Source organism: Colletes gigas, unplaced genomic scaffold, assembly GCF_013123115.1.
Source record: "Colletes gigas isolate AHSC1104 unplaced genomic scaffold, ASM1312311v1 Colletes_gigas_Sc00002, whole genome shotgun sequence".
NCBI lineage: Eukaryota > Metazoa > Arthropoda > Insecta > Hymenoptera > Colletidae > Colletes > Colletes gigas.
In genome coordinates, this window is record NW_025106631.1 from 8,016,827 (window position 1) to 8,138,722 (window position 121,896).

The 121,896-nt window shown below is 38.9% G+C and overlaps 16 protein-coding genes and 1 long non-coding RNA gene across 31 annotated transcripts; 7 read left to right on the plus strand and 10 right to left on the minus strand.

Moving 5' to 3' along the window:
* Window positions 1-27,931: 27,931 nt before the first annotated feature.
* Window positions 27,932-30,687, minus strand: LOC122401787 (ribokinase-like). Its single transcript, XM_043404146.1, has 7 exons — window positions 30,549-30,687; window positions 30,018-30,150; window positions 29,782-29,908; window positions 29,452-29,613; window positions 29,284-29,375; window positions 28,826-29,014; window positions 27,932-28,235 (listed from the first exon to the last, which is right to left on the minus strand). The coding sequence occupies exons 1-7, from the start codon at window positions 30,596-30,598 to the stop codon at window positions 28,050-28,052; spliced, it is 939 nt and encodes a 312-aa protein (XP_043260081.1). The 5' UTR covers window positions 30,599-30,687; the 3' UTR covers window positions 27,932-28,049.
* A 1,373-nt stretch (window positions 30,688-32,060) lies between these two features.
* On the minus strand, window positions 32,061-33,685 carry LOC122401805. The gene is made up of 3 exons (XR_006259458.1): window positions 32,819-33,685; window positions 32,594-32,759; window positions 32,061-32,499 (listed from the first exon to the last, which is right to left on the minus strand). It is a non-coding gene; the product is annotated as an uncharacterized LOC122401805 (long non-coding RNA).
* A 596-nt stretch (window positions 33,686-34,281) lies between these two features.
* On the plus strand, window positions 34,282-42,892 carry LOC122401729 (putative leucine-rich repeat-containing protein DDB_G0290503). Its single transcript, XM_043404063.1, has 8 exons — window positions 34,282-34,491; window positions 35,000-39,143; window positions 39,306-39,475; window positions 39,573-39,748; window positions 39,831-40,041; window positions 40,171-40,314; window positions 41,463-41,626; window positions 42,139-42,892. The coding sequence occupies exons 2-7, from the start codon at window positions 35,048-35,050 to the stop codon at window positions 41,613-41,615; spliced, it is 4,950 nt and encodes a 1,649-aa protein (XP_043259998.1). The 5' UTR covers window positions 34,282-34,491; window positions 35,000-35,047; the 3' UTR covers window positions 41,616-41,626; window positions 42,139-42,892.
* LOC122401797 (kappa-scoloptoxin(11)-Ssd1b-like) lies at window positions 40,305-41,299 on the minus strand. Its single transcript, XM_043404159.1, has 4 exons — window positions 41,147-41,299; window positions 40,858-41,046; window positions 40,594-40,800; window positions 40,305-40,517 (listed from the first exon to the last, which is right to left on the minus strand). Exons 1-4 carry the CDS (start codon window positions 41,252-41,254, stop codon window positions 40,329-40,331), a joined length of 693 nt encoding a protein of 230 aa, XP_043260094.1. The 5' UTR covers window positions 41,255-41,299; the 3' UTR covers window positions 40,305-40,328.
* Window positions 42,893-43,037: 145 nt separating the features above from the next.
* LOC122401720 (supervillin) lies at window positions 43,038-54,160 on the minus strand. Its single transcript, XM_043404050.1, has 27 exons — window positions 54,038-54,160; window positions 53,379-53,564; window positions 53,062-53,220; window positions 52,898-52,986; window positions 52,697-52,826; window positions 52,377-52,626; window positions 50,831-52,222; window positions 49,355-50,070; window positions 49,033-49,277; window positions 48,614-48,954; window positions 48,108-48,366; window positions 47,738-48,014; window positions 47,560-47,658; window positions 47,303-47,471; window positions 47,063-47,220; window positions 46,757-46,998; window positions 46,485-46,686; window positions 46,257-46,408; window positions 45,722-46,183; window positions 45,496-45,646; window positions 45,274-45,425; window positions 44,926-45,198; window positions 44,531-44,654; window positions 44,263-44,457; window positions 43,930-44,204; window positions 43,701-43,856; window positions 43,038-43,606 (listed from the first exon to the last, which is right to left on the minus strand). The coding sequence occupies exons 2-27, from the start codon at window positions 53,560-53,562 to the stop codon at window positions 43,520-43,522; spliced, it is 6,939 nt and encodes a 2,312-aa protein (XP_043259985.1). The 5' UTR covers window positions 53,563-53,564; window positions 54,038-54,160; the 3' UTR covers window positions 43,038-43,519.
* On the plus strand, window positions 48,244-60,591 carry LOC122401738 (protein virilizer). Of its 5 annotated transcripts, XM_043404108.1 has the most exons (8): window positions 51,011-51,095; window positions 54,068-54,157; window positions 54,281-54,294; window positions 55,050-55,149; window positions 55,230-55,342; window positions 55,430-55,793; window positions 55,867-59,512; window positions 59,655-60,591. In XM_043404108.1, exons 4-8 carry the CDS (start codon window positions 55,096-55,098, stop codon window positions 59,945-59,947), a joined length of 4,470 nt encoding a protein of 1,489 aa, XP_043260043.1. In that variant the 5' UTR covers window positions 51,011-51,095; window positions 54,068-54,157; window positions 54,281-54,294; window positions 55,050-55,095; the 3' UTR covers window positions 59,948-60,591. The 5 variants fall into 5 exon arrangements, with proteins under 5 accessions (XP_043260035.1, XP_043260043.1, XP_043260018.1 ...); XM_043404100.1 differs by lacking the exons at window positions 51,011-51,095; window positions 54,281-54,294 and adding an exon at window positions 48,244-48,368 and having other exon boundaries at window positions 54,068-54,128; XM_043404083.1 differs by lacking the exons at window positions 51,011-51,095; window positions 54,281-54,294 and having other exon boundaries at window positions 53,874-54,157.
* LOC122401767 (pentatricopeptide repeat-containing protein 1, mitochondrial) lies at window positions 59,519-63,075 on the minus strand. Of its 5 annotated transcripts, none has more exons than XR_006259457.1 (5): window positions 61,215-63,075; window positions 60,824-61,129; window positions 60,607-60,748; window positions 59,981-60,011; window positions 59,519-59,834 (listed from the first exon to the last, which is right to left on the minus strand). XR_006259457.1 is itself a non-coding variant. In XM_043404134.1 (4 exons), exons 1-3 carry the CDS (start codon window positions 62,691-62,693, stop codon window positions 60,650-60,652), a joined length of 1,884 nt encoding a protein of 627 aa, XP_043260069.1. In that variant the 5' UTR covers window positions 62,694-63,075; the 3' UTR covers window positions 59,519-59,834; window positions 60,607-60,649. The 5 variants fall into 5 exon arrangements, 1 of the variants encoding a protein (XP_043260069.1); XR_006259456.1 differs by having other exon boundaries at window positions 60,598-60,748; XR_006259453.1 differs by lacking the exon at window positions 59,981-60,011 and having other exon boundaries at window positions 60,598-60,748.
* Window positions 63,076-63,115: 40 nt separating this feature from the next.
* LOC122401809 (nucleoprotein TPR) lies at window positions 63,116-72,385 on the plus strand. Its single transcript, XM_043404179.1, has 12 exons — window positions 63,116-63,550; window positions 63,918-64,080; window positions 64,143-64,364; window positions 64,432-64,991; window positions 65,055-65,446; window positions 65,548-67,785; window positions 67,872-69,869; window positions 69,951-70,361; window positions 70,439-70,804; window positions 70,882-71,071; window positions 71,232-71,561; window positions 71,673-72,385. Exons 1-12 carry the CDS (start codon window positions 63,379-63,381, stop codon window positions 71,783-71,785), a joined length of 7,155 nt encoding a protein of 2,384 aa, XP_043260114.1. The 5' UTR covers window positions 63,116-63,378; the 3' UTR covers window positions 71,786-72,385.
* Window positions 72,386-72,982: 597 nt separating this feature from the next.
* On the minus strand, window positions 72,983-74,014 carry LOC122401816. Its single transcript, XM_043404191.1, has one exon. It carries the CDS (start codon window positions 73,957-73,959, stop codon window positions 73,456-73,458), a length of 504 nt encoding a protein of 167 aa, XP_043260126.1. The 5' UTR covers window positions 73,960-74,014; the 3' UTR covers window positions 72,983-73,455.
* A 2,667-nt stretch (window positions 74,015-76,681) lies between these two features.
* LOC122401368 lies at window positions 76,682-78,076 on the plus strand. Its single transcript, XM_043403452.1, has 2 exons — window positions 76,682-77,408; window positions 77,500-78,076. The coding sequence occupies exons 1-2, from the start codon at window positions 77,323-77,325 to the stop codon at window positions 77,834-77,836; spliced, it is 423 nt and encodes a 140-aa protein (XP_043259387.1). The 5' UTR covers window positions 76,682-77,322; the 3' UTR covers window positions 77,837-78,076.
* On the minus strand, window positions 77,617-80,436 carry LOC122401357 (dynein axonemal assembly factor 4-like). Its single transcript, XM_043403440.1, has 9 exons — window positions 80,314-80,436; window positions 79,994-80,231; window positions 79,725-79,923; window positions 79,482-79,642; window positions 79,102-79,421; window positions 78,919-79,019; window positions 78,687-78,840; window positions 78,278-78,487; window positions 77,617-77,702 (listed from the first exon to the last, which is right to left on the minus strand). The coding sequence occupies exons 1-8, from the start codon at window positions 80,434-80,436 to the stop codon at window positions 78,281-78,283; spliced, it is 1,503 nt and encodes a 500-aa protein (XP_043259375.1). The 3' UTR covers window positions 77,617-77,702; window positions 78,278-78,280.
* Window positions 80,437-81,319: 883 nt separating this feature from the next.
* On the minus strand, window positions 81,320-93,491 carry LOC122400979. 5 transcript variants are annotated; one of them, XM_043402826.1, is made up of 19 exons: window positions 93,353-93,491; window positions 93,053-93,152; window positions 92,593-92,866; window positions 90,930-92,509; window positions 89,180-89,851; window positions 88,570-89,101; window positions 88,241-88,261; window positions 87,927-88,151; window positions 87,567-87,753; window positions 87,225-87,488; window positions 86,780-87,132; window positions 86,311-86,560; window positions 85,140-85,445; window positions 84,667-85,053; window positions 84,338-84,599; window positions 84,056-84,268; window positions 83,839-83,979; window positions 83,607-83,713; window positions 81,320-83,505 (listed from the first exon to the last, which is right to left on the minus strand). In XM_043402826.1, exons 3-19 carry the CDS (start codon window positions 92,853-92,855, stop codon window positions 83,254-83,256), a joined length of 6,015 nt encoding a protein of 2,004 aa, XP_043258761.1. In that variant the 5' UTR covers window positions 92,856-92,866; window positions 93,053-93,152; window positions 93,353-93,491; the 3' UTR covers window positions 81,320-83,253. The 5 variants fall into 5 exon arrangements, with proteins under 5 accessions (XP_043258761.1, XP_043258770.1, XP_043258744.1 ...); XM_043402835.1 differs by having other exon boundaries at window positions 88,570-89,851; window positions 91,032-92,509; XM_043402809.1 differs by having other exon boundaries at window positions 87,567-87,741; window positions 88,570-89,851.
* A 2,197-nt stretch (window positions 93,492-95,688) lies between these two features.
* Window positions 95,689-99,290, plus strand: LOC122399513 (YTH domain-containing protein 1). 3 transcript variants are annotated; one of them, XM_043400244.1, is made up of 6 exons: window positions 95,689-96,776; window positions 96,873-97,360; window positions 97,548-97,764; window positions 97,836-98,040; window positions 98,123-98,399; window positions 98,479-99,290. In XM_043400244.1, exons 2-6 carry the CDS (start codon window positions 97,017-97,019, stop codon window positions 98,804-98,806), a joined length of 1,371 nt encoding a protein of 456 aa, XP_043256179.1. In that variant the 5' UTR covers window positions 95,689-96,776; window positions 96,873-97,016; the 3' UTR covers window positions 98,807-99,290. The 3 variants fall into 3 exon arrangements, with proteins under 3 accessions (XP_043256179.1, XP_043256188.1, XP_043256197.1); XM_043400253.1 differs by having other exon boundaries at window positions 95,689-96,251; XM_043400262.1 differs by having other exon boundaries at window positions 95,689-95,933.
* An 825-nt stretch (window positions 99,291-100,115) lies between these two features.
* Window positions 100,116-101,517, plus strand: LOC122401545 (carbohydrate sulfotransferase 11-like). The gene is made up of 5 exons (XM_043403750.1): window positions 100,116-100,367; window positions 100,433-100,629; window positions 100,693-100,812; window positions 100,885-101,028; window positions 101,103-101,517. The coding sequence occupies exons 1-5, from the start codon at window positions 100,122-100,124 to the stop codon at window positions 101,482-101,484; spliced, it is 1,089 nt and encodes a 362-aa protein (XP_043259685.1). The 5' UTR covers window positions 100,116-100,121; the 3' UTR covers window positions 101,485-101,517.
* Window positions 101,518-101,916: 399 nt separating this feature from the next.
* Window positions 101,917-104,797, minus strand: LOC122399188 (SUMO-activating enzyme subunit 2). Its single transcript, XM_043399677.1, has 8 exons — window positions 104,517-104,797; window positions 104,123-104,277; window positions 103,767-104,054; window positions 103,623-103,690; window positions 103,346-103,564; window positions 103,010-103,267; window positions 102,342-102,928; window positions 101,917-102,251 (listed from the first exon to the last, which is right to left on the minus strand). The coding sequence occupies exons 1-8, from the start codon at window positions 104,658-104,660 to the stop codon at window positions 101,961-101,963; spliced, it is 2,010 nt and encodes a 669-aa protein (XP_043255612.1). The 5' UTR covers window positions 104,661-104,797; the 3' UTR covers window positions 101,917-101,960.
* Window positions 104,798-105,343: 546 nt separating this feature from the next.
* On the plus strand, window positions 105,344-106,752 carry LOC122399196. The gene is made up of 3 exons (XM_043399689.1): window positions 105,344-105,581; window positions 105,687-106,167; window positions 106,236-106,752. Exons 1-3 carry the CDS (start codon window positions 105,548-105,550, stop codon window positions 106,750-106,752), a joined length of 1,032 nt encoding a protein of 343 aa, XP_043255624.1. The 5' UTR covers window positions 105,344-105,547.
* A 181-nt stretch (window positions 106,753-106,933) lies between these two features.
* On the minus strand, window positions 106,934-108,316 carry LOC122401000 (phosducin-like protein). Its single transcript, XM_043402850.1, has 3 exons — window positions 107,864-108,316; window positions 107,374-107,785; window positions 106,934-107,289 (listed from the first exon to the last, which is right to left on the minus strand). Exons 1-3 carry the CDS (start codon window positions 108,065-108,067, stop codon window positions 107,057-107,059), a joined length of 849 nt encoding a protein of 282 aa, XP_043258785.1. The 5' UTR covers window positions 108,068-108,316; the 3' UTR covers window positions 106,934-107,056.
* Window positions 108,317-121,896: the final 13,580 nt, after the last annotated feature.

Below are 121,896 nucleotides of genomic sequence, written 5' to 3' on the forward strand. Positions count from 1 at the left end.
CGATATTGCTCGAAATTGGAAGCAGCGACGGATCCTAGGTCCCTTATCGCGGCGGCGCCTTTTGCCGAGCAACGATATCGGCCGATTGCGCGCGGAGGAACCGTCTACTTAATTTACGTTCCGAACGGGGAATCGTTCTCAGGCGCCCTTGCCGTTGGGACCGGTCCATAACTCGGAGATCGCCGCCAGATTCCCTGCACCGCGAACGGAATTCTGCCAATGCAAGCGTCAACGGATGCAGATCGATGGGATCTCGAATCGCGCGGAGTCGACGCCCGATCCATCCGCGAAAATTCCGTCGACTCGACTTCTCTGGACGTAGGATTGTTCTCGAAGACGTCGCTAGACGCCGTTGAAAGCGACAATGCGTCGTAAACGCACCGCAGCTGGGCGAAACGAGCTCGATCGAGCGGTGAATAGAGACGCGCAGGAAACGCGGAAACGGTTCCCGATCATCGGTGGCCGTCGATGCGTGTCATCGCGAACGATTATCTCGATTTTGTCGGACGCGAATCGCGTTTCCTCCGTGCACGACCGGCGCGAGGAACGAGAAACGACGCAAAAAAAAAAAAGGGTCGCGGGACGAGAAGAAGGGAGAAACGAAGAGCGAACAATCGGGCGACATTGTTGCTTCCCGGTGAACGTACGCTACGGGTACGACGTTTTCTATGTTATCGGTCCCTTCGAACACGCTGCTCCCCATCACGGCTCCCGGTCAATCGTCCCTGACACGGACAACCGAGAGAGGGTCTCGGCGAACGACGAAGGGCAGACGAGGGGATAGGTGCCCGGGACCGAAACTTTCCGAACACGAGAAGTCTATTCGAGGTACATCGGTAATTTATAGCGACGTTGCACCATCCGCAGCTGTGAATAATTCTCGCGACTTTGAGCGTCGCGCCGACGCGAGGTTACGCGCCTCTGCGTGTTCCACCGAGTCGCGGTCGTGTTAACTTTTCAATTATCGGTCCTGGTCCGGTTCGCGGAACTCCTATCCATCTTCTCTTAGCGTTTTCTTACGCCTATATACACCAGTCGATCGGTGATCTTCCTTTGAGATTTAAAAAAATATTTTTCGCCGTTTTTACCCATTTCTGGGAGCAGTGAAGACTTCTCTTCTCGCGATGGTTTTCGCAGGTTCGCCAATGGAAGAGAACGTTTGGTAATTTGGTGCCTCCCGAGGTTGGCCCTCCGAGCTTACTAACGATTCTATTCATTTCCAGTTTGTTAATTTTCGCTTTAAATACACGTTGTTAAAGAAAGTGCATCATTATGAGCTGTATAAAATGGCGGCGTTTCGGCGAGGTCGAGAAGACCCGGACTTTGTGAAAAATTTTTTGCCAAATTCGGCCCCTTTCTTCGTCTTTCGGAAAGTCGTGGAAATAATTCATGAATAGCAATTCAGGCCGGCTGAAAATGTCGCCGGTGAATTCATTGCAACGTTAAATGGCTTTATTTAAGAAGTGTGGTGTTTTACATTGAAAAACTCGTGCCCGGCGGAGAGAAAAGAGCCGAGGCCGTTTAAGGAAGAACATACCGGAAGATTGTAAAACGAGCAGTTCGCCCGGCGCTGTTTTACTTCCGCTTATCTTCGACTTCAGACCGACCGTCCGTCGTAAAATATTACAACGGACAAATTTACTCTGCTCATGGATTTTTCAAAGAACGACTCAGACATCTTTCGCCCTTGCATTCGAATCGTGTATAAACAATGCGACGTTCGCCCTTGCTATTCGTATCGTGTTCCGGGAAGATTTGCACGGAATGAAAAAACTCCCGGCGAACGGGTTACATTGATTCGTTTGGATGTGGAAAAAATCGAAGGGGTAAAGTTTCGGGCGAAAACGAAACGGTGAAATTATGTTGTCGACGAACGAACGAGAGAGCTGTTTTAAAATGGCGTTCAAGTTGATTTTAAGCGACTCGTTCTCGTAACCGCGCGACCGTCGACTCATTTACCCGCGCGGAATGTCGCTTTGCATTTCAGATTCGGCGGCGGAAAAACGGGGCGTCGCGTCGGGAACTTTCGAAAAATTACCGCAGACCGTGATCCTTGATCTTTCCCCTTTATTTGAAAACTTCTCGAGCGAAGAAGCGTTGGGCGGAACGGAGGCGCGTAAACGGAAACCTAAAAGGGACAAAAGCTCCGGGCAAACGATACCTAAACGAGGGACGAATCGAAGCATTTCGGGACAGGACAATGAAAATAAACTGGAATAAAAAAAGGAAAGAAAACATCTCGGTTCGTCATTAATTATCGCAAGGCCCAGCGTTATCCTGGCGTAAGAGGACTCTTTCCTCGACGATTTACGGTCGTTTTTTGTTAAGGCATTATTTTTCTATTTATTAGCGACTCAGGAAAAGTTTACAGCTTGTTATACAGTTTGGACTCTTTGAGGTACTTCGGCAAGTTTTGGATAGATTTGTCATCCCTCAGGTTGTCCTTTAGGGATGGTTTAATGTTGAATCGGAGTCTATTTGCGGCGTATTTCCTGCAGTGGCTGATGACGTGATCTGCTGTTAGGTGATCGTTGCACAGTTCGCATGTTGGGGGGTCTTCTTTGTTGAGGAGGTATTGGTGGGTCAGTTTAGCATGGTCTATTATGATTCGAGAAATTTTCACTCGATCCAATCTGGATAGGGACCAGGGAATGGATTTTTGGAAGAAGTTAGATTTGATCGATTTGATACGAGGTATGACCGTAGAATTCCATTCTTCATTCCAGCTGTCTTTTATTGTATCCTTTAGGATTGGTCCACTTTTTCGTTTCCCATTATACCAATGTGAGAGGGTTAAGGCATTCATTTACTTGTTCTTACGGCTGACAGTAAACATCGTAATGAATTGTTTCTAGCGTGTCCCGCCAGACGCAAATCACAATCTTTTTTAGAACGCAAACACTTTTCCAGGCTCGATCACGGTGCTTTGACAATTACGCGTGACCGTCGTTTTCGAATAACGATATCGTAAAATGTCCATTCCTTGTCGCTGCAAGAAGGATCTGTTCGTCGACCAGGAAGAAGCGAAACGTTTACGAGATTCGTACGGCATTATGACACGAATATGCATTTTATCGATCGACGGGTCATTCAATTTTTTAGGCCACGATTGCTTGCGAAAGGATAAACGATCCATAAACAACTGTAGAACAGGATGCTGTATTCAACGTGTACGAGAAAAATAGTCGTTAAATAGTTATTACGGAACGTTGAAAATAAAATATGACGGGAATCGGTCTTGCATTTGCCGATGGCTCGAAAGGGACCGAACGTCTGTTTGCTTCCGATCCGACGTAGAAGCGACGAAAGGCTGTGCAGCGGCGTTTCCGTCGAAAAATAGACTCGAGAGACGGTCTAGGAGTCGCGGTGTCGGGAAAAAGACAACCGTCGCGCGCGGCTTCGTTCGCGATTCGACACGGTCGAACTCGTCGCGGGTCGACGTTTCATCTCTCAAGTCAAATAATCGCGAGGGTCGAACTTTCCGTCAACAATTACCGCGGCCGTCGCGCGGATACCAGAAAACCCCGACCCGCGACGAGTTAAATTTAAACAGATACCTCCCCCTCTGGCCACACCGCTACTCCCCAGTTTCGCCGCGCTGGTATCCCGTTCGAAAATAAAGCACGACCACCATGGAAATTCGGCCTAATTGTGGAAACACGGCGCAATTAGCCGGAAAAGGCAGCGACGCCGGCGAACTTCTTCCACCGACCGGGACGCGTAATAATCTTCTCCTCGAACTTGCCAAGCACGGAACGGAAATTTAAAGGAGGCTGCGATGCTCGTGGACCGCTCTTAAAGCCGCGTTTACACGCTACGAACGAATCCGTGTACGATAAAATACCCAATTATCATCGACTCTTGGATTTTTTAATAACGAATAGCTCTGGAAATTGTTGAAATAGCGAGCCGACTCTGGGATCGGAAAGAGTCGAACGTAAAGTTTGGCGTCGATTCGATATATGTAAACGCGGCTTAACGCTCCGCGTCGAACAGCGAGGACGGGGCAGAAAACGGGTAGGTGAGCGAACGAAGGAGGAGAGGAAAGATGTCATCAACCTCCCGAACGGTTGGCGTGGACGGTGACTAACTGTGCAAAGTTTAACCCTTCTCCGTGGAACCACCCGGGTTCGCCGGAGATATGTCGCGTATGCAAATCGTTCTCGAGAGGTGAATGGTCAGCCCGAACGGACACGGGCCCGAGGACAGTGGTTTTTTCGCTCGAAGGGTAAACTGGAACGCGCGTGCACGGGAATACATTTTCCCATTCCTAGAAATTCCTACCGTCTCGCGACAATCGAGGACCGCCGTGTCTTTAATCTTCCCACTCTCGCGCGACGAAAACCGCCGCGAAAAGCGGAGGGTTCGATCTTTCGAACGACCCCCTAAAGAATTATACGAGGGTTGATTAGCCACCAAGGTCTTCTGTATTCCAAATTGCGTGTTTTCAGTTTTGGATACTAATTGTATCGCCGATTCGTGACACAGTCCCCCGTGCGCAACCGAAAGTTTTCCCTCCATCGTCCAAATATTTTAGCAGAATCGTGTACAGTATTGGGCCGTGTAACTTGTTTCGTCATTGTTGCCAAAACATGTATGTAACTCGGTCGAGACCAAATATACTTTTCAAACAATGTACAGCGGTGGAAAAAAATGCCGAAAATACAAACAGCAGCCGGCAAAATTGATATTTGTTTGTTTAGTTCAATTCCGTTTCGATTGAACCACAAAATGGCTCGTTTTTCGAGGTACGCGGTCCCTTAATTACTCGATTTCGACGTCACGCGAATCTAGTCGCTTCGACGAAAGCTCGACGCTCCTCGGTGGGACGCGTCGCGGCGCGGATCGATAGAAAAATGCGCGACTTTTCGGCAAGTCGACGCAACTAGTTTAAACTTATAGATAACAGATGGGCGCGGCGCGGTACGTAAATTAGAACGTCCCCTGTTTCTCCGTATTCTCCTAACTTTTCGGCCATCTTCCTCCACACGATGGTAACCGTTGAATCGGACACGTTGAATTCATTTCTGATAGTTATCACGTCGTTACGGATACATAATTATTTTATAACGGTCGAATATGTATCTTGTACGCCATTTTTCGGCCGTAACGAATACCATTCAACCGTTAGGATACAAGCAGAAGCAGCGTCGTTTATTAGATAAAATAAAGTTTTCATCGCGAATGTTTTTTCACATATTTTCGCAATTGGTCCATCGTTTGCTGGTAAGTGCTTCATGCTGATTGAAATATGTTATACGAGGTCGTAAAAACAACAGAGGAACCAACGTTTCCAGAGCAACGCGTGTACGGTTTCCGTAAAAAGAAACGTCGGTTTGGCAATTTTTTCCGAAAAAGGTAAACATCGAGGGGATGCGAGGAAGGATTCTGATAGGGTTTCACGAACCCGGTGTTTCCCATCCGTTTCTTCGCGGTGGTTCGAGAAGGCTGGTGTCATGAATAAAAGCGGACGATCAACGACGAGCGGCTCACGGGACGAAAGGCATTACCCCTTTCTCCGTAAACAATGCCGGTCGTTTTTCCATTTAACGCGGCGGTAGAAGTTATTCATAAGCCCTTCAAAAGAATCGTCGACGAAGCCGAGCGGAAGGGTTGAAAAGGGTTAAGAGGGTCAGAGAAAGATCCCGGACAGCGGGGTACGAGGGGAAGACGGGAGAACTCGGGCGAAGTTGGTCAGCAGGATGAACGAAGGTGAACAGACGACGACGACGACGACGACGACGACCACGACGACTCGCGGAAAGGGCCGGGAGGGGAGGAGAGGGCTCTCTCTTTTCCTCCTCCCCCCTCCCACCTCCAGGGCGGGCAAGGATCTCTTTTTCCCTTTTCCAGCCCGGCGGCATGCGTCTCGCCGTCCCGCTCGCTCTCCCTTCGCGGCCGAACAATGCGCGGAAAAGTGTGCGATAGGAGAGAGAGAAAAAAATGGACCGCTGCCATTATGGAGTTCAGGGCCACTCGAGTTGTTTTGCTTCCACCTCCGCAAAGGAGCCTCGTACAGAGGCAACTGTGCTGAATGAATCAGAGAGCGACCAGGGAGGGGGAGGGGAGGAAGTTGAAGGAGGAACGAGCCGTAGGAGGAGGAGCAGGAGAAGGGAGAGGATGCTGGAGGATGAGAAATAGAGGAGTAAGAGGGACGGGGCGAGGGTGCTTTCACCACTAGTGGCCTAGACTTCTTCCCTCTCTTGCGGTCCCGTTGCTCGCCGTTGCGTTTCTTCGCGTCTGCCGCCGAGTTCTCCCTATGCATTTGCAAAGTGCCACGATTGTTCCTTTCCCCCTCGCCCGTCCTTTCTCACCCTTCCTCAACCTTGCTCACCCTTTACGCCGCCCAGCCCCACCAACCCCGTTCCGTCCTGCTCCAGTGGCCGTTCTTGCCTCCTGCTCGCCCACCCTTTTGCCCACTTGTGTATCCATCGTTCGCACCCACGCTTCACGGTTTGCTTTTCTTCCGGCGCCGCGTGCCGGCCCGCAACTTCCGCAACTGCTTCAAGATTTCACCCTCCACCCCAAAACCACCCCACGGAGGGGATGAAATGATTTACGCGGGGCGCTATACTTCTTGATTAAAGGTCGCCCCGGAGCGGTTGCGCTTTACCCGCGGATTCGAGTTTCGCCTTCGAGTGCCCGAGGTGCGCGACAATTATCGCGGAACGAGCTCTTGTTTTGCTTCCTCGTTTATCCGGACTCGCGTTCTTATCCTTTCTGGGAAGGATCGTCGGGGACGTCGAGGGAGAAATTTTCAAACGGAGGACAGAAATACAGGCATTCCTCGTGTTACACGAAACGTAGGGTTAGGTTTCAGAAATTAATTAAGTGCATTGCAGGCTGAGTCGAATAGAAACCGAATTTTGTATTAAATTACTATTTTTAAATGCAACGCACTTTGATGCGCAAAATGATCGATTTCGATCCTCGAAACTCGTTCCGCGAGGAGCGCCTGTACCCGATGCAACCGCTCGAACGTCGGTGCGCTCTGGTGCACAGAGCCTGCCTCGTAGGAACAAGACTTACGTTGGAATAGAAGGTGAAAGCAAAGAAATGGAACTATATTTACCCGGTAATTATTTAATTATAATTTTCAAGACTCTTTTTGCAGAGAGTCGAAAGTAATTGGAATCGAAAGAAATAAAAGTAGAACGGGATGGGAGAAAAATGATCCAGCGGTCCGCGGCGTAGAATAATAGAAGAAGGAACGGGGAGATCGGTAGAACGCGAAAGAGCATCCGGCGTTTCTCGGCTGTTAACGACGATCCCGTAACCGGAGAACGGGGGAAAAAAGGCCAAGATGATTTTCAGCGTGGTATCGAAGGAGAGGGTGGATGGGTAGAAGGGAGGAGGCGGCGGCGATGGCGGCGGTGATGGCAAAAGAAACGCGTCGTGGGCGAGGTGTGTATCGAGTCGCATCCGCGGGGCGCAGGAATTACCATAATCCTCGGGCGTTACGGTACGCCTGCGTTCTATTAAAATAAAAAAAGTGTAACGAGTAGGAAAGACAGAAAAAAAGGCAGCGTCCATCGCCTCGTTATTGGGGAATGTAGGGTTCCGGTTAGGTTCAGGAGAGAGCCGGTTACATCGGCTGCCGGACAAAAGGGCTTTGTCGAGAGTAGACAGTGACAGTGATCAGACCGTGATGAGTGACAATGACGTCGGTCGGCTGTGCGGCAGCCCATTATTCCACCTGGCAGAAAGCTTTCCAGTTTGGCACACATCGAGTATCCAAGCGATCACTTATTATAATCATGCCGACCGTGTTGTTGTTGTTGGCCATGGCTGACATCAGTGCTAAAAGAGAGAGAGAGGAGGGAACGGGCGGTGGACAGGGATGATCGGTGGTTGGGGGCGAGCACCATTGGCTGGCCGGCTCTTTCCCGATGAGCCGCTCTGATTAGTGATTAGCGCGAAATCGCCCGCTCGTTCGTACATCGCCCGGATGGTTGCCAGTCGCGGCTCACTGGCTTCATTCTTCTCTGCTAAGCTATTTAATTAATGCTGAATTCTAAAAATACCGATCGCCGCGACCAACTCCCCCTCCCTCCGTCCTATGCCGTCCACGGAGGACGCGAACGCGGTTCAGCGTCGCCGGCTCGGGGGAAAAAATGTTATTCGATGCCTGGAATAACCCTTTCGGCGGACAATCCACAGATCCCCCCGTCCACCTCCGCCCCCTTTTTCACCCCCCCCCCCCGCGTTTCGCTACGCGTTCTCGATTAAGTCCACGCTCGGCTCGACGGTTAACGCGATTCCTTGGGATACCCGGCCAATCTACACCCTCCCCAAATGCAATTTCACCCTGGGCATTCTCATTTGCGAAGTTTATTCCGAGGGGTTGTGCGCGGAACAGCGTCGCGCAGCCTTTCAGTTTCACTGTTATTCAAGTACCGTAATAGATGCACCCGAGTCAACGTAGATTTTTTTATTATTAGATCCGATCTATTTTTTAATGTCTGTACAGGGTCCTAGGGAAACGACTCCTACTTTAATATCTTTGTGCGTAGCGCGACGAGTGATATCGATTTGAAAAAAGAGGAGCGTGGCTTCGTTTTAAAAAATAGATACGCGATATTTAAATCTCGGGACAAAGTTACGCTGACCATAAAATAGTCCCCTCGAACACCTTCAACCTCCCTCCCAGAAGCAATTCTTTTGACTCGACGTAATTTCCGTAATATATGTGCTATCGAGTCTCTCCGGAGTAGGTTGAACAGGTTCCACGCGGGTCGAAATCGTTCTCGGCCTGAAAGTGGGGGAAACGGAAATAGGGGAGTAAGCTGGCGGATATATTTAAAATATTTCGATCCGCCATCCTTTGGACTCGTTCGACGCTCTTTAACTTGGGAGAAAACTTGGACCGAGAATTTTGACTAGGGTTTATAAACGTTTAGCCCGAGCACTGTTCCAGACTTCTCCAAGGTCTCGAAATAAATCCCGGGACTCAAAGAAACTACGTGGGAACTTAAACCTTGCATTAATTGTTTGAGCACGAAGCACCTCCTCGAAGAATCCCCGCTTTCTCGAACTCGTCCTGTCGTTTCGCTCGCCTGATACGTACAAGCTACGACAGTAATTTGGTGTATGCGTGGGTGGTGATTCTGCGTGTAAAAGTAAGTCGAAAATGTGGAACAACATTTTTTCACTGGAGCCATCGCTTCCGAAATAATCGAACTCGAAAGATTGCCGGATACGCGTGCTATCGAATACGATTTGACTGGCGCGTCTGACCATTAATCACTTTTTCTACTTACGCTGATACCCAAGTCGTACTCTATCGCACGCATACTCCATAAACTCGCAACGTCGAATCTCTTGAAAACTGGGCCTCGAACGAAAAAATATCGCTCTTTCCTTTATACTTATTTTTACACGTGGAATCATCCCCTAAATATATCACCCCGTATATACGCTCGAAAAAATATATATTCAACCGAAACGAAGTTATCGTTTGCAAGTATTACAAAATTTATCAATTTCATTTACAACCCTCTAAGTAGAATTGATTGTAAAAAATCGATATTTATATTGTCTTTTCTAGGTGTCGAGTTGTTTCGTTCGAAAGTTCCGATCGCTGTTATTGGAAAACGCGATACGCCGTGGATTCGAGCCCGCGACTCGTCGAAGAAGCCAATCCTGGAAACACGTCGGTGCGTCTCACCCTCCCCTACGAGGAATCCCCCATTTCCGCGAGTAATTGAATCCTCAAAATTCCTGCGTCGGGCAAGGGGTCGTCGACTTCGTCCTGGTGAATAGCGACGCACCCCGAAGGACGCGTCCCTCGAAGGAGGCCCGTGGGAGCTCGGATTTATTGCATAACAACCCCCCCGTGGCGGCTCGTAACCTTTGGAAGTTGCGTAGGTCCGACGGTAGAGGGTGCTGCATAGGCTCGATGATCTACTTGTTGAATGGCGAGGAGAGAGAGAGGAGGCAGGATATTTCTGAATGAACGAACGACTGAATGGGCCGCCGCACATGGCATAGGGTGCCTACTTGACACCGATCCGTAACCTCAACAATCGGGGTTGCCTGTCTTCGGCTACATCGGCCGGTGACCTCCTCTCGCGAGATCCGCTGCTCGCGAGCAAACCGAGAACATCGTATCTGTTTCCTCCCTTCCTGTGCCCGATTTAAAGCCATTCCCCCGCATAAAGGTCGATTTATATTATCCGTTCGGACGGAAACTACCTCGTATTTATACCGTCAGTCATCGATCAGCGTCGAGGGTAGAAACGATATTTCTTTTCCTCGATGCCTCCAGGATATATTAACGATATTTATTTATTTTTTATATTCCTCGATGAAAGTCGTAACGATCATCGAAATGACGAACAATTTGTCGCGATGCAGATCATCGATGTCAACGAAAGAATTCGTAAAAGGTGGAATTTGTTGTTAGTTTTCCGCGACACCGCGATTCAAACTCCACCGAGCCCCGTCTCGCCTTATCGTCCCTGAACGTAATAGTTGGCAAGTAGTTTAAGTCGTTTATCGGTTCCCTGCAGCATACCAATTATCGCGGGCCAGATGTGGAAGATTTTCGAGGCTTGCTGCGCGATGCAAACTTTCTGATCGCTTCCCTGCCGGAGGAAGCCCAGGATAATTGTCTCTTAGTATTCTTTGCAACGTCGTTGATCGCCGATCTGGCGCTCGAAAAAACTTAAAAAGCCTAGGATAGAAAATCAAATTCAGGTTGCAATTACGGTTAATAAAATCTGAAAAAATTTACAAGTAGAACGAGATTAGAAAGGTTTCGATGGGCTTTGATATACGGTCAATTTTCGTATAAATATTCTAATTCAAGGTTGACTAAATAACAAAAGAAAATTTAGACTTTACACCTTGTATATGCATAATTGATCCACAGTGAAAAATGGGAACATTGTTTTTATTTGCATTTCCTCCAAAGTGAACAATGGACGAGTTCTACTTTCGAATCGTGACAAATCTAAACGTATCGAGAGAAAAAGTGACCATCCACGGACAAGATTTTAAAAGCTCCCGAAACGAATTCAATCACTGAATGGCGCAAACCATCCGGCTTTCATCTTTCACGCTCGCCATAAATTCAGCGCGGATGAATGGTCCGGGACGCGAAACGAAGGTGGTGGAAAGTCTAAATTCGCGTTAAGATAACGCGAGACCGATGAACAGGGGGATTTTCCGGGGGAACGAGCGAAAATCGGTCCCAAAAATAAAAGCCTGCTCCGGCGACACGCGCGTTTACGATCAACCCTATCCGCGAGGAAATCCACTTATCCTTTTTAACGGGTCCCGACAACTCGACAACGATCGTCGTTAAAAATCCGTTCGACCCCTCGCGCGACGAATTAACCATCGGCCTCGTTAACTCGAGATTAAACCGTTCCGCGCGACGAAATTAAAAGCCCGTAAAGAAAAAGGAAAAGGACGGCCGGCGTCGCGAGAAAAGCCGACTCGACGATCGGATAGGCCAAGGAATCGCGCGTACCTCCGCGGACAAAGAACGGGGAGAAGGAGAACGGGAACGAGAATCCGAGTGGCGGTTCTCGTCGATGCCACTTAAGGGGGGCTAAATCGTTTCCGAACGACCCCCATGATTCGTCGAAGGGGGAGAGGGTAGGCGAGGGGGTGGCATCGCGACGGTTGCCTTCCGGCTCGCGTCGCGGTGAAAGATCGTCATGCACCATCATCCGAAACTCTTTTGAATATTTTCGCAGAATAAAAAGAGGTAAAATCGCGCGGAGGGCGAACGCGAGGAGAAGGAGGAGGAGGAGGAGGAGGAGGAGGAAGAGAAGTCAGGGTAGGCGGCGAGCGGGCGGAGGGTGGTCGGCGATGGCGATGGTGTGGGATAGATGTGGGTGGCGAAGGGGGTGTTAGCCGGGGCGGAGACGGTGCATTACGACCGGGACAGGGCATGGCATGGCTAGCTCAGGAAAGTACAGGATGTGAGAGGAGGGGTAGTTGATGCAGGAGGGTGCATGAGGAGGAGGGCGGTTGCCCCAGTAAAAATCGATCCTCCCCACTCTTTTCCTACTTTTTCCCCTAGAGAGGTTCGCAACCATGAGAGGATGGGGCTACGGGGGTGGCAGCCGGGGGGAGGACCACCACCGGTGGGAGGGGGATCAGGCTTGCAGGGTTACCTACGTACCCTGTCTGTCTTTGTGTAGCCGCGTTTCTGAATCTTCGTGAGCGTTCGTCGGCGTGTTGGTGCGCTCGTACGCGATTTCTCTCGCGCGTCCGTGGTTCCGCGTCGTCGTCGTCGTCGTCGTCCTCCTCCTCCTCCTCCTCCTCCTCTTCCACGCGGAAAGTACGCGCGCTCGTGTGCGTGTACGCCTATACGCGGCTACGTGCGCGTGTATGCGCGCGTGCGATTGAACGGATTTTTTCGAGGGTGGTTGTGCGGCCCAGCGAAGGCACGCGCGCGCACGTACACGCGTGCAACTGCACCTATCCGGTTGCGAGCGTGTGTACACCTTGGACAGTTTTTTTTCGCGTAGGCTGTCTCGCTGTGTGCGCGGCCGCGCGTGACAGAGTATTGGTCCACGTGGTTAGGGTGGCGCAACGTGTATGCGCGTCCATGTGTGCGTGCGTGTTCGTGCGCGTACCAGTACACCCCATTGACGACGGTAAACGCCCCGAACTTTCGCGGCGTCTTCACTTTCGCGATGTTTATGACGGCGAAACGGTGTCAGCTCGTCGAAACTCCCAGAGAAAACGGACGCCCCTCGCGAACAACGCGACTTTGATGGATTCGCGATTCAATTCCGGGCGAAACTTGGACGGCTGACGGGGACGGGATCGCGCGTCGCGGCGCTGTCCTTTAACGCGTTAACATTATCCCCCGAGCCACCTCGACCGTTAACTCGCCGAGGCGTCCGATTGTTCTTGCTGCCAGCCTCGATGTAATCTGTTCGAGGGACTGGGCATTCGGTATCGCGATTCGATACAACCACGGTGGGCCAATTTGATGCCGAACCCGATAAAAAACGTACGAGGCGTCGAGGGTCGCAACGGCGAACTTAACAAAGACATGGTTGGAGAGAAATCGCGTTTTAAACGAACATACCAAAAAATTCTTGGCAACTATTCTTATTTTTACTTTTCTCTATCTTTATCAAGTCCACCCTTACTGCCTATCCGTTATCTAACTTGTTCACATTTTATGGGGATGAATTATAGGGAATATAGACAGAGTCCAGTAATTTTTACTTGGTCCTTGAACAGCGGACGTGACAGACGAACGGAGGGTCATACTCAACGACGATAGAATTTCCATTTTATGCAGGTTTTGAGGAGGGAGTCGTGCATGAAATTTGATGTAACACTCTCGACTGTATACAGGGTGTTCGGCCACCCCCGGGGAAAAATTTTAATGGGAGATTCTAGAGACCAAAATAAGGCGAAAATTAAGGATACTATTTCTTGATTGAGGCTTAATTAAAAAGTTATAGAAACATTTCCGGCCACGCAATATATTTTCGGTAAAGAATTTTTTTCTCGGAAATACGTAGGTTTTCGGGGGTATGTCTATTGACCAAAAATGGTTGTAATTGACTCGCACAACCGAAAATAATTTTTCCAGAACGATTTGAAATTTTTTAATTTTGTCGAAAAATTTATCCACCTACTCGAATTTTTTTCTCGAAAGTGGGCAGGAATTCGAGGGTTAGTCTATTGACCAAAAATGGTTGTAATTGACCCCTGCAACCGAAAATAATTTTTCCAGAACGATTGGGAACTTTTCAATTTCGCCGAAAAATTTCACACCTACTCGAATTTTTTTCTCGAAAGTGGGCAGGATTTCGGGGGTATGTCTATTGACCCAAAATGGTTGTAATTGATCCCTGTAACTGAAAATAATTTTTTCAGAACGATTTGAAATTTTTTAATTTAATTTTTTAATAATTTTTTAAAGAAGCCCCAGTCAACAAATTTTCGTCTTATTTTGGCCTCTAGAATCGTCCATTAAAATTTGTCCCAGGGGTGGCCGAACACCCTGTATATTACGTTTACGTGTGAAAACGTACACGCGAAAGCTGTCGCCTATTTTGAACTTCCGGTTTGTGGCCGGCGCGCAGTCCTGTCTGGCGAAAAACGCGTTCGCCGTTTTCTGCCATAAGGATATCGTTTTCCATACCACTTGAGCGCTCTTCGAGTACGTCGGTATATTCCTTCCAGCGGGTATAGTTGGATCGTAAGGCGCGAATAAGGGTGTACGTAACCAGATAGAACGGAAGGGAAATAAAAAGTGGTATCAAGCAAACACGGGCAATCTATCTTGTTCTGTTTGCGTCATCCGGCATCCGGTCCTGTGTTTCGCGGCTCGAACAAGGATATCAACTTTCCTGCCATTTAAATACGAAATTCCTTTCCACGGCCAAGATGAATTTGAAAAAGTTTGAAGCGCTCCTTCGAACGCCGTCTCGCTCTTGACGCGAGTTGTTTAAAAATATTTGGTGTAAGTGAATTAGAAAGTATCTCGAGTTGCTGGCCTGTTCTCGAGTTTCTCGACCATGAAGCCCCCGTTGCAGAGAGGGAGGGAAAGAAAGGGCGGAGAACAATCCGAAAGTTAAACGCGAAGTTCGTTTCCATTAAACTAATATCAATAACCGGGTTACACGGCGCAAATAAACGCGGAAGTTTAAAAATCTTCGTCGCGAGATGGAGGGACGGTGGGGTGGATTAATATTCCTTGACGAGTTGGAAGTTGCAACGCGAACCCCATAGGAGAAGATAAACGATAATTACGGTTAACTGCACGTGAGCCAACAGCCGTCATTTACTTCGTCAACGATTTTCACCGGCGGACGTAAAATAACAAAGGACTCCGGCGTGCCGGCGATCAAAGCGATTTAAAACTCGACCATTTGTTGCTCGCTTCGGAAAACCGCTTTATAAGATCTCGGAAGTAAAGTGTGGACTTTCGCTCGAGAAAAGGAAGAAAATCTGCCCGAGGTTCAAGATCAATGCTGAACGATCCACGGTCTTGCCTTGCTTTTTACATTCGCACAAGGATCAAACAAACGAATACATTTATACGTGTCTCTGTTTAACTGTTTCAGATTCCATACTCGGAGCTACAAAACTCGTAAATATTTTAATCGAAAGATGAGAAAATCACAACCCTCGGAATTACTGACGTTAATATGGTGTTTATACCAAACAATGTTGCACGTAGAACAAGACCCTTTTCTATACTCGAGTCGATTCTATCGTGCAACGACTCTCAACACCCTCGAACCTATCACGACTTCCAAAAGTTCTAAGCTTCGAATCCCATCGCTGTGTACAACCACCAAGGAATCGGTTCGCGACGTTGCGATAAGAAGCGATAAAGTGGGATCGGGAAGTGCGAGGATCTCGGGCAGCCTCGGCATGCATCGTTGCAACCGGAACACCGGTGGAAGAAGAATCGCATCAAATTCATGGACCCTTTCGACGGGATCCCTCTCGTATCTTTATTAAAACCGAAAAAAGACGGCAAAGGTCCATGACAAGAGCATCGTAATCCTCGTCGTGTCCCGTTCAAGCGTATCGAAACAATCTTCCACCCCCCGCCGCCCCCCCCCTGGAAACGTTACGATCCGAAGCAGAAGAGCTTCTCGAGACCGACAACCCCCCCTCCCCCCTCCGCTGGTCCCCCGGTCTGACGGAACCCCCGCGAACCGGCACCGTATATTTCTTGGCGAGCCAAAAATTTCCTGATCCCCCGACGATATCCAACGACCGTGTGCACCGGTGGGTCGCTGGTGTGGGTGTATCGGTGCACGTCGGGGCTCGTGTGGTCCGCTACGAGGGGCTCGTGTGTGCGCGTGTTGCACATGCGAGTCGGTGGTTCTACTTGGAGGGTGCGAGGGGTAAGGGCGGCGCGATCGCGAGCGCGCCAACCCCTGTACGTGCAGGTCGTGGACGGTGTACGTGTGCGTGCGCGTTGCGACTGTGTGGGGAAGCGCCGCCTCCGCCTCCGCCGTCGCGGCGCTTCTGTCGTCCGCTGCAACGATGAAAAATTACCCAGAAGCAGGGTGAAAGAGGGAAAAGAGGGTCGCGGGAGGAAGACAGGGTAGGCGAGAGCGAGAGGAGGAGATCGTGCTGGGGGGCAGTGGGAGAGAGAGGGTCGCGAAACGTCGGGCCGAACGGAGCCGCGAAGGGGGTCGGGGGTGGCTGGCAGGCGGTTGGGAGGGGGGGGGCGGGGGAGGGCCAGAGCGAAAGAGAAGAGGACAGACGACGAGCGGTTTTTTCTCTAGACCCCGAGCCCGAGTCGTCTAGCGCTGAGTTCGCGAGCCTGACAGACAGCTGCAGCGGAGCCCTGATATATCGACCGGGCCACCTAACCAACTACCCGCACTCACTATTATACACCTGGCCACACGCACGCACCCACACACCGGCCGGTCGGGCCACGCGGGTAGACATGCTGGCGTGTACGAAAAAAAGCCGGCACCACACCGACGCCAACCTCTCTTCCAGAGGTGGGAGCCACTCTTTGCGCTCTTACACACTCAAACACGTACACACACCGAATTTTCTCTCTCTCCTCCCACCTCGGTTCTTTTTTTTTTTTCTCTCCACCCTACCCAACGCGTTCACCTCGTTCGCTCTCTTCGTCCTGTCTCTCTCCGCTTCCCTCTGTCTCCGAACAACCCTTCCTCCTTCTTCCTCTTCCTCTTGCTCGTTCCCCCCCGGGGTCCGCGCGGCCACCCCCCCCCCCCCCTGTCTTCGTCCCACCCCTTGCGTGGCCACCGGCGTCGCGCTCTCTCGCTCTTCTTCTATCCTGAAAAAGGGTGGTTGCTAGAGCGAAAAAGGGTGGCCTCCGGTGGAGGTGGTGGTCGCGGGTAGGTAGAACAGGCCGGAGGATCAGTGGGGGGAGGGAGGGCAGGCCGGTACCAAACCGGGGGTGGACAAGACGAGCGGTGGGTGCAGCGAACGGAGCCCAGTCAGCTCCAGGATAATTAGATCCTTTACAGGTTACCAATGATTGATAGTCTTCGAAATACGTACCTACCGCCCATCCCGCCGATACCCGCACTGGCTTTCTTCCACGAGTACGTCGACGTCGCGGACCCTGCACCTATATACGGTATTTGCTCGCGCGAGCGCCCCTCTACACAGAACGTCCGAGCTATGTACGGTTTCGTAGCTCGTACGTCGAACCGTGCGAGAGACCATCGCTGGAGAAGAAGGGGTCGGAGGCGAATGTGTACGATAAATGCGAAATCCCCTTCAGGGACGATTACGTCCTACTGAGCTTCGGCTGGGTCACGACCGACGCTCGCTCGCCTCCCCCACCGATACCCCCTTCTCACCCTTTGCTTTTACCTATATCGCGTTGTCTGAGGGAAAAAAAGGGCTCCGGGATTGTTGGACTTCGTCACTCGGCTGCATCGAACCGAACCACCCTTCCCGACGACCGTGATCGCCGCCGCGAACCACACGGAACCACGATCGATTCCTTTCCCGGGACCGATCCATACCGACAAGGTCCTACTGACCCATAGCGAACCTTTTCAACTTTACCGAACGCGAGACCTTCCCGCAACTTTACAGACGGCGGCTCGTTGAGAAATCGCGGTGCATTAAGCCCAGTTTAACAACGGCGAAACGGGTCTAAGTAAATCCGCACGCTTTCTAAGCGCCACGATCCTGCGTAACACAATGGGGGAATCGTCCCGGGTCATTTGGCGATCTATTAACATCGAAAGCTTATAATCTACGATAATCGTCCTACGTTCGAACATCCCCTCTAAGTAAAAATGACGCAATTCGTACCCTAATAAGCGTCGAAGTTCGATCGCGAGACGCGACAGAACGAATTAGTCCCGCCGAGGTATCCAGTTAAGCAGCGTGAATCTTGAAACCTCATTTCAGGTCTGCTTCCCTTTAACCCCCGGCCTCGGTTGCCGTAAATTGTACGCCGGGGCAGCCACGTGTAGCGCAATATCTCGCGTTATACCGCGGCGCATTTCCACGCAAGAAAATTGTCGGATGCTGTCTCGGGATACGTCAAATGCAGCACGTTCGCCCGGCGTCAAAATTTCCGATACTCCAGACGACAAATTTTATCCTCCGCCTCTTCCTCCTGAAAGTTCCAATTAATTAGACGCCGCCGTCGTCTTGCTTTTCTTCGACAAAAGGGGAAAGAAAGAGATCTTTCGCGATCGGGATTTGTTTCTGACTTGAAATCGGTGTATTTCGGCTCCCCCACCCGCCCCCCCCGTTTCCTCTTGTCCCGTGTTTCAACGAAGAATTAAAGAACACGCGATTTTTGTTCTTCGTCCTCCGCCTCTTGCCCGGAACACGGACAATAAGCCCAACCTTGACATTTTAAATACCTAACCCGCCGTTCTATAGACTCAGAGAACAAATGGCCACCAAAAATACATTCAGCGTCATCACTATCTTAATTTGAAGAACGTTCCTTCTCCGACGAAGGATAGTATCCTTTTGTTTCTTCTTGCTCCGCTCGAGATCTAGCCTTCTCTTGCCACATATATTTCTCCGTTCTACTCGTAACGTCGTTTCTGTACTTTTATTACAACTTTGTTGGAATCTGTTTAGTTTTCATTGAGCGGAGCTCTCTAGTATTTTAGGATAACGCTAACGATGCCACGATGAAAGGTATTCCCAACGTATAGGACCATAGTCCCTCTTATCAAGATATCGACCAAAATGAAATGGGTCTGTCGGACGATGCGATCGTGTCGGATCCGCGAATGACCGACTAGATAGCTTTCGAGTCGATCCAATACGATCCCACGAACGCTAATGAAAGCCAACTTAGATAACAATAAATCGCGATTATCGGGGAGACCGTAAGCTGCTGTAACATAGTTTCGAATTATTTTCCGGAATGTTACGAACGAGCGGAAGAATGGGCGAGAGGCTCGCGTTTCTATCGTTTTGAACACGAATCATCGCTACTCGGGCAACTTTCATTTAGTATTCTGGACGGTTCCCGGTGTTCCATGCACCGCCCACGCACTACTCTCGACCCACCCACGCGCTACTCTCGTTTTCAAAATACGACGAGTTAGTGTCGTTCGAAAAAAAAAAAGAAGGAAAAAGAGAAGAAAAAAGGGAGAATACCTGAAGGCTTTGACGTCATTCGATACGTTTTGTTCGCTAATCAGATACCGAGATGCATCGACAGCGTGTTTTCTCTTTGACGTCAGCGGGCGCGCGTTTCGCAATCGTTTTAGAAAAAAGTGTCCGGCACTTTTTCTTCGACGTTTCACGTTTGACGTCACCGCGATTCGCTTTCGAGTCCCTCGGTCTCTCGATCGCGCGATCGGCTCGCCGCAAAAGATCGACACAAAGCGACGCTCGAAAACGGGAGAAACAAGAAAAACGCGTGCACCGCGGTGCAGAGAGCCGCATACCGAACTATAACTACCTGATAAAAACATAAAGAATTAAGCGTACTCCGCGACCCGCCGCTGTGTTTGTCTCGTAGCCATCGAGAACCGGGTGACACGCGGCATTGTAAGCTGTACCAGCGATAAATTTAATATCGAAACCGCGATTCGATGTTTATGAAGCTCCCGCGCATTCATCCGCCGCGGAGATTGAAATACGACGAGCGAGGGGGTTCGCGAGGATCGCGGGAAAAAAATCTGCAAGAACAAAAGGGGGCACCGAGCGCTCGCGGGACATCACGTTCCCCGTAATAAAAAGCAAACAAGCCCCTCGTTCATAAATATGGGCACGTTAAACTACCGGTAACCGGCAATTTTCGTCGCGTGGCCCGACGCGAAACCAACGAATTCCGATCGATTTTGCTTTAAGACGATACCAGGGACCGGTACCGTTTAATGGCCCCCAGGTTCGATTCGGACAACGATATCAGTTTATCGCGAAAACAGTCGTCGGCGAATTCCGAACGACACTTTCGCTGAATAGTCGTGCCTTTATCGTGAAACCAAGAGTAAGGGAAATGCGTGGCTCTGACGTCGAAAGCCACCGGGTATCTTATCTTAAGGAGTCCTTATCGTTAGAGTCATTAGCCCGTCGTTTACGCGCAATCATTTACCGCGAATATGCGACTGCACAACTGTGACGTTGTCGCTAATTAACGCGTCGACTGCCATACCAGTTCCCCCCGTCTGAGGACGTCATCGATGTGTATTCGAAGTATAGCTTGGAAAAGATTGGATTGAACGAACCTAACGGCGTTGAAAGTCCACCAAAGATCACTGCCGAGGAGGATAACTAAGACAATCGAAGAAACAATTTTGTTGATGATTCAAAAAGAAATTAACAGTGACTGGTGGTCGCTCGTTTTGTTCAAATTTAAATAATACGGAGCTTTCCTCGCGTTCTCAACCAAGGGGGTGCATCGAAAAATTTCTGTGAACGTCATAACACGCCGACGGTCCATTGAAAGAGAAGCCGGATAATTAAAGAGGAATACAATTTTTACGTTTTTAAGCTTTGCGACCCAGTCGATGCGTTTTCTTTGTTATAATAAACAGCATTTCAGAAGTTTTAATTGAAGCGTGTAACTTAACGGGGATATAACGGTTGTGGGTGGCGGGGATGAAAATTTCGCGCTCTTATTTGCTCCGGCGAAAAATATAAAATTTCAGTATACCGTCTAGCAAAAAACGCGGATTACTACCGTTTGCATTTTCGCTCGTTATGAACCCTTTACCGGTCATTATTCTTGCGAAATCCGATACCAGAAAAACTATCCCCCGTATCGATACCTTCGCCCCTGTATGCCGTTAATTGAAAATATTCTTCGCTACGCAACGACCGGGGAAAAAATAAAATCGATGGAAATTTCTCTGCGGAACGAACCTACTTGCACGTACCTCGCTGGTTCTATGGTTTATATTCGGCTTTATTGTTAACAACGATACAAATTGTCTGCGTTGCGATACGTAATATACCGATATCAAATATTTTTTCGACAGTTTTGGTCACGTGCCCCTAAACAAACTCGAATACAAAGTGTCGAATATATTCGTCGTGGAAAGATTAGCCCTTTCGACCATTTAATTCTATGGCTCTTTATTTGAACACTGTAAAGTAGAACCACATAATTCCTTTGAATGTTTGCAAGACTTAGGAGCGAATAACATCGAAACATGTAGCCCTGCATTATTATTACGATTGTTCAAAATGACTGTCATGAATTGGATAACGAAAATACACATCAACGAGACGATTTTGCCAGTATGTATCTGGAAGAAGTGTCGTAGGACGCGTCGATACATTGATACGTTCACGTTCGAAGGGAACGATCAGTTAACTTGGTCGAACGGGTCAATAAGGGTTAACGTTCTCGAACGCGAACCTTTCTACAAGTTTCATTGCGAACAGCCTTAACGTGACACTAAAAATTTCGTTCGCACGTTTTCTTACAACGATGACCAAGTTACAGCCTTCGAAACGGAAGCAAACTGTAGACTAATCGTTAGGAAGAGGGACGAGTTCAGCTTCCAATTAAGGAAACCTATTGCATACGTGGATAGCTCTCGTAAAAATAAATCTTCAAAGCTACCTTTAAATTAATTTTAATCGTTTTAAAAGTTTCTGTAGGAAAGACCTCTTGAATCGTAAAATTCCCCCATCAAACGAGGAAATGATTCATTATGGCGTTTCGTGAACTCGATAACTCATATCGAATCGATCTCGATGAATGAAAAGAATCTGCCCATTGACTAATAATTCTTAGAAGCGTTAATATATGAAATTCGAGCGGAGAATGAATGTTCTTAAGGCTTCGAATCTCCATAAAATGATGTGTAAATCTTAACACCGAGGAAATGATGACTCGCGTTGCGCATCGCGGCATTGATACGCGTGCTGTACCGGGGATTCCCGTGTCCAACACGCGTATACGCGGAATCGCAGGTGATTCAGCGTGCAACGACACCTGAGCTGCCTGCGTCACACGTACGAGCCCCGAACCGCCTACAATTCTCTGGAATCTCGTTTGGAATTAAACGGAAAAGAGATCTCCTTTCGTCCGATCCACTCGATTTTCTTCCTCCTGGAAAACTGTATACTCACGATAATGTTGCTGCACTCTCCGCAAATGAAACATCGTTTACGCCACTCGATGCAACATTGCGACAAAATGAATCGAAAGACACGTTACTCTTTCTATTTTCTTCGATTTTTTATCGAGAACAGGTGACAATTTTTACTTCCGTTTGAGAAAGTTTCAAACGTTTCGCTTAACCCTAGGTTTACGGAACGTGGCCATTATGTCGGGTTCCAGATCCCAAACTTAACGTCACAGAGCTCGTTAATGTTGTAATTAAAAGAAAAATCGAATATTTTCGATTGACTGTAGTGTTCGAAAAAAGTATGATTGCTTCGATTCGTTCGATAGAAGTGAATCGTACGATGAAGCTAGATTATTTATAGATCGAAGATAGAGTAGCGCCGCGCGGTCTGGCGATCAAGTTTTAGATCCGTTCGTTGTCGCGTTCGAGCGATCGATGAATCGCACGAGCGATTCTCTTTGAAGAAAGAGTCAGCTCGGTTTGGCATAAATGGATTACAACGAACCGCGGGGGTTTTTTTTTTTTATAGATTAAAAGCGAAGCGCTGGCCCCTAATTTGGAGATAGAATCTTGGCGCCGGGCTCGAATAATCGTTCGCAGGTTTATGAAATCTCTTTGTCCGAGAAGTCTTGGATTCCCATTTATTGGTTTCCTTATTCTCTTTTGTCTAAATGGGTTACGATTCAGTTTCCAGGTTTTTCCTATGTCGAAAGCGAACTGCCAACGCGCTGATTTAATGGCAGAGTCCTAACACGCTTATGGTAATGCTCGGACGCTCGATAGCGAGTTTTCAAAGTTTCCTCCAAGAGGAATCTTACTTTTGTTTTTTTTATTCTACTCTTCGAAAGTAGAATTACAGCGTGAAATAGGACGTTATCGATTCTTAGTCATTGGTACAATTAATGTGCCAAAACAACTGTCTCGAAAGACAGATTTCCTAGGCTTTTAAGTAAATTATTGAAACGTTTCTACTTGCGCTATTACACGATGCTTAAACGTCTCGCAGACGCGAAGTGACAATACAGAGACTTCGGTTTATTTGCTAGAACCGTTCTCAAGCATTGCTTAGCGTCGATCGAACATCGTAAACGTTGGGATATGTTGAAAAAGAAGGCTTCTCGTAAATGTTTTATGTTTATATTAATCATCATATAATCTTAATACATAGACATTGTACCATACAATACAATACATTATCTTAGCGTTATTTTTTAGTACAATCGTGGAATGTTTTGTACAAGAAAGGAATATTCTATATGAAATATAGATAAAATTACATATACAATAGCTACGTTCGTACAAAACTACATCGATCACATCGTAGATATCTAAATTACTAATTCGTTAGAAGCGATTCCCAACGAATAAATAAATAAATAAATAAATAAACAAACAAATAAATAAATAAATAAGGTAAACGTATAAGAATAAATATTGCATCTATCACATTGTTTTGACAACAGAACGGAGGCATTCTATTATATAAGCATTTCGATCTAATAGTATAATATATAATATTGAGCATTGAATTGAGCAAATTGAAATTTCCCGTGTCTGGACGTCCCCGAGTGTACGTCAAACAAGTTCCCTCGTGTAATCATAGAATTAACATTGTAATTGATCCTCGACCGCGTTACACGATCGATGATGCGAACAATCTTAGTACCTGCGTAAGTTGCATTCTCGCTCAAACTTCGTCGTAATTACGAGTTTATTGAAACTGAAAATTGCCGCTCGGGAATCGAGAACGCGATTTTGAACCACACCCGAGACCGTCCAGTCGTTTCCTCGACTCTGATCTACGAAAGAGTTCAAAATTGGACTCTTAACCCCTCGACGATGGCCATAATACCGCTAATATAATTAAAGCTCGATAAAAATTCCATAGAAACAGTTACGAATGAAAACTAAATGTTTCGATCCGTCAGATTTATCACAAGGATCGTTTAGTGCCACCATTCGACGAGAAGTTTCGAATCACGGACCAAGTTATGTTTTACGTATAAGAAGTCGGTGAAAAATCGAACACAGCGGTTATAAGTTACGCACGAAGAATAAAAATTACCCTGTACTCCTAAAATCACGTTTCCACGCGTATTAAAACCAACCTTCCACTGACTTTTTCCGACTGCGACATAATCCTGCTATTTCCCCGAGCCGCGTGTTTTCTTTAGATTAGGAACGCGATTCCTTCGAACGATGACAAGTATAACGTCACGAGGTATATAAATTTAAATTTGATTTCGGGGAACAACAGGGTTAATGTGGGCTCAACGTTCTAAACAATTACCAGAAATCGTTGATATCTGTTTAGAACGTTTCGCGCAAACGCGTCAATTCGTCCGTTACTGGTTTAAATTCTGTGGATCCACGTGCCCCAATTCTGGATCCACGTACAGCCCGCAGACACATCCGGTGTAGATCTTGATCATGTTGTCGGACCCGCAATCGTCGCATTCGAGCTTGACCATTCTGTACGTTTGGATGCAAGAATGCCAGTCCGCGTGACACCAGCTGTTAACGTGATTACACCTTATGTGGTTCAAGTGTTTCAGTATCGCGACGCCATTTTCATCGGTGATCGGCTCGACGGTGTAGTTGCAAATCGAGGCATTCTGCGCCAGCTTCTCCTCCAGCTCCAGCTTGGCATTTTCATCCACCGGTTCCCGCAACATGTCCATCCTCATGCCGTTGGCCTTCTTGTCGTTTTCACGTTGCTTCGTCGCAGTCGTGGAATCTTTGATAACGTTCCTGTCGATCCTGTTCTTCAGATGGTGTCGCCGCGGTCTCGAAACCCTGGCAAGATCCTCGATGTTGGCGAGCGTCTCGTCGGTCTGCCGCGGCTGGTCCAGCGATTCCCAGTAACGATTCGACTCGGCCGAATGACGCAGGGACAGTACTCGAGGCACCGATTCCTCCAGATCGTACTCGTTCCAGCGACGATGGTGAAGCTGGTGGGTCCTCGACAGCCTCCTGGCATCCGCGGGTTCAGTCAACAGCCCCGAGAAGAGGATCACCGCCACGATACACAGCGACATCGTAATTTCACGGAGCACCTGAAGCTTCTCCAGCATTCGCCTCCTCTTTTCTTTGTTCTTCCCTTCCCTCTCGTTCGGCCTCTTGTTTAACAAAGTTGCCCGATACAAAGGGACAATAATTGCTCGGAGCTCCGTTCGACACTGGCGGGTCTCCTCTTTCCACTTCGACGTGAATAGACCCGGGGTCCTTCTTCTTGCGATCTTAAAATACCTTAAGACCCTGAATGGCTCAATTGGTTCTCGCCTACGTATACAATTGAAATCGAAACACTGAGGCTATCCCCGACGACGCCAAACGGACTCGGCAATTACGGCAACGAACAGTCACGATTCGTTGCTTTGACGAGAAGATTTCGTCGAGATGTCTTTCTTAGACGTCTCCTTCCGGCTAACTACGCCCGAACGTGGCCCAGTGATTTTATTGCGAGACGATACCACCGACAACGACCAAACCACTCGGGCCGGTCGGATGTTGGCAAATTGGTTAATTTCTTCGACGATGGAGAAACGGGTCTCGCCGTCAAGGATCGACGGAGGTATCCTAGACTGCCGATGTCTCGTCAACTGTTGCCTCGTCGAGTGGATGCTCGCGAGTTGCTTGTTACGGTTGAATGGTTTACTGAAAACTGAATGTCCCGGTGGGTGCCCAAACGATTTTTTATCCTTTGCCGCGACTGCAACGTGGGTGGCTGCCCCACTTGAACGGGTGTCCGCGCGTGGCTGATCCCCCCTCGTCCAGGGCCCCGGATTCCCATCGAGGATGCTTCCTTCGCTCGAACGAGCGTCCTCTCGTGCCGCCTGACGTCACCGGGCCCCGTTTCTTCCTGTGAAGAGACGCACACGTTCCCTTAAATGTTGTAATTTAATGCCGATTAACCGCGCAAAGACGTCACGGCGAGCGTCGTCGACTAGTAACCGCGGAGGAAGAAAAAGTGTCCGGAGTCTCGCGCGCCAGAGAGTTCGTGGAATATGGAAGAAGGGAGAAAGACACGCGAACAACACCTCGCAACCGATCGTGACACCGTGTCGCGGGGGGACGGCCTGCCGTGATGGATACACGCGAACAAGCTCCTTTCCCCGCTGACATTTACGCACAACGCGTTTCAACAACACACACAGAGAGATTCCAGCCGCGTCGCGTGTCCCGCGGATAAACGACGAATCGAATCCTGGCGTTATTCGCGCGTACCCCGACGCGCCTCGCGTAAAGAGGAGCATTTTTCTCGACCCCGTTATTCTTGGTCCAACTGTACTTTCGCGGGGGGTTTCTTCAATGGCGCGCTACTCTCATCAATCTTACGCGCGACCGTCCTTCGTTTTGTTCTCGTCCCGAGCACGCGTCGATGAGTCAAGAACTCCGAGTACTCCCGGTACTCGAAGGTCGACCAACCAGGGAAATTCAAGGCGGGAAAGAACGCCGGACTTTTAATAAGGTTTCGCTCCTGACCAACGTTAAGGTAAGAGACCCGAATCCTCGCACGCTACGCAACAACTTCGTTATCCCTGATATTCGTCGTCCCGTACGAGGAAAGATGCCGTTTAAAAATACACGTTCCGAGAATCAGGTAAACTTCGTCGTCCCTTCTTTTCTATCTTCGTACGCGATAGAAAGTTCTGACCAAATTGTTTTATGATACGATATTTAAATCGCACGATGTTATTCAAATCGTCGTGATTAGCGGCCTCCTCATTTGCATGGTGACATTTCTTGTTGATCGGTGGAAATGTCTGTACTCGCGTCTACGGTTTATAAGACGATGCTATTTTTAAATACAGGTAATCGAAAACAGAAGTGTCGAACGAAACACGTGGAATTATATCGTTTAATTCCACGCGTTTCGATTGTCCTTTGAAATTAATTCCACGCGTTTGGATTGTCCTTTGAAATTGATTCCACGTGTTTCAAGTAAACACTTGGAATTAATTCCACGTGTTTCAAGGAAACAAACATTATTAATAGTCATCTACCCGTGCAGTGGTAAACATGATTGTAATACAGTGATGTTTAGTAAAAACAAAAAACAACGAAACGTAGTAAATAATAAAAATCATCGGAAATAAGAAATTGTTATCGTACCATGCTAGGTATCAAAATTAAAGGATTGTCGATCTTCGAGGTTCGTGCAAAAAAAATCGTACAGAGGCGTACCTTTGCTCGTTTTAAAAGGCAATGCCTCCGCTTTTTAGACTCGTTGCTTGCGAAAAATATAATCGCTATCATACTTTTCCATCTTCGTTCGGGATCCGAGACCGAAGACCACACTGATGCCGGATCAGTGATGACGCTTAAATCAACGCAATCAAACGCATAAAATACTGATTAAATCTGCTAATTTGCATCGGAATATTTTCGTTCCAGTACAAATTCGTTAAGTTGCACGAAATACATATACAAGACGATAGTTAAAAAACCTTTACAGAAAGCGGCCATGAATTTTGATGGCGTTTATTCTCTGTTTTCAAGGAAGATAACGATTCGGACGTCACTGGGATTTATTCGAAATTCTCAACAAAAAACGAACTTTTGATCAATCGTAACCAAAAACACCACGTCTGAATACAATTTACGGTTATTTGCGGAATCGCTTTCGAAACGATTCTCCTTTTTCTTTATTTTTGTGCGTCACGTGTGAAAATAGTCGCTTTTGATGAAGATGCGAATTTCAAATGTCGGCTATCGTTCGTGGGAAACGAATTTCTGTTAAACGAGATAGGAACGATCCCGGGTCGTTTCTAAACAAAATCACGCCGGACCCTTCGATCTTTTCGGGATGATAGCAGACGGGATAACCATTTCCATTCAAACGGAACATTTGGAAATGAAATAAATTACAAGTTCAAGCTTTCCTAAAACGTGTTTATTAAAAATTTGAGAAGCGAATGTGACAGATTTATAAAGAAGAAACCGGGTAACGAAGCGTAACAAATAAAGACGCGCGAACGTTACCACGTAATAACAACTACACGAGCGAAGGACGCAATCGTGCGTCGTTCGCGACAACAATTTTTATTAGCTTTCGTCGAGAAACAAGTCGGGCGATAGGCTGCTCCTGGTCGGAAAGCTCGAGTGTGTGCCGAGTTTCAAAACGGATTCCGTAGCAACCACGCAGCCTCTTCGGATGCATTCCGCCATTGGAAGACCTGGATGATACACTTTAAAGTACGCGAGAGCGCCCAAAAATGCGTCCCCAGCTCCCTGTGCATATGCAATCCACTATTAGCAATCGATGACCTATCGTTTCTCGAGTCATAAATTTGTTAGTAATTAATTTAAATGCTCCTCGCAAGCAACTTGAAAAAGAAACTAGTAAACTTAGAGGTAAAAATAGTGATTAATCGTGTATCGCTGAAGTAAGACTCCTTGCATGGAAAAGCTTCGGGATAAGACGGAACGAACAAACATATTTGAGTATTTAATTTAGCAAACGTGTGAGATTATTTGGTTCGAGACAGATCGACAACATTTTTCTAGTTCATTTCTGAGCCACGTACTGCGTCATCGGCTGAAAGAGTAAGATATTCCGCTCATATGAGTCATCGGTCTCGAATGCGTTAAGTGCAAGAGGAAATGAGCAGCGGTGGATCACCCCGTCGCATGCTTCGAACCTTAGTTACGAATTTTTATAAATAACTAATTATTTTTTTGGAACATAACTTGAGGAACAATTCGTTCAACTATTTACCCAAAAGATACATTCCTCGACAATTGTTTTACAATTACGAAACAACGAAAGTTCATAAAAATTCGTCTGAAATTCTTTTACGGATAGAACAACGTGAACGTACTGTTGTATCCACGGCCTCAACATGTTTGGTAGGAACAAACGTGAGAGTTCTATTTTCCTGAGACGCGAACGCCGCTCCCAATTCTCCCAGAGTTAAGATCACCGTATTGCAACCCATGTCCAAGAGCTTCTCCACGGCCTCTTGCACGTTTGACAATTCCTGACACTGCACCCCGGTCATAACTTCGGCCTGTAAACGTGCGTTAAACACATCCATTTAACCGATTCGGCGCTAAAATTTGTATGCTTGGCGCGCGCCATCCGCGGGAATCTCAAAATGATATTTAACGAGCATGTTTGCCAAACACCCGTGGATGCAACGATTGACTGGCCGCTCATAAACACGTAAGCGGCGTAAAAAGTGTAAAATGATTAATACGTGGTAGTCAAACATTTTGGCGTTTACAGAAAGTTCGTTTGACGGCGAGACGCAATGATACTGTTCGGGAATCGGCATACCTCGTTCTGGTTGACGCAGAATATATCGCACAGGGACAGTATTTCGGAGTCAACATTCTCAATGGCAGGCGCCCCATTCACGATCGACAGACCTATCGCATTACATTTCATATACACAGCTTTATCGTTATCGAATGAAAGAACTAGACGTTACCAGACGCAACTAACCGTGGCCTTTGTGTAGATTTAAAGCGTGCAGAGTACTTTCTAGAGGCGTCTCGAATTGACACAATAAAACGTCAGCACCTTTAACAACCTCTGCTGCGGTATCCACGTGTTCGGGACACAACGACGCGTTTGATCCTAACACGACTACTATGTTATTCTCGCCTAAAAATGGATATCGTGCAGAGGATTTTTTTAAACTCTATTTTATGCGTAACTTGACAAAACTAACAACGTTAAGTTGTCAAGGTAATAAGATCCAGATAGTATTCTTTGAAACTGAACAAATTACGAAATAGTGTTCATAGTTTCTGAATAAATGTCATTACCTACCATTATCAGCGACCGTAATGTGTGCTATTCCACTGTGTTGGTCTTCTTGTATTTGAATGTGAGAAATGTCTATGTTTTCCTTCTTAAATATTTTTAAATACTCTTGCGCGTAAATATCAGAACCTAACTGTATTAAAAAACTATTAAAATGGTCTAGCAGACAATTTAAAAAAAAAAATGAAAATGATTATGCGTGTAAGTTATATAAGAGAATAAATAATACTAGAAAACCGTACTGAAGCAACCATTGCTGTAGAGGCACCAAGCTTGGCAGCGACCATACATTGGTTTGCACCTTTGCCACCATACTTTATTTCATATTTACTACCAATTATGGTCTCACCAGGTTTTGGTAAACGAGGAGAAAAGCTAAAACATAAATATATCTTAATCACGGCGAAAGAAACTGTTTCCATTTGAATATGTGTAACTTGTATTTTATGTTCTCCTTATACTACATGCATATTTTTCTGGTATTTTATATAAGAAATGATATTAAATAATTTTATGTTAGTCTATTGTTTCTTTCATTTGCTAACTATTGTTAATTAGCAAATTATTAGGAGAGAGAAAGAATTAAACATAAAATAGTATTTTACCTTTGTCTCATAAAATATTCAAGGTAAATATCTTACCTAACAACTAAAAGCAAAACATGTATTGCCTAACAATTATTATTAGATAAAAGTAAACTGATTAGATACATTTTTTCACAAATTTTAAAACAAACATTTCTCCTACTTAGTGTATATACTATTTTCACTCACCAAGTAAAATCAATCATACACGAACCAACAATAACGATTTTCGCAGGCATTTTTTAATGTTAAATATAAGCACTATCCAGATTTTGAAAACTCTCGAATGGTTGTGCAACTAATAAATGTTACAATGAAACTATTTACCGTAACGGAAAAATTGAGAAGACCGAGTGAAATGATTATAACGTATCTGTTCTTATCGAAATTATCACATGGTACAATAAAACCAACAACTGATAAATAATTTGTTTACTACGAATCTAACCTAACTAAAATTTATATTTGACTATGAATATATTTTAGCCTTGAGTAATAATGAAATAGTTTCAGAATAGCACAGAAAAAAAAACAGTAATGTACAGTATTAATGTTAAAAAACACCTTTTACTTTCAATCACTTTATTTTCAAGTTACACATTATATTGCACCATAAAACAGTTGTGTTATCATAACGTAGTACGTGTATCGTAAAAAACATAATTAACTTTTGTACTTTAAAACCTGCAATCGTATATTCAATCGTACAAAATATAAAAAAAAGTTATAAGTAAAAAAGAAGCAACTTATAATCGGCATATAACCACAAATCAAATACAGACTAGGCGTTTTACTTTACGGGAGCGGCGTTACGCGAACTGAAATACCGACTTCATAAAATATGGTTTTGGGTGGTTTTGGTACGTCCTCTTCTCTTAAAAACGGTCACTTTAGGAACTATATTCGACTGATCCACCGAAATCGGTAAAATTAATAAACACAGAACACTCGTCTCCTTAAGGCTAATTCACACTATGCGGATTACTAACATTTCTTTTATCAATACTACCACAGACGGGATACAAATAAAATGTATTCAAACTTTTAAAGAAAAATCGACGGGAGATAGGTGCAGAAATTTTTCGGGGAAATGAAAAAATTTCAAATCATTTCGAAAAAATTATTTTTGGTTGCGAAGGTTAATTACAATCAATTTTGGTGAATAGACGTACTCCCGAAATCCTACGCACTTTCGAGAAAAAAATTCGTGTAGGTGCTGATAGTTTTCGAAGAAATTAAAAAATTTCAAATCATTCTAAAAAAATTATTTTTAGTTGCTGAGGTCAATTACAATTATTTTTGGTGATTACACATACCCTGGAAATCCTACACACTTTTGAGAAAAAAATTCCTTTCCGAAAATATAATGTATGGCCAGAAATGTTTCCCCGAAATTTCGTGCCTACATTTAAAACATCGTAGCTCCTGAACGGATCGGAGGATTTTAATGTACCAAAATGCAAACAATGCGTATTTTTGTGAAGAATAGTTAGAAATTCTAAGGATGTTGGAGAAATAGTTTCTTAACCCCGTAAAGTAAGAAAAACCCCATTAGAATGGTCCAATTTTTAAACGACCATAATTCCTATAATAGTGAATGTATTTCATTTTTCCTACCTCTTGGAATTTCCTTGGTCTTCATTGTCGGCATCTGGTATTCCTCATGAATAAAATAAATATATCTTCGGTCGTATAAAAATATAATTTTATCAAATGTAGTACAATTATTTAGTAAAACATAAATCTAATAATACTAAATAATATCGCAATAGGAGTAATAGATTATTATTATTATTACTTAATGATATAAGCACCAAATGTTATGCATTCTAGGCAAGTGAATTAGTATTGGGTAGCAGAACTTTAACAGTTAGTGAGGTATTAAGGGCTGGTTTCGTTGCACGAGTTCCTTGGCCTGATCGATTTCAAGTTGAATTATTATCCACTTTAAAAGCTATGAGTGAACCATCTTTACAGGTATATGTTCCATACTATAATTTCTTAAATGGAAGACAGTAAGCTTTGTAAGCAGGACCAGAATAAAGCAATTCTTGGACATTCTCCATACTTCTATTTTTATAAATGCACAAATGATTTTCTGGACAAGTGCATCTGTGTTATGGGTATTGCACATTCTTTTCTATATTAAAAAATAAAAATAGTAAAATCCATTAGAATATATATATGAAATTAGAATTAAAATACTTGTATGATTATTAATATTAGAGGTATACCTTGATACACTTGAATGAGTCTCCAATAATGTGATTGTGGACAGGTACAACTTGACGTTAGGTTACATGGTATTTAATAAGAATTATTCTTATTGCTTTTACTGTACACTTTAACAGCTCCATGTTTGTAAGTACACAAATTCATCTCTGTTCTTGGAATACAAAACTGGAAAAAGCAAAGTTTTACTTTACAAGTTTTAGAACACACTTTGTATTTTTGCATACCTCTATATACATATATGATTTATGTTTCGTCAATTGCCATGGACATTCTTTTCCATTAGAACAACGACACAGTCTTTCGGTTAAACTAGATACCCACAATCGATTGTGAATTACATTACATGCTTTGTTAATTTCTCATTCGTGTAAATCACTTTCTCCATACCTAACCCAAACTTAATTCTACAATTACCTCCCTGCCAGGGCTAGAAATAGTTTATTAAAAAACAGAAACAAAAGAGATAAAAGAAAATAAAAAAACATTTTAACATTGTCACACAGTCAAATTAGAGAGAAACTAAATTTTAAATAAGAAGAAAGAACAATTCGAAAATAAATGTGGAAGAATCGTTAAGAAACCCCATTAGAAAATAATATTTGCACTTATTTCCACCTTAAATTATTAATGTTTTCATAAGAAGACCGATTGTAAATGTCGTATTTATGAAAGTCGTCAGGCATGTTTTTTTTAGGAATGTCAAAAGCTCTTCTGATATTGGACAGATACGTTTCCCATGGGTTAGTTTGTGACAAAACGGCTTTGTATCTCTCGCCTAACTCCAACGTTAAAATGAGATCGTCAAGGATATCCGCGCAGTACCCATAGGTCAAATTGACATAAAGGCCGTTTTCGGGAAAACGTGTGTATTTACCAACGATCTTCTTGCAAGGCATATCACGAAGTGTTTGTGCAGTGTTATATTGATATTGCTCGTTAGAAAATTGAATACGGCGTGCGAGAGACAAATGCGTGAAAAAAACTGGAAGAGTAGCGTACTCTTCGATTTCTAAAAGGCAATGAAAATTATTCCAATTATAATAATACATGTCAGTATTAAGTCGGAACGAAACTTTAAAACGAATGCTAGCCGGAAGAATGCGGCCCGGAACAGGAACTGGATCGGAATCGGAAGTCACGCCGAGTGCAACATGACCGTTTTCCCCACTCTCGCAACTAGAGTGAGAGGGAAGACCACAGTCCCTGCATGCTGCTACAGAATAGCACCATCTAACATTTTAACTATGCAACATTAGCAACTTGGCGAAGCAGAAGAAAAGGAAAATGCATTTGGCCGTACTGTATTCCTCATTGAATGGAAATGAATATAATATCTTCGATTGTATTTAAATATAATTTTATCAACTATAGTACAATTATTTATTAAAACGATAATCTAAACGAGAAAGTAATATTTGTAAAACGTTTCTTTCTTCGTTTTATGTGATTAGTTATCAAATTTTAGTGGTAATGTTATCCACATAAAAAGACCAATGACAATGCTGCTTAATTAATTACACTTACTGATCGTAGTTGTCAATAGTTGGATTTTCCTTTCATAGCATAGAATGTATGACGCGATTTAAATTTATATGGAAATTTCATATTTTACATGATATATTTACATACTTATTTACTGAAACTCTGAAGAAAAGTATATACAAGTATGCTTGTTACATTGATGACAGTAGTGCATACGTCTGATTTCAGTCTTGTAAACATTGTGTTGTGATTTAAGGAAATAATTGTTTTACCGTGTGAATTACATTAATTTGTATGATTTACCAAAAGTATTTGATTAATGGAGATTTTCTGTAATAAAAGAATTTTTCTAAAGCTTGAATAATATGTGATTATCACTTAAATCTACACAGTATGGACACAGCAGTCCTGGTTGGTAAGTTTCACATTCTACCATTGAAATCATTTTGTGTATTTAACAAAATTATTATTAAATGGTGGAAAAACATAAAATAAATGATTCGGATCGACAAGTTCCAAACAAAAATATATTTGGATAAGCAGATAAAAGTAATTGCTTTCAAATTATTGTACTACGTATCATTTATCGTGGTTTTTTAAGTCGTCGAAACATTAATTCGTTGAAGCATACTGTTATAATTTTGCATTAAAGCTTCATCTCTGTAACGTATTAAAACTATTTTTTTTACGTGAAATCTGTGATTTAATTTTACTTTGTAAAGAAACAAGAAAAGTAAGAATCTCATTTTATGTAATTTATGAATCTTTGTTAGGTTATGGTACATATAAAAAATTGTTTATTTTATCTCTTGTTGAATTTTTGATGACTAGCAAATACACTTTAATAATTATTTATTATTAGGTAACCATCGTTTATAATCTTGTTAACATTAGTGACAATAATCATTATTTTTCATTAACAGGACAGTTTATGGATTCTTAAATAATTGTAATGAATTTGATGCTTTACAATGGAACAAGTAGATGAAGCACAGATTGTTTCTATTCAAATACAACCAACATTAACAGTAGATTTATCCTCTTTGTCAGAGATAGAACCAAATAATGACCATGTAACAAATGTGGTAAACATTTCTGACTCTCAGGGAAGTAGTAGAAATGATTGTACAGACAATGCAGTTAAAACTGTTTTGTCAGTAAATGAATGTGATACAAATAATTCAACCGAGAAAATTGAAGTTGAGAATCCAAAAGTAGAGAAGGTTACTGTTGATTTAATTAGTGGGTTGGTTCAAGAGACAGTTGATAATAATATGCAAGAAGCAAGTAACAATGACATAGAAGAGGTCATTAACAATAATACACAGGAAACAATTAGTAGCAATGCAGAAGAGAGAGTTAATAACAATACACAAGACACAATTAATAATGACACGAAAGAGACATTTAATAATGATACACAAATGACTACTATTAATCGTACCCAAACTGATGCTGATCAAGGTATAAAGAATGATGTGGTAAAAGATGCAAACAATACAGTAGAATTAATTGAAATTAAAGATGACATAATATGCCTAGAAGAGGTATCTTCGAATGAAGGATGTACAAAGCTTTCAAATAATGTTGCAATGCTGAGCACAGATAGTGGTAAAGATGAGCAATCTTTTGAAAAAGATATTTGTACAGTAAAAGACACAGACACATCCAATGATACTAATGCTCAGTGTCAAGCGTTAATTCAATCGCTTAGCCAGACTTTTGACAGTAAGGATCAATCCTTGCACGTTGCAGATACAGACACAGATTTAAATAAATTGGTTGATGGTGATTCAGAAGTTATGGTAGTAACAGTAGAAACTGTACCTATTAATGATTCAAATGAAACCACAGAACAAAATATTATTGTGACTGTACATGAAAAGGATATTGTGGTAAATTCCAATGAAAATGAGTTTCCAATGAAAGGGAAGGCAACTGAAAAAACTGAAATTGAAAATGAAAAATATAACTTGATAGATTACAGCCAAGGAAGCGATGGAACTATAATAGAAGTAATTTCAACAGAAGTTGTTGATTCAGATGTTTCTAAAATGTGTACTCGACGAAACAACAATGAAATCTTCAAACACGCCACTTCTAAAATAGATTCTGTAACTTCAACCACTACAGAAGTTACTGATAACATAACAGTCAATGAAGACAAAATGCAAACGAAATATAATGTTAACGAGGAAAATAATATAAAACAGGTAAAGACTGAAACTTGTGATAGTTCAGATAAGAATAACATGAAAAAACAGCTTGTTCATAGTAAAATTATCCCCTCTTCTAAGCATATAAACGTTCAGAGAGAAGGAAATGTATCTGTAAATGAAGTGAATAAAGTGAGCGCAACAGTTAATAAAAGAAGCGTACTCCAAGATATTTTTGATGATTGGGGTGATGAAAATGCAGAGGATGAAAGTCAGTCTGTATCCAAAGTACAAGACACAGTGGAAATTGAATTAAAATGCTTATTAGATGATATAAAGACAACTGAAATGGTAGAAGAAGACACACCAGTATTGATTAAAGAAGATGTGTTAGATGTAAAAGAAGAGGTTATAACAAATACTGAAGAAGTTGCCAATGTAAATAAAGAAATGCAAATATCAAAAGAACAGACAGATAATAATCAAAGTACAGAAAAGCAAGAAATTTCTATCACGACATTGACTAAAGACCAAATAAATTTGTTAGTATCGCACAATTTTGAGAAATTAGTTAACAGTACAGCGCACGAAGGAAACGTATTAAATCAAACATCGTCACAGGCAAACGTATTAAATCAAACGTCATCGCAGGCAAACATATTAAGTCAAATATCGCCGCAGGCAAAACTGCCGCCTATTGTCATTCGTGGTCGTAATTTGACTGGCCAAATAGCATCGCCAGATGAAGTGAAAGAAGCATTAAAGGAACGACTTCGTGAGAAACAAAAAATTGTAGAAGCGCCGCCTGGACCTGATATATTTTTTGTTAAAAAACTAACTCAAAGATTATCGAATAAATTAGCGGGTGGCCCAATAACTTCTTTACCAGCACTTATACCATTGCCTCAGCCTACAACTCAATCTTTCGCTCAGTCTGATAAAAAATCAACTGACAATGTAAATACAGAAACGAATAAAGAAAGTAGCTCTGACAATAAAGAATTATTAGCAATATTAGAAGGTGATGTTGATCCTGATTGGTCAAATTTAAAACCACCGACTTTAACGGAGGAAAGTAAGGATCCGCTAAGCATTGACGAACATAGTACACCGCCAAAACTCGATCCTTTAATTGAACGAGAATTGGCGTTAAAACAACTTCTGGAGTTACCTGTTTCATCGGTTAAAAAAAATGTTGTAAGGAAGAAGAAAACATTTAAACCTGCACCAGGTAAAGCTTCTAAAGACGTAGAGACAACATCTGCGTCCGAAGTAGAAAAGAAAATTGTTAATATCGACTTAATAGACGATTCTACAGAGTCGACTGTAAAAGATACAAGACCTTCCAACTATGAACCGTTCTCCGTGGTTATTGAGCAGCACACTCCAGAAAAGAATACAGAATTAAATACAAAAGATGTACGATTGGATGAATCAAGATCAGGTAGAAAACGAAAGCTTACAGAAAAAGCTAGGGAACACGAACAACTGCAGAGTATCGTAAAACGTCAGAAAGTGTACAAAAGTAAAGTTCCATTAAATAAGAAACAGAATCCAACAGATGGGGTGCAAACTATGTCCGACACTAGCCAAACCATTGAGAATCATGTGTTTAAAGAGAATACTTCGCCTGCTAGTACTACAATTAGCGAGGCTGATGCTACAATAAAAAAAGAAGAAACAGACAAACAGCCCACGGATGAAACAGACATAACATTGGATGAAAAACCTGAGAATACATCTTTAAAACGGTCGAAACAGAGTCTTAGTAAAAAAGGAGCACAATCGATCCCTAAAAAGAACATCGTAGTGAAAAAGATATTAAAACAAAATTTATCTTCGAATAAGAAAGATGTAGCCTTGAAAGCAAAATTGAATACATCGTCGAAAAAATCTGGATCGAAAATGTCTTCGAAATCGAAACGATCGGCGGAAAGTAATTCCGGTGATCCGAAACCAAAGAAGAAAATCATAAATGAAATAGACAGACTGCTTCAAGACGAAGGCGTTGTAAATTTATTATATGATGTGGAACAACCAGATAAGAAACGATTGATCCCTATCACCAAGTCCCAAGCAAAAGTTATGGACATACAGAAAGTTCAACGCGAACTCAATTTTAGAAAAAAGTTAGTACGAAACGCGGTTCTAAGATTGCGTACTGCAACAGTAGGCGTGTCAAAAGTTTCTCCAAGGTCTAAAAGAACTGCCATACATTTAAGTGACATTCAAATGGATAAGAAAATTGGGGAACAAATTACGCCGGCGAAGTCAAATGTAACACCTGAACCAGAATTTATTTTACCTGCGAAAATAAGGAATGCAGCGGATGCATCTATTATAATCAGGAGACACTCGTCCAGCTCATTTTCCAGTGCATCCGGAAGTCCCAGAGTTAGCGTTGACAGTCTAGAGAAAGCTGATGTTATTAAAACCGAAGAGGGAGGTTCTCATTCATTGAGATCTATGAAGAGGAGACCTTCGCAAGATGAAGGGACTCATATAAAAAAAAATAAAAAGAAAGTTATACAAAAAGTTAATACGGAAATTGATGTGGTTGGTAATGTCGTTGATGATAAAGCGGTTCGTCTCAATAAGAAATCAGATTCAAAGAAGGCTGATAAAAATTCCAAGCAAGTAGATACTACTGTAATAGACGAAACCGGTAGTAATTCAGGTAAAGTTATTACACGGTCAAATGGTACAACTACTGGTAAGGTGACATCAAAAACCAAAAAAACTGCAAAGAGTAAAGTTACATTTGCTAAAGCGTACGAACCAGATAATAATGAAGAATCTTCTAAAGGAGAAGATGAACTTTCAGCCTGCCTTGCTGAAGCTGCAAATGCTCTTTCAGTAGTTAGTGGTGGAAATCGGTCTGGAAATACAACGGCAAATCGTAAAAATAAAGGTAAAAATAATTATTTAACGATATCAGGAATATTCTGTATATCTTGTAAATAGCTTTTATTGTATTGAAAATATTCGTGAGAAAATATACTTGCGATAAATTATAAGATTAATTGTGTTTACAAAAGCAATATGGAGTGTTGAATAAGAGATTGTTTTCCAGCAAATACGAATATCTCCAAAGTATTAGAATTGGATAATAATAAAATAAAAACGGAAACGCGAAGGCAATTCAGTAACAAAGAAATAAGCGTACGACGACACGGCAGACTTGTACAATTAATACTCACTCCGTCATCTTCGACGAAAATAAGAAACGCTCTCACGTTACAGGTAACAAAGTTTTGGAGTAAATCATTTAATAGTTGCTGTTTTTATTATAGACATATGAGTCTTCGTTTATACAGTAGCACATATTTCATGTTTCTAGATGATGCAAGAATTCCGTGAAACATTATCGATTCTGAAGAAAGACGACGATTGTAAAGTTGTTCTATTAACATCAACTGGTAGTAGTTTTTGCGAAGGTCTTGAACTATCAATGTTGTTGCACACAAATAAAGACGAACGACGAGTTCGGGCCGAAGAAATTGCAGACGCTGTTAAGTATGTGACTATTATTATAAAAAGTATATAATTATTGCATATATTTAATTCATTAAAAAGCTATTTTCTTTTGTCAATTTAGAGACTTTATTCAAAGCCTGGCATCGTTCAATAAACCTATCGTTGCTGGAGTTCAAGGCGCTGCAGTTGGTCTTGGAGTAACAATGTTACCTTTATTTGATCTTGTAATAGCTAGTGATAAAGCAACATTTAGCACCCCTTATGGAAAACTTGGGCAAATTGCCGAAGGTGCTTCTATTTTCACTTTATCACACATATTAGGAACTGCAATTGTAAGTGTAATAAATACGCGTAAAGTTCTTCAATTTTATTATATGTTTTTATACAGAACCGATCATAATAAGAGTAATAGATTATTATTATTACTTAATGATATAAGCACCAAATATTTTACGTTCTAGGCAAGTGAGTTACTATTGGGTGGGAGAACTTTAACAGCTAGTGAGGCATTAAGAGCTGGTCTCGTTACACGAGTTCTGTGGCCTGATAGATTTCAAGTTGAATTATTACCAACTTTAAAAGCTATGAGCGAACAATCTTCACAGGTATATGTTCCATACTATAATATCTTAAATGGAAGACAGTAAGCTTTGTAAGCAGGACCAGAATAGAGCAATTCTTGAACATTCTCCGTACTTCTATTTTTATAAATGCACAAATGATTTTCTGGACAAATGCATCTGTGATATGTTGAGTATAAATCAGACCGTATATGCCCGCAAAAGTCATGGGTATTGCACGTTCTTTTCTATATTAAAAAATAAAAATAGTAAAGTTTATTAGAATTAAAATACTTTTATGAATCATTAATATTGAGGGTGTACCTTGATACACTTGAATGTTTGTATAATCAAATCGTTTTCTTCGTATATGTATTTTTGGAGTCTCCAATAATGTGATTGTGGACAGATACAGCTTGACGTTACGTTATATGGTATTAAATAAGAATTATTCCTATCGCTTCTACCGTATACTTTAACGGCTTCATGTTTATACGTACATAAATCTATCTCTGTTCTTGGAGTACAAAACTAGAAAAAGCAGTTTTACTTTAAAAATTTTAGAGTACACTTTGTATTTAGGCATACCTCTATATATGATTTATTATTAAGCGGAAGGGATAAATTTCCAAGCTGTTTCTTCAATTGCCATGGACATTCTTTTCCATTAGGACAACGACACAGTCTTTCGGTTAAACTAGATACCCAAAATCGATTGTGAATTACATTACATGCTTCGTTAATTTCGCATTCGTGTAAATCACTTTCTCCATTAGTCTGCATTAACATCATATATTACACATTATCTCTATGTACGACATTTCATATTTCTCTCTTATTTATGTTTTTCCTATGTGTAACATTTAAATATACTTACACCGTCCATATATTTGAAAGTAACGTTATTTGATTTGCTACTGATAATTGCATAAGAACTGAAACATGTGGTTATTATAGATAGGAGAAGATAAATCAAGATGAACATTTTAACAGTATGGCTGTACTTTTTTGCGATAGTAAATAGCGTTAAATTTATGTCACAAGCAACAATAGAATAGCCCAGTTTTACGCTCTCATCCGTTGCGCATATGCGAAACTGTTTAATATTCATAGTATACATCCGGAATTTTTTTTTCCATTTACATATACGTTAAAAACTACTGCCGATTCTTTAACTATTAATTTATTTGCAGTCTATGGAAGCTACAAAAGCTTTGCTGCGTCAGAGTTTACGAACAAAATTGGACGCGGCATTGGAATCGGAGACGTATTTGCTGATCCAACATTGGTGTTCCGCAGAATGTCAAACTGCCATAAAGGCTTATATAGATGGAAAAGTCCAGTGAGCGTTAAAATGGTAATAATATGTTTTCTCTGTAAATTTCGTTTCAGTTATAATACTTGTACTTTATATATAGAAAGAAAAGTTCATGAGGATAATAAGAACGAATTGGATAATTATTTTGATGGTGTACTACACATACAGTGGTAAAAATTTTATAACGTGTATAGTAATATAGCAAAATGTAAATACATAGTTGTCATTTGTTATATATAATTTGTATATGAAATTGTACAATATATTATTTCTTACTAAAACAATTGTTTTGCAGTTGGTTCTCATATTTGTAACAGCACAAAATAAACATAGCTCGATATTATTCTTCATACGTGTGTTTCTTGTACTGTACAATCTGTATTAATTATTTAACAGTACAAAATTATATAGAACTGTCAACGTGACAAAATAATAATTTGATCAAAGTATTTTTAAAATGGATTTCAATGTTTTTGACTTATAAAAAAAAAAAGTTTGTACAAAAACGTTTGTAAAAAGAGACTTAATAAAAATACAATTCTGTGCTACAGATACCCAACGATTTCAATGGAAATACTAGCAACATATTCCAAGACTACAACTAATATTGTAAAATTGGGTACGAGGAATAGTAACAGGATAATTAATTTTGGAGACATTAAAGTGAGAAAAGAAGTCGTGGCTCTGGTGTGTTATTTTGCATCAATGCACGATTATTTTTAAGATAAGACGTAAAATTATTGAATCATTCAATCAGATCGACTATTTTAATATTAGACCATTTACATATACTAGATATGCACACATATACTTTCTGCGGTATGTTATTATTGTTAGTATAAACTAAAGAAACGATCATCGTAAGCATTGTGGTAGATTTGTGTTCTTTGCATGTACATCAGTTGATCAATTTTGAACAGAATACGATCTCAACTTGTACATTTGAAGTTGATGTATGATTCTTTTATACTCGAGTATCTACTGCTGTGCCTTGGTCGATTTGTAAAAGGATAGAGGAAAATATTTGTAATTTACGCTCGGAAGAGGAAAGTATAAGTATACTTCGTTGTTACAAATGTTGAAACATGCTAAATTACTTTTGAGTGTAGTTTGATTTGTTAAAAATTGTACGTTTGTAATTTCGTTAAAAAGAGTTAAATTATATCGATTATGTACGATATTGCATATATCGATATATGCATAACCATGTTACGTATGTATAGAATTTTGTTTTTACCGATGCATTTACATTGGATATATTTTATGTTGAAAATAATTATTATACAATGCAGACGATGTACTTCACTGCGATATCACGTGGACTATAAATACAAAGAAAGTGTAAGATAAAATTATTTTTAAAAAATGCATATGTACATTAGGACAGTGTATAAGAAATATCTATGCGGTATTTAAGGATCATGAAGGGCTATGAAATAACACTCGAGGCAACATTGAGAAATTTCATTGAATACTGTTCAAAAACACAGAGTATGTTGTAAAGAATACAGTCGCTCTTGTACAAATGTTACACATGTAAGAATAAGCCATTCTAAAACATATTGTATTATCAATGAATATAAAGCCCATACAAATATAAAGGAAATATTCACAAGCCAATTTATGTTTAATGTGTATTAAAAATATATAATTACCTATCTATGTGTATGTGTATGTGTGTGTGTGCGCGCGCGCGCATATATGTATAGTATATATTATATTTGAGATAGTAGTAAACATCTTCAACTGCATTATAATATTAATTCTTCTTCGATTGATAGGCAACTTTAGGCGTATTTTAAACGCAAATTCATATTATCAAGAAGTTAAAAAGTTTGAAGTTATAAACATCATAAAACAATTAACAAAAACTTTATTAAACGCTTTACAGGGGCAGCTATTGCTTGCAGAATTGGCAGTAGGGGCGTTTCATCAAAAAAGTCCAATTTCTTTTTTTAAATTCACTTGTTTCCAAACTGGGAGCTCTTGAAATTCTTCTTTACTCATTCCTAATAAATCCTGTCAGATCAATTGTATTAAATATATATATTTCGTAAGTTAATAATAAATTTGTTCTTTCTTAATAATTTAAAGTATAACGAACAAAACTAACTTCAAAATGTTGCTGTGATAGATACAATTCCAAATGTGTAGGATCAACTCCTTCTGGTAAAGGTCGCTGTAATAATTGAGCTGGAGGGTACGTGCTTTTAGTTAATCGGATCAATTCGTTCTCTACAGTCAATACCTCTCCAGGATTTCGGCCATCCTAATTGCAAGTAACGTGTTTAAATTAATTCAAATAATTTTTATTCGAACAAGGTAGGTAATTATACAAATACCTCTATATTTAATTCTGCAATATCATCCCGATATCTCCATGTAGGAAATAAATTTATGAATCGCAACGGTTCGAGACCAGCCCAGACTAAATAAATTGGAAATTTCATAGTTTCTGGATGAATGTTTTGCCAATATTGCATAGCCATGGTCATGGCTGCTCTCCTTTCAGCTTGCCATCTGACTGCTCTACTACCAGACTGATCCTCCGCTCCGGTATCAGGCCACCAGCCTTGCCATATCCACAGTTCGTGTTTGTTATCCAATAAAAATAAAGCTAGAATAATAATATGTTAGTTTATGTGCGTTACAATGTCTTGAAAATTATGAATTACCTGGTTGACTAACTTGATATAAATCTTCCTGTAGAAAAGGGAACGGAGTTGGCAAAGAAGCACGATGGGGGCACAACATTTCTACAGGTTTAAATTCTTTAGAAATGCTTGATAAATGAAACAGTCTTGGAGTATGTTCCTGTAATTGGTCTTTTTCTAGTGATACGTACAGCTTTTTATTCATTCCTCCTAATGCTATGTAACGAAACATGTTATTAAGTATTCTAACTTTATATGGACCAATATTATATCTTTAACTTTCAGTTACCATTAAAAAACTCTTCTGGTTCGGTTCCCTCGTTAATCTCAAGAATTTCTATATTGCCTTCAGATGACAAACCAGGTTCCGGGGGCCGATTTTCTTGTAACTTCTTTGCTGCGTTGCAAGCATTCTGGTAACATATTTCCATTAAACATGCAAATACAATTATTTATCATGTTTGCAGGTTGTATCAAATTTTATATTGAAATTTTAAAATCATTCTAATATTTTAGGGGTACAAATAAAAAACATGACGAAGGTAAGTGATGAAAAACAACGAAATTGTTTTTAAAATATACGTGCTTAAATTGGTGCCATTAAACGATCTGGATACGAGTGAAATTATTTTAAGTTCTCTGTTATTGTTTTAATCGTTCTAATACAAAACTTATGATGAATACCTTTTTAATATGAGGTAACACATTAGATCCATGCCACACATAAATTTTGTCGTGTTTAGTGTCTAGCAATATAAGAGAACCTCTGCTTCTTAATTGACGAGTACTACAAGGGATCTCTATTAAAGACACCTCTGACTCTAAAGTACCTCGACATATGTACAATCGCCATCGTTTGTCACGTTGTGTATTCGTTTTCTTACCACAGTGTACGATCATTCCACCAGAAAATAAATTGAGAAATGCAGCTGGTTCGTGTCCTTGAACTACACGGAGCTATAAAAAAAAAAGACATGTATGAATACGCGATATGTATTCAACAACTTTTGATTGGATTTAAATAATAATTACCTGAGGTGCTTGATCATTATCTAATTCGACAGTTAGTAAAGCTGCAGCACCCTGTTCGTTCAATGACGCGTTCTGGCCTTGCCAAATAAAATAAACCGAACGATCACGGCCCTTTGCAGAATGCTTTGAAGGCATACCACTAAGCTCACGACCTATATAGAAAACAAATCAATGTACTGCTGTAAAAAAAGCACTGTAAAGCTCAAGATGGAACATATTTACCAGTAATTGTAACGGAATACATCCAATATATAATATAACTATCACCAGAATAAAATTGCCCGACAGACGAATCATTCAAAAGAGTATGCGAGAATTCATCAATGTGCCATACTTTCACGTTCGTTGTTGTGACGACGTACTGTTTCATTAACTGTAAAATAAGTTTGTTGCAAGATTATATCTATTTAAACTACCAAGTTATGGGCTCATTTAGTAATATAATTACCTCGGTGTCATACCAACCAGTACCTCTACCCAAATGACTTCCTTCGAGGACTAAATCAACGGGTGTGGGATTTTCTTCTAATAAAGTATCAATATTGCACGTTTCTATTGTTATGGTTCCGTCGACTTGTTCTTTGCTTTTGTTACCTCGAACTCGTATAATTCCAGAAACATTTGGCCAGTCAAGGAACTTTTCTCTAAAAAGTAACGTTTCTACGTGTTGTGTCAACTTAGCAAGTAAGCACCAGTTAGGTCTGACTTTTGCGGATTTTAAGTCCGTTTGAGATATTACGCGTCTACCAATCATAGATGCCGAAGTAATTGGACATACAGCGCATTCGGAATAATCATATCCTTCTTTCCACATTTCTGTAGCAAGATGCGTTGCAAGTTTCTTTTTGTCGGTAGAAGCTCCCTTTCCACTCCATATGTACATTTCGCTACCAAAATCGAACACTAGCACCTTGACGAATACAATTGATTACAATTCAAGAAGAATATGTACAATACGAAATTACTATTTTGTTATAACAGACCTTGTTTGGATCAAGCATTTCAATTTTCGGTATAGCACCCCAATACTTTTCAAGAGGGACAAGTTCTTCACCTTTAATTTCATACATCATGTTCGTATCTATCATAGCTGTTTCATAGAGTTCGTCTTCGTCAGGATGTCCACCATCAATAACTATAATTAACGAAAGAAAATTAACCTTTATCATATTATTTTTACGTTGTGTATATGATAAAAAATATCGGTATACCATCCATGTTTTCATTCTCGACGCCAAGATAATTCCAAAACTTTTGCAATTGACTTTTCGAACACGTAACTTTATTTTCGTTAATCGTGATGACTTGAGATGCTTGCGTGCCAAGATCTTTATTTTGCTGGATACTCATTGCAATTTCTGCACCTCGAACCTTCTCGATAACGTTACAATATTTTCCAACGTAATTGTAAACCTTAAATAAAAAGAATAACTTCACCCCGACACTTTAATAAGAATTTCATACAACAGCATTTCTTAGTTACCTCTGATTTTGTTACTAAAATAAAATTATCGCCGGTATTTATGCTTTCTGCAACTGGTTCAACTAATCTTACTTGTACGTGACGTCTACCTTTAATTAAAATCAGCATTAAGTCTTTGTATGGCTGTAGCTTATTTATTGAAACGTTCGTTTCGGCAACATTCCTCAGTGTTATATTACTAAAGTCTTCGGTGGAAGCCAGGCCAGCTAAAGCTTCCATAGCCAAAGATGAATTTTTTGCCACTGTAACAATATTTATATCGATACAATCAAATAAAATAATATTACATAAGGTAATAGAACTTACGTTTTTCAACATTCAATTGTTTCATTACTTTTTCCGCGACGCCAGTTCGTATTTCAGTATACTCTGACTTCAAATCAGTGCGAGCTGCAAGCACTTTAAGGGGATTTCTAGAAACGGCACGTCGCCGTTGAATCCGAATATTACGTTTTTGAACTAATCTGTAAATATACGAATCTATAAAATTATCGTTCAAACCACTATTTAGTGATATTGTTCATTGAACAAAAAAAAAGAACTTACAATTCGGATTGCGATGTAATTACGTCAAAATCACTTTCGTTTAAATCGACAGATTCAGCCTCGCATTTCTCTAATGAAATTCCAGTAAAGAAGGAAGTGAATGTTTCATTGTCTATTTTTGGAATTGACACAGTAGGCGATACATTCTTCCCTGTTTTGTATTCTTCCGCTGTAAAATGCATAAACTTTTCTGCAGTCATAATTCAAGGAAACATTAAGAATACAATGTACAATTTGTAAAACCATCTACTAACCACCACTGTCGTCACTTGTAGGCTCAGAAAAGCTTCCTCGCGATTTAGTGTACGAATCTATACTCGGGCTGGTTGGCATAGACACAACGTCCTTCATATATCCTAAAATGCATTTTACGTTTTCAATATCTTACTCGTGCTCAATTTACAAGTACATCGACTTTATTTTAAACGCGATTACCCTTCTTTGCTCTAAATCGTTCCGGGCGAGGAGTTTTCTTTCGCCTATCCGCGATATTTCCTGTAACTTCAATTAGCGGCGAAGACGGTCCCGACTCTAAATCTTTCGGTTGTTCTACTTTCATTTTTCCAGCTACGGTAAACTTCGTTGCATCCGACGCAGCTATTCTTTTCTTCCATCCTTCTGTGGCGGACCCTAATTTTCCAAGACAATCGGCAAGTACTCCATGTTTGATACTGAGTTCTTCCTTATTGGTCGAACTAGTACACAATCCATCCTATCAATTGTTTTATAAATAATGACAATTAATTGCATTATTAGAGGTTTTTTAACAAGGCTATTGATAAAACCAACTAGATAAAATATTCACCGATGTATTGGATGATTCGGACGCTATGCGTCGCTTCCAGTTTGTGCTACCACTACGTTGAAGTGCAGCCAACCGATCTGCGATACTCATACTAGGACCGTCGTTAGTATCCATGGTCGGTATTGCTTGTGTTGCGCTACGATATAATCCCGGTAGTGCTATACCATGTTGTTTCTGTATTGTTACATTACACGATTCGCTTTCGTGTGTTTTGTTGCTAATCGCGTGATGGCTGGCGCTCTTCAACAATGAAGCATATCTGTAAGTACTTAATTACAATATAGGTACACATTTCCACGCACTCTTTAACATAACATAATCTTATCAGTGCTCGTAATAGTAAGTAAACAATCTGACGTCATTCAAAATTTACACTTGATAGTGTCCTGTAGCCGTAGAAAGAATATATATTTTTAAATTAAGAAGTTTTTATATTCAAATTCAGTACAAGATGGGAGATTATTTTAAAGTAATATATGCATATATATTAAGACGAAATTCCTTGCCTGGTTTGCTTTGAAAAAATAGAATGATGAGGAAGTACATCTTCATTTTTTACATTACATACTTCATGATTTCCAGAAGACGTCTCGTCATCTGATATTCGAAGTGTTTCTTCATCCTTTTCAGATGGAACGACTTCAGTTTGAGCATTGTTTATGCCATCTAATGCAGATTTGATTCTTATTCTATTTAATTCAGTCTGAATACTATTTTTGCAAAAAGGCACAGTATGTGTTTGTTTAGCTTCATATTGCCTACCTTTTATACAATTATCCTTCTCCACACTACAGACACAATCCAAGTTGTACTGTGTAGAAAGATTGCTTTCCATTGTACTTTCTACCTGTAAACGAAATCCTACATGAACATTAATGTTCTTGCTTTTACTATAATTACTGTTTACCGTTCGTGTTCAACCTACCTTTGTGTCTTCGAGTTTTAAGTTGGATTTTAATACAGAGCATGGTAAATCGGAATTTTCGAACGTTTGTTGTTCTAACTCTTCCGACTCCTTTTTAAGTACAGATTTTATCAATTTCAAACCTTCGAGTTCGGGACTTTTCGTCCGAGGCACACTATGCGTATGAGATGATACAGGTTTTAAAATGCTTTTTATTACATCATTTTGAGAAGAATTAATTTGTTCATGAAGTTCTTGAAAAGCAGCTAAAATATCAATAATCTATTATTATTATCATCCCAACAACTTTAACAGGCTTCAGTGAATGTATAGTACTCACAACTATCCAACGAATATTGTGCCGCATTTAATGGAGATATTCGAGATGCTACTTCGACTTCTTCGGATGTAACTGGTTGTGTTTTATAGCGAGTAGCTGGTCGTCTCCGTGAATGTCTTTCCAGTGACATATTATCTGACACTGAACTCTTTTCAGTATCAATTTTTTTATTAAATAAACGCACACGTTCTGCCAAGCTTAATTTAGAAGGATCGTACTCATCGTCGGTCGCAGTTAAATTACCTTCTGTTAAATTTGATCGTTTAATTGTTGTAGCGTTACGCTGATTTTGTAGAACTGCCTCCTGCACTTCTTGGAAAGTTACTGGTTGTGTGTTAAATCTATCATTTCCTTGAAGTTTCCGTTCTCTATAACGTTGTATGCCGCGCGAACCCTTGGTTGGTGTCCTTTGAGACACATTATCCTTATCTTTATGATTGGCTTTATCTTGTAATGTTTTGAAATGCAATGCCATTTTGGAAACACTATTACTACGATGAACACTATTACTTTCCCGAGCGTCCGTAACATCATGCTTTTTTTCCAAAGACTCGTCACCCGCGTATTCCTTGTAGTCGGTCATTTCGGCAGAAAGTGTAGTACTTTTATCGGTTCTATTATTTACAGGAAACCCATGTAAATTTATTTTATCTTTCACTTCGGTTTCGAATACTGTTGCAGTCTGTTTTTCTTCGTCCCCAGGTTTATCTTTTATTTTGCTACAATTAAATAGAACACTGACCTAATGAAATGTTACTATAACATCAAACTCCGACTTCAAAATAACGACGTATTGCTATCGTTACTTTTCCCGATGCAAAACGTTGTAACTCCTAATCTAAATATATGCACTGACGAATAATAACGACTTATGAATTTCTTATGCTAGTAGCTTTTGTTTTCCAAATATTATACGAGTTGACATGACAAATTAGTTTAGGTATGTATCTTAAAATTTCTCAAACAGATGATATACACACTGAGAAGAATGACTGTAGAAACTAAACGTATCTTCGGCTTAACAACACACAAGATTGCTGTTTTATAAAAGAAAAACTGTGCCAAAAAATACCGAAGTACTGTTTCATATCTGAATTAACTTTTAGACAGATGTACAGGTTGTGTGCATGCTCCGATTCTGTTTTCTGGTAGCTTTCAGAATTGCTAGGTGGTCTATAAATATACTTGGCACGGATTCAAAATCTTACCAAAGTTACATATTACTATACCAACTAAATGTATAAACAAATATCTGTTGTAGGATATTACACATTGATAGTAAGAATAAATTCAAGTAAACTATTTCAATAAATATTATAATTCATATAACTTAAAATACTGCAATCAAATTCTTAATTTAAAATAAATTTTATTAAAAAAATATAACATTTACAAAGTATATAATTATCAGTGATTTGTAGCACACGTTGCCATTGTAAATTATTTAAATATTATATATATAAAAGTTGCATTACATACCTGTTCAGTGTGTTAGAAAAAGTAGCACAAGTATTGGCACTTTCGTCACTCAAAGAAAGGTCTGTCTTTAAATAGTTGCTGTTGGTCATTAGTCTTGTTTGCGACTTTTCTTTTAACACATCGCTCATAGATGTGAATTCAAGAGATCTTCGTTTATTCAGTGCACCAGCAAATTCGTTAGGAATATTAAAAGGCCGGACATGCCCTACAGATTGTGCTCTTTTTCGCAAAAATAAATCTCCCGGTTCGGTACATACTTCATCATGTAAGTTCAAACGAACTCGCGATTCGTTGTCTCTACTACCGGGTTGCTTCAATATAGGTCGCACAGGATCATTTTCCAACGTTCCACTTGCTCTACCTTGTAAAGAACGGTTTCTAAGCATCGACAGTTTTTTCGGCGAGGTTGATTCTGTCTCGTAATTACATTCGTCCTGTGAATTTTTACGAGTACATTTTAAAATCGTTTTTTTCGGTTTGTCGTCGTGTTCGTCTGATTCAGTGCTTGACTTTTTTTTCAATATTGGTCGTGGTTCCAAAGACGGTGGATCGCTACCAAACGATTCCTCTCGACTGTGCTTTTTCTTTAGTATTGGCCTCACCTTAGAGCTATCAAGTATTTCAGGACCACTCACACTTGTTGCATCCATTGTAATGATCACATGATGATTAACACTACTTGTTCGTAGGCTATTTGTAGATTTTCTTTTAAGTATACCCTGTGGTTCTAAAGAACCAACCTGTCGATCTTCTCTATCATCTTCTCTAGACGATTTTCGTTTTAATATGGAAGTAGGCTGGGGATCTGGACTTTGATCCCTCTTAATAATTTCGTCCAGAGATGATCGTCTTTGATTTTTTAATATTGGCCTGAATTCAGAATAAGCATTATCAGCAAAAGAGATGTCTGGCGAGCAGCTACGACGTCGAAGTATCTCACTCTCATCTAAGCTACTACGCTTTTTTAAAATACCATGTCTTTTATGTGTTGGTTCCACTACAGATGGCGAAAAGGTTACTGGCAAAACTGTATGAGTGGAATTAGACAAATTTTGACCTGCTTCGTTATCAGACATCTTATGCTTAAGGATAGAAACTGGCTTATGTTGATGGCTTAAAGATCCATCTTGAGTATGTTCATCGTTTGATTTCTTTAAAATAGAACATTTTCTTGGCGATGATTGTAACGCATGTGCATTATTTGCGTTAGTTTCTGTATTACTAACGGAATTTCCTTCAGACGCGTTGGACGAATGATTTTCCAATTGTGGTCCATAACTTGTAGACAAATTTGCCTGCGACGCGAGTCTTTCCACGCGTTCTATTGCAGACTTTGTTAATGCTGTTAATGCATCAACTCTTCGTGAAACTTCTGAATCGCTATATCCACCACTGCCACAAAATAAAATTTTGTATTACTTTTGTACTTGAACAAAATAATAAGAGAATGAAGAGCAAATCATAAGATAATTGAAATAGTAATTAGAATATTAATCGCAAATAGATACAAATAAACGTTCTGCAAAAAGTGAATAAATAAAATTACCTAGTTCGTTGTATATTTGAATATTTAGTGCTTGCAAGAGGATTAACAGAAGGCGATGTAGAGGTTTTTGGATGATTTGTAACATATTGAGTACTAACTTTCTGATAAACTGTTTTTGACTCAAGTGGTTTTTTACTTAAATTAGTTGTTGTTACTTGACGTTGATTATTAGAATTGGAAGTAGATATCGTGTCAGATATGTAGCTTTGCTTGTTTGATTGTCTTCTGGATCGTCTATCATTACATTCAGCTAAAAATATATACCAAATTTTGACTTCTTACCAAGTGAAATCAAATAGTTATTATATTAAATTACTTACACTGATTTAAACGATCACCTGTTGTTGCTTCCATATTAAGCGATCGATTTAAATATGATTTTCGTTTATAACCTTTATCTCTTTCTCTTATAGGATTTATAGTACTACTGTTACCTGATATTGAATTTTCCTGTATACGTTATAACTCGTTATTGTTTTTCATATACATTCTATAATCACACATTTAAAATAAATACTTACAATCTTAACTAATGGACTAGTAGTGGATTGAAGACCTAAAGGGGCAGATGTATCTGACATACCTAATTTTCTTGATACTAATGTTCCTCCTACATAAATAAAATAATAAAGTGCAAAGACTAATAATAAAATATAATATTAAATTGCAACCAATTATAATTTACCATTAAGCGATGTAATTGAAGCAGCCCTTAATCTGGAAGCTTTAGTTTCACGAATTGTTGTTGTCTTATACAATGTAAGATTCTTACTACTTTCTTTATTTTCTGACCTTGAAATTAAACGACTGTTTTTATCCAGCATGGAGTTACGACTCTTACTCTCTGTTATAAAAACATTGAGAAATATTTGTATCAAATTGAAGTACATCACATATACACTAAAAATCTGTATATTATTTAGCAATTGTTTTTGCATATATAAATAGTAATAATAGAAATTTAGTTTTCGAATTTTTAAAATTCAAGCGTGGTTCACTTACTAGTCACAGCGCAAGATGGTATAGTCTTTTTAACTGGACATTCTATACTTTGAAGACTATGATGTATTTCATTATAATGAGAACAAACATTTTGATTCTCATATCGTGTGGAATTATTTTCTGTTCTGTTCAAAGAACCTTTTTTGCTGGCTGCCATTAAAACTGTGGCTCCAGCAGCTACCATTCCTAAAAGTAGACGCATATCACATATGATTGCTTTAAACATGCTTTTTTGTTATCACCTAATTATATACAAATAGGCACACTTAATGCCTCAAAGTTTAAAAGTAACAGTCCGATAGAAATAAATCATACACGTGAAATTAAAAATTTTAACGATTTTTAACAATTAAAATTTAATATGACAGTTTAATAAAGAAACAAATAATAATATTAAACGTTTTAAGAGTAATCCATTTATTCCTTAAGAGTTTAGAACATATGCGTGCACGATGCAAAATCTAAAAATAGTCTTGACAAAAGTTTTCACCTGTTTCAAAAACGAAATTCAACCGTACATATTGTTACAAAAACATCATAAGATTCTATCGCGACAAACAACACTCGTGTTTTCGATTTTTAATAACAATATTCAAGATGTTTACAGTGCTTTAATATCGTACAATGTGAATTATGACAAAATATCTCCTTACACTTACTGATCTAATAAAACTTTTGTTTCATTGCAGCCATATCACAATTCAAAACAAATCTACAAATAATCAAGAACGCAGCCAGTGACGCAGATGAGTTACGTCGTTATCACAGCTATTCAATAAGTACTACTTATAAAATACATATAAAAAGAACACATACAAATCGGGTAGTTGTATAAAATACGCGAAATTCAGATTCTGTCACGAGCAAAATAATTTATAACGAAAAAAAAAATTTCCTTCCAGGAAAAATTGCACAGGTATTAGTCATTACAATTTCTCTTATAACGAAGTAGAACCAGTGTGGCCAGATTTGGCATAATTCAGTTCATCGACGGCGACACTAGTAACGACGAACTTCCTTAGCGTTTAATGGAGCGGTAGGGAAAGCCGCACATATCCTACCGCACGACTCATATTACGTGAGCTCGGCAGTTCGCGCAACTTGTGAAATCGAGAAAGAAGGCGAATGTGAGCCGTAAATAAAAGTTAAGACTGTTTGGTCTACGAAAAAACTAATAATAAACATTCTTTGTTATAAAATTAAAGAATTATTATTTGAAATAATACAATACATTGGAAATAAATAAATAAAATATGTCGGCTTTCCCCACCACTCCGTTAAACGCTAAGGAGATTCGTCGTTACTAGTGTCGTCGTCGATACACTCAATTATGCCAAATCTGACCACACTGGGCCACACTGAGTAGAACGAATAGAATCGAAAGTACGTGACATATCGAACCAGATGGCGTTGCTTAGGTTGAATCAACTTACATCAAGATCACAAACACGAAGAAGAATAAAAAGTAATGTTTAATTAAAATTTATAGCGCCGAACTGTTTGAAAAAAATTTTTAACATTCAAGCTCAATTTACCAATGTACATTTCGATTTTTGTAGATTCCCACCAAGAATAGTTGTCCACCAATATTAATTTGATATTAAAGTTTAACAGCACACCAATGTTTTATGTGTGAAAATAAATAATGTGAATATAATTTATTGTTTTAAGGAAAATGATACTCCAATGTGTTCTGCTATATTGAAACAAGCAAGACATGGATAATATAGAATTACTATTTTTTGACACATTTTCACATGATATTTCAGAGGTAAGGTTACTTTGTTTACCTTTATGTATGATACGACGACACGTGTGACAATTTTAACAAATGCCTTTCATCCTTTTCAGGAACTCAATTTAGATTTAGTCCAGTTTCCAAAACCGGTTTATATTAGCGAAGTTAGAATTATACCATTAGGAGCTAGAGTACAGGCAGATTTTCCTGGAGGTGTTCGTTTAGGGTAACTAATGATTTCCTTGAAATTGTTTTATGTTCTAAATTGGAGAAACTACAGTTAATGTTACTTTATGATGTATTCTAATTTTAGAGCAACAAATCCATCTCAATTTGAAATTGAATTTTTTGTAAACGATTTAAGTAAACCTGGAGCTTCTACCTTTGAATCTCTTGGGGAATTGGAATATAAACAAAATATTCATATTCAGTTAGAATGCGAGAGAAAACAAATTCCCACAGATGGATTAGTATTAAGAGGATGGTATACTACTATCACTTTGGCTGTGTATGGAACATTGACAAAATCTTTGAATAATCCGCAAGAAGTTATTAGTTCAGCTGCTGGTTCCGCAGTTTGTACTAGTGGATTGGAGGAAGTTGTGGAAAATACTACTCAAATTTCAGAACAGCAGTCCGAGTGGTATTATGAAAATCAAGGCCAGACAAATTCAAGTGTGGGTATAAGTAATATAAAAATTATTGTAAATTTATGACTTACTTTAGAAGTAACGATTTTTACATTTATAGGAAACATGTATAGCAGCAACACCACCACCTCCTATACAACCGATACAAACAGTAGAATCAACCAGAAATTCAATATCAGATACTGGAAAGACAGATGTAGTACATTGGGAAGAAGATGGTACAAATGGTACACTAAAACCAGTGAAACGCCCTTCTTCGCCGCCCTCTGAATCTTTAGTATCTTTAAGTCCTGAATCAATATCGGCTGAAGAAGAAGAAGGTGAACAGGATGGTGGTGAACCAGAAACAGGAGAACCATTTGAACCTATATTATCTGATGAAGACATAATGGCAGATGATATACCATCCACTACAGAATATGAATGTGAAAATGTGCAATTAGATGACATTTATTCGTTAACGCCACCCGATTTATTGGAGCTAGAAAAATCAGTGAATATTGTCGAAGAATACACTATTAACAATGAAATGTTGGATAAGATACATGAAATATTGCAATCTTTATCAAAGTCAGTTTTACATTTTAATAATGCATCAGGTCAAGAGAAAGAAACATTCGTTCATAATTGTGAATCTTTATGCGCGATACTTAGCCCTTTTTATTTAAATAGCACCGATTTTAATGACTTGACCAATATCGTGAATGCGGGCTTAGACATGGATCTTGCTCGCGCTCAACCTCAACCAGCTTATAAAGTTCGCCACGTGAAAGTTGGTGTACGATTAGCAGAAGCTTTATGTAAACTTTCACAAGGTCCAGATATATTATTAAAAGTAGACGCCCCTTATAAATTATTGGCATTGTGCATGCGTGAAAACGTAGCGCTTCCTGTAAAACTCTCTGCTCTTCGTACATTAGACGCTGCATTGATAAGTCCTGTGATTGTCCAGGAGTTTCTTAAGTCAAAAAGTAATTTATATAAAAATGCTTTAATGATGTTAGACACGGCTAAGTTAGCAAGATTAAAATACGCCTTGAGCTCGTTGTTACGAAAAGTACATACTTATGAATTTCTTGACGAAATGACAGACCTCAACGAATTCGCTATGACCGAATTGATGAATACGTATGTATACGCGCCTACATTAATGGCTCAACCGAAACGTCAATTACCAGCTGGAGCCCAAATGGAATTTGAACGGGAGCAAAATCGAAATCCTCGATGTCATCTAATAGCATACTTCGACCATCATAAACTTTTGTATCACATTCTTGTGGCACTTACTTCTCCAAAGTCAGACTTGAATTTAATTAAAGCTTCCCGACGTTTTCTTTTGCGTATTTCCGATACAAAAGAAGGTTTACTATATTTGTTGAAAGATCCGGGTGTTACCAAATTAATTTTGAAAGCTTTAAAGTGTGAATTACCTGGAATAGGATCAGTTTTAGCTTGGCGGCTTCAAGTTGTACAGTGTTTATTACGTTTAAAATATCAACCTTCCGATTGGTTGGCTTTGAAAAAGCTTCATTCTTTTCTAATATTTCCCGAAGGTTTACAAGCCATAATAACAGTACTTCCAACAGGGGAATTTATCGATATTTTAATCCCCTATCTTTCTGATGCAAATCTTTGCGAATTTTCAGCAGAAATTATATCGACAATCATTCGTTATTCCGATCGAATAGAGGTATTTCAAAATCGTGCTACAATTATTTTAGAAAAATCACGAGCTCAGGCTGTTCTAAAAGACGTTACATCGTATATGACTACGGCCGCACAAGCTACTCATTGGAATTATGGAGATGTATCTCAACTCGTTGCGTGTATTAGAAAAAGTGCAGACAAAGCAGCCTTTCTTCCAGGACAATTAATTACTGCATGTAGAATTTTATATTATCTTGTTTTCCCTTCAAACAATGACGTGGATCCAATGGAGCCTTATATCGAATTAAAATATAGGAATGCATTGACTCAGTTATTTGCCGCCGATGGTTTAACAGCTCTTATTGCAGTTATGGCGAGTATTTCAGAATTTTACGAACAACCATTTTTGCATCGTGCAGCTTTAACAGGTCGAAGGGGTTTAGCATTAGTTGCATTGCTTCTTCCATGTGTAAGATTAACAAGAGCATTGCTAGAACGTCTTGTAAAATGTATGGCGACAGACTTTAAAGATTTAACGGCTGTAGTACCGCTACTTGGTGTTTATTCGTTGGTTGAAGCTATTCCTCCTGTTCGAATTGTTCAAACATTATCCGAAGAAATAGTAGGAACACTTCTAGTTTTCACACAAGCTGTGGATTCAGATGGATCTGGAAATGTAGCAAAATCATTATGGACACAAATGTTAGGCGAAGTTTTAAAGATGGTTTCCCTTAGTCCATGTAATTTTATACCTGGTTTGAAACTTCTAACAAGATTATTACCACCTGTTTTAACTTTGAAAGAAACGATAACCGAAGATGCTGCTCGTATTCTGGGCTTCAGAAAATTATGGTCCGCTCACTTACAGGCTCAGGCTAATAATTTAATTGAAACATTACGTTTGCTTTGTGCTAGTTGGAACAAAGATTTACTAGTTCTTCTTTCAAAAGTATGTAAGCAATTAAGTGATTTAGCGGCACCTACAGCTTTACTAGTGGGCAGGTGTTTATTAGATGGTATAATAGCTGCGACTTCCCTAGAAAATAATGTTTTAATTCTTGCATTACTTAGTGAGCTTGCAAGACATGCACCTATGAAAGCCACTTTGTTAACTTTAACTAGCCCCGCATCTAGAGCACAAGTGAAATCAGATCAGAAGTATCCGCCTGTTATCGAGATGATGTGTACAGTACTTAAAAATACAAATAACATTCGAATACAGTATGAACTTCTTGATATTTTTGAGACATTGTGTGATTGTACGCTGAGTCTTATGCAAGAAGATACAAACGAACCTTTTGAGAAAAGGCTCACGCATTCGGTACCAAGTAAAGAACCGCTTCTATCTATTCTGGCTGCGCTCATCGACATATTAGCGACTAGCACAAAATTTGAACCTGAAATACTACAAAGTACCCTTCGTATACTTTTGTCTCTTAGTAGTCATAATTATGGCTTATATCATGTAAAAAGTTGTTTGGAAAATAATCCTGATGCATTACGATCGTTATTAGAGCATATTTCTGTGTTAGAAGATCCTGAAGCTCAAGCAGTTGTCAATTTAACTATAATGTTTTTAGAAAATTTAATTGCGTCTGAATCACAGGGAAGATCCTTGTATCTACGTGTACAGCAACTAGCATCTTTGATATCATGGGATAAAAATGATCATCCCTTAGAAAAGATAAAAAGTGCACAAGAATTAGTGGAAATTTTTAAGTCTGCCGAAGATAAAGAAGAAAAGGAACCAATTCCAGAAATGTTAGAACCGTTATTACCAACTCCAGAAGCTCTATTGAATCAATTTTCTCAGCGATGTTTAGGAACTCCCGATTTCATTCTCAAACGATCAAAGAAAGTTGCATTTATGTCGCCTAGTCAAGCACCAAATGAAAATACAGTGGATTTGTTAGCTCTTGCAGCTGAATTACTTCCTACTGATTTTAATCTATTAATAGAAGCTCAAAGTTTGTGTTCTAAGGCACCTCCTGATGATGCCACTCAACCACTGCAATCAAAAACTCAAACAGATGATCAAGAAACTAGAGACATTCAAAAGCAATCAACGTCTCCTGTTTCTAAAGTAAAACAACCATTTGGTGAGTTATACAGATGTACATATTTATTATATGATAAAACAAATCAGAAACTAGTAATAATATCATACAAAAGTTTTATACATGTAAAGAGACATCTTTGAATAATGTTTCTTTTATTGTTCTTCTTCCTATCATTTTGCAGTTACGCCTATGCGAGGTAGAACGCAATTTACCAATTCTTTAAGAGGTGGTCCAGTAGTAGGAGGTGTAGGTAGAGGCGCAGATCCATTTAGATCCAGACCACCAAACACTTCGCGACCCCCATCTCTTCATGTTGATGACTTTGTAGCATTAGAAACATGTGGAGCGCAGCCAACAGGACCTACAGGTTATAATAAACTTAGTATCCGCGGAACTTGTCCTTCTCGAGCGATCAATGCGGGAACAAGGAGCAGGCCTTGGGCACAAGAAACACGACCTCCTTATCTCCGTTAATTTTAAGTTTAGTTAGAAATAAATAATGCTCACTCATGATAACACTGATTTTGTAATTTGCCACCTACAATGCAATTAAAAATTTCATAATAACAAATTTAATATATGATACAGTAAATTTTGTATAAGACTCTTTTTCATAATAATAAAACCATTTAAGTCTCTACATATAGAAAGTGCAACGTCTGTCTGTTATCAACAATCTGCGACTGTTTACTTTTAAACAGTTAATAGTAATAGGAATAGCTCCAGACTTACTGTATTAGCTACATACTATAGACCTCGACTTGGTAAATATCTACGTAATTAATAAGTATCAATATTTTCTGATTTTGTGATCATAGTTTACATCAGTCGCTACGCGTTTAAGCGACATTTACATCTAATATAGACAATCATTCGAGTTGTCTCGGAATAGAGACATTAATATAGTAGATGGAACTGAGGTGTCGCGTTCGAATTCATTTACGATTTAAGAAACCTTTTAGTAATAAAAATTTATAAATATCTGGGCAAATCCAGATACTAAAAACTAGTAATAAATAAAACAAGCAATTTTGAAAGTTAGAATTCTACACAATTACAATTAATATTAACTAGAGTTTTAATTTTAAAAAACATAATCTAAAAATTATTTCTTGTTTATTTACAATACTCACTGTTGATAAGTACATTCATAGACACTATTTCGATGCTTTAACACTACATTTTTTGTACTCTTTGTTTCCATTCGTTATAGTATATTTTAAATTCATTATAATTCTTCTTTGCGTATCTTATTTCTTTACGATTGTATCTATTCTGAAATGCAAATGAATATTAAACTGTAATTTTATAACATACATATTTCAAACTGACTGAAAATAATTTATATACCTCGGTTTTTATATATTCTAATACCAATTTCTCAAACTTTTCTAAGGTATCTAACATATACTTAGATGGTTTCATATGATACTCTGATATATAATTCATCAAAAATTGTACATATTTAAAATTTTTGCTGCGACATGCTCGCTGCATTAGTATATCCAACACTATAGAATTAGGTGTAAAACCAATCATATTCATTTGTTCTAAAAGTTCTGCTCCTTGCCTAAGACTTGTACATCCAAGAGCTAATACCCCAAATGTTATAATATTTGGTATAAGATGATGTCTTTGTATTTCATTAATAACATCCTATATTAAAATAAAATTTAATATTATAACATTCAAAATGTATGTAAACTGCATTATGGATTATTCGTTAATATTGTATACTTACTTTTGCTGCTTTATACTGTTTCCTATTATTTCTCCTTTTAATGAGCATGTTATACAAAGTAATATCTGTTTTCAGTTTTTTACTCTCAATATGTTTGAGATAAATATTTTCTATATGCGTGGAAGGTGGAAGTAATTCCAACATGATTGTTAATGTTTTTTCATCAGGTATGACATTATCACTTTCCATTTGTGTGAATAATTTTTCTACTCCTCCAAATAAAAGTAATTTATTCATTTCTAATATGTCATTTAAACTTTGGGACAATATAGCTTCAGTGGTCACAACAGCCTTTGAATCATTATTCTTTGACACAACATCTATAGATTTATTTTGTGTCTGCTCCTTAATCATTTGAAAACACATGGTGCTTAATACAGGTGGGGATTGTAATAAGTCTGGTTTTCCAGTTTCAATAAGCTGAATTTGTGTACCTGCTAAATTTCTTTGCAAGATATCATTTACTTTTAGATCTCCAAATTTTGTATCTCTGATTGCTCTTAAAAGTAGATTATAATGCGTTAAATTTGGTCTTATTTTATGTTCTTTCATCTTATGCCACAAAATTAAAGCATATATTAATCCACTTTCTTTATTACTGATCGCTGAGTGAAATAAACAAGCATATGTATCTTTTGTGAATAGATGTTTATCCTGTGCCTCATCTGCTAGTTCAAAAGCAGTTTTCATTTCTTGATGCCAACTATAAGCTTTTATTAAAGTAATATAGTGTGTTTCATTTAAACTGTAATTATGCTCGTGGAAATATTCTCTCAAGCGATGCAAATACATCAATGCTGTCTTTTTATCTTTTGATACAGCGCAAACATTGATTAAACTGTTATATATTGCTGGAGTAGGAGTTAAATTATAATCCTTCAGTTTATTATAGAGTTTAAAACATACTTTGATATTTCCTTGTAAAGCAAATGCACGTATTAAAAGAAGATACATATATATATTAGGCTTGTCACGATTTGCTTTTACTAAATCTAATACGCTTAATGCTTGATTCAAATCTTTTTTTCCTATATGAGATATAATAAGATCGCAATATTGACCAAGACTTAATTTTTGCCACCTTGGAATTCTTGCATCATTTTCCATAAATCTCTCTTCTTTTATTTCATCATCGTCCATTTCAACTTTTTCATATTTTTCATATGAAAGATCTCCAAATACATTGGCGTTTTTGACTAAACTGTCCGTACAGAATGTTTTGTTAACATTCAATAAATTTGAAAGACATCTTTTAACATGCCTACTTAAAGGATCATTTTTATTATATCCATATTTGTTATATAGTAAAGGACATAAAACCCTGGTATTGATACTTGCGTAATTGCTATAACTGTGCGCTTTCAGTTCGTATAAACAATGTTTTCGTTGTTTGATATAACAAACATGATCGTTTGTATAACCTCTGACAATCTTTGATTTTAAAAAGAAATTTGATCTCGACAAATATATATTAAACATAGTAACGAATCTTTATCAAAATATCTGAGCAAAGTACAGTCTTTTTTCTGTGGACATCCGAATATTATTTATGTACAATGTTTTCTCTTCCACGTGTTAGAAACAATCATAAATATATATGTATATCGCTCTGTACTTTTTTTTATCTTCTATTCGTAAATTGATCGCTACTATAAAAACGTATATATATTTTAAACTGCAATTATTTTATTAAGACAGGATTGTATAAAAACAGTAATGTATACGTATGCTATAAATGCATTTTCTTTCGTTACCATTGTTTTTACAATAAAAGCGGGAATTTATGGAATATATACATCTTCTTGGGAAAATAGAGAAATTCAATTAAAATGAAAGTATTGCACATAATAAATGTTATGAATATAATGAATATAATGAATATTGCAATAATAACAGATGTACTGATAATTGAATTATTTATATATAAAGTTAATTGCAAAATGGCACACTAGCGCTAAGTACAACTGATCAGAACGCTGTAGTCTGTAGTTTCCAGTGAGCCGCGTCAGTTCGATAAAGTCTGTAGTGATATACGAAGTGAAAAGCGATAGGTATTAAATGTGTTATCAAATGTGCCTTCGATCGAGCACAATTATTCACGAAGTACTAGTTTAATACTAAAGAGAGATTTGCTCGATTTTATAAATTACATCTAAAAGGAAAGATGGACCAAACAGACGAAAACGAACACAATGCGTTGCGAGAAGTTTTAAGCGACGAAGAATTAACACAAATTCCGGAAGAATTCGTTAAGAAATTAAACACGTACTTTAAAGATAAATTTGAACAGTATATTACGGCTAAAGCAGTTTTTGAAACTAATAGGAAAAGCTTTGGTAAGTTTAAGTTGAATTTTGTACTTTTTGCTATAATAACGATTGCCCGGTCTATTTACAAGGAGTTAACCTCCTTCCGTAAGGATATGCCATGTCCGTTAAATAATTTGAACGAACTGGTTTATTAAAGATAAATACGATGTTTTTCTTCACGTACAGATATTTGTACTTTATTTCATCAAATGATAAATCAACACGAAAATGTGGCATTTCAGTAAACGATATTAAAATTAGAATATTAAAAAAAAAAAAAAGAAAAATTTATTGTTCAACAGCTTTTTTATTACCTAAGCGTATTTATATTGTATTACAATAAAATGTTTTCTATAACCAAAATTTTGTTGACAATTTTTTAACTGAACTTTAGATCAAACTTTGGATAAATTACAAAAAGACTTGGTTGAAGAAAAATCAAACTTTCAAGAGTATAAGGAAAAATTAGACGTGGCAGAGAAATTCAATGCTGAATTACAAACTAATTTAGATGAAGCTAAGAGCGAAATACATAAACTACAAGAGAATGTTAAAAGGTATTGTCTAAAATATACATGTCATAGCATTACAATAACTAATTTAATATTTAATATTATAGATTGGAGAAGGAAAATGTAGATTTACGCAGGTACAGAGATACAATAGTCGATGAAAGAGATGCGTTGCAATTACAGGTTGAACGACGAGACACAGAAATTGAAAGAATGCATACGGAATTATCTTCTCTAGGTAGTCAACTACAAAAAGCTGTTACTACAAAATGTCAAGTTCTAGCAGAAACAGAGGAAATTCGAAGTCGCGATATGACTCTTGATTTCAAGTATGAATCTTAAATAAGTATATAATATAATTTTTTTCAAGAGATGTATTACATTAAATTTTTTCAGGGAGAAACGTCTAGAGCAAGAAAGGACACTTCTTCTGCAACAAATGTCAGGCCTTGAAGAGGAATTAGTAAAAAGAACATCAGAATTACAAACAGCAAGATCAGAAGCTTCTGCGCGATCATTTTTAACCGAAACTCGTTTGGCACAACGCGACGAAGAATTACGTATTGCTAATGAGGCAATGTCGCAACTACGAGAATCATATGCATTAATTCAAAAACGCTGTGACGAATTTGCTCAAAAATTAGAAGGGCAGCGTTCTCACGAAATTTCTATACATGCTTCCTATAGAGAAGAAATTACAGCTCAAACTAGATTGGCCGATCTTTATAAAGGAATGGCAGATGAAGCAAATGCAAAAGCTGAAGAATTTAGTACAGCGGTTAAAGAACTTCAGGAATTATTAGAGCATGCCACAGAACAATACGGAAAACTAGAGACTACGCATAATCAACTTCAATTACAGCACAAAGAAAATTTAGAAGAAAAGGAACGGAAAATAGACGAACTTTCGAAAGAATTAAATCACGCGAATGAATTACTTAAAAGCATTAAACAAGGTAAATAGTTCTTTTGGAGAAATATATATTTTGTTTGTTTAATAATTATACAATTTTTTACAGAGAGATTAGATCAAGCTGTTGAACAACTTGCACCAACAGCAGCAATAACTAGTCGCGTGCTTAGGAAAGGCTTGAGTCTTACACAGATTTACACACAATTAGTTGATGCAACAAACGAATTAACTTCCGAACGTGAGGAAAACGAACGACTGAAGTCTCACATGGAAGTCATTTTACGTGAATTAGAAGATAAAGCACCTATTTTACAACAACAACGTGAAGATTATGAAACTGCTATGACTAATATTGCAACTCTTACATCAAGATTAGATGAACTTTTAGCAGAAAACCATAAGTTGCAAGAAGTAGCGGATGAAGCAAATCGTATTGCTAAACATCATACTAAAGAAAATCAAAGATTGAAGACAGAACTGTCAGATTTAGCAAGACAAGTAAGCAGCTTGTGATTATATACCGTTATGCATATTGTATATGCCTTAATAACAAAATTACATATATATACATAATATATATATATATCATTTTGTTTTAGGTGTGCTTCCTTTTGAAGGAAGTTCAAGAAAGTAGAAGTGGTGCAACTATTCATTCAAATGAATTTTCAAATTCAATGGATGTGGATAATCTTGCTTCGTCTGAAATTATCAGTAAAAAGCTTGTGACTTTTAAAGACATCGAAGAATTACAAGAAAATAATCAAAAATTATTATCGATAGTCCGTACATTATCGTCGAGGCAGGAAGAAATTGAGAAAGCAACCGATGAAATAAATTCTGGTGAAATGAAGGAAAAATTAGATAGGTATTTAGAACAGTTAGAAGATATGCAAGCTGCGCAAGACAGACAAGGAAAAATGTTAGAGGGCCTTTTAAGACAGCGAGATATGTATAAAAATATGTATCAACAATGTTTGAAACAGACAAATATGTCAGAAAAGAAGGACGCCTCCATCATATCGGAAGAAGATACGAAAGAGATGGATGGGGAAAAAGTTGTTAAAGATGAGTCATCTAAAATTACTCAGGATGACGCGAATAAAGAAAAGGAATTGAAAAAACAATTAATAGAATGCGAAAGTAAATTAAAACAAGTTACAGATGAATATGATATTTATAGAAAGGAAAAAGCAGCGCATGAACGAATGTTAGGAGAAGAAGTTGAAAGACTTAGAAAAGAAGCAGAAGCAAGTTCAGCCCGGTGTTGTAGATTGAAAGCACAATTAGATTCAGCTAATGATAGATTTAATCTTTTACAAGCAAACGTTAGTTCTTACAAGTCTCAGATAAAAGTTCTCGAGGAGAAATGTTTTAATTATAATGTTACAATCGGCAAGCACGAACAAAGTTTAATGATTCTGAAGGATGAAACTTTGGCTGCTAAGATGCATTCGTCTCGAGCTGAAGTGCAATTGGAAAACTTACGGCAGGAAACACAATTTTTACGCGGCTCTGAAGAACGCCTTTTAAAAGAACGCGAAGTGTACGAGAGAGAACGTCAAACGCAAGCTTTGTTGCAAGCGGACGTTGAATTTATTAAAGCTAGTTTAGAACGTGTTCAAGCCGAAGGTCAACTACGTGCCGAGCAACGTTTGGATGATGCTACGAGGGAATGTGCAGCTTTGAGACGGCGATTGCAGGAAGAACAAGACCGATTTAGAGAATTAACGTCCCATTTGGAAAGGCAACTCGCAACAACACAGGAACGACTTACCGAGGAACGTAATATAACTGAACAAATTCGTGTAGAGTTGGAACAAACCCGTCAATCTGATTCCCAAAATACACAGCGCATAGAGGAACTCAATATTAAACTTAGACAAGCCGTTAATCATTCAATATCAAAACCTATCAGTGGCGATGAAAATCTCGTAAAGAGACTAAAAGAACTTGAATTGCAACTTGCGACGACACAAGCAGAAGCGAAATCTTTGTCAGAACAACTGAAAGCCGCGCGGCAACAGGGCCAACAGTATTGCGATATAGCCGAAAGCGCAGAAGCACAATTAAGAGAATTAACTACGCAACATAACAAGTGTAAAGAGGATTTAGAAACCGCGTTAAAAGAAGCACGGGTAGAAATAATGTCTTTGCAAAAGAGAGTACAGGATTTGGTAGAAGAATTAGCAAAAGTTTCCAGCGGTAGACAAGAAACCGACTCTGTATTAAGAGAAAAATTAGCCGACGCAGAGAGGAAACTTGAAGAATTAGACGAAGTTAAAGGAGAATTAGAGATCATTAAAGGCGATTTGTATACTGCTTCGGTAACGGCAAAAGAAGCAGAAGAGAAATATGCTAGAGAAATGGTATTGCATTCAGCAGATCTTCAGACGTTAGCGAAGTTAAAAGAAGAAGCACAAACGGTAGACAAAAAGATGACAACATTGACTCAGGAAAGAAATTCTGCTGTAGAAACTTTAGAACTTGCGAAGTCAGCTTGCAACGAAAGGGAAAAGAAATTGCTTGACGAAATGGAGGGGATACAACAAAGAGTAAATGATTTGGATGCACAAAATGCTATTTTACATACGCAAATTCAGGAATTAAGCGAGAAAACTGCAATTATGCACAGTCAACAAACGAAAATGAGCAGCCAGGAAAGTCCCGACACTAGTTTAGAAGCGATGAATCGTAGTTTTAGTGGCCTTGAAGATGATTCTAAATCTGCAGAACAATTGCTAAGAGTGATGAAGTATCTGAGACGCGAGAAAGATTTGGCTGTAACGAAATTTGACGTTTTGAGGGCAGAGAACCTTCGATTAAAGTCCCAAATGGAGGTTAGTATTACGTTTATTTATAGAAATTTGTATACATGAAAATTTTTCTTTGTTGGATTACCTACAATGTGTCTTCGTTAATATAGGTCCTAGAGAAGAGAGTAAAGGAAAGCGAGGCTGTTCTAAATTCAGAAAGAGAAAAGTCAGAAATCGATGTAGTGACCACGTCTAAGCACGCGGAGCTACTACGAAAAGTTGAAACATTAAACGCGATTGCTGATTCTAACAGAATTCTGAGAGAAGAAAGAGACAGTCTAAGTGCAAAGGTTTCAGAGCTTACTGCGAAAGTTGCTGCGCTTTCGGAAGAAGTTGTGCCACTTCGAGACACGACGCGAGACATGCAAGTGAAAATAGAGGCTTTGTTGCAGGAAAATACAAGTCTTAAGGCGGAGGCAACTAGATGGAGGCAAAGAGCTAACGCATTGGTGGAGAGAGCTAACAAGACAAGTCCGGAAGATTGGCGTAGATTGCAAACCGAACGCGAAAATCTTAGCAAACTGCTCACTTCCGAACGTGAGACGCACGCTAAACGCGCGGAAGAATTCAATCAATTGAAAACGGAGAAAACTAAATTGGAAGAGCAACTGATACAACTCCAGAAACAATTGCAAGCACAAGGGGAACAAGTTCAGAAAGTCTCCGAGGAAGCGCGTAAATTAAGTTTGGATTTGAACGAAGCACTTGCTGATTCTACTTCCAAAGCTAAAGATCTAGCCACACTGAGGAAAGAGCTTGGCGATAAAGAAGTAGTCTTGAATGACATTAAGAATAAGGAGATTCAAATAAGAAAAATAGCAAAGAAATACAAGACTCAGTTTGAGGAACTTGCGAAAACAGTGGAGGAAGAGAAAAATCGATCCGAAGAGTCTCGAATAGCGGCTGGAACTTCAGGCAGCGAGGATTCTGCTTACGTGTCCCAGGAACGCGAGGATCAATTGCGAGAAGAAGGCCGAGCAGAGTTGCGTCAAGTAAACATTGACTTAACATCAAAAGTTGACGAGTTGTCTCGACAAATGGTAGTTGTACAAAACGAAGCTGATTTGTTGAAGAAAGAAATCGACACTATGAACAAGACAAGCGTAGAGAAGGAAGAACGCGCGAAACAAGTGTTGAAAGGCGCAAGAACCAAAATCATGCAATTGACGGAATCAAAGAAGATTTGCGAAAAAGAATTGCTTGATCTAAAAGCAAAAGTCGAAGCCGGTGATACTGAATCGGACGCGGCCGAACACGATGCCAGACTGGTAGCTCTTAAATCTCAAATGGAAGGTAGAATTTCCCGCCTGGAACATGAGAAATCAGAAATTCAAGCAGAGAAAGATAGTCTTTCGCAAAGAGTTAATCAGTTACAGCGACAATTAGCTGGCGTTAGCGGAGTTAGCGCTACCACGGAACCACCAACAGCAAATATTAAACCAATGTCCGCTCGTGCTGAAACCCCGTTAGCAAGTATTCGTCCCATGAGCGTAGTAGTGCAATCTAGAACAGCTGCAGTTCTACCTACGACTGCCAGTGCACCGGTAATGGTTGCACCCCATCAACAACAACAATCACAGCAACAAGTAGTACACACCACCGAAACAAGTTCTCCAACTAGTAGTCTTCCAGATTTTCAACCAGCTAGTACTAGCAGCTCGTCGCAGACAGCGCCTAGTACTTTACGCCAACTTGTTGTGCAACCACAGTTGAGCGAATCAGCAGAGTCGACGCAAAGAGAAGATCCAGAAATTGCGGAAACGCTGAATGTACAGCAACAGCAATGCCAACAACAGCAGCAGCAACAACAACAACAACAAACTGTTGCCTTGGTCAGTCCAAGAGTCGAACAACAGCAGCAACAACAGGCTGTAGCGAGCGATCAACAGCAAACTGTAGCCAGTAGTTCAACCCAGTCGGTGAGCACGTCGCAAGCTTCGACGGGGCACAAACGTCCCAGGACTCTCGATTCCACGGCATCAGGATCAGGAATCGTAGAGAGCGCAGATCATAGCAGGCAAGAACAAGTCCTTAGCCCTAAAACTAAACGGACCAGACAAGAAATAGCATCCACTGCGAGTGCTAGTGCTTCGGAAGTAGAATATCAGGTACATTTAAATTACAAAGATACGAAATATATTAAGTGATAATTACATATTTGAAGTATGATGGACGAATCTAATTCGCAGGTACCAACGTCGAGTCAACGGGATCAAGATGAAGAGGTAGAAGAAGGGTGTGTAGTTGTAGTGGATTGTGACGAAGGTGAAGGAGGTGGCAACCATCAAACGCAGGAAGAAGAAGAATTCGATAATGATCCGTACGAAGAAATGGAAGAAGAAGAGGAAATGCCTTATGAGGTCGAGGTAGAAGTAGAACGAGATAACAACGAAGTTGAGATTATAATGGGAGAAGATTCGACGAGTGTTGAAGTACCTAGACAAGCACAAGCAACGGTACCCACGAATCAACAGCAGCAACAGTCTGAAGCGATTAGTAGCGCTGGACCAACGGGAGAACCGCCCACATCGTTTGCGACTCGTTCGTCGCGGGGTATTGCACCCATGCCTAGGCAACAACAACAACAACACCTTCTTCTGGTTCGTTTCATGGATAAAAGCAAAAAGAAAATTAATTTCTATTAATAAAGTTAATATTAAATATCTTTAACTTTTAGCCACAGCAAGGATACGAGGATGGAGGTGACGATAGTATAGTACCAAGCACGCCGACTTTGTTTGTTCCACGTCGAGGGGATGGGTTCGGGGAAGCTGTGAGTTCACCTCAGGTCCCTCAAGGACGTTTCACCTTTGGAGATTCATCTGCACCGACGACAGCATCGTCAACCCCTTCTTTATCAACTCCTTCTGGATCAACAACTCGAACGATATTTGGATCATCCAGTTCTGGAGCTGCACAAGTGGTACAAGAAAGTATGGATGATACGAGAATGGATCTTGCTCAGTCAGAAGATGGTGGTACTGGTCGTAGCGTGCCTACTACGCCTTTGCAAGTTTCACCAGCAGCCGATTTACCACCTTCGGTAAGAATAGAATTAAATATTTTTAAACAACACAATAATATTATAATGCGTGATCTAATAGCGTGATTTATTTCTAGACAAGCAGCGGACCATCCGAAGAACAGGAAACACCAGTTTCAGTGACACCAGTGTCTGTAACAGGTACCACTGTTGACGATACTAGCGAAGAACCTGCAATACCTAGTATTTGTGTAGTCGGTGTCGATGATCAACAACATAGTCAAACTGAAATAATCACAGAATCTATCAGTACGACACCGACTGAAGGTAGCGATCATAAACTGTATATTAATTTGCGTGCGTTAATAGATTGAAGTGTAAATAATCACAGTCTGTGATACTTGGTATATAAATATAATTTCTTCATATTATCGATTAAACACGTCTCATATCAAATATATAATTAATTGCTCACTTACGCGCGAAGGAACTAGCTCAGAGAGTGAAAAGCGTACAGAAGAAGCCGGTCCTCTGATTTCCGGAGACGATGATGCGGTTGACACCGGTGAAGGAACCGAAGAACCAGGAAGTGACATAGTAGAGGATGAAGTAGAAGAAGAGAGTCGCGAAGCGGAAGCGTCTCCTTCCAGTAATACGCGTCAAAGGGCAATGGCAGCTGCGGCTGCTGCTGCTGCGGCTGCAACAGCAGCAAATGGTACTAGAAGTGCTACGGCACGACGATCGTCGCGATCGCCGTTTAGGGCAACGCGCGGTACACGGCCGACGCCTATTGTTTGGGAAAGTCAGTCTGGCAGGGGTAAGTAAACGATAAATTGTAGTAATGCTGTATTTGCAGCATTGTCGGTGTAGAGTAGGAACGTGTCTTTTTAATTAAAAAAAAATATACATTTGTATATTTTCTTCAAAGGTCAAGCTGTAGTGCGCGGAGGACATGGAGGGAGGGGATCAAACAATGAAACAGGAAGGGGGCGTGGAACTAGACGCCGAATGCGCTCTAAATTTCCATACGCGCGATTTTAAGACTAGAAGACGATTTTCTATAAGAGGTCACATGAGAAATGCGCAAGCATTATTGTCATTTTCTGCATGAACGATGTAACGAACATTGGTTGTTAATATATCAACATTTAAAATAAAAATATTTTTATTTAGCGTTAAACGGTAATTATGTTTTACAGATAGATTTTTCGATACGACATTTGTTATTCCTATATGTTTAGGTGAGACCATAACATCGTTCTTGTAATGACAACATACGTACACGTATCTTTCTACATTTAAAGCTTAGAGCATTTAAAGCTTAATAGCATTTCCTTTTACATCTATTTTTTAATCAAAAGTGACATTCCTTCTGTCATACCTATTCGTCTTCGAAGTTGCTAGATTCAGTCAAAAGTACATACTATTTAAGTTGCCCTATTTATTGACTTGTATAAGTAATTTTTATGTAATTTGAATTTCATTAATCATTGGATATCTTTATATAAAACATTCACACAAAGTATGTGTACCCCATATTTTAATATGGTTTCATACCGTGTACAGCGAACGTCACATTGACAGTTTTTGTCAGAATGAGCAATTATCATCATTTTCAAAATGCGATTTTATTTCTTAGTATTTTGCAGATTTAAATAAATATATCGACCTATATTGATTTCTGCATCAGTCGTACAATTACATATTATGAACATAATATACTTATTGACTTCCACTTGTCAGTGATAAATATTAATAAATATTATAAAATAAATACCTATGATTTACAAATATCTACTTAAGTACAATTTAATATCCATCACGAAATTTATTAATAGAATAAATACGAGGTACTAAAATACGTATCGGAAAACGCGTATGGAAATATATATTACACATACTTCAGTCTCTCATCTGATCTAAGATTACCAGCTACAATCAACTTAAAGTATTGTTACTAATTAATACTTTTTCAATATTCAAATAACTCATATTATTTCGAGATAATTTCGCTTCAAATTATCGGTAAACGTAGGTACATGAATACTGAAATTATAACGAACTCATGAATATCTAGTAATTTATACATTTTTCATCATGACAAAAATGAAATTTCTTAATATCATAGTTTTCATGTTATTGTAATATCATTAAAATAATACCATAACGACAAATAACTCTTTACTAAAGAGTTTGGCAGTTATTTCTAGCACAGTAATACAATTTGTTCCCCTTCGTTTTGTTTAACGCAACATTATCAGTAATTAAACGGAAAAGTGATAAATATGACTAGTTAAATGAGTTATTTACATTATAATTTTCATTATGCAGTAACATTCATAAATTTCTTTTCCTTTTGAATATAAATGTTTCGTTGGATGTTACTAATTCCTTTATGAATTATAATCCTCTCTGTGACATTAACGCTTTAATTGTTTCGTCGGACACGATAACGTCTATATTACTTCTTAGTAAAACAGGTGTTCACCAATGGTTTTCCGACATTTTGGCAATGAAAAATCAGCAATCACATCGTTGGGCTATGAGCCAATCTTGTTTGCACGTTACATTCATGTTCAACCGAGCCAGTACACTAAACTGTCGCACAGCAAAGACGAGCACAACGAGTTGATAATGTCGTTCGTTTCTATTTTACACTCGCTAAAACATCACGAAATATTTGAAACGTTCAGTGTTCGGATTTCCCACCATTAAATAAGCGTTACGTTAGGTCGTTGATATTCCAGCTGATATCGATCATTGATCGTGGTCACTTCGCACGCACACCTGCCGTGCTGCTCTATCCTTATCCACTGTCTCCTCGTGCCGTTTGTCTCGAGGCTCCAGATCTCGATCTCCATCTCCTCGTAATAAATTGAGGATTCTACCAGCGAACAGCTCATATCCGGGCTCATGCAACAACCCGAGTGCCCGTCGCAACGTTTCAGAACAATATAAACTGGCTGAATGGCACTTTCCCCAGAATTTTTATGCACGTTCTGCATCAAGTCCCTCAGGTTGTACGCCCGAGACTGTGGTTCCCTGCAGATGAACTTTTTCGACGTATCCACGGCGCGGGGTAAATGAATCCTCCTCGTTACTCGATGATGATGAACGTCGCCGTTCGCCGCTGTCGCTAGGACCATGTTGTCCAGAGTCAACGGAACGAGTATCATCAATCTTAACAGAGAGGTCCTCAATGATCTATTTCTCATACCTCGTCTCTGTTAGGTTGATTCCGACCGATCAAACACCGTTCCTCGGATCTACGGCCCGTCTTAAACGAGAATTAAATACACTCGAAGTCACGTGCATCAAGTTTTTCCAGCCCCGTCATGCGTTTTCCGATAAACACGCCTCGATCGCGTCTTATTTAGACAAATTATACGGACCATTGACACGAAGTCGTGTTGAGAGGCGACCGACTGAAACTTTCCTGCTGCCAGAAGAGTATTTATACGTGGAAGAGTTTACACACATGCTCCACGCGTGAACTGCACATATATCGATCGAGATTCATGCACATTGAGAATTCGATGTTCCTCGGTACCGTGGTATTATTTACTTATGCAATTGTACTAGAACCGTATGTAGTATCCAGATAGTTTGGGGATTGTCATAGTTTTCTCGTTGTACCTCAAAGATCGTATCCTTCGCTGTTCCCCAAAATACGGTGGAATCGCATCGATCTCCGCGGTTCTGGATACTTTCGAGATAATAACAGGTTCGTCTGTTCGATTTAACAAACTACAAGGAAATCTCTGTCACGCGAACGGTATTTAATTCCGAAGATTTGCACGTTGTACTCTCACAGTCCGCCATTCGATTCACCGTGATTTGTCGGCGCGATCGGCTACACTTCCGATAAGACAAGAAACGCGTTTATATCAAAGTCGAACTTCGACTTCTCCTCTATTGATAGGTCGAACAGCTGTTGTACGAACAGCTATCACGCTTGTACACAAAAGTTAAAATATAAATTTAACTTTTCCTTATCGGTCAGTATTGTTTGCAACCCGACGAGGTATCGATAATGTCTTGCGAATTAAATCATACCAATCGCAAAAACGGAGATTTCGTTTTATTGAGAAACCTTTATAAACGTTCACATCTGGACCCACCTATCGTTTCCTTTTGGATTCCTGGTTCGATCAAAATTGACTCATACTACACGGTGATTCATCGAAAGTCCAGTTTAATGAATTCACTAGAAATTTAAAGTAACCTTGGGTATCACATATTCTGTCTTCTCATCCTGCAATACTAAACAGATATTTGTGATTTTTAATATAATTATTTAGCAGATATAATATTGTGCAAAAGTCTTAGATTTTAGAATTTCTATGATCTCTTTGACATACCAAAAGTGCGTTGCATCTGTGTAGAAGATTTTTTAATTAGTTACATGCTAGACATACTCTTTTTTCCTTGGACCTTGAAGGGTTTGAAAATAAGCTCTTCAATTCATCGTGTGATACTGAAGTACCTACCGCAGACTACCAGGGCTACCTACGTTCATATCTCAACACCCCTACTTGATGCATTCAAACATTGTTAAATAAAACTATAAATATCAATTATAAAATGAAATATGTTTATCGTGCAAACATCATATATGTTATACAGTTCAAGTTATGCATATGTGGAATAGTACATTGACTGTAAAATAAACCTGCGTCCGCACTAACATCGATAACAGAATAATACATTCGATACCGAGAAAAAGCCTCGGAATAGAAAGTGTAAAATGTTATGAAATCATAGACGCAATAAAGTTCCTATCGAAAACTTGACCGTTAGAAATGCCTGACATCTTTTATATTCTACAAATGTACGCAAAACGGAAATAATTTATGTTCGATTACCGATTCACGTGAATCATTGGCTGACCAGTTCTTCAAGTGAGTAACAGTTTGTATGTCAGTTTGGCAATCCGCCACTCATTCAATCTTGTCTTATAGTCTTATTAGATAGTTGGTGTTACCAAATAATTCTCGAAACTTCAGTCATTACCAGTAACGTTAACGTCTAAGGCGAGGACAATTTCAAGGTCACTGATCGGTGTCGAATACCTACGCTCGAAATTCTGCACACGGTTCCATAGATTATTCGTTACTTCGCATACCGTTGAGTCAGTTCCACGAACAAAACTGTTAACGGATATTCGTGTAACCCGGGCCCCGATTTGAGCAACCGATGACCACTCTCACCTTTCGCGCAAGAAATTTGCCGAGCGGACGTGTTCCGGCCTCGTGACGCACGAAACACGAAACTATCGCGTATAACTAATAGCCTTTTTGCGAAAACCAAAGAAAATATAAAAGGAGAGCGTTATGAATGAACCTTGTCGCAACCAGACACTTGGCAGACGGCCGCACTGCGATGACTCATTACAACCTGTCGCATCATGTATTGCTGCAGACTGCAAGATATATGGGGCACTTTACGTCATACCGTCCAGTATTTAGTTTGCTTCGCGTTCTTTTCCGCTCTTCTCTTCTTTATCTATAAAAATTCAACGCGTTAATATTTGACAATGAATAATTGCGAGACAATACTATGCTCAAAACAATTAGAGCTAGGCTACAGGGGTACATGACTTAAACGTCGTCAAGTGGATCGTAGTTTTGAAAATTTGGACTTTTGTAAAGAAAAATGATGTTATACATGTAATAAAGACGTGTATGATCAAATACTCACGAGTACGTTCTTTTTCGAGGCCGTTGCAGAATACTGCTTCTAACGCGATCGTCAGCACCTTGCTGATATAAGCAACCATTGTAAAGTTTGTTGATATCTGAGGACTTAGTCATAGTATAGATAACAGAGTTCTGTACATTATGCAAATCAGGCTGCGGATATTCAATCAGATGATCCTTTAATTATTTTACGTGATTTCGTGTGCATATTACTTTTCGGTAGAAGAGGGGTCAGTGACACAATCGTCGGAGAATTGTCTGGAAACGAGGAAATACAAGCGCGATGCGCCGATGCACAAAAAAAAAGTAAAACCGAGGACGATTATTTGACTGATGACAGGTTGAAATTTGGCGCGGTCAAAGTACAAAAAAAAGAAAGAAAGAAGAGGAAGGCACACGACGAAAGGAGAAAATGAGAGAAAGAAAGGGGACAATCGATGAGGAAAGGATGGCTAGTCACGCAACGTAACACAATCCCAGCTTGAACGGGAGGCAGGACCCACTAGTTGTAATTATATGTAGTTATCTTCGCGATGTTCTCGGAACGCTTTGCTTCGACCCCACCCTCGAGCTTACCGAGAAACAAGAGGGAGACAGTGCGAACCGTCGTCGAGCGAGACGAAACGATACGGACAGCGGCTGATCGGAAGAAGAGGGACGAAGTGAAATCAGAGATGGAGGGGGCGCAGAGGGCACCGGGCCGAGGATGAAAGTTACATATATATATATAGAGAGAGGAAGAAAGAATTCAGATCGCAGAAAAGAGTCGCAGTCCTCAGCCCCGGACGGTCCCCGTCGATCTATCAGAGTGAACAGAACAGCCGACAGAAGTAGGTCCCCCGGTTCTGCGTTCCATTCGCGAGCGAAACACGCCGACCGATGAAAAACAGCCCAAAAATGAGAAGCTTCGTTTTGCTATTGTTTTCCATTCACTTTGCTCTTGCCGTGATTGGACGGCATCACAGGTGAGTTACATTGGCGTTAAATTTCTTTTGCAAAATGTTGATTCGCGTTTACTTTGACAGATACGTTGAAACGATTGTTTTTGTTACGCAGGGATAGCGGGTTTCTAAATCATGTGCAACTGGTGCACGAATTCCGGTGTTCCTCGCCACAACCGAGGGCCGTGCCGGTGGCAGAACTTTTAACCGTTGGTCCTAGCCCCGACGAGGTCTTCTATCCCGCTTCTACCGTTTTGACGCGCTGCGAGGGAGCTGGATGTTGCCCGGATTCCAAACAGATTTGTGCGCCCGTCGAAACTAGAAATGTAAGCCTTGTCTTTATGGTGAAGCACATGATCGATCGACAACGGGACAGACATCACGAAGTGCTACACGTTTTGGAGCATACGAAGTGCGGTTGCGTTGATAAGAAACTTATAAAATTCGACTGATCGCTCCTCGCCGAAAGTTTATCTTAACGCGATGGAAAACGGACCTGAAGAGGACCTTTTCCAAACGAGGATTTACATCCATTGTTATAAGAATATTGTAAAGTAGTTTCTTAGTATTTAGTTAAAGTTAAAGGGTACCAAAATGATGTTTATAATTGCATAACTGAATAACAGTATAGTTAATGGTAAGATTAATACAAATTATAAGCTTAAATGTAAGACAAGTTCCTCGATTTAATCACCTTCAGGATTTGTGACTGTGATATTTTAATAATGTAGTGTAAAATATTGTATGTTCTTTTGATATTCAATCTTCCTTAAATATATCTCTATTAAGTGGTGTTTTATTATATCGTTTATCTAACTGACAATAAGAATGAACGCAATTCCATCTCACACAAGTTTTTCGATTAATCGACAATTTTTTTTCATGCTGTTTACCTTTCAATCTTTTATGTTGAAGTGTTGTTTCGCAGCTAACACGTCGCGTTTTATGCTTTTATCGTCCGGCATCAATTTCAGAGCGGCTTCTAGTTCAGGAATCCCATGCTGAGGCGAAGATAATTTACAGAGTGCTGCGCCCAGTCGAGCGTGACACCTGGCCCTTGACTCTCGATTGCCTTCGCATTTCGGCACCATTAGTTCCAGCGCCTGCAAAGGAAAATGTACCTGAAAACATTTCATTCGAGTACGCGTAACACGTTACCTTAAACGATTAAAAAAACGGTTACATTATCTTTTCTCTTAATACACATTCTATCAATCTTCATTAAAGAATTTGATAAATTTGTTACATTACTCAAATAAATATAGGAAATTTATAAATTAAATTATCGTTCGAATTGTTTACTTTGGAGCAGTCCTCGGCACATCTACGATAGTTTTCCAACGCGTATTGTGCTGCTGATCGGTTCACATAAAGCGATGCCATCTTATCACTGATTTTTATTCCGTACGTGTAAGCGTTTATAGCTCCCAAGTAGTTTCCGTCTTTGAAAAATTCACTGAAACGAAAACATAAATGATTCGTCGGTTTGAAATTCGAGCATTCGAACGATATCTTCTCAAAACGTTAAACATACTCTCCTTTATCTTTCAACCACTGCGGATCGCGTTCTTCCGGTAGTAGATCTTCCATATCGAAACCAACTTTCCGTCTTGCTTCTGCCTGCTTCTTCAGCCACTGGAATTATATTAATATGAACAGTACTGCTCTGTGTTTATAACAATTCGAATCGTCGGTATAAGAACAGAAGAAAATATACCTCTTGTTCTTCCAGATGAGAGCTTTCTCTAGCCGGAGTAGGGAACTTCCGGTCTGAAAACGTGACGTTAATGGTACTGCTCTTTCTCGGTAGCGGAACTGACTTTGAAGGATCTTCGAATATACTGTCCATTCTCACACGTTTATTATTTATTGCAGCTTTTACGGATTCTAATCTAAGTTTTGTTTTCTCGTCCATTTCCCGAACAGAACCACGTAATTTAAATTCTCGCTCCGATTCGGAATCTTCGGAACTAGAATCATCCTTGCCATCGAAGAAACTTTCTTCTTTCTCCGACATTTTAGTTTCTTCGTTAATCTCTGGATTTTTATCGTTCTGGATTTGTTTATCGTCTACCGTATTTTCATTTTCATTTGTACCACTCGATAAATCTGTTACATCCGGTTCGAGACATTCAAACTTTTTCAATTCAATAGATCGAAGTTCTCTGTCGAGTGTACTATTATCGAATATTTCGACGTTCGTCATTGGTCGAGATTTTAACGTATTATCGTTGTCTTTGAACCATTTTAACGGTGGCCTTGTAAGAAAAAATACATTCAAAGGATAATTATTCGACTTAAAAAGTGCTAAAAACTTGTAATATTTCGTAGTTCGGTTACTTGTAAGCTTTTCTGTTTTCCTGCGTCTTTCCTTCGGCATCAGGAAGAAACGGTAATTCAGCTTTCGATCTCCAATCCTCAAATTCTTGCATGGCTTCCTTTCGATGAGCATTTCGTATTGCATCTATCTTATTCAGCGTTGCTGTATTAATACTGATTTGTTCGTTCACTGCTTCTTTTTGTAAACAGCGACATTTTTCTAAAAGAGATTATGATTTTCGATGAAATTAATATGAATCTACAGTCTTGTAACACAAAACTGTAACTACCCTTCTTAATTCTTGCGTGTTCTTCAGCGTTCGAGTGTAAACGTTCCAAAGCTCGATTTCGATATATCTGTCGAGTCTCTTTATCGATATTTTGTATATCGAGAGTTGGCCATATTTGGCCAACATCAACTTTTTGCAAAGAAAATATTACTTCTGTATCGGTAACCGTGCATTTACTTTCTTCTTCAACAATGCTAGCCCAGAGAAACAATTCCAATATAAACGGTGGAAAACTAACCTGTTATTATAAAGTACGTCACTTATATTTTTCATTTAAATAGTATAATTTGCCAGAAATAAAAATTAAGAAATATTGTTACCTTCACGTAATTATCGATAACGCATAAATCTACCTTCTTTGGATGGCCTCTTAGAGGTACGGTTAATAACACGAATTCCGACGTTTGTCGCCAAATATAATCTTTGATAATTATTGCTGGCATTTTTTATACGAATAACGAAACAAATTATCCTGCTCTAAATGATCGTCGTTCTTTACTTTACACAACTGTGATTATAAGGTAACAGAGAATATCGATTAAACAGTTTGAGATGTACGTTGGTAACATGCAACAGTAAAATGTTTTGTATAGCATTCTGTAATAGTTAGGGGTAAAATATACAATACATAAGGTTCTACCACAGACAAGATATACGAGTAGACCTTTCACCACAGACGAGGTATACCTCGTCTGTGCTTTCACCTTATAGACTTTCGCGGCCCAATCTGACTGCCATACCGACCTGAAAATTCGGAGATGATTTTAGCGACCTCCTCTCATGGATGGCGGTCAGTCGAGGAACTATTCACTGAATTAGTATTGATAGCCAGACAGCTGCAGTGTGTGCGTAAATACATGTCAGTTCACTAAGGAAGGGATTAAAATTATTGGTAACGTTGTAAGTGACACGAAAATGGTAATAGGGCTTTAGAGTCCCATAAAAATGGGCCGAAAAAATACATTGGGTGAAAGGTCTACTCGTATACCTCGTCTGTGGTTCTACTATTGTATTTATGATCTTATGGTTTAGATACATATACAATATACATTACAGTTTTTCTCACTATTTAAATAATTAGGTAAAAAATAAACTACGAATGTATTGTATAAATTACTTTTAATTAAAACGTTTAAGAGTATTTGTTGACAATACTTTTCATAGACATTATTAAAAAGCTGCCGTTCACGCAACTGCGACATTCCGTCTTAATCCATGGAACCATAATTTCCTTTCTTATGTGCAATAATTTAAAATGATTGAAAAACGTATGAAAAACATTCAGATACTATGTAGTTCCATAGAGATGTATAGGTTTTGGTTCTTGGGCTAGATTATTACTTTTGGACAAGTGTTGTTTCATTAAGTCACATACCTAAGCCATTCGTTGAAAATCAACTACAAAAACTTATTGTAAATCAGTCAGTTTTTATCAAACGTCTGCTCCTACAAAATTGCCATACTATTTAAAAACGAATTGCAGGACGTTCTGATCCTTGACAATTTTTTCATCCATTGACCATACGTATTTCGAAACATATTTAGATTTACCCTGAGACGCAAGAATTTGTTAATGACTTGTTTTTTTTTTTTTTTTTCGAATTTAGTTCCCACATTTCGTTGTACATAACAACGGAAATAACAAGTATTAATTGTTTTAAAGGTATTGTGATACGTAGTACTGTTAAAAAATGGAGGACCTTTGATAAACGCTTAAGTTAGGAAATGAGAAACTATTTTCTATAAAGATATTATGACACTATAGTTATGCCTCTTACACGCCTTACGTCATACTCATTTTTTGTAGATTACAATATTAGTGATCATTCATTATGTAATATGTACAATATGTATCAATGTCAAATACTTTGCTCGTTTAGTTGTTTTATGAAAAAGAAACATGTTCTTCGTGAAAAGAACGATATAAAGAGAAAACAGAGTACCTAACATTGTACAAAATCTTTAACATGTTTATAAATACGTATACGTACGATGAGGTACGTTTGTCGTCTACATTATACCCAAGTGGGTCCCGTAATTACTTGAATAAACATTTAGTACGCGTTCTCGTTTGGTTACTAATCTTGTATTCATATACATTATTTAATACACAATGTATTCATAGAATATTCACGCATGTATAGGGACATCGCTCGAAGCAAAAAAGCTTCTGTAGTATTTGTTCTACTCGTGTAAGAATAAAGATAAAACTATAAAATCGCATGGAATGTCTAAAGTATACAAAACGCTGAAGAAATTCATCACATAACTTAAAAATTATCGTCACAATAAAATCGACGTTGTGCGGATTTCTATTATTTGATACGCATAATACAAATTTCGTACGATTAAAAGAAAAATTTTAATATATAAAAAACGGTGGTACAATATGATTTAATTAATACTTCGTTCGATATAAATAGAAAAATGCGATAACTTGCTGGTGTTATGAAATATAGTCTGAGCAAATTTAGATGGAATAAATACAGATGAATAGAATTATTTTATAGTTCGATCAATCTACAATGGAATTTATAACACACACCGTATTGATAATTACAAATTCGTTGATAGTTCAATGATGTACATACTAAAGGACAGTCATTTTCTTCCAGTAATAGTTTGCGCTAGAATCCTATTTTACTAGCATTTGTATTATCCGTTATGACAAATTGTTATTACACGATTAAATCGATAGTAAAAATAAATACAGAAACAATGTATTCTAGTAACATGAAACTGATGCCATTACAAAGTATATACTTACAATTATAAAAAAAGAACTATATAATCAAAGTTTTATTACAATTTACCTAAATGGCTTGAATATTATACAATACATATCACTTGCATACGTCTGGCATAGTAGGCATGCTTTTAGAATTATACATGCCTTTTCCTCGAACTGTATTCATTGTCGCTTCATAAATATTAATAATTAATACAAATACTACAAAAACAATGAAGCAACATGAATACAACGATTATAAATAAATGCAAAAATGTAAAGATCAAAATTTTATAACTCAGTATAAATAATTAAAGTTTAAGATTTCGGATAATAAGAAATCCGAACGAGAACATTTACTTAACTTGTGACTGCTTATACGCACTAGTGAATTAAATACAGACGGAAGAATTGAAAAATACATTACGGATATCGCTGGAATATCGTATATGAGACTTCCATATGTCATCGACTCTTTGTGCAATATTATTGCATTTTATGAAGTACACAAATACATAATTCTATGCAAAAATTATTTTTTCCTTGCAGCCTTTTCTGCTTTTCGTCGCATTCGTTCGATTTCTTTTCTCTCTTTACGCTCCCGGTCTGCCTGTGCTCTAAGCTCTTTTAACTTTCGCTTCAAATGTGACTTTTCTTCGCCGTAAATGCCAAAAGCTTTGAGGTCTCGCGACTCGAGTCGCAAAAGATTTCCACCATTAATTCCAGTTTCCAAAAAGCGTGGCGCATAACGCTCCAAACCAATTCCTGATAACCACTGACACACCTAACACCATTTTTTGAATTACAAAACGTACACAACGTTTTTGAAAGATGTTCTTCAGTTTCGTAATTGTATAAAATTTTAAATGATAAGAATAAACTTACTTGTTCCTTGGACCAATCTGTGACTGGTGCATTCTGCCAAAAGTGAGACTTCTTGTCACCTAAACCAAAGTCGCCTGGATGAGGAGGCAACCAAACTTCGCTCGTATCTAGATTTGTAACGTTGTTTATACATAGGAGGGGTAAAATTATGATAAATAAAACGTGTAAACGATTAAAAATGGGGGTTAAAAATTATATACTATCACGATCGTATCTTGAACACTTGCATTACCTGTTTTCGATGGACTAGGATCAACAGCAGGTGGACTCACAGATCCACCAGAAGATAGACTGGAAGGTGAACTACCTGGATGGTGCCAGGGTGTAGCGCTGTTACCAATGATATTTGTCGAAGGAATAGTGACTTTTTTTACTGTAAAAATAGATAACGCATCACAAAGAATCTCATTAGTTTTAATATTGACCTATTAATATAAATTGTCAGTTACCTCTTTGATTGGCCTCGTTTACAGCTTGCCGTATTTCTTCCACTAAATGATGGGTAACCAAAGCTGGATCATTATTATGCGGATTATTTAAATCACTAAAGTCTCCAGAACTCTCCCTCGATGATGACATATCATTTCCACCAAGCCGTCTTTCTCTTTCCGCTAGAACTTGCTTCAATTGTTCTGCTAATGATGCCGGTGGTCCGGTTAAATCTAAGGATAATTAGTAACAATGTCATATTTGAAAGTTTTACATAGATTCTTTGTAGAAGAAGAAAGTACTTTTTTGGGATTGTGGCCAACTTTGTTCTGTCATAGCTCTGACTTGCGAACTAATAGTGCTGTGTTGACGGATTGCCGTCGGATGCGTAGGTTCCATATGTTTACTTTTCAATGAACTAATCGAAGAACTACTGGAATAGGAACTCAAATTTGATTGTTTCGATGTCAAATCATTCGGAGACCTGCTACTTGTATCTTGAGAAAGAAGCTTCGAAGATGAATCCTCATCGGTATTGTCACCTGATTCGTCCAAACCATAGTCCTAAAGAATAATTTAATTCAGAAGATATTCATCCTTTCTGAATTTATTCTAAACAAAGCATACTTACAGAACTGCTATTACTAAGGCCACCAGATCGTTTAGGAAGTTGTCGATTTGCGAGTCCTCCTCTGCTAGCAAGTTCAGCTTTACTTTTCCCAGCAGAATTGTCGAGAAGTCGATGAGCAGGTACTGCTCGGTCTAATTCTTCCTTGACCGGTAGTGGAAGCGGTAATTTTCTCTCCACTGTTGCAGTTTTATCACCATCGTCGGGGCTACTGAGATCCGATGTTTCTGTGTCTGAAAGCTGACAGCTAGTTGATGAAGGAGGAGGAGGTAATTGACGACGCGATAATTGTGGCGTGACTATTCTAGTCGTTGTACCATCGTAAGGCAATCTCACTGGTAATCCAAACTTTCTTTGTGTATCGGTTAATTCCGCTTCTAGCTTGATTACCTGAAATTATTCGTAATTCGTCTTTTATTATATATATATTATATATATTATTCATCAAGCTTTTTTAATCATTCGCAGCAACGTACCCTATCTTTTAAACTTTTAACAAGAGCATTATATTCAGTGTCTTTCTCTTGTAACGACTGTTGGTAGAATTCATCACGGGCCGCAATATCCGCGCGTAATTCGCGTGCAGCTCTCCTTGCTCGTGCATATTTTTGTTGTAAAGCAGCATTCTGTGCTGTTGCTTGAGAAAGCATTTCTCGTGCCATTGCCAAATCCTGTCTAGCGGTGCCTAAGGCTCTTTCAGATTCATGGAGTCGTAAACCAGATTCGCGCAATTTCGCTGCATATTCCTCACTACCCGCCCCACTGTTTTCCAAGTCTACAAGCTACAAGTAAAACATTTACAATGAACTTGACTGTCCATAGAACGGCACAATTTAATTTAATAAAGCATATACATAAACGCTTGGAAAATACTTGGACATACAGTGCGTGCAATGATAAAAGGACAATAAAATAATGAGAGTATACATTAATTAAGCTGTGCAAAAATTTCATAAATAGAAGCATGTGATACACAGAAAAATGTCACAAATGAAAATCGATTATTTTATACATTGGAAAATGATTTCTTTAAGTAGAAATAGTAATATAAAGTTGCATCGTGAAAAATCTCGTGTGATTACCTTAGCTTTGAGCTTTTCCACCTCTCCATCTGCTAATGCTAGTTTATACTGACTCTGCAAGCAGCGAACAACGAACACAGTGCATAAGCAAAACCAAAAATATATTCACGCCTATAAACCTATGAAAGTGTGCTCATGTGTACATAAAATAGCAATATAATTTAAGTAACATATGTATATATACATATATACAATACCTTAGATTTACATTTTACACAGTAACATTTCATAAGAACCAGTAAGAATGAATATGGTACTAGATGTTCGTGCAATAATAAAGTAATGAAAAATATACTCTAATATAAAACCACTATTTTTTAACATATTTTTTGTCATATTATACTATCTAAACAGAAAAGAAACAAAATAGGAAAGACTACTGGATGATGAGTAATGAGACCCCAGTACACGTTTCTCATTAACTATTCATACAAAAATAAAAAAAGAAATTACGAATACGAAAATCTTTTAACTGAAACATTTCATTACTATGCATGTAATAGACTAGTTATACTACACACATTTCTTATATTACACATTTTTCTTATTGACAGGAGTACGATACCTCTTGTAAAAGCAGTCTTAAACTGTCAACGTCACTTTGTGTAGTCACAGATGGTGGCATAGATTGACTGATGATAGGAGATCTACTCCGTCCAGAAGCAGACAAGTAATTTTCTATGGGACTCTGAGGCGGTTCCCCTTCAGAACATGATGACATAGCTGGAGAGCCTGGTATTGCACTCATACTTCCAACAGACACATCCTCACCACCTCGTTGACTATCAGGCGAAGCATCCGAAAAGTTAAGTTTTCTATACGAATAACAAACAACACGTTTATGGTAGAATATTTACTATAATTTTCAATATACTACAAGATTATAAAAGGAGTCATTTCCCTCAGTACTCCAAGAGGCCTCGAGCCTTCATTGAAGTGGCCGCAAATTATCGTCATAGACATTAGCGAGCAAGGATAAACCATCATCGGGAAATGGTTTTAAAAAAACGTAACATAGACTTATTCGGCCATACCTTGCAGAGTTAGCTTGTTCCCTTTCTTTATCTGCTTGAAGACTCTGTTGAATTAGCATGGCTACTTCCGAGTTTGCGTCGCGTTCTCTGCCAATCACAAAACGCACAAGACCTGAAGTATTACGAAGAACACTGGCTGCATAAGCTTGTGTAACGCCAACCAAAGATTTTCCATCCACTTCAACGATTTGATCGTTTACTTGTATTCTGCCTTCCCGTGCAGCCGCGCCTTTCTCTGTGATAGTTTTTACAAATATGCCCAATTTTTCAAGTCCTGCATCCGCACCAACTCCCATTCCAATTATACTTAAACCGAGACCTTCTGGTCCTTTCATAAGTTCCACTGGGAAAACCTAATAATGTTTTTTTTTTTATTAATCGCGTGTATATGTATATCGAAGTATACATCATGTTCGTTTGTACAGTGATAATGTTAAATAACTACCTCCATCTTTTCCACTCGTCTTTCAAGCTCATATTCTGCGCTTGCGGCAACAGGATCCACGTCTTCATTTCGACGATCATACTCGTTCACTGAATGCGTCGAATAAACTTTCATTGGTCCCGTGTCAAATGAAACTTTAGTCATTTTTTTAACAGGTAAATTTGTCGGATAATCCTCTTTCTCCTCGTCCGATTCTGGTATCCCAGCAACTTCCATCCAAAAATGACCGTCTTCAAAATAATGTACACCATTCTCCACGAGCACCTGAACGAATATTACCGTGCCAAACATATCTTTCGAGTAAATTTAATTAGAACAGATTTTATCGACTTGCGATCTTACAACTTTGCCAGGCGTTGGTGGAATATATTCATCTTGATGTTCAGTTTCAGTGTCGTCGTTAGTTTCGTGAGTATAGTTCAAACTACTAACAGATCCTAGCAGACCACTTTCACTGCCCGTTACAGAACCCACACGACTCTCCGTTAACGAATCAATTGTTAAATCGCTACGTGATCTATGGGACAAACTAAAAATCGCAAAAATTTAATTTATATTTTTAAATAAAAAATCGTATCACACTTCTGTGCTAAGTCAGGTCACGCATGTGCAATTAATGAAATTAATCGAACTAAATACATAGCACAAGCTGCAAAATATTTTTATACAACGTAAAAAACGTAAAAAACCAAACTGATTCACCTATAATCATTAGTGGTGCTATTAATAAGACTGGTATCAGGAGCAGACAGGACATCAGACAGCCAATCTGGTGTATTATCTTGATCTTCCCTCTCCCTCTCTTTGTCCATTTCTTTATTTTTATCAATAGCATTTTCTTCGTTTACAGGTTCAGTATTTGTAGTAGGAGATAATAGTCTTGCTATTTCCTGTGCTTCCTCATCCGATAACAAAGCTGATCCTTGTCTAATTGATTATTCATATAATTCATGTTGTTCTTTCGTAATTTAATATCATGATCAATGAAGTAGACATGTAACCGTACAATGACTCACCTTATTTTTTTCTCTAGGATACTGCATTTCGTCCCAGTAGATTACAAGTTTGTTTGAGGTCACATTCAAATAAACACGAATAGAAGAAAATATTAGAATTTAAACTAAGGAAATAAAAGTTATTAAGCTGTTTGCAATTGCCATAAAATAATTTGCTACATAACTGGAATTATCATAATTATAAAATATAGATGCGTATGAAAAAAATCTATTTAAAAATCGTAGTGCATTATATTATATGGCTTTTGTTTATATTAACACAAATTGTATCGATTATTGTATACAATTTATATTTTGCAACATATAAACGTTTTAATTAATAAACTTACCGGGAACTCAGTAGGTTTTCCGCTTCGTCGGCTGTCATAGTATCTGGCGTTATAGGAACTGTTTGATTAACATTAGTTTTAGGAGTTTCCACTGCAGTCTTAGAGACTGTGTGTTCACTAACATCTTGTACATCCATTGCTGGTGCATATTCCAAATTTGTAACAGTCTTAGTGTCACTGGAATCACTATCTTCATAAAGACTACTTTCAGATATAACATGTTCATTCACTTGCTTCGTTTCTATATGTTGTTGAGTTGTAGGTGACACGCTTTGAGGTACATTAATCTTTTGAACAGCATTTGTAGAAGTGCTTTCCTGTAACCGTAATTTCGCTAATTGATCAGCTTTTTGTTTCTCCTGCTCCCAAGTTGTTTGAGGTTGATCTAAATCTTCTATACCCCTATTTAAAATATTGTTTATTGTTTGAGAATTAGGTGACGGTATTGTATTTCCTGCTAGTGTTATATAATCCTTTTGGCTACCGGTTCTTGACATAAATTCAGATGTATTTGCCGAGAGTACTGCTTCATCTAATTCCGATTCATTATTAATAGGTTTCTCTAATAAATTCTCACTACTTTGAGTATTTAAAATCGCTGAACACTGACTTGCATTTAAGATGGCTTTGTCCGTTTGATCTACTCTATTGTCAATTTCAGCAAAACTTGAACGTTTCCCAGATACTTCTTCTTTATTTTTTGCTAGCTTTTCTCGCACAGAAATTTTTATTTGATCGTTTTTGGCGTTAGATACAGTTTTCTGACATACACTTTCAGTAAATGTATGCCTTTCATTGGTAATATTTGATTTTGACTTATTATTATCTAAGACTACATTTTGATTTACTTCCGTGATCACTGAATTCGTTTTTGTATGATCATGATTACTATCTTGAGATATTTTATTATGGCAACTTTTTGTTGAATCAGTTTTTATCAACACATTTTCTTCTATGTTAGCTTTCATTTGAGGTTTACCTTCGTTATTTTGTGCAGAAACTTCTTGATTTTGTTGCATTTTTCTTGCATACGGCGAAGGTATAGGTATATCTTTGTGTTCTAATGGTGGAAATTCTTGATCTGAACTGACAACAGATGATGGCCGGTGTCCCAGACCAGCAGCTTGAAGATCAACACGTACATGAGAACGTCGGATAACTGTAGTAGTGTCAGATTCACTAAATCTTGAATTTTTTTCTGAAATATCCTTCTCAGGAATAAATTCTGTGTATGTTGCAGGCTTATCTTGCTCTTCAGGTTCCAAGTCATAGCTGTTACGACCTTAAAGTAAAATATTAGGATATCAAATTATATAATAATTTAAAATATACACGCAATAAAATATAAATGAATCAAGTTTCAAAAAAGGACACTATAAAATACCTCGACAATCAATGCAAAGTAGTCGTAGACACATGATACTTGTATATTTTGTGTACAGAGTAATAACCAATTTAAACAATGAAAAGTGCACAATAAGAGATAAAATTCTATCTTTTCTCACAATGGCACTATAAACGTAAATGTTTTGAAATATTTTACAACACTAGCAATATATGTAACCTTTAATAAACATGTGCTTGATACAACACATATTTTGCACAAAAATTTGTTATGCCATATCATTACGAAATTTGAACAAAATGACTTTCCAATAAAAACATCAATTATTAAGCACTAATATTGTAAAATATATTTTTTTAAATCTAATGTTTAAAAAACACATTAAAAAATATTAGATTGCACTTAAACTTCATTTACTTCATATAAAATTATTTTTAGTAAACCAGATTGATTTATATTATCATTTGTGTCCATTTTCTATAGATTCAGTTTCCACGAAATAAATACTTTGGCGATAGTAATTCATTTTTAATAAATGTTCTTTTTTTTTTTCTAAACACTGACAAAAAGATAATTGAAATTTGTAAAATACTTTTCTCAAGAAATGCTGTAAAGTACAACCAGACAGAGGCAGAACAGAATACACAGAGATTTCTATAAATAATACTGTTGAAACCGGTAGGAGGAACTAAGATCAAGAAGAGGAGGAAAAGGGGAAGGAGAAGAGTTTCCTCCTGTGTTTTTACTTTTTAGTATTTTGGCATACTGCCACAGTAAAATAGCAAAATTTAAATATATTATTACGGAATTATTTTCCAATAATTAAAATAAAAAACAAACTTCAATTATTAAATAGCAAGCTTAAAATAAATTTGTGTCTTTTGTATATATATGTTTCTAATTTCGTAATAACTTAAATAATCAAATGTGTATAAGATGTATTATAGTTGTTACATACGTTTATATAGATGTCAATTTAAACAATGTTACTGAGAATGGTTTGCAAATACTATACCCGATTGAAATTTTTCAGACATTTCCTTATCTGCCTTCTCTTCTTTACTATCCTTAGAAGGGGAGCTAGGGGAGCTCATACTAGAAGAAGCACTATCCGTACCTCCTGAAGGTGGTCTTAATTCCGGATCCGGAGATCTTGGCGGGTCTATTTTCCTTTCATCCATCACACTGTCTTTTTTCCTTACAGTATTTACACTTGGTCTGGCCCAGTCTGGTCTTGGATCAGGTCTAACGATTTCGTTTTTGATTTCTACATCTAAAACCTCTTTAGAATTCTTTAAGTTTGCTGCTTTTTTCAGAATTTCATCATTTTTGGCCAACCACTCGTTTCTCCATTCAGAAGTTTTTGGCGGCGAACGTATAGCATTCGAAGGATAATTTAAATATTCAGGCGTGTCAAGCAGGTCATTATCTTTCTTCGCCTTATTTTCATAAGCAATACTAGGAATATTCTCGATCGACATACTCCGTGTCGGACTAGATATATCAGAATTTCTTTCGTGGGAGGAAATATGTGATTTTGTTTGTGAATAAATATCAATACTTGAGCTCGCAAGGGCATTTTTGGAAGCCAAACCACTTTCTGTGTTGTTGAAACCTTTTGTATGTTGAACAGATGTGGTTTTTGATATGTCCACATTTCGCGAATGCGCTTTACCTGCATTATTCTTTTGTACAACTGCATATTCTGGTACAGACACATCTTGTGCCCTTTCTGGAGCAGGAGTAACAGCATTTTTTGGAACTTCTCGTTGTTCTTGGTTTCTTTGGAAATGTTTATTTTGTACATTTGTATTTTTTTGTACAACTGCATACTCTGGTATACTTGGTGAAGTATCAAAATATTTATTTATAGTAGCATACTCTGGACTACTAGGAAGATCTAAAGGCGATACAGCCGCGATGCTAGCTGGTCTTTCTTTTTTTGCATTCGAAGTAGAAGAATTTCTTGTTGGCGGTGGAGGTGGAGGTGGAGATATAGCAGATGATCTAATAGAACAAAAACTTGCAGATCTTGTTGCTGGATTACTAGAAATATCTGTCGGCCTTTTTATTTCATTATCAATGCTTGCTGAATTTTGTGCATGTCCTACAGGAGTAGTTTCAATGTTTACTTTATTTGCACTTTGATTTAAAGAACTCTGAACCACAGATCTATTTGGATCTGAATTGTATCTGCTTGGTCTAGTTTTAGAGAAATGACTAGTCCAATTCTTTTGCTTTTCAATTAACTCTTTTGAATTCAACCTCCTTTCTGGTTTTTCTGGTTTCTCTGGGCGATCATCTAACCGATTTTCTTTGCCATAATTTTTATCAAATTTCCCAAAACCTGCTCGTGATTTATGTTTATCTGGCACATTATCTAAACCATGATTGTGACCATTTTCAAAATGTCTTTCAGCATTCAAGGCTGGTACACTTGCACTCCAATTACTTAAATGATCTCTGGTTCCTGGAGGTGATGGTGATCTAGGACGAGGTGATCTAGCTGGGGATGTACAACCTGATCCAGAATTTGCTGAGCTAGAACGTGATCTTAATCCATGTAAATTGCTGGGTTTCGCAATTCGATCCACCCTAAACAGAAATTTTTAAATAATTTCACAACACAATTTATGCTTTATTCGTATTTGTTTTTCATTTTGTGCATATGCACTCACGGTTTATTTGGTTTATTCTCTTCTCCAAGTTTCTCAAAAAGTGCTCGTGCATTATTGAAACGGGCCACATGGCTTTCAGTTCTAACAACTGTGACTTGTGTAGGAGACTCTTTTAAAGGCACAGCTGGTTCCTTGAAACCATCTGATAGAATATTATTTGTTCTATGGTTTAAATTGTCCAGTTGTGGTTTTGATTGAAAGATGTTTGCAATGGCTGAAACTTTTGAGCCACCAACTCGTTTCTTTTCTTCCACCGTTGCCATGACTTATTTTCCTTTACAGAAAAGTAATATAAACTATTATATTAATTATACCTAATACAATCAACATAAAAAATCAATTATTTCATATATTATAGCTGTTTATAAAATATATAGTTTAACTTATTTTACTACTTCTGTAATTCAACAATAATTTATAGAAAGAAAAAAAAAAGATATATACTGAATAATATTAGTACCTGAATTTTTGTATATAAAAGTTATGAGAGTTTTAAAATCTGGTATATTTCAGCCCATTGTCATTCATGTATTTTTTTTATTAATCATTTTTTAAATGATCTGAAAAGAAAACATGGTAATAAGGTATAATAATAATGTTATTGATTCTACATAAAATAATCCAACAGTATAATTTGTTACTAGTTACAAATATTAGAATTATTTTGTATGTAAAATTTATAAACTTAATGTTTATAGTCATTGAACATTTATGTAGGTTATTACTGTCAACACTCAAAATACATCTTTGAAATACTAACTATGTTCTTTGGTAACATTAGTGAGGCATTTTATAATAAGATTACATTAGGTATATCTATCTCTGATTGTCTGAAATGATTTAAGTTAGACTTAAATGGAAGGCATAGTATACAGAGGTGGGGTCTTGTCTGGGCTTCACCCTCCTCCCATTGCCATAGCACACCATGCTCCTGCAATCAATACTTGAATCCTTTCTCTGTAGTTGAAGTATGAAAAGTGGAAGCATGCACATGTTATAATCTTATATTATATGACCTGTACATAATGTATAAGCCTTTGTAATAGTAGGTTAAAGTTAAATATAGCTTAAAATAAATAATGAAGCTAATGTAGCAAACTTTCTCTCATTTACACCATTTTTTATAGCACTTTAAATGTATCATTCAAAAACTGTATCTTTATTTTGTTACATTTAAATGTAAACAATTTTAGCTGCAAATCATTTGATAAATGAATTATAATTACGCAAATTAAAAATAGTTTTATAGAAGCAGCATTTATACTTTTTAATATTAAATAAAAAATATATAAGTTAATGATCAGTATTATTTAAATTTTTATTTAGAATTCATATTATACTGAAAATATTTTTAACTGGGTATAAAAATAAGATAATACACTTTTATGATTGAAATAAAATTAATTTAAAATAAATAAATCGTTATATTGATTATGAGATAATGTATGTTTATTATAGAATACCCATGTGAACCTTTTATAAACATGCTGTATTTTAAATTCTAATAACAATTGATAGATTGTCCATCAATCCTTTACATGTGACACCATGTATCAACTTTATGACATGTTCATAAGACAATAATTTCATTAATTAGATAAACAACGATATTTTCTATGTTTATAATCATATCAGTTTTATGAATTTTCAAGTTTACAATATTTCTCAATTATACTTAGGGAATTTAAATGCAAATAGATTGTAAATTTCCAAATACACTGATCAAAGGAATAATTTTTATTTTTTTATTGTAAACTTATAGTATATAATACTAGATTTCATGTTTCATATCATTGGATGAAAATGTCTAAGACTTTTTTCGTTAGATGGACTATGGAACTCTGTACTTCTAAGAATTTTTTTTATAATAGTTACGACACACGTTTGTTTTAGATTCGAAGATAAGAAACAGTAGATAAACGAAGTGGCTAACGTCATTCGAGGGATAAATGTACATCTAAGTTTTTAATAAATATCGTACATGTTCGAAAATAAAATCGTAACTTCAGATACTATAAGCGATTATAATAAATACATTATCAAAAATTGAAAATGTTTATAAAAGCCCAAGTAAACGTACGATGTATTTCGCCATTATAAGGTGCACGCCAGTGAATTTGGGCTTTGCAATAATTTTGCAATAATACTAATCATTAGAGAATCCTTTGTTCGACGTGCAATTTTACGATCGATTTTCAATTCACGATAGAAACAGCACACATATTCAAATGTAATTATTGTTAAACGAAATATGTCAAATTGTTTATAGAAAGCATAAACTAACCAGTGGTGTCACCATGTGCACGAAACCATTTTTCTTTATAAGTTGTATTTCCAATGTTTTTGTATCTTCTTCACTTCGATAAGTCGGTTTTTTTCATACGGAAAAACACATAAAAAAAAATAATTTCTTTAACAAATTCCGAATAAATACAATAAAACTATACATTCGTCTCTGTCAAGATCGCTTATATTCGTGACAGACGCTCGTTACCGCGAATTTTTTTACACTTTCATGTATAATAATCGACGCACGATAATCTTAAACGCGTGAACCGGTATCGTTTATAATTCTGATTTCTAAACAACCACTACTTATTTCCGACTTAATTACGATACGATTTTACATCGCGAAACACTTTCACAACCGGCTGTGATCTGCCCGTGTCAACAACCCGTGAAAAATGGTCCAAGATGGTCGTCATCCTTTTTAAAGATGGCGACCCTTGCATGGCACTAGGGACTTTAATTTGAAGAAATTATAAATGAAAAAATTCTTTCAATCTATTTCGTATACATTGCGTGTTTATTACTTTATATTTGATGATTGTATTGTTAAAGTAATTATACTACATAAATGATAGTTCAATTGCACAGTAGGGACAAATTGTGCGACATTTGACAAATTTGTTCCAAGTTTACTATATATAAAAAATTTGTTATCTGGATTCAAACTTCTATTATTTCATGCCTTTGAGAAATTAAACTTTTTTAACACATGTATCCATAGAAGTGCGCATGCATAGAATAAAAAATAAATAACGATAATGAATTTGGTTAGAGTTGGCCAAAGGCTTTTACTCGAAGCTTCACTCTGGGGTTTTCAGTTATGATCGTTTCTATCGATCGTTGGACACGTCACATAATGGACGCTGTGGTTTACGCTTCCGTGAGGAGATAATCGTTTACTGTGTTTTCATGAAAAAAAACAGGATTTCCTGTGCGAGCCTCCTGTGTATTTTGTGTGGAGAAATAGTAGAAATAGTTGTTGAACCCATATGATAATCATTGAGCATTCTTGCGTGAGGTGCGAAGTGTGTTAGTGAAGAACGAGTGTGCACGTAAGTGTGTACGAGCTGCCTAAAAGGGCTTCTAACATCAAGGACTTACGTTTGCAAACCATGAACTTTTTTGATAAAATGAATGACAGAAACGATGGTTTCGAGTATGTTTTGTGGTGCCAATGTTGCTATTAAAATTACTATTCACAACGGACTTTCCTAGGCATAGCCTTCGCGTTGTAAGAGACTGTATAGAGACGTCAAACGAGTTCGATGTGTTGTATTGTCTGACATACTGAAAAAACATCAAAGACTCCTCACCTTTCTACATTAACAGGCTAAAAAAAGCACACTTTAGCAAGATCGAACCGTCTGCTTGTAATAAACTTTACCATAAACTTTTATGTACAAAGTTTGAAAGAGATACTCGTGTTACATAGATCAACAAGAATTGTGTACTACACTCTGTTAAATTATAAAAAAAAAAAAAGGGGAACCTCCATGGTTTAAATCGTATTATTTATTTTTAACTTTTACATGGACATATATACACTCGTGAATTGCAAAAAGAGAAAAAAGAAGTTGTTTTCATTTGCTAAATATTGTTTCTACTGAAACAAAAACTTTAGCGCTGTTAGGTATAATTTGTATCTACCTGAAGCAAGAAGTACTCTAAGTCTTGTGGAAATTGTAGATGTATATTGGAATCTTCTATGAGACTTATAAATGTTTTGATTAAACTACATAAGGACAATTTTAACGTCAAAGTTTCTGGCAAATGGACTTATTAATCTTTTGCCACAGTGATATTAAATCGGATTTCATGTGCAATCTTCTGAACTTTTCTTCTTATATACTAAAAATGTTACTGCATTATTTTCTACCGTGTAATTGTCGTAAGATGTACGAGATCTGTTCATATATGATATTGTTCTCGGACAAGTATCACTGCATACTGGATATCTATCTAGTAAGTCCTTTTTTATATTTGCGTTTCAGAAAAGGTTTAAAGGCGCCAGAACTGCATTGGCTTTCCACAAGAAAGCTTGAAAAATCCAGAGATACAAAGCCTGGATGACGGGATAAATAACAAGAATACTTTTGAGCATTAGTGAAAGTGAACATCAAATAAAAAGTGAAATTATGGACAATAATACAGATGGGGACAACTTAAATTTAAGCTGTGGAGAGAATGACATAGTAGATGAATTAAAAATTGCTGCTGATGAAACATACGATACACGTAGTGAAGTTTCTTCCAGCAGTTCAAATTCTGATTCTAGTCAACCCAGTATAAGCTCTGTTTCAACAAAATCCTCACGTGGAGATAACAAGCGTAATCGGAAGAATAAGGGAAAACGTGCTAGGTCGAGAGATTCTAAGTCATCTAGTCCTGAAACAAAACGTGCAAGATCCAAGGAGAGCAAAGGAATTGCCAAGAGCTATGATTATGCTACAAAATTAAATTACTTATTTAGGGATGCAAGGTTGGCTGCTTTTTGAAATACAAGTATTTTGGTCCTTCATGTGTATATTTTTTATCTTTTACATGTAATTAGTACAAATTATGTTTTGCTAGTCGTGAACTAGTATTTTCAAAACACTATTTGTGAATGTTTATATAAGCATATTAGTGTAAATGCCAAGAACATGTCTTAAAGTTCTTTTTATCAGATTTTTCATCATCAAATCAAATAATGCTGAGAATGTCACGCTATCAAAGGCTAAGGGTGTATGGAGTACATTACCCCAAAATGAAGTCAACTTAAATCAAGCTTATAGGGAATCAAGAAATGTTCTGCTTGTTTTTTCTGTAAAAGAGTCTGGAAAATTTGCTGGATTTGCACGACTTTGCACAGAGTCTCGACGAGATGGAGCACCCATTTCCTGGGTTTGTATAAATATTTAACAGAAACAAAGTTTTTAACGTATTATTGCAAAAAGAATGTATGCAAATTTTAGGTTTTACCTCCTGGATTATCAGCTAAAGCTTTAGGTGGTGTGTTTAAAGTAGATTGGATATGTAGGAAGGAATTACCATTTACATCGACATTACACTTATACAATCCGTGGAATGACGGTAAGCAAGTCAAAATTGGACGAGATGGGCAGGAAATTGAGCCTAGAGTTGCAGAAGAATTATGCAGGCTGTTTCCAGAGGATGAAGGTAAATTATACATAGCTATTACACAGTTTTCACGTGAACAAAAAAAAGTACCATGTTCTATAATTTCCCACGAATATTCCAGGTATTGAAATGACTCCAATTTTGAGAAAATCTAAGGAAGCAGCAAAGCATGTCACAAAGTCATCATCTCGTTCGTATCGGGACAATAGACCTGTTAATAACAGTTCTAGGTTTTTACGATCGAGAGGTGGCAGAGGACGTAGGCTCTTCTTAACCTCACGATCACGTTTAGCTTCTTTAGCTAGGGGATCTCACTTAGCTGGTAACGATCATAGGGGATCAAGGGATCATCATCGATATGCTACATGGTTTAATCGCGGCGACTCTCCTTATTCAAAGTACAGTGCAGTATACGCTTAAAAATGTATTTTTATCGTAGCCGTAACGCGTTATTTTTAGTAATTATGGATTTTGTAGGGGATATGGCAGTCCTGGATTAGGTATAGCTGCGGCAGCTGAAGCATACGTTGCAGATTACATGCGTACTATGCAACACCGATTACCTCCATTACCTCCTTATGCTGCACCTCATCCCTATGACTCTCTACCTCCACCGCCGCCACCACCCAGGTATTACGATGGGTTACCATTGCCGCCTGATTATAGTGCAGCTGCTTCCGCGCTCGAAAAACGTAGCTATGAAAGGAGTGTAGACGAATTTTTATGGAGAACGGCAAGTCGCCATAGTCGGCATAGTGATCATCGATCTTCTCGGGATCATCACAGATACAGGGATCGTAGATAAGAAATTTTGTAATATTGTCTTCACCCATTTATTCCTTTCATTTCTCTAATCATGCACATATTGTAAGGGTTTTCAAGGTATCGCGACACTTATGATCATGCAACAAGATCTATTTAATCACTTAATGATTTTGTTAGTGATGAAAACAAAAATAATTGGAACTGTTTAATCAAAGGATCTATTTAATTACTTAATGATTTTGTTAGTGATGAAAACAAAAATAATTTGAACTGTTTAATCGGAGGATCTATTTAATCACTTATTGATTTTATTAGTGATGAAAACAAAAATAGTTTTGAACTTTAAAACGTATACATATACATCTGAAGAATGTGTAATTTTTAACGTAAATGAAATACTAGTTTTAGTAAAAATTGATATATTGAGAAGCATCTAAGTGCTTCGTACGCGTAATAATCATGAATGAATTTAGGTCAATCAACTTTTTTTATGTAAGAATATAAAACAGTGAATAATGAATATATGGGAGATAAATGAAATTATAGAATTGAACAATGATTCACAATTGATCGAATTCTGTGTTATTTGCATTTAATAACAAAGAAAAATAAATTATACTATCAGTTTAGTATGGTTTATTTACTTGTTAAGTTTTTCTATTGCAATATAAGTATTATTTATATATTTTTGTAATTCTTACATATATTAATATCTGACACATATGTTTACATATATAGCATTCAATTGTGAATCAGTGTAATTATTAATGAAATCATGTTTTTGTATTTATATTCGAATTTCTATAATCAAATTTGATAAGACAAATGTAATGTCTCAACATAAATCATTGTGGTAGATCAAGAAATTAATTTTGCAGCACTTCATCATAACGTATTGTACAATAAATTGCTTAACATTAATAATTCTTCCAGTTACTACTATTAAAATTTTATAACAAAAGTTTGTAAGAATTGTCCATTTCAAAAGAGAATATTTTTGTCACGATCGTCAATATACATCACCTATAAATTATATATAATTAAATCACTATTGCTTAGTTACAGAAGCAGCCTAACATCATATATATGTATCGAAATTATTGATTTATATAGTATGTTTTTGGCGCTATTTCATAGTAAAGTGCAAAATAAATATGTTTTTGTGTTTTTTCTCACCACCTATCTAATTAACATAATATTAGGTCACTTGTTTGTTTCTTCGTTTTTATGGGAAAGTGAAAAATAATGAAACTGGTAGATAAATATTATCTTTCACTCCACCCCCGCAGACAATTCACGGACGGATGTTTTAATCTTACCGCTCGACTGTCTGAATATATACTTCAGTTTTAATTATGACATTCAGAATGCAATTTATGAAATGCATCTTATGTGTCATTTTATCCGTTGTAGTTTGTTCTGTTTTGTTAATGATACGAAAAAGTTTTTATTTAACGTATCTGCCAAATTCGGTTTTTTTAATAGAAGTTAATCAGACAAAACAAAAATGTCCCGTAGCATCTCGAACAGAGAAATCGATCAATTTAGAATTAAAACTTTTAGAGCACGACGAAATGAATGGTCAATCGATTAGCTTGCAGGTAAGCAGCTAAAAACGCCCGATTTGTTCAAACCTGTACGTAATATCGATGATATTTTTTAACAGGAAAGTGCAACATTACTTCAACAAATTTCAAACACATGCGTAAAATATAATTTGAAAACTCCTTTGATAAGAAGACATTTTTTATATAATTCCAAACACAAATCATTGTACTGCTGGATTCGTAAAGTAGCTTCAACGAGTTTTACTAAATTATTTTCAGACATGAGAAATCGTCGAACTGTACAAAATTATTATAGGTAATCATATAACACTTTGTTACTTACAGATGATTCGTATTTTTATTTCTAAATTGTTTGCAGAGAAGTTGACGTTTTGGCGCCAAAATTTTTGGCGGAATTACGACGTAGTGCGAATGACGTGAACACATTTAAACTTTTAGTCGTGCGGCATCCTTTCCAAAGACTTGTATCGTCGTACAGGTGTTTTTCTTTATTTTAAATATACTATTATTAATCATACGTTTATTAATTAAAATATTTTTTATATTTTAGAGATCGCGTGGAGGATAATTCCAAGCATACTGCACAAGCCTGGATTTACACTAAAAAAATATTTCACCTTACAAGACCCGAACTTTTTCGTTCGAATACTACGACTGGTAATTTTCAACAAAAAGTATTTACCGCTGATAAAAGGTATAATAGATACTTTTAGATAGTATCTAGTAGATAAAGTTAGCATGTTTTAATATAGATATTTCTTTTCGAAGATTAAAGGTAATACCAACTTTTAAAGAGTTTTCGATGTGGCTTTTGGAAAATTCCGAGGAAGACGATGTTCATTGGGATCGATATTACACGCATTGTGCCGTGTGTGATATACGATATAACTATATTTTAAAATTGGACGATTATACGTACGGACAAATTAATTATATTTTTTCAAAGCTTGGATTGAATAAGAACACGGTATATTTACCGAAATTGGAGCAAACACGCGGGGGATACACTAATTTCAAAACAACGTGTAAATATCTTGCGAATTTGACGCAAGACATAATACTAAAATTGTACCAAAGGTATAAAATAGACTTTGAAATGTATAATTACAGCATTAAACCATATATATTTTGTGCAAGTAAAAGCATTTAAATGCTGTATATTATTCTAAGAGGAGGAAATGATAGTTTGCGATACAAAAAAAAGTATTTATTTCTTTTTATATAAAAATGTATAGGTACACTCTATGAAATGACATACTACAAACGTAATACTATGTACTTTCATAAATACTTGTAAAATTAAAATCCTTTCAAAAACAATTCCGATAATGAGATTAGACCACTATTATACATACACATTCATTCGTATAGCATGTCATCGTATGTACCTTCAATTCATCTATTAACAATCACATCTCTCTTTTATTACCGAATCATAATATTAATAAAATATGTATGAAAGTTTATGATTAGAAAAAAGTTCACAACTCAACTATTCTGGAATTGGTTTGTATATATACATTTTATATAAACATACACTTTTAAATAAAAATAATATACTGATTTTTCTTTCCTTCCTGTTTTATTTTAACGTTTGAGTAAGGTATTTCAGTTTATTTATTTCAGTCACTGCAGAACTGCAGTCGATTGCATATTATCGTCATACACAATTAAGCAGTCATCATCATCTGAAATTTTACGTTTAGATTTTGATTTTTTATCATCCAGGGTATCATCATTATTTACATCATTTTCAATGATAGAGATATCATTATCATCTGTATCACTAACTTCCATTTTTCTTTTTTTGGGGGATACGATACCACCAGAAATTTCGATTTTACGTTTTTTCGGCACGTCTGATAAAACGACGTCAGTATCAACAATGACTACATTGTCATCGGTTTGATACTCCACCTAAGTCAAATTGTTGGTGTAAAGCATTAAAAAACGTTTGCTATAACGACAAGATTCTCATATAATATATCTAAAATGTATTTTACTCACCTGACCATTCGAAGTAGATGGTTTTATCAAATCGTTATCTTCTTTAGGTTTAAGATCTTTCTCATCAGCTAAGATAAGGAAGTCGGGACTTTCACTTTTTAAATTTGGTCGCTCTCTATAGACCACGGTTACAGTTAGCGAATAATTTTGTTGAAAATCGTCGACCTTAAGAATGGTACCATCTTTGATCCCTAATTCTTCTAAAAGCTTATCATTATTTTGTTCTGTTTCTCCTTCTTCGCTGCTAATCACAACTGTTCCTGTCCCGTCTATCATAACATCTGGTGCAATCATATTTAACCTGTTTTTCAATACTACGTCATCTAATTCTTTGATTGTCATTTTAGATGTATCAACGGCTAGTACGGCTTCAGGCATGGGCGCGCAAACATAACACTTCGGATTCGGTGGATTGACGTTTTTCTCTGGTACCAGTAACTGATTGCGATGATTCATCTTTGAACGTAAGTACACGGATTTACATGCTTTTAGATTATTCACAAGAATACGAAATGCATGGAGAACAACTATACCAGCAACTATTGCGTTCGTAGTCGCAATTGCTGGAATTATATTGCCTGCCATTGCTATAAGAAACAGTATGTTAAAATTTAATGTTAATAATATTTTAAATTTTAGAACGTTATAAATAGCAACTTATCGCTTACATTTTATATCGAATCTTGTTTTTTGAGGGATACCGAAAATGTAAGCTCTTATATTAGCACACGCTGCAACAAAGTCCATTGAACTTTGATCGTCCTTATCCCAAACAAGATGATTATTTGGTGACTTTTCTTGAGAATCTTTCAAAGTTTTGCTTAAATTTTTTATCGATTCGGCGAAGACTGAGCCGCATTTAGAAATACTCCAACGTTGTTGATCTTTTAAGCCAGGCTCATTTACTTCTTTACTACATCCTGGCACTACATCATAAGATGTTAGAATCAAAATCAATCCATTTTTAACTAAGTTTAAATGTAATATTCAACTACTTTACAAACCTCCATCTGGTAGTCCTTTCCAACTCAAAGGAGTAGGTGGCCTTCTTTTCTTCCATAAATTATCCATACTAAGCAAATATTTTATATCATCGTGAAATAATTTTGTAAATAACTTTTCTGGATCATAGCTACATGCTTGTGCCCATGCTTTAGTCGAAACTCTATTAACATTTCCCTTTTCATTTGATTCTGAATTCAGAGCACCTTCCCCTGCTGCATCTATAAATCATAATTTATGCAATAACAATTTAACGTCTTTTATGCATGTTACTATTACCTGCTGCTTCTGGATCAGCAGTATCTGGAGAAACATCTTGATCAGGATCTTCTTCGCCAAATAATTGACTATATAAAATTTACAAGTTTTCCTTTATATTGTTTAATGAGTTTTTGTTAGAAGAATATCAATTCGGAAACCTACTTGAATAAATGTTTTGCCCATACTATACAGTGAATAGGCTCGCTGGGTGTATTACGAATTGTACAACCAGGATATGTTTTTTGTGCAGCTTTTGGAGTGCATTCATAACATTGACTCATTCCTTTCTTTATAAGTTCTACTTGCCCTTCATAACCAGCAGTGCCAGATTCTATTAAGGGTACATCTGCTGCTAAACACATTCGATTCACATGATTTCTAGCTGCTCGATTATCAAGTGCATTCATAACTAATGTGAATTTATTAAAAAATGATACACCATAATCAGGACTGTAGATATAAAGATTTGTAATCAGTCGAAGAAAATAATATTACTTTAAAGAGATTAATATACTTACGATGTAATACTGTCATGATAATGGACTATTTTTGCATCAGGATTAAATGTCAATGCTGTTTCTCTTGCAACATCAGATTTCGATTTTCCCACGTGTTTCTTTTGAAATAAAAATTGTCTATTTAAATTGCTAACGTCTATCGTATCCAAATCAATCTGAAAACAACATATGTTTATTTACAATTTGTACGATTAAAACACAATTAATAGAATCAAAATAATTCTCGTTTGCGTCTTTGTGTTGTCAGTTATAAAATGATAAGAACACGTAGCAACAAATCACGATAATACGAATACAGGTCCTCAATTCCAAACACCGATGAATTTCAATAAAGGAGGGAAAAGTACATAGGTTAAAATAATATTAGAGCACATCGATTTATGATCATACTTACGATTTCGATATCGGTGAATCCTGTCATAACGAGATTCTTTAATATCTCGCATCCTATACCACCAGCACCCACAATAAGTACTTTACTTTGAAGTATTTCATTTTGTAAATTTTTACTGAACACACCATTAATACAGGCCGCCATTCTTCAGGTTAAACACGGTAATTGATAATCTCGAATAACGACGCTACAAATGCTACCGGCTACCGCTATGAACTGTTATGATCGTACCAGTGCAGTGCTACCAGATGGCAGATCGGTGTCCAAAAGAAGTTGCCCCACCACTTATGCACACTAATGCATAAGCACGTGTACGGATACGTGAGCTCCAGTGCTTCGCAGCTTTGGGAATTCTTTCTCTAATTCTCTCTCCAAAGTGTCGAAGTTCACGTATACGCGACTGTGCATAGTGTATGTAAGTGGTGGGGCAGTTTTCTCTGGGCACCGGTCTGTTGTCCGAGACACTGGATCGCACTGTAGCATGCATACTTTTGTACCTGATGATTGGAGGAAATTTTCTGGACTTACTACTAGAGAGCTACGAACAGTAAGTACCTACGTAGTTCTTGCAAATTCTTTAATTGCATTAATTTCTCTAAAAATGTAACATATATTTAAATATCTTCGTATTTAAATCAAGGTCTCAGGGATGAATAATAGAATTCCTTTTTCCCTCCGTTTTCCTTGATCCCAAATTTAATTTTGGTTGTTATGTTTTACTGTGTTGTTACTTCGAAAATCACTAGCTTCCAAACTATGACGCCTGTTTGGAAGAAGATAGAAATTGTATCGAAGTATTTTCTATTACGATAAACGTGCCAGAGAAATATATATTTACTATTTTGTTGTATGATAGCAGATTATACAATTAAACAAATTAATATCCATGAAGTTTCAATGTAGGGAATTTGCACGCATTTCTCATTCCGTATCTTGACGTGTTTATTAACCGTTTGAATTTGAAAGCTTGTGTAAAAAGTCTGATGAGTTCGTAATTGCGAAGATAACGAATATTATTATAAACAAACGATATGGATAACTGTAGTGATATAAGTCAGATATCAGGTTTGTAATTGCTAATTTGTTGATTCAAAAGTGCTATTAATTTAATGTGTTATGTGACGCGACGAATAAAATTTACATTTATAATGTAGTGTCATTTATTTTCAGATATACATAGTATTTCACGGATTTCGCGTGTAAATTGTAGTCGATTAATGGGCAAGATAGATTCATTGCAAAATTTATCCGAACAGCAGTGTAGTTTTACATGGAATTCTAGTAGGAATACTTTAAGCCATAACCAAGGGTCCAATCATTTACAAAAAATTGCAAAATGTTTAACACAGTGCGAGGAAAGTATAGGTGAACATGTAAAAAGCAAAATAATTCTAGAATGTATTAAAGAGGCATCCTTGAACATAAAGGGAACATTGTGTGAAAATGTTGTTAGTAAATTAAAAGGGTTACTTTTGATTCATGAGTTAAATAAGTATATGTACATGCCATCTATATTAAAAAATTTACAAGAGTCGATCATTTTGGGAATTACTGATTTACCAAAATATACTCTTAGTTGCGAAGAGGTTATAGATGTCAAATGTTACGTGGAAACACTGTTACGGGAAAGGATACACAGCTTTATATTAAGGTTTAACATATTTGGTATTTATTAAATTCATTAATGTATAAATGCACAATAACTCTATTGTGTTTCAGATATGAATATTTAGGAGGGAATGTAAAGGAAGCAATAAGGTCGACCGAATGTAATGTACATAAAACTTTATTTGAAATCCATGATGTAGAAATGTTGCAATGGAAAGATAAGATCGAAGAGATATGTGCACAGTATGAAACCGATATTATGAAATATAGAACACTGATCGATAAATGGAATAAACTCAAATATAAAGATGTTAATCAGATTTATTTAGAAAGAGCAGAATTCGTATTATTGCAAGCTCAAGTTGCAGAAGTGCAAGCAAAAATTACAAAGTTTAAGTGTATCATGAGAATGTATAAAGAAACACCGGTAACAATCGATGCTTATAGAATATTAAATGCAACCATAGACGAAAAATTGTTTATAACAACGAATGAATTCAAGGAAAAAGAAAATTTAAACAAACAGTATGAAAGCTTAAAAAATTCAGAATATGACGAAGTCTTAAAGACGTATTTACATTTTTGCAAAGCTATTAAAACAAAAAAACAGATATTAGAAAATCTATAAATTTATTATAAGTTTAAGAAATAAATAAATATATTTTAAAAATATTTATACATAAACTTATATTTTGTATCGAAATGAATATAAATATTTATTATGTTGACATAGTCGTTGATGAAATGTACAAATTAGTTTTTTTTTATAAGAAAAAGCTTATACTGTAAGATAGAAGAAGCAAGATGAATGATAATTAAATGCATGTAGATATCGTATACTTCCGCTACTATTGATTTTTTTAAAATAAACTTATTCAATATGTACTGAAAAGAGAATATTGAAAATTATAAAAAAGACTTATATGTTCTATTTATTCACTGTCCGATAATGTATTGTCGTTTTGTGAAATAATGGCAGGTACACAATTTTTGTCTGTAAGCATACCATGTTCAATTAAAAATGTTTCAACATCGGACGCGTAAAAGTCTGCCCCTAAATAATCTGTTACATGCACAAAATTTCCTATTACTTGACCAGCTTTATAAATTAACAAAGCTGGTACTCCTTCTTTTTTAAATTGTTTACTAAGTCCAGCCACTGAACCTGCAATATAAATTACAATAAATAATAATATATGTTATAAAAATTAATACAATATACAGACAACATAATACTTGAGAACCTAACCTAAAATATTACAAAATTTCACAAAGGGATAATCTTCGGCAATGGATATTAAACATCCATTCATAGCTTCACAGCCAGGGACATTATTTTCATAAATATGAACAACGATTGTTACAGATTTGTCTTCGTTGTCGATTGCCTCCAGAAAGTTATCTGCAGTTTCTAAATTGAAGACTCTACCAAAACGAAGTTTTTCTGCCCTTGAAAGCATCTCCTTCATCCTCTGTCTCTGATACTCCAAAAGAAATTCATCTGCTAGTAATTCAGCCAGATCAGGATCATTTTGTAAGCGTTCCTTTTCTTCGTCTAAAGAACTACGACACGTTAGACTTAGTTTTTTTATCAATTGAAGTCTTTCTTTTTCATGCGTGTCTTTCTTCTCTGCTTCCAATTGTTTATATCGTTGCCAATCCTCAAAACATGCATGACATACGTTGAAATAGATACGAAGCTACAAACTTATATAAAAAAAACATTTAAATACTCTTACTTTTATAACACCCTTTGGTCCTGTATTACTAGAAGTTCCACCCCACTCTGAGAACGATGGTTCTATGGATTCTGTAATTCCTTCCTCATATTTTTCATCGTCCGATTCTTTATCGGAATCTACGGAATCGTTTCCTTCATCCTCGGAACTGCTACAATAATAATGTAACTTTTCCCCCAAAATCTTATCTTCCAAAGTTGACATGTTCAGTTATGTTATTTATTACTAGTTTACACGATTCTTTTCACTGATTGTTTATTTTCAACATGAAGTAAACACTTTTATACACAAGCTTTCGTGAGTAATTCTAACGTTTCATCGACACAAACAGTGTTCCAAATATTTGCAGCATCGTGTATTAATTTTGTGTATAGCATTCGCACGAACATGAAATCACGTCAGAGCCAACAGTACTATTTATGTTACAGGAAGAAACCTGAAGGAACCTACTAATATGCGATATCTACTTCGCATGTCAATACGCGTAATTAACTTACGAAGACGCTAAGGGAAACCTATCGAGGCGTTACCTAATGCATCGACGCCGTTGCACACTTTTCTGTTTCCGTGCACGCAACAGAGATGGCGATATATGTATAACATATCAAATGCATCAAGTTTCATCTACGTTTGATCAAAATTAACAGTTTTCAATTAAAAAAGTGTCTGGATTTGGCATGGAATGGTCTCAACGTAAGAATTTAACAAAAGGTAAGGACTCAAATTTCTTTTAATAACATGGAAGTCATTATTGCTGTTATTGCCATAGTACGCGTCTTTATTATATCATGTATGTTATTATTAACACGTTAGCCACCAAATTCGTCAAACTTTTAAGGGTTAACATTTTGCTCTTAGACAATTGAAAACTGAAAAATTTTGAGGATTTATTTTTTGTTTCACAGTCTTGTTACCTATGCACGGTCAAGTAAAAATGTTAATATGCGAGCCATTCGAGATGTTTGCGATTTAAGCCGTAATATATCGATTCCTCCACAATGCATCAACAATGTTTTCGATGTGCTTTTGCCATGTATAACAAAACACTCTTTCAAACGAGTCACGTCGAGCCTCGGGTATTTTATTAACGAAGATTCAATTGCGCCCGGCAATGCTAATTAATAATATCCTTTAATAAATTTAGTTAATATTGAGTTTGATTAATTTCGATGGCGGTTCCGCCCGTCCGTATTGAAGTTAATTTTCTGAAACGATCGGCATAAAGTTTGATACGGGCCTCGTGGAAATTATCGCGGGGGCAACGAACGAAAACAACGAATGTACACGTAACGATGAAATTTGCGTGGAAAAGAAATTATTTTCGCGGGCAAGACGAGCGGTCGCGGAACGATTCTCGGGGAACAAAATTCTCGGCCGTGCGTTCTGACCCCCTGACGGTGGAAGAGGTTCCTCTCACAGATGTTTGAATCGAGATTACGACATTCTTACTTTTTCTCGTCCCCGGACAAAGATTACAATCTGGACCGGCGAGAGCAGCTGGACCACCGCCATTTTTTTCCCCTGTGTAACCTTACACCGCGGGTCATTTCCATTCTACGGCTACGCGGCGATCCCCGAAACTCGCGAAAGAAACACTTACGGAAGGGGGTATCGGGTATATGCGAAACTCCAGGCCCCTCCGACTGACCGATCACCTTGCAGGATCGCCGACAAGCAAACTTTCTGGATAAAGGAACTACTGGGTGTTTTTAAAATAGCGCTGAGAAATTTAAAAAAATCTCCCCGTATTTCCATGTTCGGGCTAGAAGCTTTAAGGGGGGTCTTATGTGAATGATAGAAAATTGAACCATTTTTCTTAATTTTTTTTTAAGGAAATCTTACTTCCGACGTTATGATTCATTTTCGCAGTTTACTTAGCTATCCTTTGGGAATACGAAATAATTCTTTTATTAATTTTTATTAACTTTTAATGTTGTTGTCACGTCCGCAGTAAACATGTGTTTAAACATTGGCGTAGGTGGTTGCAGCTCTCAAGGTTGACTAAATCTAAAAAAATCAAAAAGATTTTTCACGGTTAAAATAAAATAATTAATTTATGTTGTAAATTGACAGAATGGTGAAAGCTTAAAGTAGAAATTGCAAAATATCGTTGTTTCTTTCGTAACTTTTTAATAAAAAAAAATATGATAAACTCGTTATAACAATTTGATTACGGGCGATTGTCACGCTTTAGCGTGGACACCCTGTATATAGAATTCCTTCCAGAATGTTGGCACCCAGATGGTACAAACGCTAGAATTTCGACTTTAAAAAACAGCAGATGTCTCTTGACCCTTTCGAAACCTTTCGAAACCTTTCGAAACCTTTCGAAACAGTAATGTTTGTGCTGTACAAGGTAATCACCTGAAGCAATAACTCCGGTAATTAGCGCGAGGGCTATGCAAAAAATGTTCTACAATCCACAATTCTTGATATTTATCTCTCAAAATTTAACAGTACATTCTTAAATATACATACTTTCAAAAAATGAAATAAAAAAAAGAAAATTGATTTTTTTGAGGTCTCACACGAGACTTACCAATTTATGAAACAGATATTTATCCATTGTTTTAAAAAAATCTTTCGATTTGCAGACGAGACTTGGACCCGCCATTACGTTGCAGAGTCAAAACAACATGAACAAGCATTGAACAGAGTCAAAACAACATTCAAATGGAAACACCGTAATTCTCCGCCATCGAATAGTCATGGGTTCAGCTTGCTAGGATGCCAAAGAAGGACTACCGTTCGACTACCGGTAAGTACTTTTCTAATCTTTTAGCTTGTACAAATGTTCGTAGTCTTAAAAGTTTGGAACGATTTCGAAGCTGAGATCCGATAACGAACGATCCACCAGCGAGTTTTCGAACATCGTCAAAACTCGAATTACATTTGAACAATCGGTCGCGAGGGGCGTAATTCAATTCGGCCGTGTACCGCGGACGTATTAGAATTAATCGTGAATTAATTTCGGGTAACGGCGTTCCGTCCTTTAACGACAATAACTCGTGAATTATCCGAGTCGCTTTTATTGGCTGTCCAATTGTCGCCTAAATACACCTGGAGGGGTTATTTTGAAATCGTCCCAGCGACACCGTGACGCGTATTTCGCTCATTATGGACGGGTTTAGCTGTCTTTCATGGAGTCCCAATGATAATTCAATTACGCTCGGCTACACACGAGCTGAATAGCTCGCGCGCATGAATATCGCCGGTCTCGTGTACATACGCGCCGGGATGACCACACGTGCTATACTTACCCTAATGGATAACGAATGCGTGTCTCGTAAAAGTTTCGCCTCGAGGAGCGTTTAAGGCGACCAGATTTATATAACGGGTGTTCGAACACGCGAGGGCTGCGAGCGCGTCCGTGTCTTTCACGGATAGGATCGTGATAATTCCGGTTCTTCGAGCCACTAAGGAGACGTGGAATAGATGGTTTCTGGAGTTAGGTTTCTTTCTTCGTGGTTGGATTTCGAAATCTCGGCTTCGAAAAATCAGATAGCCCAAGGTATTAGTGAAATAACTTTCTTACCGATCTCTCCGAAGTCGTTTTTCTCATTTCACGGGGTCAAGTAACAACTTTTCGAATATTCTTAGCACTTCTACATATTCTTGACTAAAATACGCGTGGGTTGCATTTTGAAACATTAAAATCCTCCAATTCGTTCAGGAGTTATGATTTTTTAAACATACGCGTGTAATTTCAGGGACACATTTATGATCAGACATTAGATTTTCGGTAAGGAATTTTTTTCTCGAAAGTGGGTAGGATTTCGAGGGTATGTGTATTCACCAAAAATGATTGTAATTGATCCCTGCAACCGAAAATAATTTTTTCAGAATTATTTGAAATTTTTTTTCGCCGAAAAATTAAGGACCTACTCGAATTTTTTTCTCGAAAGTGCGTAGGATTTCGAGGGTATGTCTATTCACCAAAAATAATTGTAATCGACCCCCGGGACTAAAAATAATTATTTCAGAACGATTCGAAATTTTTTAATTTCACCGAAAAATTAAGGCACCTTCTATTATAGTTATTCGGATAACCGGGTGCCGGATAATCCGAACACTACTGTACCAGTTTTCTCGATTTCCCGATAAACCATTCCTGGGGTATGAAGCGATACAGAGGTCAGCATTCGTACGTTTCGTATTATTCTATTCGTATCGTAGCTACGGCGATCGCGAGGTCTCGGACAAAAATGCCGTTCGAGTTTCAGGTTGTAAAATAGAGGATTCTGGTTGGTATAAAGGCGAGGCGACAATGTCGGTTGTCGGGTGGCGGTACTTGATGGCAAATTAGAAAGTGGCGAGGCACAATCCCTGTGCAGCAGGGCGTTGGTAGGCGGTCCCAAACACACAAAGTTAAACGGTCTCCCGGCACGCTGTTAGCCGTTCTCTTTTATTCATACAAGCCTCTCGGAACGTAATTACTCTTGGCAAGTGGAGAGATATCGACGAACGAAGGGACAATCATTTTTTTCCCCCGGCGTTAATTAGCGCTCACCGCGGCGCCCCTGTATTTATACGCGCGTCGCACACTGTTGCAAATCCGTGCGGCGAGCGAGCCGCAACGAAACCACCACCGGCCCCATCTCGATTCCTTTGAGGCGGCCGTTTCGCGCGCAACCGAGATCCTTCTCTGAACAAGTTCAACGCGATCCTCGCGATTCCTTCGCAGCTTTAAGCGCGGCCTTGCGATACAATAGAAACATTTGTATGCCGGCAATTCCTTTGATGCGCTCCAACGTCCCAGTCACGGATGGAGATTCACCGACCGGGAACAACCGCTCCCCGTGTTTGCCGTTTTCATCGCGTCTTGATACTTCTCGGACGGGCGAGAAACTTTTTATCGTTTCAAACGCAACCCAGTACGGAGGTCGACTTCTACCCGCGGATTTTATCGCATTAACGCCTAAGTCGGATCTAATAGACGCAGGATCCGGTGAAACTTTTTATCGTCGTTCTCGCGTTTAAGGAGCTCACAGATCAGCTACACCCTATGCGTGTTATTCTCTCTCAGTCTCGCTCAGGGTGAATTCTTTTATTTAGACTTCGATATTTGTATCGGATTTCGAGGTTTATTTACTCCATTGGTACTTTGTTCAATGTATCTTGGCGTATCCGCGTCGTTATCAATATCTAACTTACAGCCACGCTTGCAGCCGCCCCCTCTCCGCTGGCCGGTTACTGTCTCTGGACAGTTTGATCGATTCCCGAATCACCGCAATCAGAATTATCGATCACCCTTCAGGAACGGTATCCCGCCGTAGCGAAAAACGGTTTCGTCGATCTTTTCGCGCTTTATCCGGGGCGCGAGCGACAATATTGTAACGCTCGGCTTGGTTTCGACGGTCCCGCGGTCGGGATCGCGCGCGGATTTATCGGATCGCGAGGTTAAAAACATCGTTTGACGAATGAAGACAATTAATAATCTCGCCGGGCGCCGAGCGCGATCCGGACCCGCGATTCGCATCGTTAACGCTATTTATTACTCGTTACTCGAAGTCTTAACGCTATCGCGGGGCACGCGGGGATGCCGCGAGGTTAGTCGAGCATACGCGCGTCGCTCGAATTTTTCCGCGGATCCGACGCGCGATGATCGATCGTGCCGAACGATCGCGCGAAACTCGTTTTACTTGTCAATCGCGAAAACGCTCCCCTTAACCCGTGACCGAGCGTATTCATCGTCGGATTAGCGTCCCGGGGGGGAGGAGGGAGAGGGATATTGGACGTCGCTCGTGACACGATTCTCGGCTTTCCATTTTTAGTACACGCACGTTTTCCAACCGTGGCTCTCGAGTTTGCCCGACGTTGGTAATAATGCTGTCTGCGCGGCGAAGAAACGTGTTTCATTCCGTCCTCGATCCGTACCTTGCACGCGTAATTTTACCAATCTTGTCAAAGTGTCGAGGCCCAGTAGCGTAGCCACGGGGCCCGGCACTTTTCATCTATCGCGATAGAAGAAAACTTTCATTCGTTGGATAATCTGAGATATTAGATTCGTGTCCTCGCCGAAGAAATCAAGTTCCTTTTACGTATACAAAAGTGCAAGCAAGAAAATTACTCTGTACAAATTGCTAACCCTTTGCAGTCTTCTGTCCCCTACGAAGGGACATCCAGCAAAGAATTTGGAATGTAAAAAAAGGTATGTTTGCTTGTTAGTAGTAGATCAAAGAAAAGTCTCCGAGTGCAAATTTTGTCAGTTTCCTTGTACGTTGTTCTATCTTTTTATCGATACCTGGACGGCGATCGGATGGAACGGAGGACAGAAACCTGCGGGGGACTGTTCACGACACACAATTATGCAGCTTCGCGCCGCAGGAGTCGATGGTGTTGTTCGGTGTACACGGTGTGTATAGGTGCACGCGTCATCCTCGAGCTTTCTTCCGACGGTCGGTGTCGCGTGGGGGTTAATTGGAAGTCGGAGAAAAGGCTTTCATTAGAGGGCTCGTGATGCATCGTCGCGCGACAGAAGCGAACGGATGCAACGATCCGCCGCCCCTCTATGAGCATCGGCCAAGAAGAAGAACACGACCGGGGAGAAAGGAGAGGAGATACGCGTACGGGGGCCGAGCAACATGCTGGACGGAAAAGGAGAGCGAGTCGCCAGAGCAAAAGGGTGACACGGACCGAGGGGACGAGATTAAACGAACGACGGAGACGGGAAATTGAGGCATAAGGTTTGAGAGTAGCGACAGCCTCGAGACGGCTCGAGTCGTTCGGAATGCGCGACGAGACTCGAGAAAATTCCACGCTTTGAAACACATGACACCTCGTAAAATATTGAAAACAGTGACTCGAAGGTTTGTTACGATCGGTCGAGGCAGAAGAGCCCTATATTTTTTCGCATTAATTGAGAAAGATCATCTGTAAAGCGATGGTTTGGATCGGAGTACCCTGTCGAGTGATTCGAAAGCACGCGACAGTGGGAGAGAGAGGATCGGAGAGTAAGAATGGAGGACACCAGAGAGACGGGAACAACGGCAAAAGGGGGAAGGAGAGAATCGGAGGAAAGTGGAAGGAGTACTCCTGACTGGCAGCCTACCTCCGATGTCTCGTTTACCATAATACAAGGCCTTCGCTGAGGGGCAGTCGTAGCTCCGGAGGATGCGGAGACCCTACTCGAAACGGTAGCAATGCATCAGAGAACCGTGAAAAGCGCGTCGTGGACAGCCGCGGATCTATGGACTTAAAGGACGCGGAACAGAGAGACACGTGATATCCTGTCGTGGGTTCTGTCTTCCTGCGCTGTACCCAGACGCTGTTACGTCCCTCTGCTTTTACACGACGTGAAAAGAACGATCGCCTGCGTTGCCCGGCGAAGAGAACCTGCTGGAAACTGTGCTGAGATGTAGATACTCGCGGAGAACGGCGAAACGGAGGAAGGAACGCTCGGACGGACGTGGGATTTCGCTATCTCCGGTGAAGAAGGGATATCGTCAAAGGCGGGAATGTTGATCGGTTCGTCGTAAATCGGTATAATTGGATGAAAATCGCGAGGATACGGTCCGTACGGTTATCGGTTTATTTACTATTCGCGCAGTGAATGTAATTCTTGCCGGCCGTTATGAATTTAAGGGAGATAGGATCGGAGGGTCAGGTGCGGATGACTGTGGTTGGATAGAAAGTCGATAGGAAAATTAAACAGCTAGTTTCTTAGTACGAAGCAACGGCTACGACAAATAATACGTCTAATTAACGAATGGGAGGTCCAAAACGTTACCAAAATTCGCGTAGTCGAGGAATATTTTCGTGTAGCAGATATTCGCTGGTTGGTAAACGCACCGAGAGCGTCGTAGACAGTTGAAACGGCGCACGTATGCAGCTTCCTCGCGACAGAAAACCGAGGGAAACTCGTCGTCGTCGACGAGCACGTCTGCAAATTAAGCGAGAGCGCGCCGCTTGCCAACTGCTTCTTCTCAGACGTCGAAAAGTGGGAAATCTTGGAACATCTCGTTCGTTATACGTGATTTCTGCAGTCAACTCTCTGCATTTCGTTCTCTCGCGGATGTCTCGGATGCTTTCGTACTTGGCAATTATACGAGAATGCGGCTCGTAACCGTAGCCCCCCCCGGTATCATTGAGAATTTTGCAAGTTTCCGCTTGAAATGTTTGGCAAATTACCGTGTCGTGTCTTTCTTTTTTACGTTCCGTATAACTTCTTATAAACGACGTTTCCTTTACCCTCTGGTACATCGTCCTTTCGAGTATTTAAGTCTTCGTCCTGGAGAGTCATTTTCCATCCACCTGGTTCCCCGTTGCAAAGTGTAGTTTTTGGTGTTTTGGTTTCCCGTTTCGAATCGAATCCCGTTGCGACGGGTCAAGTGTCCCCATTAGTGGTGCAGTGGTACGGATAGCGAGGACAAAAGGTAAACGTAGAAGAGGGAAGGTGGATTTTCAGGTGGGCCAGCGGTTTCGGAGCGGTTGTAGCCGTTTGACGGACCGTTCCTCGTCCGCCCTTCTCTCCGAGAAGGACGCCTCTCTCTCCCGAGGATCTTGCTCCTTCCCGGCCGCGAGTTCCCTCTTTCCTCCCTCTCTTATCTTCCTTCCACGTACCTCCTACTCCTTCTGCTTCTCTTTGGGCCTCTCTGCTCTGTCCCTTACCGTTCTCGCGGCGGCCGTCTCTGTTTCGCTCCGGCCGCGCGATCCGCACACGCCACTTCTTCTTCAGTGGCCGCTGGTACCACTCTCGGCTAGATCGCGCGAAGCACACCTCCTCTTGTGTTCCTTCTTCTTCTTCACCACCGTCGCCGCCACCACCACCGACGCCCGCCACTCGCTGGCGAACACCGCGCGTCCACTCCGCCTCCTTTGCTATTCTTCCAGCTCGATGAAGTAACGCGGTACGTGCACGTTCCTTCCGGAACTTAGGCGTGACTCGCCCGCTCGAGAAATTTCACCCTGATCGACAGGGAGCCGAGGTTCACCGGGTCGTGTCAAGTGAAACTTCGAGCCTAGACAGACAGAAAGAGGGAGAGATAGAGAGAGAGAGACAGAGAGACAGATAGAAAAAGAGAATAGTGTGTCTTTTTAACGACGCAATCGAAACCGCATGTTTAAGTAGAATCTTTCTCCGTAATCCACGGAGGAAAGACCGGTGTCCATCGAGCGACGAGACTGTGTCGAAGTAGTGTTGTTCTCGAGGCAGATTGTGATATAACTTTCCGTGTAATTGAAACCTCAAGAACCCGAATAGACGAGGAGAGAGCCAAGAATCGGAGCGAAGTTCCCCGAGTAATCCGAGGCGACTGCTCCTCGATCGATTTCAACGCGTGCTGACGTCTCGTTTGCACGTGGTCACCTTGACACCGCGACGCGCACCTGACGGCGAAAGTGTCGGGGGACCAGGAAGCACGTGGAGTCTCCAGCGACTCGTTAACGCGCCTCTATCTTCGTTAATTAGCGTCCGGTTCGTTTGTTTTTCAACGATCGCGCGAACGTTGCCCGGAAACGATCGTCGGACGTTCACCGGTTCGAAGATGACGTGCTCCGTTTCCATCGAGGGCGAAATTTCTAACCGTGTCGGCACGTGGTCTCGTCGTGGGAGGTTCCTTCCGGTTCGTCGCGAGTGCTTTTTCACCCGGTCGGCGCACCGCATTTGTCAACGTGCAATCAGGCCGCGGAGCATGTGTTAAATTAATGCAACTTCTTTCGCGGTTGGCACTATCTTCGATTTGTCACGCGTGGTTTTCTTCGCGCTCCCGCTTGCGGACGCCGTGAACCGTGATGGATTAACGGTCCGGAACGGAAAAAAACCTGGTGGAACGGTCGTCGGAGAAGACGCGCGACGCTCCACGCTTTGTTTCGCCGAACAATGGGGAACGTCGATTGACTCGGCTTCCTGGTGAACGCGATTGTCCACGCGTCTTGGTCGCGCGCGAAAAACCAAACGCGTTGCGTGTCCCCCGTTACGAATTTTCGGGACGGGGTCAGTGATTTCGATGCCAGGAACAGACGTGCACCGCGATGTGTGATTGTGTGCCAATTTTGGAATAAGTGTACGACCAAAGGAATACAGGAGCGGATATAGTTTTGGATAAGTCGTACAAGGTAAGAATTCACAGCGTGACGAACGTTCGAAACTAATTCCAAGGCACCTGATATTTTTTAACGTATTCGTTTCGCATATTTTATGCAACAGTCTCGCTAAAAGCGGTTTCTCGCGCAAAAGAGGCGCAAACAGGACGGCGATTACCCGGAACGCCTTCGATTTGCATGAGACAACTGTTTAACGATTTGATCGGCGCTTTAATTCGAAAATTATACGTGTAATCGACGCGCAGGTAGCGCCGATATAGATCTGTGCTCCGAGTGTCCCCGGGTCGGAGTAAATATTCATTAAGCGGCTACTTTTCTCCGTCTTTCGATCGATCCTGCATTTGCATATCACAATCAACGTCATATTATTGTTGACTTTGAGCTCGGAGACTGCGTTGCTCGACTGGTACGCGTCCGTTCATGGATTCGTTTTCCTCTTATCGAATAACGCGTGTAGGAGTACGTCGCTCCAGCGCAAATATCCTTCGACTCGAGTGTGTATTTTAGGGCTTGTATTTTTAGAATTGTTTCTTTTTATGCACCACCCTCGACGTGCTTTGTTATCGAGCGTTGCTGGACGAACTACTACGATCGTTATTCAAATCACTGCACTGAACGCTCGAAAATAGTTCTGTAAAACTGTTATTCTATGTACGAATATGCTTCCATTCATTATTTTTTAGGTTCCATAGAGGTCCGACTACAGGTGATTATAATTTTAACTTTGCTGGATAACTCAATCGATAGGAACAGTGTTCGATGTGTAAGAAAATTGAACGAAATTGGCGTTTATCGTATCCGGTACCGTTCGAGCAGTCATGTATCGATATAATTGGCTTTCGATGCACGCACAATTTCATGCGCAGGAATCAACGTTTCGCGGTGTTCGAATCTAGTAACTCGAAGCTCGAAATCCCATTGCTATTCTACCGGGTAGCTCCTTGCGCTTGCATTTAGCGCGTCGATCGAACCTTCGAAATTTCCCTCGTTCCGGTTCACCCAGTTCCCTAAGCAAATTAATTCTGCCGCTCGCTCTACGGATTCGACAAGTTTAGCATTTTCGATTGTTTCCTTCTCTGCGAGGCGCTTGCGAACGCTCGCTATCATTTCGGTTCCCATGCAGAGTAATTTATTCGCATACTGTGAAACGATGGTAAGACCGTACGCCATTGGAAACGTATTCGAACAATTAAGCACCTTCCAATAAAATTTATTATTCGCGTGCTCCTTATATTTCTAATGATTTACCAGATATTCGAGTAAATACGTTTTACTGACCCTATTTTGAGTGCTGATTTCACCCCCTCAACATGGACGATGGCAGATAAAGAATATTTACAATCTTTTCTTCTAAGAGTGGTCTTCGTTTAGTACTAGTAGTGTTTATATAATCATCTTGTATATTATTGTTGTCTACTGACACATTGAAACACATCCAGCACTTAGGCGAACTGTAAATAGAAGGCGCGTGCAAGCGGAAGGTTCGCCATCCAATTCAATTAATAGACGAACGATAACGGAAATTACGCTTATGAATAATCATCGTCGGCGTTGCCCTCGGCGTTGAAAAGCCGGTATAATTACGCGAGCACGGTCTCTCGAGCGTAATCCACTCGTTGGTTCGACGGCGCGCCGGTTTCTCAGAGACAAGATCGCTCCGTGATCGAACCTAGAATTCGCGACGCGCGTTGACGCTAACAACTGATTCCCATGCTCTCGGTCTCGTTCGAGACTTTTAGATGGAGCTACTTTTCGTCGTCGACCTCTTTTTTCCGCGATTAAGCGATCAGTCAAAGCGAAGGTTCGCGATCAATTAGCCGGCGTCGAGCACCATCTTCGAGAGCGACGTGCGCGCAGAGGTAGTCGAGAAAGAGAGGACCTTCGATTAATTATTGCTCCCCCTTGCTCGATTTTCCATCGTTGGCGAACTTCCGCCACGCGGACGTCGACGGAACGATGAGAGACGACGGCGTCTAGAAATCGACGTTCTCGTTCCCCCGCCCCTACGAACGTCGAGGAATATTCGAGGTCGCGCCTCCGCTATTCTTCGCCGCCTTCTTGATTTCCAGTTCATTTGAATCCCTTCCGTGCCGCTGCATTTTTCCGCCGTCGTTGTTTCCCGTCTCTGTTTTTTTTTTTCTCGCCGATTGCCCCCGACGAGAACTAAAATTTCGCGCAATGACGTTGCGTAAGAAATTAGGAAACACACGCGGGGGTGGCTGCGAGGTCGAACGTGACGTTGGGCTACCGGGAAATGTAAATGGAAAAAGGAAAACGAAGGGAGGCGCGTTCGATTCCATCGAGTCTCTCAGCAACGAGATACAAGACTTTTATACCTTTAAGCTTGACAAATGTTTATCGAGTAATGAAATATACGTTCGTCGCTGATAAAAAACAAATAAATGCACGCGGTGCTGCTAGGTTCTACGACGCCAATAAATCACTACACGCGAACGTACACGGCTTAATCGGAGGGAAAAACACAAATATCGTCGATGATGACCGTCGGGCATGGCAATTATATACCCATTTGATGACCATCTAAGAGACCAAGACAAGTTTTTAGAAATGTACCATAGATGGGATATTGGTATTGCTCGGTGGGTTAGATCGGAAAGGGTACTCGACGATCCGCGACACCCCTTTTTGTAACCCCGCGGTTGAACTCGTTTGTATCGATAGCGATTCGATGATCGACCTGTTCCACGAAATCTAAATCAATCGAACATCGTTGAGAAAAAGAAGTAGAGTCCGCGATATCTATCGATCAGCGGTGGTTTCATCAATGAAAAGATCCATCGGGAGTCGCCGCGACGCGTCCGCAGTTTACCGAACTATCTTTGCATATTATCACGCTCCATGCGCGACGTTTAAGTTCTCGTTCGAGGTAAACGTCTCGAAGTAGTACGAAACTAGATACCTACCGGCCCATTACGGGCCCATAGAAGCGCCGGAGAAAGGAGAGTTTAAGAAAGATAAGACCTCATGACCGTGAAACCCGTATGGTTACCGGAGAACGGTCACGACGGCCGTCGAGGGAAACGGGCCGATGCGCTCGAGAAACGGGAGAAAGAGAGACGACCCGGCGAGCTGTACTCGCAGCTGGGTACTTAATCTTTAATAGAATCGTGTAATTCGTCGATTGCCGCAAAAACGAGCCGATACTCGCCGGAACGTTGCAAAAACTTGCGTAACAGCCGCGCCGCTTTCCGATACCGTGGTTCACGTGAGTTACCATTTTTTCCTACCCGCCCGTTAGAGATTGGCGACTATTCCGCGTCGTTTCAACGATATTTATGTAGTCCTCCGTTGCCTCCCGATCCGATTCCACGATAAACGATACAAGGTCTCGAAAGACGACGTACAGTTTAAATCGGTTCTGATACTTTTCGAAATTCTACAAAGCGCTTCGATATAAGTTATCACAGTCGAATTTTCTCGGTACGATGTTCTCACAGGCAATGATGATTCCCGACGAAACGCAGATTCGGTCGACGCGTCCTTAATCCTTTCGAGGAGAGAGACGACGCGCGGAAACGACGCGCTGCAAAAAGACCGCGCGCGGCTTGGACCATTCTGGTGTCAGCTCCGCTGGCAACAAACGTCCGTGTCGCGGCGATTCGCGCTGCTCATTCGCGAACACCCTTATTTCCCGACGTTTATCGGAGAAACACGCGTTCGTTAGCGAGACTTTCTGTCGCGTTTGGTTCTCGTGTTTTTGACACCGTCGACCGGAAGAAAACGCGTGCCCGTTAGCGGCCGGTTCCCATGGCGGAAGAGACATCGGCGACGATAATGGGTTCCACGGGTTAACCTTAGGTAATGATTCTTGCTTCATCGTGACGGCGCAACGTCCATTCGACGCGGAGCGAAACTCGCCGCGACTTCGCCGAGAAATGATAAATTTCGCTCGGACGCGACAAGATGCTCCTGTCCATTTAATGCGACCAAGAATTGGAGCAAATAACGGTGAATGAATAGGTTCGGTC

What these genes read in the sequence shown, in the direction of transcription:
- LOC122401720 (XM_043404050.1), bottom strand. Translation starts at nt 53,562, where the DNA reads ATGGTAGCTGCTGGAGCCACAGTTTTAATGGCAGCCAGCAAAAAAGGT. An exon ending in GGCACAATATTCGTTGGATA is followed by an intron (nt 49,278 to 49,354) that starts GTTGTGAGTACT and finishes TTGATATTTTAG; the next exon opens with CTGCTTTTCAAGAACTTCAT. An exon ending in ACGATTTAGAGCAAAGAAGG is followed by an intron (nt 47,659 to 47,737) that starts GTAATCGCGTTT and finishes AATGCATTTTAG; the next exon opens with GATATATGAAGGACGTTGTG.
- LOC122401357 (XM_043403440.1), bottom strand. Translation starts at nt 80,436, where the DNA reads ATGCCAGCAATAATTATCAAAGATTATATTTGGCGACAAACGTCGGAA. An exon ending in TTATCGATAATTACGTGAAG is followed by an intron (nt 80,232 to 80,313) that starts GTAACAATATTT and finishes TTATAATAACAG; the next exon opens with GTTAGTTTTCCACCGTTTAT. An exon ending in GAAAACAGAAAAGCTTACAA is followed by an intron (nt 79,643 to 79,724) that starts GTAACCGAACTA and finishes TTTTCTTACAAG; the next exon opens with GCCACCGTTAAAATGGTTCA.
- LOC122401816 (XM_043404191.1), bottom strand. Translation starts at nt 73,959, where the DNA reads ATGAGAAATAGATCATTGAGGACCTCTCTGTTAAGATTGATGATACTC.
- LOC122401767 (XM_043404134.1), bottom strand. Translation starts at nt 62,693, where the DNA reads ATGTTTAATATATATTTGTCGAGATCAAATTTCTTTTTAAAATCAAAG. An exon ending in AACAGTATAAAGCAGCAAAA is followed by an intron (nt 61,130 to 61,214) that starts GTAAGTATACAA and finishes ATTTTAATATAG; the next exon opens with GATGTTATTAATGAAATACA. An exon ending in TAGAATATATAAAAACCGAG is followed by an intron (nt 60,749 to 60,823) that starts GTATATAAATTA and finishes TTTGCATTTCAG; the next exon opens with AATAGATACAATCGTAAAGA.
- LOC122401797 (XM_043404159.1), bottom strand. Translation starts at nt 41,254, where the DNA reads ATGTTCATCTTGATTTATCTTCTCCTATCTATAATAACCACATGTTTC. An exon ending in CTTTCAAATATATGGACGGT is followed by an intron (nt 41,047 to 41,146) that starts GTAAGTATATTT and finishes ATGTTAATGCAG; the next exon opens with ACTAATGGAGAAAGTGATTT. An exon ending in ATAATAAATCATATATAGAG is followed by an intron (nt 40,801 to 40,857) that starts GTATGCCTAAAT and finishes TGCTTTTTCTAG; the next exon opens with TTTTGTACTCCAAGAACAGA.
- LOC122401729 (XM_043404063.1), top strand. Translation starts at nt 35,048, where the DNA reads ATGGAACAAGTAGATGAAGCACAGATTGTTTCTATTCAAATACAACCA. An exon ending in GAAACGCTCTCACGTTACAG is followed by an intron (nt 39,476 to 39,572) that starts GTAACAAAGTTT and finishes TCATGTTTCTAG; the next exon opens with ATGATGCAAGAATTCCGTGA. An exon ending in GAAATTGCAGACGCTGTTAA is followed by an intron (nt 39,749 to 39,830) that starts GTATGTGACTAT and finishes TTGTCAATTTAG; the next exon opens with AGACTTTATTCAAAGCCTGG.
- LOC122401809 (XM_043404179.1), top strand. Translation starts at nt 63,379, where the DNA reads ATGGACCAAACAGACGAAAACGAACACAATGCGTTGCGAGAAGTTTTA. An exon ending in GATATGACTCTTGATTTCAA is followed by an intron (nt 64,365 to 64,431) that starts GTATGAATCTTA and finishes AAATTTTTTCAG; the next exon opens with GGAGAAACGTCTAGAGCAAG. An exon ending in AACAACAACACCTTCTTCTG is followed by an intron (nt 70,362 to 70,438) that starts GTTCGTTTCATG and finishes TTTAACTTTTAG; the next exon opens with CCACAGCAAGGATACGAGGA.
- LOC122401000 (XM_043402850.1), bottom strand. Translation starts at nt 108,067, where the DNA reads ATGTCAACTTTGGAAGATAAGATTTTGGGGGAAAAGTTACATTATTAT. An exon ending in GACCAAAGGGTGTTATAAAA is followed by an intron (nt 107,786 to 107,863) that starts GTAAGAGTATTT and finishes GCATGTTTTGAG; the next exon opens with GATTGGCAACGATATAAACA. An exon ending in GAAATTTTGTAATATTTTAG is followed by an intron (nt 107,290 to 107,373) that starts GTTAGGTTCTCA and finishes TTTATATTGCAG; the next exon opens with GTTCAGTGGCTGGACTTAGT.
- LOC122401368 (XM_043403452.1), top strand. Translation starts at nt 77,323, where the DNA reads ATGAAAAACAGCCCAAAAATGAGAAGCTTCGTTTTGCTATTGTTTTCC. An exon ending in GTGATTGGACGGCATCACAG is followed by an intron (nt 77,409 to 77,499) that starts GTGAGTTACATT and finishes TTTGTTACGCAG; the next exon opens with GGATAGCGGGTTTCTAAATC.
- LOC122401545 (XM_043403750.1), top strand. Translation starts at nt 100,122, where the DNA reads ATGACATTCAGAATGCAATTTATGAAATGCATCTTATGTGTCATTTTA. An exon ending in ACTGTACAAAATTATTATAG is followed by an intron (nt 100,630 to 100,692) that starts GTAATCATATAA and finishes AATTGTTTGCAG; the next exon opens with AGAAGTTGACGTTTTGGCGC. An exon ending in AGACTTGTATCGTCGTACAG is followed by an intron (nt 100,813 to 100,884) that starts GTGTTTTTCTTT and finishes TTTATATTTTAG; the next exon opens with AGATCGCGTGGAGGATAATT.
- LOC122401738 (XM_043404100.1), top strand. Translation starts at nt 55,096, where the DNA reads ATGGATAATATAGAATTACTATTTTTTGACACATTTTCACATGATATT. An exon ending in TTTCACATGATATTTCAGAG is followed by an intron (nt 55,150 to 55,229) that starts GTAAGGTTACTT and finishes CATCCTTTTCAG; the next exon opens with GAACTCAATTTAGATTTAGT. An exon ending in AAGGCCAGACAAATTCAAGT is followed by an intron (nt 55,794 to 55,866) that starts GTGGGTATAAGT and finishes TTACATTTATAG; the next exon opens with GAAACATGTATAGCAGCAAC.
- LOC122400979 (XM_043402799.1), bottom strand. Translation starts at nt 92,855, where the DNA reads ATGGCAACGGTGGAAGAAAAGAAACGAGTTGGTGGCTCAAAAGTTTCA. An exon ending in GTCTGAAAAATTTCAATCGG is followed by an intron (nt 89,852 to 90,929) that starts GTATAGTATTTG and finishes TTTTACTTTAAG; the next exon opens with GTCGTAACAGCTATGACTTG. An exon ending in AAACGAGGCCAATCAAAGAG is followed by an intron (nt 83,980 to 84,055) that starts GTAACTGACAAT and finishes CTATTTTTACAG; the next exon opens with TAAAAAAAGTCACTATTCCT.
- LOC122399188 (XM_043399677.1), bottom strand. Translation starts at nt 104,660, where the DNA reads ATGGCGGCCTGTATTAATGGTGTGTTCAGTAAAAATTTACAAAATGAA. An exon ending in TGGGCAAAACATTTATTCAA is followed by an intron (nt 103,691 to 103,766) that starts GTAGGTTTCCGA and finishes AATTTTATATAG; the next exon opens with TCAATTATTTGGCGAAGAAG. An exon ending in AACAAGATTCGATATAAAAT is followed by an intron (nt 102,929 to 103,009) that starts GTAAGCGATAAG and finishes TGTTTCTTATAG; the next exon opens with CAATGGCAGGCAATATAATT.
- LOC122401787 (XM_043404146.1), bottom strand. Translation starts at nt 30,598, where the DNA reads ATGCCTGCGAAAATCGTTATTGTTGGTTCGTGTATGATTGATTTTACT. An exon ending in CTACAGCAATGGTTGCTTCA is followed by an intron (nt 29,909 to 30,017) that starts GTACGGTTTTCT and finishes TTTTTAATACAG; the next exon opens with TTAGGTTCTGATATTTACGC. An exon ending in CATTACGGTCGCTGATAATG is followed by an intron (nt 29,614 to 29,781) that starts GTAGGTAATGAC and finishes ATCCATTTTTAG; the next exon opens with GCGAGAATAACATAGTAGTC.
- LOC122399513 (XM_043400244.1), top strand. Translation starts at nt 97,017, where the DNA reads ATGGACAATAATACAGATGGGGACAACTTAAATTTAAGCTGTGGAGAG. An exon ending in TACTTATTTAGGGATGCAAG is followed by an intron (nt 97,361 to 97,547) that starts GTTGGCTGCTTT and finishes TCTTTTTATCAG; the next exon opens with ATTTTTCATCATCAAATCAA. An exon ending in GGCGACTCTCCTTATTCAAA is followed by an intron (nt 98,400 to 98,478) that starts GTACAGTGCAGT and finishes TGGATTTTGTAG; the next exon opens with GGGATATGGCAGTCCTGGAT.
- LOC122399196 (XM_043399689.1), top strand. Translation starts at nt 105,548, where the DNA reads ATGGATAACTGTAGTGATATAAGTCAGATATCAG. An exon ending in TGATATAAGTCAGATATCAG is followed by an intron (nt 105,582 to 105,686) that starts GTTTGTAATTGC and finishes ATTTATTTTCAG; the next exon opens with ATATACATAGTATTTCACGG. An exon ending in ATACACAGCTTTATATTAAG is followed by an intron (nt 106,168 to 106,235) that starts GTTTAACATATT and finishes ATTGTGTTTCAG; the next exon opens with ATATGAATATTTAGGAGGGA.